Source organism: Nesoenas mayeri (genome assembly GCF_963082525.1).
Source record: "Nesoenas mayeri genome assembly, chromosome: 1".
In the NCBI taxonomy this organism is placed as follows: domain Eukaryota; kingdom Metazoa; phylum Chordata; class Aves; order Columbiformes; family Columbidae; genus Nesoenas; species Nesoenas mayeri.
This window is the reverse complement of record NC_137541.1, coordinates 129,567,116-129,711,294: the sequence shown is the minus strand read 5'-3', so window position 1 is coordinate 129,711,294 and position 144,179 is coordinate 129,567,116. Positions and strand designations below refer to the sequence as shown.

The following is a 144,179-nucleotide window of genomic DNA, read 5'->3' as shown; positions in this document are numbered from 1 at the left end:
GCCACAGCTTTGAAGCGAGCCAAGCCAAAGCTGTTCACCAGAGACCTTCTCTTTCCCTCTCAAAAAGATCTGATTTCAAGACCAACCACACAGCCCCCCAGTGAGTCCCTCTTTTCTCACCACCAAACACTTCTCAGCTCTGGTGTCTTTACTGAAAACTGCATCTCTTCTTCCTTCCTCACAAGGGCATGTCCCTATTGTCCCTTTGCCCACTTCCACATCTCAAGCACTCCCAGGCTCAGCATGAACCCTTCTCCTCATGCCTTCTCTTCCAGATGCTCCTCACTAAATATTCCCCATCCTGAGGAGGGCTAAGTATAACTATGAGTTAAAGGAGAAAAGCAAATGAATGTGTGGGGAGGGTGGGAGGCAGAGGGTTACTACAGGAGGAGGAGGGAGGACACAAGCCTACTTGATTCTGGGAGACTCCCCGCCTCTTGATAAAAAAATCAGGGATAATGGCTTCATGGAAAGTAGTGATTGTGGATACACTGCCCTCTCAAGTGTTAAGATGCAACACATTTTCTTCCCTAGCTTCAGCTGGCTTGGTGGAGGGAACGAGGTCCTGATATTCACCTTACAGGTTGAAAACAAGCATGAGAAATTGCAGCCCAAAGGGTCAATTTTCCAGAAATATCTAAGTACCCAGGAAGAGGGGCTCAAAATGAAAGTGTCTCTCGAGCCATCTCTTTCCTTCACCGCTGTGGTGTGATAATAAGGTGCTTTTTATGTAAGTGACCTATTTTCCAGGGAAGCCAGTTCTCCGAGTGGGGAATTGGAAAATGACTAGTGCAGCAGTTCCGTACTTTAATATGTTTTCGTTCTCCGTGAGCAACAAGCAGCTACTTTACCCAGAGGATGGAGGAACTGTCTGCTCTCATCAGGGATGCTCCCCGGTGCCCAGCCCAGAGAGGAGGCCAACCCACGCTGTGTGTTGTGCAAGCCTCTGCCAGACAGAACTTTCCCCTCCTACCTGCTAACAGAAAAAACCTTTCCTCGCTTCCCAGCCCATCATGGCTATTTTTCTGTAAAAGCCACTAATGTGAGGTTGGGGGAAGAAACTGAGGAGCCAGAAAGTTGCATGGAGAAGGAATGGTGAGCTGGCTGTGGGCTTTGGGATGAGCTGGGAAAGAAGGGTCACCACTGGTGGTGAGCCCTGGCTGTCCACCTTTGGTGGAGCAGCGGGGCAGGGAGGGTGGCTGAATGTAAAACAGGGGGGACAAAAGGGGCTGCAAAAGAGAGGGAGGTACGGACATCCCTGTAGGAGGCTGAGCACTGAAAAGGCACTGCCCATTGGGAGACGGGTAGGTATGCTTTAGATTTGGTATAAGCCCAGAGCATGGCTTTAGGGCATGAAAGGAGTTTCTTTCCCAGCTTGAGGAGAGTGATTCCTCAGGAATCAAACCCAAGTCGGTGCCCTCATCTCCCAGGAGTCTTGTGTGACGTGAGGGCCACCAAACACCAGAAATATGACCTCTCATGTCCCATGTCCTAACTAAAAGCTGCAATAATCACAACACTGCCCATGAACCAGCTGGGTGGCACAACCCAGCTCACAGGGTTGTTGAAGCCAAGCTTCCAAGACATGAGAAGCCCTGTCAAGGCTCGTGTCCATCCCATAGCTGCTAGCAAGAAGGGAAGTGTAAAGTGGAGGGATTGGCACAAAGCCCCTGCGCTGAACACCTGCAGTTCACTCCCACAGTGATTCCGGCTGTGGCATGGCTGCAACCAAATTCCCACACTTGCCCATGCTGTGCCCGTGTCGTCAATGCTTTGGGAAGCACGGTGGATCCCTTCCACTTAGGAGAGGCCTCGCACAAGAGAGGAGGCAACGGTGGTCCCCCAGCATCACCCATCACACCAGTATCACTCCCTATGGCTGTCAGGGAGGTGTGAAGCCCCCCCAAGATGAGGCTTGACCTTCCTTTGCCAGCTGCTTTGTCTAACCCCTGCAGGTCCGTGCCCACTGCTGGCAGGTCCGCACGGGAGCAGCAGGAGACACAGCACCCAGCCAGGCAGGAAAGTGCAATTACACTTTTGTCCAGCAGTGAAATAGTGACAGCATTGTAATTCAGTGTACCCCACGGAGAAGGGGGAGAAGTACATGTCTCTCTCCCAGGGGAGCTCCCTTCATATTCAAGAAGGCGGCAGCGCAGCAGTTACACCCCGCTCACATGCTAAGGGTTTTTCCTTTGCTAAAAACTCACATTTTTAAAAATTAAAAGCCGTGATTCTGGCATGAGAGATGCATTCACCAGGGACAAGCTTCAGCTCACCAAGCTGCTGTGAATCAGTAGACCTCTTCGCCTCAAGGCATCAAGAGAGATTAAAAACCATTAGTACACTAGAAAGACAACAGCGGTTTAATCAAAACATCTTGGGAACAGCTTATGAATACTGTTAGCAGGCAATATTTTCTAGTGTATTTGTCTCTCATTAAGAAGAGCCTAACTTAAGCAGCTTCCTTTTGGGTTTTTGCTTTCTCAGACTTGAATTTGGTTTAATTGCTAGTGCACAGGCCTGGCTGGCCACTTGCTGCCTTCTGTTCCTCCTATATCCATCACTGAAGTTTGGCATTCCTGATTTTTAGCCAGGATGCTGATTACGGCCTCTTTTGTTTATTCGTTTCCTTCCCCTGGTATTTGCAATTCTAAATAAACTGAATATTTATTACCAGCTCATCATTTTATACTAAGGACTGAGGTCTCCCCAATACAACACCCAGACAGGATTCTTGGGGTGAGGGAGCCTTCCTCCACTCTGCTGCGGACTGCCAGCAACAGGGATGCTACCTCTAGATTCACAGGAAGGAAAAAGGTGTTTCCCAAAGAGAGATGGCTAAGATTGCACTCCCCGTGTGTGCTGCGGCAGGCTTTGCAGGGATGTCCCTTTCCTGCCTGGTCCTGGTCAGCTGCTACCCCAGAGGTCTGGTGCGCCACCACTGACACGAGGTGCAAGAAGGCAGGTAGGGCCAGGGGCTGGTCCCTACAGCCTGCAGAGGGCACAGCATCGCTGCTGGACTCGGTAAAGCTGGCTGTTGTGGCAAAGTGTCCAGAAATATAGGGGCTTGCTGCCATCACACAGGGGAGGAGAGTCGGGAACAGGCTGTGTACTGAAGGAAACTGGTGTTGAAGAGAAAGACCCTTCATTTCCAGTGCTAGGGTTAGTGCTGCCTTTGCTTGCTGGCCAAACGCTTGCTGCTGGCCTCTCCCCCTGGCTGAGCTGATACCAGCTGGTGACATGGCACACAGTCTGGGAAAAGCCATGCTGGAACTATCTGAGAAACAGGGGAAGGTAGGAAAGGTAAGGTTGGTGTGACCAGGGATGGCTTCTCAGGGGAAGAAGACCGGGAAATCCTGATCACTGCAATGTTGCTTCCCTTGTCCACTGTGCACAGCTGTAGAAAACAGCCCTGTCACTATGAAGGGGCTTTCCAGAAGGGCAACATACGGAGGAAACCAGGCAGGACAAAAGGAAGCTGCTGCAGAGCAGCATCCAGCAAGGTGGTACCCACTTTTGAGCTATGCACCAATGACGGGTATCTGATCTGTGCCCTCCTCTGCATCTGACAACCACAGAGAAGCATCCTTCTGTACCACCTGCACAGAGTGTGTCCATACCTATATATTGTTGGAGGTTACTCTTATGATGTGTAGATGACCTTCCTGCAGTCCCTCTTGCTTCCATGACAAAGTGCACAAGCTAAAACTTCAGAATGAAAATATTTCTTTTTGTATAGGATTAACAGCTAAAGAAACCTTCCCTTCCTAAACAAAAAAAAATAACAAACCAAACTTCCTCCTAACTCTCCAAAGGAAAGTAAGAAGCATTCAGAGTAAAATTGCTGAAAATGGAACCGCATGTCCCTCTGTCATCCTTTTTCTTCTGACAAAATTGCTATGATTTTAACACCACTAGGCTAATATACACCATCTAGCATTTGTCCATTTTTTTTTTTTTTAAATAACCCCATAGTGGGGAAGCTTCCATCAGTTTCCTGAGATGCTGTTTTACTGCCCTGATCTCACCACAAAGAAATTCTTTCGTTCTTCAGCCTACATAATGCTATATTTCATTGCCCTGGTTAGTCCACCTGCCAGACATCCAACACACCATCAGAGTGCTGCTCAGTTATAGCGCCTTGACATGCCACCACGTGACTCCTGTGAAATACAGGGCTAAAATTTAATCTGCGTGCCTGTAGCCCAAAGCTATTAAGACCAGGTTGTAGATTTATAACAACACACTTTTTCTCCTTGTCACTGGCCCAAGGACTCGGCGGCTGCACCTGCACTGCTGTGACCCATGGGACCTGGGTTGTCGCTTGCCTGCACCGCCTGCCTGTTCACTCGGCTGGGACACAGGAGGAGTGGTAAAGGTGGAGGAACCCTGGTAGGTGCCACCTACACCCTGCCAGGCCTGTCCCATCACCCCACACAGAGGGATCAGAGCAACACCACAGCCCAGGGTCCCTCTCTGGCAGGCAGCAGGCACAGAGGAATTTGGGGTCAGGCTGCCCCAAATGTGAACAATGCAGGGGTCATATTTTAGACCACACCAGGACCGAGTCCATCAATATAGTCATGCAGATGGTTGCATGCTTTGGATGACTAACAGAATGAAGGGTTCACACTGACTTTCCATCCCTGCTGAGAAATTGACCAAGCCAAATGCTTATCTCTCCAGACAGGTCCCAGCTGCATCTCCTTCCTCCTTAAAGTCATAAGACCATGAGAGGTTTGAGAGCCACTGCAATAGGCACACACAGCATGCGCTGGAGCACGCCAGCAAATGGTGAATGTGGAGGGAAACTGCTCCTCTGACTCCACTCGAAGAGACTCTGGGTATCCAAAGCTCTCAGACGATGAGCTGGGCAACCTGTTCCCATTGCCTGAGCCACAAATGCCCTTTCCCTGCACTTTCCAGCCTGGCACACCATGGGAGAGGCTGATCACCGTACAGAAAACCCGAGTTATTATATTCATCAAGTTGTAACACACTTTCTACTCCTTCATCGGATGCTATTTTAGGAAACCCTCAAAATGCAGATCAGGGTAAGTCCCTAGGCAAAAGCAATACTCCTAAGGCCTTTATACTTTCAGACAGCAGAAGATGGGACAAACTGTTCTCCCAAGGAAGCTGCCTTTGTACCAGGTTACATTTTCCTCCCTCCTGAGGAAACATGCAACAGGGAGGAGTTCATCGCCCTGCCTGTGTGTCCCACCACACAATGCCCACCAGACAAGGTGGCATTGGCTTTGCAGGTGAGCCTACACAGCTTGCAAACTTGTAACAGGCCAGGATTAGCCACCCCTGCCTCACAGCACAAGGTGTTTTGTCTGCAAGCATGGGGAATTTCCAAACACACACAAGAGCCCAGCTCCTTGGAGGCAACATCTAATCTACACGCTTGGCTGCAGCTCTGGTGCTGATGTGACTACTCCACCTTGCAGACCTCTTCTAATGAGCAAAGCCTTCTGTACATTTCACAGACCCACCACATATAAACAAGTAGGTCATTCCTGTAATCTCTTCAGCTGGGTATTAAAAAACTCATCCAAATTTAAGCTTGGGGTGTGTCAGCCTTATTACTCCCAAGGGCTTCTGTTGTGTCTGGCAGAGGCAACACCAAGGCAGCTGAAGTTAATGAGAGCATTTCCAATGGCTGATGAGAGTCCTGCATCATGCTTTCTGTGACTCTCCATAAAAAACATGATTGCAACAAAGCCCAGCTGCCCCAGTCCCAAGCTGGGGATTGGGCAAACAGGCTGCTTTTTTCCAAGCCACCGAGTCTACAGCGAGGGATGCCCAGGCTGCTGCCAGGAAGACAGAGAATTTGCTGAAAGAAATACTGCCTGGCATTTAGCTGCAAAGACCATGATTTTATCAGAGAATATAGATGTGTGTGAACATGCGGTGAGTGATGGTATGTGAGAGTGAGAGGGCACTTTGTTAGCAGCCCAGCCTCTGGAAACCAGAGCCCGTAAGGGAGCTGACTGCAGCTCAATATCGCACAGCAAATTGAGGGTGCTTGTTGCACACGATGCAATAATTGTATCTGGGTCTAAATGAACTCAGCAATCACCCCAGGATATAGTTATTATTGTGGTTAACGGGAAGCTAACACCAGTTACTGCTCCAAAATGTACTCTCTCCTTGTCTCCTGATTGGATACCATCACTCTCTTGCTCCTAGCAGTGATTGCTTTCCACAGCCTCCATCCATTTCACTTGCAACAAATACAGATGTCTTGGTTTTTGACTCCCTCCTCATTGCACTGATGCAGTTCACATCTCTCTCCCTCTGTCCCACAGGCACTCATAGACTCCAAAATGTGAATCACAGGCAAAAAAAAAAGAAAAAAAAAAATCAAAGCTTTAAATTTTCACTGGGCAAATATACATCCAAATGCTGTCACTCAAACACAGAGGACATCACATCACTGTGGTTAGATGCCCCTGGTCAAAACCCATTTACAAGCCAGTAAGTGCTTATATCCAAAGAATAAGATCAGAACAGTTTTTCCAACATACATTTCTTGCTCTGGCATTCGATATAATACTGTTGTAAGTTTACCTATTGTGGTCTACTGACAGAGTCCAGAGATTTGGCTGCTCTACCATTCTTCACGAGTATCTAGGTCAGTATTAATGTTGCCCCTTACCAAGGAGGAGCGCAGAGCCCCAGACTTTAGCAGCTTTCTGAGAGATGCAAAACAAGCTGGTATTTCAAGCCCTGGCCTTTTTTTTTTTCCCTCCAATGCAAAGTCCCACTTGCTACTTTTGAATGTTCACTTTCAAATACAGCATCCCTCTTAAGGAAAAGACAGTTATAGATTTCAGAAATCAACACAAAATACTTTTCATGCACTGGCTGAGATTCTCCTCTGAGTAATACACTGACCCTGGCTTCACCTTAAACAACATATACATTACTATAAATGTTGATGTTCATTTCAGTGGTGCAGAGAACTGCTTAAAGCACAGGTGGCGGGTTTTGCTCTATTAGGGAGCAACACCACCATGGCTGATGCAACCCTAGGAGCTGGATGGGTGCATTGGCTGGTGACAGCCCTTGCCCTCCCTTTGAAGGTGCAGATGGAGCTGGTGTGAAGCTCACCCCCACAGAAAGGGAGCTGGCTTGGGCACAGAATCATAGAATAGTTTGGGTTGGAAGGGACCTTCAAAGGTCATCTAGTCCAATCCCTCTGCAATGAGCAGGGACATCTTCAACTAGATCAGGTTGCTCAGAGCCCTGTCCAGCCCGGCCTTGAATGTTTCCAGGGATGGAGTATCTACCACCTCTCTGTTGCTGTTCCAGTGTTTTACCACCCTCATTGTAAAAAATTTCTTCATCATGCCTAGCCTGAATCCCCTCTCCTGTATTTTAAAACCATTACCCCTTGGTCCTATCATAACAGGCTCTGCTAAGAAGTCTGTCCCCATCTTTCTTACAGGCCCGTTGTACTGAAAGGCCACAATGAGGCATCCCCAGAGCTGTTTCTTCTCCAGGTTGAACAACCCCAACTCGCTGTTCCATCCTTCTGATCATCTTGGTGACCCTCCTCTGGACCCTCTCCAGCAGATCCATGACCCATGGCTCACAGCCAGAGGATAGTTTAGGATGTGGATAGCCCCTGCCTCTGAGGCTGGAGGAAAGGAAGGCAAGGAGAACCTTGTCCTATCACCATCAAGATACATACTGGGTCTGATGTCCCTGGACCCCACTCCTATAATCTCCTCACAAGGGTTAGAAAGCCAGCAGTGAGCAGGGTGTATGAGAGAATAACCACCTGTCCTTCCCCTCCACGAGCAGCCTGGTCCACACACACATGCAGGGAGCACCCATGTATGTTGGGGGCGCACTGAGAAAGAGCACTTTTCGGGCATGGGTAGGCCCACATGGATTTTCTCATAGCCCACATGGGTGGGATGTTGCAGCAGATCAGGCTGTGCAACCCTCTCACTGCTGAGCCCTACGCAAAAGCACCAACTCTTTCTCTGTGTCTGCAGAGCAGAAATTACAAGGCAGAACTCGCAGCCCCATGCGCTGGAGCAGCTGGGAGCGCAGCAGCCCCAGAGCTGGCGGGGCCGCCCGGCCAGGGCTGCCCATGGAGCTGGTCCCCAGCCAGCCTCGCCTCCGACGGTGCCTCATCGCCCTCTCTTGGCAGCTGCATTTGCATTTCCACGCTTTCAGCTCCTCTGCCTGGAGGAACCACCGGCTCTCACCGCAAGAGATGGGCAGGGATGCTTACTGGGACCAGCGGCGAGGAGCTCAGAGAAACACATATTAAACCAGCCAGTGGATGGGAATATGTGGGGACCTTTTTTTGAGAGCCGATGGCTACAGCTTGCTGATAGCAACAAAGAGAACACGGTCCTGTGTTTTCCCCTGCTTTGGGTGTGGAACAGGACATTTGAACTAGTATCAGCATGCACAGTGTTGGACACACACCAGTACCAGGCAGAGGGACTATGAGGTGAATGCTCGATGGAGAAGGATTAGACCCTCGCAGCTGGCTAGTGAGCCTCTGAGGGAAGTGTTGAGAAAGGAGGAGGACCTTTGTTCATTCTGATATCAGGGAAGGGTTTCCTAAGCTGCTTCTCCTGTAAAGCAGAGCTGTTGTACTGTGGTACCAGCTGACACTTAACCCGCTGGAACAGCCTGCATGCTGCAATTAAAACCCCAGGCTGTCCAAGCAAAGCCCAGCTACTGCTCAGGCTGGGCCGTGCCAGCCACTGGATCAAGAGCTGCACAGCAGCTCACTGGTGGCTGGGCTTCATCAGAGATTTTTACATGGGCAGTTCTCCGCAGGAGCTACCCCAGGCTTACAAGAGGTACAACAAATTAAGGTAACTTGGGTCATCAGCTCCTTCTGCCTACTGGTAGGACAACCCCATAGTGCCAGCAAACCAAGTTAATCAAGAAATGCTTAGGGGGCCAAACGATTTGCACCACTGTGATTTGTCTGACTGTATGGGATAGATATGCCATAGATTTGCCCATGGAGCCAGAAAGGAGCCAGGCAGAGATGGCTGGAAGAGCCCAAGCACAGAGTGAGTCCAAGAGAGAAAAAGAATGGAGAAAAGACTGAGCATTGACAGATGAGGACCTTGACAATGGGGAAAGCAATCACTGTGTATGCTACATGTACCTCATGGCATTGTTGCAAGGCTTAATTAATTAATAAGGGCCCTGGGAAGTTCAGGAACTACGGCAGAGCAAGACAATGGCACTGATCCTGCGACTACCGCCACCTGCAATGTGAGCTGCCCTGGGGAAAAGGGGTAGAAAAAGGTCCATCTTATTTGTACCAGAGTGATGCCAATAGGCTTGACTAATGCAGGAAGAGGTATTGTACCTCTACACCTCTACTTTAGGAATCTTTATCTGTCCGTTTTGGGTACAAATGAGAGTAGGCAGATCATTTTGACAGCAGCAGTGAGATTGCTCAGAAAATGGACCTGTGAAAATTGATTTCTGAGCTCTCTGTTAGAGGCGGGGGAAAAAAAACATAATTTCAGGTTGTCCAGAAATGCAGATTTTCCAGTTTGCTTGCTGACACCTACCATGGGAAAAATAAACACCATGGGTTGGCTAAATCCTTGCTTTTGACACCAAAATTCACTGCCATTTACTGCATTTTCAGGACTTCTGTTTTGCTTTATGCTTTTTAAAAAAATCATATTTCACAACAGAACATTATTTCAAAATGAAAAAGTGTAATGTTTTGTTTAGAAACTGTGGGAATAAAACATTTAGATTGAAAAAAAGCCACCCTCCATTATTTAAGCCCAAACTATTTGTCGAACTTGACATGCATTTGCAAACTGATTCAGTTGCCCTGAAAACTGAGTTGTTTGGTTTTTTTTTCCCCTTGCTGATAGCTGCTTCAGGGAATGGAGGGAAAATAGCCAATTTCTGCCTTGGAGTTCATTTGTTCTTGAAGCTCTTTAACTCAGCTGGAGTCAGAAATGTTCATCTTCACTGTGGGAATGACCAGGCTGTGAAATCAGCCTGGAGGCGAGGGTGGCAAAGGTGCATTGCTCCCACACGGCTTCTTGTGCTGTGCTCTGGCAGGGGGGAGGGCTGCAGCCCTTGCTTTTGCTCTGGTGTCCTAACGTCCCGAGACATTACAAAATTTGGGACTGCACGTGGAGACGTGTCAGGAAAGCCCCTGGGAGCTGGGGGTCCCTGAATATGCTGTTTTTGCCACATGCAAAAGCATATTGTTTCCCAATAGACTATCTCATCAGAGCTCCCCTCCACACAGGGACCCTGTGCCACACCATTCGCACTTGGCTGGGTGCATTTTGTTAGTAGAAGCAGCAGCATGTGTGAAACCCAGCTGCAGGACACGGAGATGCAAGCCCCCCTGCCCCAACACCCTTTCCTACTGGGAGGTAGTGGGGCAGCATCTCTTTTTATGGAAACAGTCTTCAGCACTTATCCAACACTTCTGCTGTTTATCCTACTTTTGCACTTCAAATTAAACTCCTTATTAAAGCAATTAATTCTCCAAACACAAAACTGCAGTGAGTGAAAATTATTACCAACCAAAGGCTGTTTGGTGGAGTGTGGTAAATGAATCGCAGAACACTGTAGCTTAATCCTTGTTCCCGTGGATAAGCATTGTTGCAAGAAAGCCTTCCCCCACTGCTGGAGGGCTTTTTACTGGGGCTCAGCAGAGGACAAGGGCAAAGAGAAGCACAGAGACACACCTCCCCTGGGACCAGCACTACAGGAGCCTCCAAATCTCATCCCTGACAACACAGTGTGGGCATCTCTTATTTTGTGAAGTGCTGTGTACATAAGGGTTTAATAATAAGCTCAAGATTTGGGGATGCATGGCCTGAGGGCTGCTCTTCTACACAAGCATAAGAGCCATGCAAATATTAGACAGGAGGCCACTCCTCCCTCCAGAAGCCATCTTTTCCTCTCCACACCCTTTCTCATCCCAGGCTCACAGTTCCCCTAGAACTCACCCTGGCAATAGCTGGGAAGAACTAAAGCTTCTTGTGATATTTAGATGTGATTACCTTTTACAGCATAAGGAATCTTCTCCCTACAAATCTACCATTCCCAAAGGCAGCTGTGATAAGCCCTACTCTTAGCTCTGGTCTCCTCCAAAAGAAAAGCGTCGAGAAAGCAACAGCAACACAGGACAGATGAGAAGTAGCTGGGGCTGAGAAGCAACCCATCTAGCACAAGGAGGAAATTACCCTGTCCTCTGACTGTCCTGCTTAGGCCATCCCATGATTTGCCTGAGCAGCAGGGCATTGAAAAACATTTATAATATGGTAAGAGACAAATGTCAGAAAACTCCTTTTCCTGTCCTCGTCCTATCAATATACCCATTGTGTGGTATGCAAAGAGTACCTAGCTTTTTTTTAGGGTAGACCCACTTGACCAGCTAAAGCTTGCTTTCTCTCCCTTGAGCATCTTTCCTCCCCACTCCACACCTGCTGGAATGGGCAAGGCGCCTTTCCAGGCACCCTCATCAAGCATTTGGCAACCACAGTGCCTGTCAACAAAACCAAGAGAGGATGAGTCCCAGCATCAGTGACCCAAAAGCAGTGCCAGCAGCCCTGCTGTCCTTTAACTTCATCCATCTCTTCCCCAAACCTGTAGTTCTCAAGCTCCACCACAGTGTAATCTCCAGTTGGCAAATATCCCTTTCCCACCACGTGGCCCCAATTCCCAGGGGCACGCTCCCTGCTGTGGTTTGGCAGACAAGGCAGTCCCTGCACTGGGAGCTGCCTCGGGGACAGTCTGTTGCTAGTCTGGGGCCAGGTTGCCTGCTCCTGTCTCCAAGCCTCCTGCCCAGCTCTACTTTCTCCAGCACCTGGACACAAACAGCCTGTAAAGAGACCACTGCCCACATGACTTACCTTGTCGCAGCCATGCTTCTGCGCCAGCTCCAGCTCAGGCATTGTGCTGCAGAGAGGGGTGGTTGCCATGAAAGATGGCCAGCAAGCAAGCCCTTCCACCAGCTTGGGAGTGTTATTTTAACTATCAGGCACACACAGGGAGCCCTCCCAGACCACTGCAGGAGAGGTGTGTCTTCTGCCAGGAGGTAGCCACTGCTCCACCTGCATGTGAATAGCATAGCTGGAAGGGACCTACAAAAGATTACCTAGTCCAAGTGGCTGACCACTTCAGGGCTGACCAAAAACTAAAGCATATTATTAAGGGCTTTGTTCAAATGCCTCTTAAACACTGGGGCATGAACCAGCTCTCTAGGACACCTGTTCCAGTTTTTGACCACCCTTTTGGTAAAGAAATGCTTCCTAATATCCGGTCTCAACCTCCCTTGGCACAGCTTTCTAACAGGCACATGCTTTACACCCAGTCATGCTACAAGCCCAAATACCCTTTAGATTTATTAGGTGCTGGAGATGTCAGGCTTTTTGACGAGAGGGCCCAGGGTACTGCCACACCCAGCACCTACAGGTGAGGTAGGGATCCATCTGTCCTACCTAACCTTGAGCACTCAGTATTTCACAGGAGCTGGGCTTTTCCTCTTCTCCTGCTTTTACTCCAGAAACAAGCACAAAGACACTGTCCTTACGCCACATCACAGCCCTGCCACACCGTCACTCTGCCACCAGGACATAGCAAAAGGGGACACATCTCCAGAGATTAACAGGAGCAGGTATAGCCCCTACATTTTGTGTAAAAAGCCTTGGAAAAACCCTGCCAGCAGGTAAAATTCTCCTCTGGATTTCTGCTGTCTGAACACTGCCATTCAGGAGGAAACCAGGCTGATAAGTGACTTTGCACAGCATGGGGAGACAAGAAGGTGTGCCACTTGCTCCATGGAAGTGGCCCTGTCTCTTGCCCCGAGCACACAAACAACTCCTATTTATCCATTTTTGTGTCCATTTCTGGGTGCCAGCTGTGGAGCAATGGTGCAAGGGAAAGGCTACAGAGGAGCAGGCTGCAGCAGGACCAAGGGGATGTCCAGCCTTCAGTGTCCCTCACCAAGTGCTTGTCTCCTGCATCAGCTGGAGGGTTGCAAGGGGGAGCTAAGCCACAGAGAGGCCGCCTGCTACTAATAAGCGTTACTGCTTTTCATTTGCATTTGGGAGGAAAAAAACTGGTCTGCTACTTCTGCTAGTCACATGCTTTGGACTCCTCAGGCAAACATGAGATGAGAAAGTCTCTGTGGATCAGTAGATGGGAAGCCTGTCAGGCAGCTGTGGCTAGAGCACGGTGAAGGGGAGGATTTGTGAGGCATTAAAAACGTGTTGAAACTTGTCCAATCTGTAGTCATTTGGATCAGCTTGTCACATGCTGGTGTGGTCCTCCAGCCACTGCAAGCAAAAGCGGGAGGGAGGCGCCAGGCCCTGGAGCCCTGGCAGCCCCAACGCGCTGTGATACTGAGGTGTCACAAGCCAGCTCACGGGCAGAGTCCTTAGTTAAGTTTCCTGCTGGCATCCCAGGCAGCTGTGGGGGGTCCAGCTGAGACCCCTGCTGTCCACCACCAGCAGCTCACAGAGGCAATCGGTTCTTTCGTGACTTGCAGGGGCCACTTCTTCCCAGGAGAGGGGTGTGGGGAGGCTTAACAGGGCCAGCACAGAGGAGCATAACCCTGGCCAGTGCTGTAGGAAAAGGGCTTTGCTCTCCTTCTGTGACTGCAGATACTGCAGTCACTAAACTTGCAGACAGAATAGGACAAAATCTCCCTAAAATGCCCTCAGACCACACAGACATTCTCTCCTGTCTCTTGGATTTAACTGGAGCAGCCGCAGCTCCAGCTTTCCATACATGGCTCCAGCCAAAGCCAGACCCGTTCTCCGCCATCCAGAGCTTTTCCTTGCACACCACCAAGCAGAGGAACTTCTCAGAAATGCTTTACAAGTGTTTAGTTCACCCACCATTGACTCTGGCTTGTCAGGGACCTGTTTTTCATTGAGGTTTGAGTGACCTCCCAGAGACTTGTTTTCTCACACCAGGCAGAACGCAAGCACTGCATCAGGGGACCTGCCTCTACTGGGTGCCCCAGAAGTTCTGGGTTCTACCTGCCTCTGGCTGCCAGGGGTTCCCCATCGCCTGCAGGAGACCTCCAGCCCATCTGGAAGAGGTAGAGCACCAAGCCCTCTGTACCACCATGACAGGCCCTCAGCACGTGCCATATGAATCCTTGAGCAGAAAGGTGGCAGGTCCCGATTTGACATCGGTCCAGGGGCCTGTCTGATTTTGCTGGAATTAAAGAGATTGATGCCAGCCAAGGGACTGCCCTGTTGTACGTATCAGTGCTAGGAAAGGTGATGCCTTTCTTTCACTGCCAAAGGGATGACCTCTTTCTAAGGCTGCCACCAGAGAGGCTGGTGCTGGCAAAAACCCCAGCCAAATAATCCCACTCATCTCTCTGTCAAGAGAGGAGAGAAAGCAGAAAAACACTTTGGGATGTCAGCCAGGCACTGTTGTACAGTAAACAGCTGGCTGGCTCTCCTTTAGGGACAAAAACACAGCGGGTTTGGCACGGGAGGCAGGGAGATGCAGTGTAAGTTGAGTGCTGAGTGTTGCTTCATCCTTTGCGTTTGGGGGGAGGAAGACCATGCTCTTCCAGGTGCTGCTGCACCCCTGAGCAGGCGACGGATCAGAGCTGTGCCCAGCTGTAACCCCAAGAGCGGAGTCATGTTGGCAGCAAGGCAACTCCATCCCTTCTGCCTCACCAATGCATTCTGCAAGGCCTTGGGCCTCCAGTTGCATCTGCAGATGTTAAGAAACAAGGAGGCAGTGGGCAAGCACCCATGGGGCAAGCAAGCCCCAGCAACCCACAGGATCATATCCTCTGGGACAGGGTCCTACCTAGGAAATGGGGTGGAAGAAAGGTGACCAACCAAACCAGCTTCCATCCTTTTGTCTTCCTTCAGGAGGGGATCTCTTGGGGAAGAGGCAGGAGCAGACAAGAGCTCTACATGTGACTCTGAAGTAAGTGCATTACTATAACCCAGAAATCAACGAATCGCTAGTTCAGGAGGCAAGGCAATAGCAAGGCACTCATTTTTCATCAGCTTCTGATCTCCCATAGCTCTAATTGACCTCAGCAGAAAACACAGATGTGTTGCCCTTCTAGGAAAAAGAAAAAATCATGCCTCAGTATTATCTCAGATATTCCCAGGAGAGGTAATAGCCAGAGAAATCTGGTTGTTCACATCTATCCACAGGAGGTTTGTGTCCATAAAGACATTTTTATTGGGTTTCTGGCTGATACCAAATGCATTCTCTTTGATGTGCATTTTTGGGTCAATGAACACAAACGTCCTCCACATCCCTTTTATCCTGAATGAGTTGGAGAACTATTTCTGATGGGAGAACTCATTTTAAAATTACTCCAGAAAGCCAGTCTTTGTCTGTACACTGTACCCCCCGGGGGAAATGCCCCAGCAGATATCCCAGAAGGTTTGCTGCTGCCCCATGAGCCTGGAACTGCAGAGGTACAAGAATGATGCTGGTGAGCACTGGGGAGCTGGGGGAGTGGGAGCACTTTGTGGCTCTTGCACGTAGTAGCTGCGCTGGGTCTTCACAGGCTGCTGCTTGCACAGATGCTGTAGCAGTAGCTCCTGGCTTGTACTCCTCACTCAGTATTTCTTCCCATTGCCTAAAACTTTTCTTCCCTATTGCAGAGGAGGTTTGCAAGCCTTTCAGCTTAGAGCAGTGCCAGCTGAATATTGAGGCTGATTTTCTTTATATAGATGCTGTATTTCTCTCTCTATAAGTGGTCGCTGGAAGCTCCCAGGCCAATTGTTTGAGAGCGTATTTCATAGCTGCGTGTGACAGTAAGGAGAGAAAATATGCTAATATGCTCCCAGCACGGGAAATGAAACACCAGGTCAGACTGTGGGAATGGCAGCAGCTTCCCAGAGGCAACAGTCCTGCAAGGAGAAGCAGCTCTGTGCAGGCAAGGTGAACAGGCCACCCACTGTGCTGGTGGCAGGATGGGTGAGGAAGGGGCCTGCCTTGCAGAGCTTTTCAAGAGAAGCATGGCTTTCCCTCATGCAAAGAGTGGATTTACTGTGAAATGAGGGAGTGGGGAGATTAGGGGGGAACCACAGACCCTCCTGGTGAGGTTGCTTGCTCTCCATCCCTCACCTCACCGGCATGAGAAACTGGAGTGAGGCACAGCTGGGAACACAACAAAGTGAAGACCTCACGTTCACAGCTGGGGATGGTACTTGACAGCATTTCAGACTCAAAGGGGAGAAACGCTTATTCTCTGCACCTCAGAAAAGCAGCATAGGGTTGGGGGTAGCTGCTGAGGGAGGATGGCATCAGAGTTTGCTGGTGTGACTGTGAGTTAATTTTCTCATGCAGTTAGAAACATTTCTTTTTTGTAGCTAGCACGGTCATTGTTTGAATTGAGTTTGAGAACAAAAAGATAACACTCTGGGTTAAACCACAACATGGAGGCAACAGGTTTCTGGACAGCTTTGGGGGTCAGATTACTGTTGGGAGAAGGAAGAGTGTAAGCTGAACTTTCCCCACACCTCTCAGCTGTAGATAACTCAGACAAGCCTGAATCTTTCCACACTTGCCAAACAGATAACCCACGGGTTACATGCATGGAGGCACACTGACTTCTTCTCAGGTTTCAAGCAAGTCAAAAGGTGAAATTGATTCTGCGTGCATTAGGGAGTACTGAGGGGAGGATGTCGTATTTTCAATCACTGCTTATGTCTTGTTTACTGTTCCAGCCCTGGGAAACACAGAGCCTCCTCATTGAAAAGCTTTTTTTCCCCTCACATCTTCATTCATTAAACAAGCTGTCGACAGAAGCCTGTAAGCACAAAGCCCAACCACCGCAGTGGGCTTGGGAGATTGCTTTATTTTTAGAAGGAAAAACCTCAAAACTACCATACTTCTCTGGAGAACTAACTCTAGAACCATTTCTAGTAAAAGCTTCCCTGAAATAAAACCATTTTAAACAACGATATTTAGTGGCAGTTTCAAGACCCCAACACTCTTGTGATTTTGTCAGAGGAGAAGAATGCTTTTTAGGGAAGACACCCAGGGCCAGTGAAGGACTGTGAGGTAGGCAACATAACTGGTCTTAGCTCGCCCATCACCACTCTGAGCAATCTGTGATGCCTTTGCTCACAGGACCCGGCCTTTCCCCTCTGGCTTTGTGTAATGCACCAAGATCTCAGATTCTTAAGTGGTTTGCAGTGCACAGTCCTTTTTTCTCAGTAACTCTCTCATTATAGGCCAATTTCAACTTATAAATTCATTTATAAGCCAGTCCATTTGTGCAGACCATCTTGCTGGAGGCAGACTTCTGCCTTATTTCATCTCCCTCCCTTCCCCCCTCGCTCCTGGGCTCGAGCCCCTAATAAGGACAAGCGTGTGTGAATCTGGGACATCTCTTGCCTATTGCTTGCGTGAGGCAAGGGGCCAGCGCAGGGCACAGCTTCATCCGGGAGCTGTGGACAAAATCGGAAACGTGCAGCATAGCTGCAAGAAGAAGCCACTCTTGCTGCCCAGCTACCTCAAGGTAAAGGCGGCAGAGATGACGGTGGATTCTGCAAACACAGCCATGCCCAGACCCACACTGCCAGATCACGCAGACAGGGATGGGTTCCTCCTCCCTGCAAGTGGTGGGCAGGGGGCTGCTCCCAGGAGCAAGGGGCTTCGAACCATGCTCGCCTTGCTGCTGCTCCTTCTCAGCTCTCCCTGAAGGAGCAATGCAAGCCCCAGTGCACCCTGGCAGGGGCTCATCTGGAAGAGGAAGCGCTTGCCTTGGTTCACCTCCATCTATCCCAGGATCCTGCTCCCAGTGGCCCTGGGATGCTTTCCCATCGCTAGCACAGCCTCAGAGCACAGATCAAGAGCTCTTGGGCAGCAAACCAGGTACTGGGACAGGAGCCACCACCACCATAACAAGGGACTGGAGAATGGGAAACGATACAAGAAAAACTTGGTAGCCAGAAAGCTGACCTTGCCAGGCCTGAGAAAAGGCAGGCATCCTTCTCCAAAGCAAAGGGGCTGCGTGTGGCTGGGTGCCAGCCTCTTGGCTAAGCCAGTCTAATCAGTGATGGATCACTGGGCTGGCCAAAGCTGGCCCTGGGTCTGCTAGGGCAGGCCACCAGTCACCTTGGCCACTGTGCTACCAAGAGCACATTGCCCGAAAAGTAGTGACCAGGAGGAGGAGGAGGAGAAGAGGGCGATCTGTCCCTCCCCGGCAGGGCCAGCATGGAGACAAGCCCCGGGGAACCACTGCTGCCTCGCTGTCCCCAGCTCTCAGACTGCTGTCCCGGGGCACAGCCGCCTCCCCAAAACTCGCTTAATTTCCCGGGAAACCCCAGCAGATGGTGCCAGACTGTCAGAAACCCTCCGGGAGCCCGGCCCCGGCTCAAGCTCCGCTGGGCGCCCTGGCAATTGCTCCCTGCCTCCCCCCGCGGCTGGCGGTGGAAGGCAAGGGGGAGCAAGTAGCGATGTGAGATTTTGGGAAGCCCTGCATTAACGGCTAGTAAAAGCCCAGAGGCTGTGAGAAGGTCAGCACCCACCCCTTTTAATCCAGACAACGCTCCTTGGCCAGCATCACATTGTTTCCAACGTTCTATTTTCCAGTGCGATGTTTTGTCCTCTGAGTGACCAGAGCAAAGGGAGTTTCCCCCCCCTCCATTCTCTTGGCTGAGGTTGCTCTGAGCAATTTATCTTGATCCTCAGTGTAAAATTTTCCTTTGCACCATTTCATCCTATTATTCCAGAATAAATCAGGATCATTTCCATGTCGAATGCCAGCAGAGGAGCACTACACAGAGCAAGGCGGGGAGTTTCAGTGCTGACAGCAGTTCAGCCAGTTAGGAGACTTTCCCCTGCACCCAAGCATGGGGACAACAGGACTTTCCTGATGACCACAATGATCCTAGGCCCTCCATGGATACCTGGAGCCCCTAGAGCAGCAGCGCTCTCTCGCAAACCTCTCTCTGACTAGGACTGTGCCAGAGGATGAAGATGCAGCAGTGTGTTACCTCTAGGACCAGCTCCATAGGAAGCCACACCGAGGTGTTTCAGCAGCAGCCCGAGGGGGTAACTCAATAGCCAGCACTGGTGGGCTGGCCTGGAGAAGCAGCATTCTAAGGTGAAGAGGTGGGCAGGCAGGCACAGGAGCAGGCAGCTCAACCACCCTCCTCCTCCTCCTCCTTCTCTTCCTCCTTGAGAAGGCTGTTTGACTTGGAGGAGGTTTCTAAGTAAAAACACATTGCTGCATGACCCAGGGTGATGTGGGGTCCGTCCTGCACTGAGGGTGGGTCTATGCCGCACAGTAAGTACTACACACTCGTCAAGCCGAAGGTTTTCAACCACTTGTGGAGCCCAGAGTACTTTCCAGTGGAGGACACATGCCCTTGTGGCAGAGAGCAGGGTCCCATGCCTCAGACCCCGAAGAGCAGGACACGCGTCCGCAGGGAGCTGTACAGCAAGGACAGAAAACTGCTGATCTAGAAACAACCACACTGGCTTTGGTGCTCCCAGCTGGTGGTGATGCAGTCATGGATAAAGAAAAGTCAGCTTTTAAATTACAGAGCAGAGAGCCCACCCATTTCTCAACTACACCCAACAGCTGAGATTACCCACATATTATGTAAAACCATGACACCACTGTTCCAGGCATGCTACTGCGACCTGGAGCCTGGGAGAGCTGAGTGAGCCGGGCCCCTCTGGAAAATGGGGCTGGGACTGACAGCCCAGTGTCCTGGGAGGTGACTTATCACTTGAGCCTGACCGGGGGAGCTACCTCGCAAAGAACTGCCTGCTCAGCTTTGCTTTCCCATAGCAAATGTTTTCACCTTTCTTACAGTCCAGCTGCTCATGCAGGGCACTGCATCATCAAACCCTGCTCTCTACTTCAAGGGTTTTTCCCAAGCCTGGGATGGTCAGATGGACCAGGTGATTTTGTGGGCTGGAGACCTTGCCCAGTCTGACCCCCAAGCTGCTGCTGCTGCCTAAATGGGCAGGGAACACACAGCCTGGCCCTCACATACACATATGAGCTGTGCTCCTCTCTCCTCCTTATATGCACTCCCCAAGCAGCACCATCCCAACTTCCTCCAGCAGGCAGCCCAACTCTGTGTCCCCAGCCTTATCCTCAGGATGCAGCAACCTTATCTCTCTCCTGCCCCACAACCTGCAGGCAGGAGCATGCATAACTCTTTCCTGCTTATTTGGGGATTGCAGGTGTTTCAGCCTTGCTTTATAAACATCCCTGTGGCTCTGCTGAGGTTGTGTTGATAGTGCATCCGGCCGCTGGGGCTCTCTGCTCCATGGTGGGAGTTTCTTTTTCCCCTTGGCACCTCTCAGCTGACGCAGTTAATCAAGCGTTCAACAGCTGAAGCATCCTCCCTGCACCACTCCTGGCAGCCTGTATGTGTGTGTGTGTCACTGCAACCACTGGCCTGGCTGGCAGGGATCTGGCAGCAGGCAGAGAGGTGTTAGCAGCAGTGCTGCGAGGTGTTAGCAGCCGCCCAGCAGCTGCCAGTCTCAAAAGCACTCACAGATCGAGCCTCACTCCAGTCAAGGTTTATTTCCATCCAGTTTCTGCTGGAAAGAGGCTTAACAAAGCATTTTGCCCATCTCCGTTGGTGTGTGCTCACTGCCCCCAAATTTGCAATGAAATTTGATTGAGAGGGTAGCAGTTCTAGCCATATTAAGATCTTCTTGACTTACAACCTATACTTCCACAAATCTAGGTGAGCAGATAAAGGATTGAGACCCCATTAGCAGGCTGGCATTTGCTTGGCTGCTACCAGGCAGTTATGAGTCTCTGGGGCATGGTTAGGTATGTCCTCCCCACGGGGGCATTACTAATCAGAGGCTTCAGCTTGTTTATTTCTCACTGGATTGCTGCCATCAATGGGACCCTTGGTCACAAACCATGACCTCTCTGTCACAGGGAGAGAAGATGAGGCATCACCCAGCAGGACATGCTCCAGTCTGAACATCACCACAGTGGAGAATTCAGAAGCAGAAAAAAAAATTAAAAAATCAAGGACTTCAGTGTGATTTTGTGTATTTAACCTCCTGATAATTCCCTCTGTCAGCTTCCAAATCCTCATTTTTGCTCAGAAAGAGGGAGATTTCTCACAAGACTTTAATTCTTGGGCTTGGACACCTAGGAAACCCCTGTTTGGGACGGGCCGATGGACTGTCTAGCCCAGTCTCCTGCTGTGGCCATGGGAGAGCACATGGGGCTGATCACTTGCAGGGTCTATCCCCCCTGTCCTCCCACAGCACCTGTCATCACGCAAACCAAAGGTGTGAGAGAGATCTTCCCATGCCTTCAGCTACCTCACTCCTGAGCCTGCTGTCACTGAAAAGGGGCCTATAGGAAAGACAGGGCAGACATTTTAGCAGGGCCTGTTATGACAGGACAAGGAGTAACAGTTTTAAATTAAAGGAGGGGAGATTCTGGCTGGACACGAGGAAGAAATTTTTTGCAACGAGTGTGGTAAAACACTGGAACAGGTTGCCCAGAGAGGTGGTAGATGCCTCATTCATTCAAGGCCAGGCTGGGCAGGGCTCTGAGCAACCTGATCTAGTTGAAGATGTCCCTGCTCATTGCAGGGGTGTTGGACTAGATGAGCTTTGAAGGTCCCTTCTAACCCAAACTATTCTCTGATTCTATAAATGCCGCTCCCCCTGCCCAAGCCTGCTAATGCAGCCTGCCTCCGTGGCCAGAACCTGCTGCATGAAGACGTAGCTTTTTGTCAAAGAGGTGTAGGAGTTTCAGTGAGTAGCACAGTGGCTGTGCTGCAGGGCTGGGTGAACAACAGCTCCCTGTTCACTGCCTCTGTGGTTTTGCAAACCTCATTTGTATTCCCTACCACCATCCTCTGCAAAAACTGAAGTATATTTTCACATCCCTCAGACATCAAAGGACACAGTTAAGGCTGTGGGACCCTAACCTGCATCCTCGAAAGAGCCAATACAGCCACATCTAATTCCATCGCTTCCTTGCTATTCAGGTAGTTGCCCCAGGCTGAAGCCAAAGACATCTCCAAGGGGATCAATGAGAGAAATCTGGGGAGATGTAGGGGGACTCAGCCTGAAGATCAGTATATTAACTGGCATAGATCTGGTATGCACCCATCAGCTTTAACCAGGTGACAGCTGTACATCTATCCCATAAGTCTTTGACAGCAGGGACATGGAAGTTTTTAAGAGAAGTGAGAAAAAGCCATTCTGAAAACTGCTGCAGGACTAGAAGTGTCTCATGAATAGCCTTTGCTGGTGCTCTGTGGTTTCAGTTGCTCACAGTTTGGGTAGAGGTTTCATATCACACAACGGGACTATCATCTAGTGTAGCCTGACATTTCTAGAGCAGGCAAAGGCAGCAATGAACATCAGTGCATACATAACAAGTGCTGGAGATATTATCTGGATGTCCAGACAGGTTGTGTGAAGCATTTATGAGACTCCAAGGAAAAATAGTGACAAACAAGAAAAAAAAATCAGTAGCTTATCAGCTTTTCCACATACCTCAGGCTTTTGAAGGGACAGAGGTCACTTCACAATGATCCTTTCCTGGATGCTCTTCAAAAGTTTTTGCTCATCCTTGATGAGTTCAGACCCACTGCAATGGTGTCCTTGATAAGGAAGTCAGCTCCATCACCAGCAAACCTCTCTTTCCAGGCTGATATTGAAACAAAGGTGTTTCAAGCAAATGTTGAAGACAGAGGAGTTTATGCAAGGCTGATATGAGATCTTTACCCTAGTAGAGAAGATATGAGAGATTTACTCTGGCAGTGAAATTAAATGTGCGTGACACAGCTGAAGGCGAGCATGTGTATTAACAGACAAATACCCCCAGGAACACGAAATGAGATGAAAAGGGAGCTAAAGAAAACAAACACCAAGGAATTCAGACCACTCAAAGACGTGATGTGATCGTATTGCAACCACTTCACCAGCTGCACATCTGTGGCCATGCCCTGTGCTGCTGTGCCCAGCCCTTCCTGCAACAGAGCTTCCAGGGTATGGGCCAAACCGTGTTAACTTCTTTACAGGTAGCCAGGGTGAGACATGACCACAAAGCACGACTCTATCAGCCTTCTGGCCACATGTGATGAGCCCTCCTACCACCCAACCCAAGCACCACATTGAGCCTTCAAGGCTGAATCAACACATGTCCAGGGGAAGGTCACCACAGTGAGAGCTGCTGAGCAGCATGAGACATCGCTCAACAGGCCAGTCAGGAGGGAGAGAAACAATGTAGTGGCAGCTGCCAACCCTCATCCAAATTACGGATGGGCTAGCAAATCAGATTTACTGTGGTGGCCTGCAAAAAGGCCTATGAAAAATCCAAGAGTCTCGACTCAAATGCTTTACTGCCTCCTTTGCTCTGGTCCTGACCACCTCTTTCTTCACTTCGCAGCCTGAGACACAGAGAAGAAGTGTCAGGAGGTTGCAGATAACACCACTGCATCAGTTTAGGCTCAATGTGTGTTTGAGGTACAGGTAGAAATTTTCCTTGTGATGGTAAAGGCAAGCTGAGGCAGCATCAGACAGCACAAATGCACCTTGGAGTATCTATGTGCCTGTGCTCAGTCTCCTTGTCCGCAGCAGGGAAATCCCACCCAGCATTACCTCTAACATTATATCCCCTTGAAAAAGTCACACGCTCTAGAGCTGTGCCTCCTCCCTTCGTGCCACTGTTCCCAGGGTGGTCTCACACTTGCTCACCTTGGAACCCTTGTTGGTGGCCCTTGTGACATTCACCTCCTTCCTCTATGAAAGTAAAAGTGTCAGATCTGGACACAGGCACTGCTGAGAACAGAACAACCTTCTCAAGATGAGCAGCAAGGCTGGGAATTGGGTTCCCACTCCCCTGGCAGCCCTGCCTGGTCTCTCACAGCACTGTAACCCCATGGGATAGCGTGGCCCTTCCTTTTCCTCCTCCCATGACACGACATGAAGCAACTCTGGTGATTCCTCTGGGTGGCTCTGCTCCCCAACATGTATTGGCAAGCAATTGCAGTCCTTTCTGAAGGACTAGCAGTCTTCACAGCAGTAAACACCAGGGCGGAAGACAACAGTAACCTTATTCTTCACCCTAAGATGTGTCCACAATGTTGCCATGGTGTCCCTACCACAGCCAAAACTGATAAACTTGAAGCAACTTGAGAAACTTGGGAGCAGCAAAAAACCCAGAGCCAGAACAGAAACATTAAATACAGTTAACCTTGCCCACATGCAGAATGAGCTGTAACCCAAGTGTCCCTGCTGAACCCCAGGGGTCCTGATGAGCAGCTCAGGGGAGGGATAACCACTCATTCATGTGCAGATGCAATGCCAATAGAGACAGCAACACCACAGAGGAGGTGGTGAGCATGAGGTGGAAAAAGCATTTTTCAGGGCCTTGACAGTGACCCTGCGCACTCCCACTGCAAGAGGAATTTCTTTAAAAAGTGCTCTCGCTGGGGATTTATGGGTGAACATGACTGTATATTTTACAGTACACTCTTATGGCCTCATCGGTCAATAATCTGCATTTAACTCAGTCCCTTCAGAGTGCGATGGGCCATAACGCTTACGAAGCAGCTGCTACATGCTGAAATAATAATCAAGGAAGCGGAGAGCAGAGCTGATAATTGACTCTGCTAATGTGCGAGTCGGGACTTTGAGTTATTGATCAGATGTGCTTCAGCGGCTCAGCAAGAGCCTGGTCCTACATGCCTGGAGGTTATTGATTCGGATATTACCAAGAAGGGGGTCCTCTCTTCTCCCTGCATACTCCCTTTTCAGATTGTCACCTATTCTAGATTTCTTTCAACATTTCCCCTGGGACTGGCCTAATATAGACCCCCCCTGAAATTACCCAGCAAAGCAGCTTTTAACCTGAGGGACATAAACATGAAATGCTGAGGAGACAATGACTTTCACCCCTCAGTACCTCTTCCTGGCACCATTCTTGACATAGGTACCTTCTTCCCGTCAACCCCTTTTCCTCCTACCCTCCAAGTGAATCCATCGCTTCCCCCTTCAGGTCTTCTAGGCACCTCTCTGTCTCCTTCTTGAGTGACCCAAGCTTCACTACAGCTTTGGTGTGTTTGTCCCTGTCCCCGTAGATTACCATGTCATGGCTGATCAAGGTGCTGCCCTGGCACCTCATCCCCCACACATCACCCGCTCACCCACCTTCCAGTCCGTGTTGGAGTCGTAGCAAGAAGCTGCTTCCTGCACTGTTAGCTGTATGTTTGCAGCCATGTCTTGAGTGTGCCCTTGCAAAAAGCCTGCTGAAAAAGCTAAATAAATAATGTCAGATAGTTCTTCTTTCTCAGCTAATTCACTGTCTCATTCAAAGACTCACAATATTTCAGGAAACATGGTTTCCTTTTGCAGAATCTCTGCAGGTTGCACCTCCGAGCAGTCTTACCCTTGTAAGCTTCACAGCCAATTCTCCTAATTTGCTAGGTATTGCATTCATTTGCAGGGATGTTGAACAGGCCTGTAATTCTCCAGATCATCCCACGAGCCATTAAAAATATGAGTAGAACATTCTCCATCCTTATCACTGTTTTTTCTTCTAGGTCTTGGCGGGGGGGGGAACAGGAACAGGGGGACGGACGGACAGAGCGGGCAGCTCTTCAACAAGAGAAGGAATATTTCTTTTTGAGATGCAGCCATTTCATCCTTGTCCTCCCCATGACCTCTTGGCTGTATGCCATTGTGACCTGGCATCTTACTGACTGGTCTGTGTTAGGACCTTCAAAACCATGTTTGTAGTGGTAACTGATGTAAAGGAATTCTTCAGCCCTTCAAGAACATACTTAGTTTCTTTAATTGCTCTTTTTTAACTACAGGAGACTTAATCCTTAAATATTGAAGCAGATCTCCCAGTGCGGGTTGCTTGGGAAATCAATGCTTTTACACCTCTAGGCTTCTGCGTGCTCAAACTCATTTTGATCTTCTAAGACTGGGAAAAATGCTGTCCAGTTAAAAGTATGAAGAACTTAGTCTGGGTTGTCCAAAAACATTTGTGAGATGCTTTAAGCAGTACCTTCACAAGAGCCTTTAATAATTCAGTGGAGAAAGGTAAAAGAAGAGTCAGTGGCTGGAATTTAGAGCCAGACAAGCCCTCTCAGGGAAAAACCCCATGTGCTCTTAGCTGGGAAGATAATTAACCACTGTAGTTCACTCCAACCAGAGGCCTGGAGCCTCTTCATCTTGGTGTCTTCATCACAGCAACATTATTCAGACCTAACACAAGATATCTAGGTGAAAAACTGTCCTGACTGAGGGCAGCTAAAATGTTCTGGCAGCCTTCCTGACTCCAAGACCCACACATGGCCCCCCCTCAATGCATATCACTGCACTTGGCCCCTGCTCCTTCCAAAACAGCCATGGGAGCAGCCATGCAATGTGATTAGTGGCCACAGAGCTCCAACCCAGGGCCTCTCGCTCTCCTACACTACCCTAGAAGTAGCCGAGGAGGGGTGGGTGAGGCATACCCTGCCACCAGCTTGGCACAGGGATTCACTGGAACAGGCTGCCCAGGGAGGTTGTGGAGTCTCCTTCTCTGGAGACATTCAAAACCCACCTGGACACATTCCTGTGTAGCCTCGTCTAGGTGTTCTTGCTCTGGCAGGGGGATTGGACTGGATGATCTTTCGAGGTCCCTTTCAATCCGTAACATTCTGTGATTCTATGACTCCCCAGGGTGCTTCATGGGTCCCCATCAGCAGGGGCCAGATAGCGTGCAGGCCGAGCTAACAGAACCACAAGCCACTGGCCATCTGTAAAAGTTTTTAAGAGGTGACTAAGAGAGACGTGACGTGTGGCTGGGTAACGGGGTGGGGGAACAACCACAGCACTGAGCTCTCTGTCAGGCGCCAGCTGCAAGTCACACCACCAGCGAGACCGAGCCGGTGGTTGTGGCAACAGCCGGCAGCTCTGCATGGAAGTGGTTAGGTTAGCTGTGTTTCACCTCCTGGCATGGCACGGCACAGCTGTCAAGGCTGGTCCACCCAGTGGTGAGGTGGCAAGCCCCCCAGGAGCACCAGCCCCTGCAGGGGAAGTGACCTGAGCATCACTGCTGGTGTCCAGACACATCTGTGGTAAGAGGTCTCAGATGCTAGCCAGGGGGTTGGGGGACGTGGGACCTCTGCCTAGTGAAATGACCATGTGTCTTGTGAATTGAGCCACAGTGAGAACCAGGGGCTGCCCTGTGGGAAAGAGCCTTCATCTCACAGTATGCACCTCCTGACTTAGTGTCACCTTCACGGAGCTCAAAGCCGAGCAGATGCTCTGCCAGTCACAGGCAGAGCCCCTCGCAAGGTCAGCAAAATATTTCTCTCTTTAGCGACTGATCATGAGGCTGGAGGTAATACTGATTTTCAGATATGCACATCTTCAGCTTGCAAAGGCGTGGCAGGACCCTGCTGGTAATAATGTTGGTTTTGACCATCAACCCAAAGGCTCGTGGTGATTTCTTCCAGATTTGTCATGGTTTGGTGATTCTCAATATTTTAAAACAACAAATCATAGTTTTAATTTGACTTTCTTGTAGATTGCCCTGCAGCCTTCTTTTCTGTCTCTTAACCAGAAACCCCACAAGGGCCCGCACTTCCTTGGATGACTCTCTACTGCTCTGTGGGGCATGGCTCTGGAGCCAGTGTCATAGCTCTGCAGGCCACCCTTTTTAAAGTCCTCCTGAACACGATCCAAAAAACAGAGACTTTGATATCTAACTCTGGGTCCTGACCCAGAGTTAGATATAAAAGATGGAATTCAACGGTCAGTGGAGCTGATAAAAGCTAATGGGCTTCAGATGGAAGTCTAGTACTCCTCCCTGCCTACCATCATACCTCTTTGTGGGGAGGATGGGACAGGCTGCACTCCTGAAGAGTCCATAGGTTGCTTCCACTAGATGAGAGACGTCAGATGGGCTCTGCTCCCCTCCTGTCTGCGGCAGAAAAGGAGAGCTTCCAGTCCACTTCCAACTTGCCAGATGCTGTGGGATGCATCCATGTTTCCACAGCTCTTTATGTCCATTCTCATTTTCCATGCTGTCTTTCCAACCAGATTCATCTACTGCCAGATGTTTCTCACCTTGCTGAGTCTGTAGCTCATGCAGCTGTTAGATTTTCGCAAGGGTTTAAACATTTTACCAAGAGTAGCAAAAAATTTGACAAGACGCTTAACAGTTCTGCTGTGGCTGACAGAATGCTGAGTTGCAACAAGAGAAATGGTAAGGTTCTTGTTCAGCTCACTCCCATGATGCACGGAAAGCTAAGAAACAGGCAGGCAGGCAGGGGAGTGATGGCTCCATCTGGAGACCCAGGATGCTGAAGGTCAACTCTGCAGCTCAGCGATGTGAAAGATGGGAATTTTGAAATGAGAAAAATGGCATTTTACAGAAATAAATGTAAGCAGTTTCCAGGCAAGCATCAGGAAAATACTTTCCAAATGCCCATGCCAGCTGGACAGAGCCTCTCCTGGAAGGTGTGCATGCACAGAACCCACAGTGGCGAGCAGCAGATCTGCACGGCAGGAGCCACAGCATGGGCGCTTGTGGCCTCCCCGAGCTCCAGGCCTCGGTGCTTCCCACAAGAAAGGAGAAGTTGCTACTCAGCAGGAGCGGGGAGGCCACGTGTCACAGTACTTTGGGGTTCCTGTTGCATCAAAGACTTCCTGACCGATGCTGCAACTACTTCCTCTACCCTCAGCATGCAAATGACCCCTGCCACCCATGTCTGGTGGCCAGCTGCCCTTTCCCTAGGGGGATGGCAAGGCACTGCAGCACAGCAGCCAGACAAGTTGAGTAGTACCCTTCACAGTAATCCAAACCCTGCAGACAAACCATCTGCCTCCTAGGGCTCTCCTGACTTCGATTACATGGAGACACTCAAGGACAAGGGGTTCCTGATGGGCTAGGTGAATATGAGTCAGCAGTACACTGCTGCAGCAACAAAGGCAAATCAGATGCTGGGCTGCATCTGCAGGGACATTACTAGCAGAGAGAAAGAGACATGATCATCCCCCTCTACTCAGTGCTTTTTAGATCACATCTAGCACATTGTGTCTAGTTCTAGTCCCCACAATTCAAAAAAGAAGTGCACAGACTGGAGATGGTCCAGAGAAGGGTCCGAAGATGATAATAGGGCTGGAGAACCTGCCTTATGAGGAAAGAGAGAAGTTACATCTTTTCTCCCAGGCGAAGAGAAGACCCTGTGGGGACCTCCTCACAGTTTTCCACTGCCTAAAGTGTAGCTACAAGTTAGGCACATGTTCTCTCTTTGTAAGGAGTCACATGGAGAGGACAAGGGGCAACAGGTGCAAGTTGCACCAGGAGAGATTTAATCTTGACATAAGAAATAATTTTGTTACAGTGAGAAAAATCAATCACTGAAACAACCTCTCCAGGGATGTGGCAGAGTCCCTGTAGGTTTTCAAGACACAACTGGACAGAGTGCTAGATAATCTTCAGCTAGTCTCCCTTTACCATGGACCAGAAAATCTTTCAAGGTGCCTCCCAACCTGGGCTGTTCTATGCTTCTATGAGACTTATCCTGTCTCCAGACGCCGGGCTGCCTCCAGGCCTTTGCATCTCCTGGACATTGTACAGCCCCATTCCTGGGCATTTCTCCTGCTACCCAGGGACACTGCCTCCAGTTGTCCCTCCCAGGGTCCTCTCCCCTGCCTCTTAGGTGGGGGAACCATGACTGCACTGTCACCAGACAGCATGTGCCCTTGACAGGAGAAGCGTTGTCTCTGCTTGCAGATCCCTCACTGCTGCTTTTCTGTGTGAAGATTTGCTTCCTTGCACATCCTGCCATGTCCTCCTGAAAAAGCAGAGAATAAAAAGGGAGACAAACCCGTCACTGCGTTACTCCTAACCAGCAGGGTGCAGGGAGTGGGAGCGGCTGTATTTAGGAATGCACCTGAAGGATTTTGGATATCCCACCCACACACCCATTCAGCGCATGGATCCAGACTCATCTGTGTCATTTATACTAATCTGTCCCCTAGCACTGCAGAGCAGTCACCCTTCACCATGAGATCATACAACTCCTACACCCACAAGAGCACACACATCACCAGGCACAACCCTGTCCCAAATAAATCATGACTAATCTACCTATTATAGAGGAAACGGCAACAAATCACCTGCTGACCAAACAGAGCCAGGGAAGTGCTTTAGAAAGCGTGCTGCAAACCACGACCAACACGGAAACATAGACTCCAGCTACAGGGCAGGTCCCAGCGCTGGAGAGACAGTGCTGATAGTTACCAAAAGGTCTCGCTATACGTGTGTACGCATCTCTGTTGCCCATGCTGTTCTGCCTGAATTTGGAAACAGCTCCCCTCCAGCCCAGTGAGAAAAGTTTCTGTACTGGGCTTTCTAACCTCTGTCACATCAATGGGAACCAGATCTGAGAATGCTGTCCCAGGTCACACTGTTCTAGATCCTTCATTCTGCTCCACAGCATCTGTGAATTATATGGAGGTGGAAATGTCTGATCCAAACCTTAACCAGCTACCCTGAAGGTTCTGAGTGAGTTTTTGGTCCTAATTCATTACTAAATGCTGGGAAGTTCATAGCACCTTATAAGCCTACTATTGAAACAAGTGCAATAGGGAGAGAAATAAGAAACCAATTTCTGTGCCAAAAGTGAATTCAATTCTGTAGAGAAACTGCATAGTCAATACCCAAGCATCCTGTGATCAAACTGTTCCAGTCTGCTCTTTTCCTTCCCTAACAGGATTTTCCCAGCACTACTTACCTCATCAGCCTTTCATTGCTACTAAACCAGGATTCCCAGACAGTCTGTCCCACTGCCTCAAAACAACTTTCTGTCTATCACTAACAGGTCTGCAGCACCCATATGTCCTGCAGCCTCCACTGTTAACAACAGTCTTAATCTTCTTCCTTAACACCGGTTATCAAAGTAACACTGCGAGGCAGGAATAGATGCTGAATTTCAGATCATTAGCAGAAGACAGAACCAATTATGAAAAAAAAAATAGCCAAGAGAAAGAGATCTTACACTGGATTAAAATAGATATGTTTTTTTTCATTTCTTTTTGTTCATTCTCATTATTTCCATTTGGCATGCAAACAGCAAGCTCTGCAAACTCAGAAGGGAAATGTGCCTGGCTAGGAGGGTGACAGAGATGGCCCACACAGGGACGTACTCATCCCCCTCATGCCTGCAGTGTGGAGGAAGGTGTGCCCAGCACCAGGGTTTGTTCTGTGGGCCTGGGACACCTCCCAGGGAGATGTAGGCAAGACAGGCTGAGGAGTGGGCAGAGTTGGTTTCTATGCTAGGTGGCCATTGCTGCTGGGCGTGTGGGATCAGAGGCACCACTTGGACCTGAGGAGGCAGCCAAAGCATGACAAAAGTTGCTTTTCCCGTGCAAATCCATTCAACACTTCATAGGCAACATAGGTCATGTGCTTCCTCAGTGACCTGAAGCATCCAAGGAGAAAGACTGTCCATCGGGCACCTGCATTTCCCCTCATTGGTCTTACTGGATGGGTGTAATTTCCTTTGACAGCATCCTTTCCTCACACCTTGAAAAGCCTGGAGCTGGAAACTACCACCAGAGGAGAGACATAACCACTGCCATCACTAGCGTGCACTTTTGATGGTAACAGCATGGCAGGTACTGACAAAACAACAAAAATCTGTCCCAAAGTGGGCAGGAGGAGCAATGGATGCCTGCAAAGTGAGTGTGGCTCTCAGCAAGCACTAAGAAACAACTGAATCTTTGGGAGATAAAGCACATTTCTTCCATCTCCCCACTAGAGAATATTTTGAGAAAGAATAGTTTCCAGCTGTAAGGGAAAACTGAAACCCAGCAGAGCCAGGGGTCAGTTTAAGCTGCTGCTGCCCCACTGCTAATTGCCCAGGCTCCAGCAGCAGCCTCTTCATCAGTGACCATCACCAGCCTGGTGTGTGCCAGAGGACAGCACTGGTGGCCTGGTGGGTGACGAGCAGGGGAGATTGTTCACATAGACTCAACAGCAAGTCAATAGCTTCCACATTGAACATTACATTAAGATGGACTGTTTAAATGCCTTGAGAATTTGTTTTGGCTGGGTCAACCACAGGGACTCAGGGGAGGGAACAAGCAAGCTAGATACAATTTCCTTGACTATTAGTTGTTCTTCAGTGTCTGAAGGGCATCCCAAAGTGTTTATCGTCAGTAGGCTTAAGTTCATTATGTGGGGTTCTATAGTTATGATGGGAAATGCTTGGAGGAATCTACAAATAGACACCTCCCCAAATAAAAAGTTGAAAGCAAATGTGAAATAAAGAGGGAATAAGAACAGGGAATGTTTGTATGAAGAAGAGCACCCACAGCTCAGCTACAGAAAAACTTTGTCTATTCCAAGTATAGCAAATGGGAATGAAACTCTGAGTCAAACCTTATTTGTCCTATTAATTTGGCTGAGCAGAAAGTCACAACAGAGAGAGAAAAAAAGATACACAAAACTGCTTTAAACAGCTTAAACTAAAACCAATCATTTACCAGCACACAGTCACAATAAAAGCAATTAGCATGCAAGATATTAAGAACATATCCCATCTTTAAAATGTCTATGGGCCACAAATAGAGGTGCACAAAAGATAGATTAGGAACAAATCTCAACCTCTTATGCCATCAATTCTCAAGTTAATTATCTGATAATCACCATGGCGTTCATTTACAGAATAAACTTCCCATGTAAATTTAAATCTGCATGTAAATAGAAAAAGAGTTAATTAACAAAACAATAAAGTACCCAGCAAAGTAAACACTCTGCTGACTCCACTCCCCCATTAGTGGGAAGAGTCTGCTGGAACTTTGTGCTGAACTCCCAGACTAAAGCACTGAGGTCTGTACTTCTAGCAGCAAAGCCCCACGAGCTGTCATGAAAAATAAGTTACCAGTTTGTCAGTGGTGAGGAAGCCCAAGAAAACCCAGATCCCAATTCGACACAGCTTATCCTTATTTCTACCTCCATCAAATAAAGCACATAAGCCTCCATGGAAATCACACGCTTGCATCCTGAGCTGAATGGGAATAAGCAAAGAACATGCTTAAATATTTTGCAGAATTAGATCCACAGTCTTGATTTCACACTGCAGTAATTCCACAGAAAAAGGGGTTTTTTTTTCCTGAAAATTAAACTTATTTTGGGTTCAGCAGAGAGATTTTTCGCTTTGATTCTCACTTTTGGAGTCAGTCTTTCCTCCTGTCTCCTCCTCTAGAGATGTTCTAAAAAACCAGATTTCTGATTTCTTTGCATGTTTCACAGCAAACTGCTGTGTCCGAGTTCCCTGATTTGTTATGCAGAGAAAATTCTCAACTACACTATTGCGATGCCATGAAGTCCTTAAATGGAAGATACTGTAGAAAAAGAAAGGATGATCTAAGAACTTCACCTTGCCTGGTGGCCTACAGATTAACACAATTTGCTTTACTGGAAGAGGATTCTAATGCTTTTAGAAGCGTTTTTAGAGAAAAAGGAAAAGGGCCCATGTTGGGGGTATAAAAGGAATAGAAAATATGGAAATTTGAGTGGGTGTGTACCTTTTTTTTTTTTGCATCTTATATAGTTACATGTATATCTATGAAGTAATCATGGAATACAAACATCAAAAAGGTCTAAATGGTCAGACTATCCACCGCCTCACCTTGTCTGAGCAATGGCCAAAAGCACAGGCCTAAAGCAGAAGCATTCATATGTAATACTTCCCCAAACCCTACCAATTCACAGCTCAAGGACTTACCAGGATGGCTACTTCATGCTTAGCAATGCTCAGTAGCCTCCCTTCTTGATTGTTTTCTCCTGGAAAACCGAAAATTATAGCACAACAAGAGCTTTCCAACTTCATGTTGTGTGAAAACCCTGGTCCTTTTCATTCCTTTCATTTTCAGGCTGCTCCCAGCTAGCTTCTTCACCATCCCACTGCTCTCATGCAAGGGAAAAAAGGAAAGCCCCCCCGCTGTTGATCTTTTCCTTGCCATTTCAGACCTCTCTCACTGCCCAGGGTCAGAGACAGTGGGGCCTGACTGACAGGCCCAGGTGGTTCAGCCATTCCCCACCTGAAAGCTGCACCATGGCTCTCATCACTCACTGCCAGCCCTGCCCCTGTCCTTGGCGGGTCAGCTGTGCTCTCTGGACTGACTGCAGCAGGGCATCAAACTCATTCACACCAGGGGCCACATCAGCCTCACGGTTGCCTTCGAAGGGCTGAATGTAATTTTGGGAATTTTAGACTACTCTTACATTTATGCAGTGCTAAAATTTGACACCCCTGGACTACAGCCATAAGATTTTTCTCACCCAGATGTTCACTGACTCCTAATGGAACCTAATAGATGTGTGAGCCACTCATGCTTTTTTCAGCAGCCAGACCATTTCTTCCTTGCTTGGTGCAGAGGTCAATCTTCCCAGCCGTCTGCAGGTCCCTCAGCCTTCCCATGTGGCTGGTCCAGCATAGCAGCTTGCAAAGCTATCCAAGCCTCTGAATATCAACATGAGATATACAAACTCTGGCCTGCTCCTAGGACTCAAGAGCCTTGTGTTAGTGAAGAGTGTCACAAATATCCCTTTAGACATCCATTCTTCAAAACAGGCCAGGTCTTTGCCCAAAACAGAGTCTCAAAAAGATGGTTGCCCAGTTCGAGCTACCAGGCTCTCAGATCACTGCTTCTGGCTTGATGACCCCATTCGCAGGAGCCTCAAAATGGCCTTGTCACTCAACTCAGAAAAAATTTTGTCCTGCTCAAGTCCGATTAAATTCTCAAATGATAGCACAAAATTAGCTACTCGGCCTCCCATACCTTTGCCTCTACTGAGGAATGCACCAAACTGGTGTTCACACTCTGAGAACAAAGAGCAAGATAACCTTGCACATACACAATGTGTGCATTAAAACATAGACAAGTAACAGTAGGACAGTATGTTCATAGCTCTCCCTCCAGGCACAGAGGGGCAGGGGTTTAGCCACAGGCCCAGCTTCCCAAGGACAGAAAACAGGGGACTTTGTGCCACACCGATAGTGGTGACACTTACCCCACGATGCCCCCATCCTTCCTCTCTGTCTCTTTAGACCTTCAGTAATTCCTCTCTGAATTGCCTGCCCCTCCTAACATTATCAGGCAGAAGCGTACGTCCCACTTCATTAAGCCTGTAAGCCACTGGCTGGATGATATCTGACTTGCATCCGTTTGCAATTTAAAACGGGCATTTGCTTCAGATCAAAGCAGCAGCGGCAGCAGGAACAGAAATTAGCATCTCACGGTCCCTCTCTCCCCGGTTTCATCGCCACAGTGTGTCTCCCTCATTACCAGGGAAATGAAATGTCTTTACAGTTCAGGCTGCCTCTGCCTTTTATCCCGTGGCCACCATGTGAGGCATTACTGCCACATTTAACAGCGATTGGTCACGGCCCTTCTCTTTCAAATGGGGCAGTGGGCCTCTCCTCCCTATTAGCATCCCTTAAGGGGGGTGCGAGGTGTCACAGCCCCTCCTGATTTGCCATACTGCTCCCAGCATTCACCCATTCATTCCATCACATTTAAAGTAATGATAAGAATCAATGTTTTCCCTCCTGCCAGTGAATTTTCACGCTTAGTCAGCAGTCTCAGAAACAAATGCCCCTGCCACCCCTATGAGGAGCAGGTAACAGCACACATAAGGTCAGAGACCACCAGCCCCACTGTGCTTTGCCTTCACCATGGTCCTCAAGGAGTGGGGTGAGGACAGCACCCATGGTGAGGGCAGGCTCCAGGGATGCTGGAGAAGCAGCTCCCTTCCCTTTGCCTTCACTTTTGCCCAGCAGCCCAGGCACACAACCTGCACTTGGTACCTGCAGGGCAAATGAGCACAGTGTCAATTAAAAGGCAGAATACCCTCTGCTTGGGTTATTCTTTTTAAATAAAGCTGCTGATGGAGGTGAGTGGTTTGCAATGGCACTAATGAGCTCACATCCACATACCCCTGGACAGCTTACTGGCAGTGGCTGTGCAGGAGGGCTCAGCTCCCTGCCAGTGTCACTTATAAACACACAATTCTCCTTAGAAACATACAGGAAAAAAAATTAATGAACGAGTGAAAGCAAGAGAGCCACGATGAGCACATACTTGAACGTGTTGCCTGTGGTATTCTGTTTCCTGTCTAGATTGCAGAAAAAAAAGTAGTGCCTGGACCTTGCTTAGCAGTTTGCATTTCTAAATAGGAGCTGCTAGGGAAACACACTTGTGTTTGGTTTAAACAATGCCCATGAAAGGATTTTTTGTTTTTTTAAATGCCCAGGCAGGTAGGAGACCATTAATCTTGTCAGTCCCACCCCACCACAACCAGCCTTTTTGCTGGTGAGTGCAGCTGAGCTGGTCCCCCCTGCTTGCTGCGGTAGCAAAGTGAGTCAGATACCACATCACCCCTCACACATCCTTCCCACCTCTAGCCCCACGGTCTGTACTGCTTCTGCCTTGGAAACTATCACTCTAGGGCAAGGGCTGCCTTTTCCTGCCCTGTTCAACAGGACTGTAATCCCCTATTGTCTGCAGGAAGAAAAGAGGGAGGAGGCAGAGGATTGGAGGAGAAGAACCAAAAAATCAGCAGTAGGCAGGTACGAAGCAGCAGTTTCTTAGTGGTTAAGGAAGGTTTAGAATCGTAGAAGTGGTTCTGCTTCGTCTTAGTTGCCAAAGACCAAGGGTAAAGGGCATGCAAAACAAGCAGGGGCTGCAAGAACCAGCTAGGATGCAAAATGGCATCAAGTGAGACCAAAGCACATACCAGAGCTGCATCTTTTATTTCCAGTTTTTAAATATTTTATCACAGGAAAAAAAAAATGTCAGATTTGAAACTCAGAGTTAACAGAAAGTAATGAAGCGCTGTTGCACTTTTTAATACTAGAGTTAAGTTATGGTTGGACTCAATCCTGAGAGTCTCTTCCAACCACAACAATTTTACGATTCTGTGCTTGAGACAGGACATCCCGGGAGAACTCCAAGTCATTTGTTCAGAGGCATTCATTGAAAGTTTGGTAACCTGCCTCAATAGTCTTGGCCTGGCAGTACAGGACAGCATGCTGCTGCTGTATCTCCTGCTCCCAGAGAGCAGGGCAGGCCAGGAAACCCTGAGCTATTGTTTGCCAGAGGTTGCAAAATATCATTTTCCACTGCTCCTGCACAGCAACTAACCCATCAACCACCTTCCCTCCTCACGGGATAGAGGAGCCCTGCAGCAAAAGGTCCTCAGTGCACCCATCTCCAGGTGAAAGAGTCAATGGTGCAGTCCTGTGTCCCACTGCATGTTGGGTGAACTGCCTTGGTGGTGACTGAGCACTGGCCTTGCTCCTGTCCTGCCACAAGGCAGGTGCCATGAAAACATTCCAGGAAGGCGACACAACACCAGGGTTCTATTCCCAGCTATCCCACCCTCACGTCATCCATCTTCTGGAACAGTGAGGGTATGCCAAGCTGCAGGGTGTGCTGGCTTGCTTGGGAGGTCGTGCTGCTCTCCCTTTGCCTTACAGTTTTTGTATCTTCCTATAGAACCACAAGAGCACAACACAGCTCTTGCATTTTTATAGCCCTGTGTGCAGCTGCTTTCCAGGGGATTAATTCCTCTTGGGCCCAGCTCTGCATTGCCCTGTAGCCCCTTCAAACTGCTTTAAAACCTATGAATGGACCCTGCACCTTCCCACCACACATTGCTGCCACACAGGACATTCCCTGGGCAAGGGCACATCATGGGGACAGGGTGTGATGGAGGAACTGCTGTGCTGCAGGGTCCACACTGTTGCACTGTTTTTCCCCATGGGACTATAACAGGTAAATATGTATTTTCTCAGTTGTTCTAATTTACATCAGAGGCTGGACTTGGAAAAAAGGTGGCGATGGCGGTGGGTGAAGGTGGCCAAGAGCCCCGGCAGCAAAATCAACACCATCCCCTGACCCACCAAGCACACGTCTCTCTCCTTCTCATACATTTACCTCAGCTGAGCGAAATGTTCTCTTTAAAAATAGGACTGTTTTGGAGCTTTTGCTGTGATAAGTTACAACTCTTTCTAAGTTCACTCGTGGAAAAAAATACATCTTAAAAAATATAGCTGAAAGGTTTGGCAGTGATCCATCAAAGCCAGAAAATAAAATAAAGAAGAAAAAAACCCCGCCACTGTAAAAACACACATTCTTCTTGCAGATCCCTTCATCAAGGCCCTAGGCACACTTTGCAAACTTAAATTAAAACCTATAAACCTGAGTGAACAGAAAAGCTGCTACTTACACAGGCCTCTGCTTAACTGAACAAAAATGGGCCAGGAGAAGAAAGTGCCCCATTAATGAAGAAACCTCCCTCTCCCCGCTTACCTTCTTTCCCCAGTCCACCAGAAACAAAAATCGTGTGTTGCAGTAGAATCTGCAGCTTTTTACGTGAAGATCAGAAGACAGCAAAGGTGCCTCCACGGACCTGCAGTGGAGTTCTGGGGTGGCTGAGTGAGGGCTTGGGAGATGCACTAATCCCAGCCAGGTCACTCATGGGGCTTGCACAGAGACTGACCCCCCCACACACAACTGCTGCAGCAGGGCAAGGGGCTGTCCCATGCTGCCACCTCCCCAGCACTCTGGTAATGAGTAGCAACCTAAATAAATCAGATTTTTGAGCAGAAGGCTGGTTTTGATGAGGTTCACCCTAAGACAAGTAAAGAATAGGCTGTCAAGACATCTGTTAGTGGTTTGCTGCAGTCACACCTGAGGAGGTGTGAGACACCAAGTGAAAAGGGAAAAAATATTTTTAAAAAGAGGGGGAAACTGAACACCCACATCTTCTTAACTGCAGCCCTCAGGGAGGTACAGGGATAAAGCACAAGCACATAGAAGAATGCAAGAAAAAAAGATAAAACCCCCCTTTTTTTTTTTTCCTGTTTGTTTTAAGCAATAATAGAACATGTTGGACCTATCTAATATCTCCTGCAAGAAGGCTTGAAAGCCTTGTGGGAAGGGGTAAGCAGTAGGTATCACATATTCTTGACTTTATGAAGCTTGCGGAATATGCTCCCAAGGTACACTTGTAGGCAAGCTAAGGAAACAATCCAAATGAAAACACAGAGGGACAGCACAAAATTGGTAGACAAACTATATGCACAGGTTAATTGGTCATAGTTTATGGTCAAAACTGGTTTCTTCTTTTCTTTCCTTTCCTATGCCCTAGCACACCTACATCTCCTTTCTGTATCCTCTAATTAGAAGCTGGGCACCAGGCAGCTGGCATACGGCTGGCTCAGGGCTGGCTGTCAGGCAAGCCACACTGCAGCCTTCCCTTGGTGGGACAACTCGCCTGCCTCCTCTCCTTCATGCAGCTACCACTTTTCATGAAACCTGTAGGAGTTTGATGCCCTAGGAGCATCTGCTTCTCTGTCAAAACAGACTGAAATTGGTCCATGAGTTAAAGCATTATTGAGACAGGACTAAGACAAACAGACAGCAGGATCTTTCGCAAACTGGTACAGAAAACTGTTCAACAGGCCCGTGCAAATGGTGCTTCAATTAGATAGGAAAAGTCAACAGCCTGAACACACAGTGGAGAAGCAACTTGCTAGACAGCAAATCTGCAGGAGAGGAGCCTGCTGATTGCGAGCCAAGGGCAAACAGTGCCGTGCTGTCACACGCACACAGAAAATCAAACATCCTACTGGGATGTGTAAACGGGACATAACCCATAAGGCTGTGGGCGAAATCTCTGCAGAGAGCCCCACGTGCGGCTCTGAGCACTCACGCTGTGGGACAGACAGCTGGGGTCAGGGCAGCAAAGGGAAAAGCTGCACAAGGTTCAGAAAACATAACCCGCAGGGAAAAGCTGAGCAAACTGGAACCAGCCAGTACAGAGGTGGCTGAATGGGAGAAAAAAGAGCAGCAGTCTTAAAAATTATGCAATAAGTGCTTTTTTAATAAAAAAAGGGACTGAAGCACCACCCAGTTCCTTAGGATACAGGGCTGGGAGCTTTTCTAATTGTAAGTGGAGAACTCAAACAGATGATCTAAAGCAGCTGTGGTCCCTCCAGCCCTCCCTCTGGTCAAAGGAGGTGTTCATAAACACCTGCCCTGGTTTTCATATGGGTGCTTTTGTCTGAGGACAGTGCTTTGAGTGTCCTTCTGACACCTGACCTTACAGTTCACTGGGACCACATCCCACTTTGTACGAATAGCAGTTGAGTATCACTTGAGTTATAGGGACTGGGTTGAAATCTGCTTTCCTCTAATGCATCAGCCAGTCAGCCTTGAGCTAGCATTGCTCCTCAGCCTTGAAAAGGTGAGCCTGAGCTGGATCCCAGAGCATAGAGAAGCTGCCCTGCAAGCGCAAATATGGCTTTTATCTTACATGGTGCAACCTGGAAGCATCTAATACCAGGTTCCAGCCATGAAACTTCTTGATCCACAGATAGTATCCAACCCCTAATGCTTGGGCTGTCTTCTCCTACAACAGTTGCAGCAAAGGTAGGAGCTATGAAGTCTTTGTACACTCATCTCCAAGACGGCTTGGTGTCCACTTCTTCCTTCTGGGATCCAAGACTTCATGCGAGTGTCTTATTGAGTCAACAGGATTTTGTTTTGTGGATAGCTGTGGTACTGCTATGGACTTTCTTCAGCGTCAGCCAGCCCTGCACAGTCCTCATGTTTCTGCAACAGGTTTTGTGATTAAGACCCATTTCCTTTTGGAGAAAGTGCTCTTTGGGTATAGGCACTCTCAGAACCAAGGGATAGCGGTGTCTGAGAGCTTCCCCAGCAAAGGGTAGGCAAGGGCAAAAGCAGTGCCTTAAATGGGAAACCAATATGCCATTTCCAGATCTGCCACTGATTTTTAGCCTGCACACCACATACATTTTGTCAAGTTACCTAAAACGAGTAGCAATTTTATACTTCTGTGTCACAGAGCAAAGAGCTGGTTTTCCCCTTATGCCTGTAGAGGACTGTCCTGGTCTCTGCAGTGGGAGACACATACTGCAAGGGCCTCAAATATACCACAATGAACAGAGTATGAAATGAGTGGGTACCTAACCTAAAAGACAGCCATACCTGTTAGGAAAACCCTGTTTGCTTAGTAATACAAAGCCACTTCATTCCACTGAAAGTATACATGTAATTCCAAAGATTCATTGCAAGAGCTACTACAAAACAATAAAAAGCCCCTTTGCAAGTGCTCCATCCTCTGCAGCTGTCCAGTTTCACTCCTTCAGATTACATCTGCCATTACAGGACAGCTAAGTTTTCTTTCCATCCCCTAGCAGTTCCATCATTTGGTTGTTTGTGACGTTGCCCTTCTTGCTTTTTCTGAATTTGAAGTACCAGCAGAAGACAGCTAGGGCCAAGAGAAGGATCAGAACCAGTGGTAAGTACAGGATGAAGTTCAGCAGTGGTGGGGATGAGCAGATCCTAGACAAAACAGTTGACTCTGGATGAAAAAAGAAAGAAAAAAAAGTGAGGCTCCAAGCTACTTTGAGTTTCTCCTACTGTTTCTGTACATTATCTTCTTATCACTTTTCCCTCAGTCTTCAACAGCTACCAATTTTTAAGAATTCATACAGGCTACCTGAGGAGAAGAGGGAGAGAAACCAGACAATTTACTTCAATTTCTTGTTTTGGGAGGTCAGATAGGGCTCTAGCTTGTTCAGCTGAAACATCTCACCAGAAACAGCATGGCTTTCCAGCTAACCCATTCCAGGCTGGGCTCAGTAAGAAAAAGCCACAGACTCTTCACGCCCTGGGTCCCTGCCTGACACCAGTGACAGCAGGGTGAGGTAGATGTCTGTCAGGGGCTGCACCATTGAACAAAGAGGGACAAGAGAAAAGCAAAGGACATCAGATCAAGTAGGTCCCTCTCTTCCTCAGATACATGCCCCTTCTTGCTTCTGCTGCTCTGCTATCCTGTTTCAGCCACGCTGAGCTGCAGGCAGCTGTGAGCCCCATCCCCAGCAGCTCCTGCAAATCAGCACCCAAGCTGAAGTGGAGGCTGCCTGTACTGCTGGTGAACCCCCTTGGGTACTTCAAATAATCATGTTTGATCAGTCTCATGCTAGCTGAAAAGCTCTCATTTGCAGCCTCTTCATTTTTGTCCTGGGCTCCTTACAGACAGCTGTTAATTGGACATAAACATCTTTTCACTTGACATGTAGCTTCAGCACCACAGGCTGACCTCAAATGCACCTGTCCTACCATGAAGGGTCATGCCAACACCTTTGGGTCTGTTATATCCACCTCAAAGTGTCCTTCCTCAATTCTTCTCTTTACCCAAGACACATATGCAGACGGTTTACACTCGCTCTGCAGAACCATGCTGAGTGTGTGGGTCTGCTGGTATGAAGCTGTCCATGGAGGACTCACACAGCCTGGTGGGCTAGGTGTGACCCTGGGCATGAACCAGCCTGGGGGCTACTCCTCACTGTGTAACCAGCTTTTACCTCTCTACCTCTGAAGCTCTGTGCACCATCCATACAGATGGAAGCAACATCAGCTTTCCCATAGGAAAACAGGTAGAAGTCTCCACTACATGAATGCCTCTGTGGTACCAGAGAGGTATCCTAAAGGGCAGCATCAGGGATTAGAGATAGTTACTCCTGGTTAGGGGTATACTTGCACATGGCTGTGTCACTGCCCCTCAGAAAACTCCAAAACATTGAAACTCAGGAGCCAGAGGGACATTTCAAGACACCTGCATCACTGAGGAAACACACACACAAAAGAAGACAGGGAAAAAAAAAAAAAAAAAGATAAAAAGATAAAAAGATAAAATACCCAGCTAATCTTTCAGATTTTGTGAAAACCACTTGGCAAAAACACTTATATAAAAATTGGAGGAGAATTTTCCAGCAGTTACTGAGCAATTTTAGCAATGGTTACCCTACCAGCAATGGGTAACAAGAGACAGAGGGAGCTGACGAAGGAGAAATCCGAGTGCTAGGGTGAGCCATGATGGACAACAGCAGGAACATAACAGCAGAGAGATGAAGCCCTGTCAGTCCCTCCCTCTGCAATTAAATCCAGATTAGCTCTGCTGTAGGCACAGAGATGTGAGTAGGCTCCGTGCCTGCCCGTGCCAGCAGCAGGCACATGGAAGGGCTCTGGGTTCTCCAGGGTCCCTTGAGCTCTCCACCTCAGACAGCACTGGTAATTGCTGCAGGAGCTATAGCCGCATGTGGGCACCCAGGCTGGCTTTGGGCATGGCACCTCCAGGGCTGAAGGCACAAGCAAAACTACAGGATCCTCTCAGCTGGTGCAACATGATTGATTTCACTGTTCATATTTTTTACTCTGCATGGGTCAGCCTGCGATTTCCCCAAAGAGGCAACAAGAGAGCACTTTTTTCCCGCCTGTTACCTCCCTAAAAACATTGTGTGTGCTTGACTGAAACCTTGGCTTTTATTTATATGAAATTCTGCATGCAGAATCCAGCTTAGATAGACCTGCACCCAGCATGCACTACAACTCACCCCAACAGGACAGAGGCTGTTTTTAGAGATCTCACTGGAGACAGACTTGCCAGAAAAATCACATCAATAACTTTTCCTCAAAAAAGTCAGCATTCTGGCCCCAATGGCACAGCTGAGAGCAGGGGCTTGTGCCCATGGTACTCAATAGTACTCTTTGGACCACATACCTCACAGTTGAAGTGCATGGTATCTCGTCTGACCACCACCTCCAACAATTACAATGCCAAGCATCTAGGTTTCAGTCCTGGCAGATCAACAGGGATCTCATTGCCTTCCCCACCAGGTCCATAGCATAGAATCATAGAATAATAGTTTGGGTTCAAAGGCACCTTCAAAGGTCATCTAGTGCAACTCCCCTGCAGTGATCAGGGACATCTTCAACTAGATCAGGTTGCTCAGAGCCTCATCCAGCCTGGTCTGGAATGTCTCCTGAGATGAGGCATCAACCACCTCTCTGGGCAACCTGTGCCAGTGTTTTACCACCCTCATTGTAAAAAATTTCTTCCTCACATCTAGCCTGATTCTCCTCTCCTTTAGTTTAAAACCATTATCCCCTGTCCTGTGGTAACAGGCCCTGCTAAAAAGTCTGCCCCATCTTTCTTATAGGTCCCTTTTAAGTCCCTTGAAGGGTTCCCCTCCCTCCCCAGATTCCAAACACAACTCTGGCAATCTCCTCAGCACTGATGCCATCTGCAATCCCTTAGCAAAGGTTCCCAGTCCCATTGCACCCTTGCCATTGCAACCAGCATAACCAGCAGAGAGCTGCCATTATTTCCCCCACAACACCCCAGCACTGCTAAGGGGGCACCAGTGCAGGGCGAGCAGCCCCTCACACCCAGCAGCATTACCTGGTGGGATGGTGGTGAGCTGGGTGTAGCCCGAGCGTGCCCAGGCATGCACAGCCCAGTCCTGTCCCTCACTCTGCCGCTGCCACTCCTGCAGCTCGCAGTGATACACACCAGCATCGCCCTCCTCCACACTGCGCAGCGTCAGGCTGAAGTCTCTGGCGGTGGGGCGGCGGAGGTGCAGCCTCCTCACCAGGACCTCCTGGAGGTACTTGATGGAGCCGTCACGGTGGAGGGTGAGCAGAGGCCTGATGTGGCCACTCTTGTCCTGCTGAAACCAGGTGGCCAAGAGGCGGGCGGCAGGCAGGCGGGCGCCCTGCAGCAGGCAACGCAGCGTCACCTCCTCGCCCTCCCTCACCGAGATGCTGCTGTTGGTTTTCTCCAGCTGCAGTTCATGCTCTGGGATGGGATGCAAGCAGTAAGAGATGTTGTGGTGTTGCAATGCCATAGAAATGCTCCTGCCTGTGCCCACAGGCTGATAGAAATCTTGTGGAGCAAAGCGTGGGGGACAGAGATGGCCTTTCGGAAGAGTCTCTGCAGGACACCGACAGACCCTTGCTCCTGTGACTCATTCTCCCTGGGGTGTTTTTTTTCCCCTTATCATCTCTGACTGCTGTTCACAACCCTCTGCTGTAATATTTTCCACCCCCTTCCAAATAAGCGATAAGGCATCCTTTGGGTCAGAAGCTATTTAAGAAGCTGGAATTCTCTGATCCACTTTACTTAGGGCTGCAACCCGTAAGCCAAGCGAGGCCAAGAAATGGAAGAACTGAGCAAGGGAGACCCACTGTGCACCCCAGCCACGTAGTGCCCAAAGTGGCAGCAGCTGAGCCCTCAGCCTTGTTGTCAGCAGCAATGTGCTGCACAGTAAGGAGAACTGAGTGCCCTGCTCCAGGATGCTCAGGAGTACCAGGAAAGGGCTTCTTTATTCACAGCACTGTACAACTAACCAAGTGCACCATGCGTTGGAGGGAAAAGAAAATGCCATGATTCACTTTGTTAGAAAGCATTAGACGTCATCTGCCCATGGCAAAAAATACCAGCTTGGTTGGCTTGGGAGAATGTGATAAATCCTCCTAAATCCCTGTTTCCTTTTGAGGGGCACTGACACCTCCTGCATCCCTAAATCTCACATCCAAGGCAGGAGCTGCTGCTTCTCCTAAACCCTGACAGCTTAGGAGAGGCCTGTCAGGGGCCGCATTGTAACTGGTCCAACCTTCTCTAGCAGAAGATATACAGGAGATAACCACCTGCTTACCTGGGAGCTTGAACTCCAGCGTGGTCTTTCCCGATGCTCCCTCTCCGAGTTTGTACCAGCTGTCCACCAGCCAGAGCCATTCCTCTACCACACAGTAGTACCTGCCCTGGTCCCCGGGGTTCGCAGAGAGTATTCGCAGCCAGAAAACATTGCTGGACACCCTCTGGCTCAGGAACCGGGACTTTCGTGCAGGAGAGCTGAACTCAGCTCCGTATTCCAGTATGCTGCCGTAGTCGGCCCTTACGATTTGCAGAGGGGTTGCATCTGCTGAAGAAGGAGGCAGGACGTACCAGGTAATGGTGAACTGAGAATTATTCGGGGCAAACACAATCTTGCATTCAATGGCTGTGTCAGCACCGCCGGCAATCTCCACAGAGCTCTCTTTCGTAGCTACCTGAAGCTTGCTTTCTAAAATAGAGACAAAAAAAAAAGAAACACACCTGCTGCAGCTGCCAACACAGAGCTGTTGGCAAGGAGAGGAATAAGGATGGGCTGAGAGACCTGCCGAAAGAGAAGGGAGGATGAGGGTGTTCAGGGGGGTGGGGAAAGGAGGGAAAGAGCAAATCCACACACCCTTATCTGAACTGTGGTGTGGAATTACTGGGTACTACTGGGCATGGGAGTAGTGGAAGAGGCGTCTGGGGGACCACAGGGCAGGAATAGGGGTATGTAGGTAGGTGCTGTGCTGGAGCTTGGAGGCAAAGCCTCTGTCTGAAGCAAATGTGTCTGTCTGCCACTGCTTCTATCAACAGGCTCACACATAAGTGACAAAACCAGCCCACGACTTTGGAGGCTGTTAACAAGTGCCTTAGAGAGACTGCAGAGCCTGCTGAGTTTCACTGGCATTCACCATCTCAGGTGAAACATCTCAGAAACCACATAATACAGTCCTGGAACAGGATCCAGGAATATCACTCAGCCAACCTGCTGAAGTCCAGGAGGTTTTTTCAGGTACCCAGAAGTGAACTCTGCCAAAGGGAAAGAAAAAATACTCCCAGGTATTTCAGCTGGAGACTTTGCTCCTGTTTCAAAGGCCACAGGAGAGGAGACGGCAGGACTAGGGGAGGTGGTGGACATTGGGGACAGCCTTCCCATGTCAGACACACAGATGTCCCTTCCCCAGCTGCAGCTGCGGTCACACGCTGCTCTGCTGTATCTCCCGGCGAAAAATAACTGCAGAAAAGGTGCACCAAATGCCTCCCTCCAAGGGAGCTCCTCCTGGCAGTGCTGCTGTGGTCAGGGGCAGTCAGGTAAAACCCAGGACCTTTCCCCAAAAACACAGAGGCTGCTAGTACAGGAGACAGCAAACTGCCCAGGGGTACCTCTCGCTTGAATAAGGCCTGACCTGACACCTGACACTTCCCCAGAGCAGAAAATGCTCTGGAGAAGAAAAGCTACTAGAGCTCAGAAAGGAGCCACAGGAACCACTGCTGTGAACACTCGATTTTGATGAGAAAAATTGCTGTTACACTCTCAGAAAAGATCACCTCGAGAGGAAGCAAAGCACTTGCTGCAAAGCCCCTTTCTTTCGGTTCCAAGTCTCCTCTTGTTCCTGTTAAAGATCAATTACTGAAAAGGGCAAAGCGGCTGCCTGCCTTTTCCTTAAGCACAGAAAGACATGGTGCTGTTTTCACTTTGAATTCCAATTTAATTAACCAAGCCGAGCCTCTTGCTGCTGGTCTTGCCGTGAACCCTGCCTGCTGATGCCATGCTTTCTGCCCAGCCTGGGAACAGCGGAGCAGGCAGGAGGGCAAAGCCACTGCAAAAACCCATACAGGAGCACCCCTGCTAGGGCTGGGCAGCATCTGCCTGCCCAGAGCACTAATTATGGAACCCCACCAAAGATCAGATGCTCAGCTACCTGAAAAGTTGGAAATTGAAAGGATCTGTCCTCCTTCCCCTCCTGTTACGACCTCTCATGCTTATCCCTCCTGTCTGAAGTTATAAGCCAGATTCATGGGGGCATTTAAACACCTAAAGTGCCGACAGACACCGAGTGGTAAATAAAGTGCAGAAGCAGAAGTCTAGAACTAGAGTATCTCTGCAGGTTCCCACCATGAGATTTTCTACATGAAGGAACAGGCTGGTGATTTGCATGATTTGCAGCTTCATTTTCAGCAGCTTTGCCTCATCCCCTTGCTGCTAGAGCCAGCTTCCTTCCCAGACTTACTCTCTACCTTCCTAAATATCCTACACCAGCTCATGCTGCCTTTCTTAGGGAGACCATACTAGAGCCAGCAGCCACCCCCCACCATGCCCCCCCTACTCCTAGTTCTCACCATCTTTACAGCATTGCAGTATCTAGTAATGGCTGCAATGCATTTGAGGCCAAATAACTTGCTCCTCCGCTGCTACCATCTCCTTTAGATGATCTACACTTACATGTGTTCATCTTAATGCCATTTACACTACTAATGTACACACACAGCCACTGTCTGTTGTCACCCCCATCCTCAGTACCACCCTGCAGAACCCATGCCCCAGTTGTCTGTCACTTGGGTAGTAAGACAGAGCACCCCAGCACCCAGTTCCGCAGGGGCGAGGAAAGGGCAGCAGTAGAGCAGGAGGGAGAGCACCATGGAAACTAGCCCAAACAGGGAAGGAAATATTATCAGCTTATGCTACAGCAAACCCAGCAGTTAAAAAACATGAAAAATGCATAATTTCAGTTCACTGACTTGTGATGGCAAAAACCTAAGGATTAGGGGAATGAGTACTTTATGTATGAAAAAAGAGCAAGAACTCTCCACTGCTGGCAAAACAGAAATGAGGAAAAATAAAACCATATTCTCACACCCGCCCCACACGCTCAGAGCTTTTGGTCAGGACAACCTCTCCAGTTCCCCGGCAGCCCCAGCCGAGAGCAGGGCAAGCTGACACTGTGCCACTGCCAGGGCTGGCGGGGAGCAGGCGCAGGACGGGCTGGCCGGGGCTGCGGTGCCTTTGCAACTTCTCTCTTCCATAAGAGGACGAGGCTCCCTACGCAGCGCTGGCAGGCACGGCAGTGTCACAGACCCTGCCTGCAGAGGCAGCCATAAAAGGGAACCCCAGGCAGGGACTCCATGTGAGCAGCCCAGCCATGCCTGGGAGGAGATACCTTTACCCAGAGCCCCTTGAACCTTGGCGGATCTGTGCTGGCTCCCAGCTCAGCAGAGAGCCCAGGAACTTTTCTCACCTCAAATACACCAGGGGAAGCTCAGGGGGACACACATATCCCAGCACCAGCTTCGGGGACCAGTCTCTGTCCACTGCCTTCCAGTCCCACAGAAGCTCACACCATGGGAGGCACCTTGCACCACCAGCATTCAACTGGGTTCCTTCTGGGCGACTATTTCTTCTCAGAAACAAGTCTTAAAATCCTAGTGGTAAGGCTGATCCCTATATGCTTGGCATAATTTGCAAACAAATAGATATTGCTACTCCTCAGCAGCAAATTTGCCTCCAACAGTGTTGTCAGGAGCCGTGGGTGCTGAGGAAGAAACAGGACAGGCAGGACCATGTCATGTGGCCCCACAAAGTCCTTTCGGTTCTTAAAAGGGGCCTATAAGAAAGATGGGGGCAGACATTTTCAGCAGGGCTTGTTATGACAGGAAAAGGGCCAATGGTTTTAAACTAAAGGAGAAGAGATTCTGGCTAGACATGAGGAAGAAATTTTTTACAATGAGGGTGATGAAACACTGGCACAGGTTGCCCAGAGAGTGGTAGATGCCCCATCCTTGGAGACATTCAAGGCCAGGCTGGACAGGGCTCTGAGCAACCTGATCTAGTTGCAGATGTCCCTGCTCATGGCAGAGGGGTTGGACTAATGAGCTTTGAAGGTCCCTTTCAACACAAACTGTTCTATGATTCTATAATGTGACCCTGCTGGGGACACCCCAGCTGTCAGTGGTGCTGGTTGCCGCAGTCACATTTGATGGATTTAAAGTTGCAGAAGGAGAAACTTCTGCTGAAGCACCTGTGGCGCTGATTACCTGGCAGCACCACCTTTATGCCCACAGCATTGGATTTGGTGGTGGCCGCTGGTTGCCCCGATGGCTGGCTGTTCCTCCTCCAGACCTCCACCTCGCACTGGTACGTCCCCTCATCAGCAGCTGCAGCGTTGAGGATGCGCAGCATGAAGGAAGAGACAGCCTTTGTCAGCTGGGCTTTCTCCTGGAAGTGTGGTGGTGCTGCTCTCCAGGCCACCGTGCCACTGGGAAAGACCTGGACTAGCTCCTGGTAGTGACCGGTGGGTGGGCTGGGCTGGAAGAACCACCTTACAGACACCGGGACCTCCTCAAAGGTGTAGTTGGCACCTGCCTGGCAGACAAGTTGAACACTCTGCCCATATCTGACACTGGCAATTCGGCTTTTCAGCGTGGCATAGAGACTGAGACCTGCATGGAAGGAGAGAGCCCTTAGCACCGGGACAGAAACCCTGCCCGTTGTCACCTTGCCACCACCCTCCCCATGCAGCACTGTCCCTGCTGCCCCACCACTGCAGCCCCACAGCAGCCACAGTCCTGCTGCTCTCCTCCAAATTGCACCATGTTATCTTCCAACCCCTAATGGTCTCTGGGCCTCTCCTACTTCACTCCCCACCCTCCCTCCCACCAGGGAAACCCTGAGTACCCCCTTCTCTTCCAGGCTCCCGAGTCCCTGTAGCAGGACACCAGGGATGCTCTGCTGATGCTGCTGTCCCATTTGCTGCTTCTTTCTACCCTCCACAAATGCCTGACAACTCCTGTGGCCCCACCGGTGCTCTCCGGCACTCAGCCCAGCAATAAGAAAGTAAAAACACTCTAAATCACAGCTAGAAGCTGTCTCGCCATAAAAGCACCCATTCCAGCAATCAAAAGCAGTAACGGCGTGGGCATTGCACACTGGGGAGATGAGCAGCTCTGTACTCAGACAGGAGGGCAGAAGAAGTGATCAGATGCCAGCACCAGGGGTGTATCTCTGACAACAGCCATCATACAACTCAGCAAGTGCCTTCGTTGAGCTTAATTACTGTAAGTAATTATGCTGCTAGAACAGATATTTTGTATTTCAAGTTAAGGAGACAGTCAGAAAGACCTGCTGAGCCAGCCACTGCCTTTCAGGTCTCCAGGCATTTTAGCTGTTGCGTCCCACTTTTCTCTCCCAAAACATCTCATGGAATACTCGAACACCCTGCTAGAAATGAGGAAACTGAAGCGCTCCAAGGCCAAGAGATCAGCTCCAGGTTCCCCTGCAGCAGCAGCAGCTTTGCTCAGGGCACAGCAGACCTCTGTCCCACCCACATACCTCCACCCAATTCTCCAGCCTTGCCTCCAGCATGTCCAGCTTGAAAGCCCAGAAATAGGAGTGGCTCAACTCACCCATAGAGATGACTGTCACTGTTGTCTCCCCCTCCTCTGTCCAGCTCCGGCCTCGGGACCACTCCGTCGCTTTGCACCCGTACCGCCCACCGTCCCCCTCGTCCAACGTGCTGGGGATCACCAGGGTGAACGTGCCGGAGCTCGCTTTCTCCAGTCGGAGGCTTCCCCGAGTCCTGCTGTCCTGGTAGGCACTGCCCAGGCTCAGGGTGCCGTCCTGCTCCATGGTGGCCACCAGCACCTGGGGACCCGGCTGCTGCGGTGGCAGGTGCCACCACTGCACAGACACAGGGCTGGTCGCTCCTTGCACCTCACAGAGGAGGATCAGGGCATCTCCTGCCATGACCTGCGGCGTGCTGGTGGACACAGACAGGTGCATGCGTCTCTCTGCAAACAACAGTTACTGCATGGGAGGGGACCTTGTCGTGCTCCTCAGAGAAAGTCAGAGATAATGTGGCATTAAATTGAGACACTAGATAAATCTCGATATTGGAAAAGGAAAGGAAGTATCTGAAATTTTCAACTAGCCTTTTCTTACAACTTTGGAGAGGGACTTACGCATCTGTTTTTTTACTGTCTTTCCTGGGACATGGATACATAAAAAAATACTTAAGAAATGGAGTCCCAACAGGCAGTTCCTGCTGCATCAGAATAGTCATCGTCTAGCTGTGACAAGGAAACAAAGTGTCTCTGATACGTCTGTCTTAGAGTGGCCTCTCACAAGTCATCCCTCTAAAATAGGGAGACAACCCCGATGGAAATGGCAATGATTCTCTGCAGTCCAGAAGCACCTATTCTGCTGGGTCATCCTGTGGTCCTCGGGAGCAGCAAGAAGAATTGCTCACAACTTTCTGTACCAAAGACACAGGAGGACCCAGCCTCCCCAGAACTCTACCTACTTGCCCCAAAATATATAGCCAAGAGACTGAGCTAAAGTTTTATGCTTTGTTGACAGCTGCTGCATCTCTCATGTTAATGTTTGCCAGAGTAAGCGCTGTTCCCGTTATTATCTGCCAAAATCTATGGCATGTTTGCACTCTTGCTGCAAACAGCAGGTGTCTTGCCCCTGCCAAGATGATCCCAGTCAGGGATCGCTACAGGCTCTACCCAGAAGAGCAGCCATTAGGATTTACTAACCTATGGGCTTCACATTGACTTGGATGCCTGAAGAAAGATTGGTTTGGGTGCTGTGAAAGTCTCCAGTAGTCTTCACCTCCGAAACAGAGCAGCAGTATGTACCATTGTCCTTCAGCTCCACCTCATAGACAGTGAGGACATAAATTGTGTTGCTTTGCTTGAATGCTCGGAGCTGACCCAGCTTGGCTCTTTCTTCATATTCTTTCTCCCAAATCAGTACCCCATAGGGGTCAACCCTGGCCACTTCCACACCATTGAGGAGCCAAAGCACTTGGAAGTGCCTGCTGCTGCTCTTCTGGGCTCCCACCATGCAATGTAGCTGCAAGGTATCACCTTCAGAAAGGGAGCTTTTGGCAGCAGTGATGTCCACGGAGAGGTCTTTGCCTGTGGGCAATGAAAAGCAAAGAAGGTCATGGGTGCCCCATGCTTCCCTTCCGCCTGGCAGCACTGATGGCTGTGCAGAGGGAAACAGGAGAGAATTGTCTATTGAAACATTTTCTTCCATTCCAAGTGGTGGGTTTAACTCTGCTGTCTGTGATGGGAGAAGGTGTGTGGAGGGCTGGCATTCACATTGCTTGCCTGAATCTGATGGTGCTGTCCCGCATGCTGCATTTCTCACTAGCTGAGGCAGGATGTGGGCAAGAGACATTCTTCAAGTTGGAGAGGTTTTGGGCTAGTTTCTACAGAAAACAGAGATCTAAAGACTTGTCACAGCACAGGGAGGTCAGAAGGAAGCAAGAGGGGGTGGAGGTCGTCTCCTAGTCCCTGTCCTGCCTCCTATACTGACTATCAGCAGGTGCTGAGCAAAGATGGCAGTGACAGGGGGAGCACAAAAGTCATCTTATCCCTGGTAGACTCTCTTGGGCTGTCAGCAACACCTGAGGTAAGGACCCTGCCTCTGGGTCCTATGATATGATTCATCATCTTCGTGGTGCATTCAATGCTTCTGCCACTAATGCCCCCTGGCTCCTGGCTGCAGGCAGAGATCCACAGGATGCCCCGAAACCCTGCACCATGACCCCACACAGCAGTGTTATGGCCAAAAAACAGGAGGTAGGGCTGAGCCCTGAGTCCCTGGGCAGGCAGTCTGGCTCACAGCACTCCGTCTCCTTGGATCACTGTGGTGTCCAGAGTCTCTAACAACAAGGGCAAGGCTACGTGCTATAGTTTGGAGGTAAAACAGAGCAGCTCCCAGACTGCCACTGGAAGGGCTCAAATAATTTATTGAAAGCAGAGTGCCCTGTGAATTTAAACACTGGTTCATAAACAGTTTGTGAACAGGAATCCCAGCTACTGCAGATATATTTGGCATTCACAAATATTTGCTGGAGAGTTTATAGAAACCACTGCAGCAATGGGCCACAGAGTGGTCGCTGGCTCCTGGTGTGATGGGGTGCTCAGCCCTGGCTCTCCCATGGGGTGCTGGAGGGACACCCCAGCCCCACAGATGTGATGGAGGGCTTGTATGCCCATGGCTTCCTCCTGGCAACACCAGCAGCTCTAATACAACCACCATATTGTCTTCTTACCACCATCACATCCCTTCTACCCTTAAGAGCTACCACAGGGCAAATATTAAACTCTGACAAGGTTTCTCTGTCTCTAAATCCTGTGGCACTGGTACCCAAAGTCACACACTACCAGTCATGATGAACCCTCTTAAACAAGCAGATGAAGGAAGGTGCACCGACTACCTTTGCTCACCATGCAGCAGCAAAGGAAAGCCATTGCTGCAAACAGTACGTGACAAGTGGAACAAAGCTTTGCCTGTCAGCCTGGCTTCAGGAACCAGGCTCTGACAGTAGGAGACCACACTTCCTTCCCTCCCCCCTTTACCTTGCTCCTCCGAACCACACGTGGGGTGCTTGGTCCTTACCCGTCCGTTTCTTTGGTTTCCTGCTGTGACTCACCCCCCGTTCCGTGAGACAGCAGTTCCCTTCACCAACCCAGCTCTGCAGCCTCCTCCATCCGCCCCAAGGCATGGGGACAGGGTCCGCCACCTCCTCAGGCAGGTTTGGAGTGAGAGGCTTGCTCCCGCCTTACTGCATACTGCTGAGTATGTTAAAGGGCACCAACTAGGCCCAGTCTTCTCTCGGCTGCTTTGAGGTAAAACTGGTGGAAAGAGATTTTTTCCCTTCCTCTAGACACAGCTAACCACATGCAGCTGGGGGAAGAGTAGGGCAAGCGACCACAACCAGCAAAGGGCTTGTGGCAGGAGGGATGGCAGGCAGGGTGCTCAGAGGAGCAGCAGCAAACACACAGTGCTGTAACCATCCCAGGGGAGTGCGGGGAGAGAGGTTTTCCCACTGGCCCTGGGCAAGGGGATGCAGAGCTTGCAGACAGCAGGAGTCATGGGAAGCTGAGTAGAGGAAACAAGAGGTACCTGGCAGAGATAGGGTGGAGTGGAGGAGGATGGGCAGCACTGGCAAGGGACTAGTTTTCAAACTTTCCTATTTTAATCTGTCTCATACATGATAACAGATCTAAGTCTCCTCTTTTTAAATACCCAATATTACGTTTTCCTAGAGCACAAGCCAGCAGCTTGGTGCACCCACTTCAAAGCCCAGTCTGACCCACCGCCCCATTACCGCAATGGAAGAACAACTAGGAGGAGACACAGGGATGGTCTAATAAAAAGCAACACCAGTTGCTCTGGAAATCAGCAGATTGGCAACAGCACAAACAGACAAGCCACCTCCAGCAGACACTAGAGCCATGCAGCACACGCAGCACATCCCCGTGTCCCTTGGTGCCTGTGGCCGAGGCACCAGGATGAGCAGCTGACTGTTGTGTACTTCAGTTTTTGAAGCCACAAGAGCCCTGAGGCACTCTAACAACGTGGTTTTCCGCACACTGGAGCTTAACACTGCCAAGGACCCAGGCTGCTATGGGCACACGCTGTTCTCCCTGCTAACACCTCACGTGGGCCCGAAAGTTGGCATAATTGCTGTCGGCATCAGAGCGTCAGCTGCATGAAAACTCAAAGTGAGAAGCACCAACAGCTCCTGAACTAGAGGCTGTCATGGCCCCAAGCACAGCCCACCCCACTCAGTGCCCAGTGGAGACACCAGTGTGGCCCTAGGCTGCAGAAGAGGGAGGCAAAGGCCGCTGAAGGCTGTTGTTATGGAGCCTTGAATGCACAAAGGAGTTGGAGCCAACGTGGGAGTTCGCAAGGGCCTTACCCTGGCTCGTGACCACCAGCGATGTCGTCTTTGTTTGCTTGCGGGAGATATCCTTCCACATCTCATCAGGATCCTCAATCCACTCGGCTGCCTCGCAGTAGAGCTGCCCCTGGTCAGACAGCTTCACCCCTCCGATGGTGAGCTTGTACGTGGTATTCCCAACCTTGCTGAGACGCACATCCCCCGCCAGAAACCTCTGTGTGTAAGAGGGCCCTGGCCTCAAGATGAAGTCCTTGGAGAGGGTGAGGACCTCCTCAGCTTGACTTGCTTCTGCTCCCTGAAGACGGTACCAGCCAACGGAGAGATGAGTGTGCTGGGTGGTGGACTTAGACACCTCACAGGTGAGCTCCACTGCTTCCCCTTCATCACGGGTGAGGACCTGGGGGGCCATGGAAGCTGAGAGGGTGTCTGTGATCACTGAGCATGGGGGAGAAACACAGAGAGCAGCACGTCACGGGAAAAACAATTTCTTGGTCTCAGTGGGCACCCTGCTTGTCACCACAAAACCAAAGCCAGGCCTTGAGGGACCTGACAGTGTAGGAGAAATATCTTTTGTAGCTGATTGACAAGGCTTCAGACTACACAAAGGTGTGAAGTGGTTAAAACCTCATCAGAGAAGAAGGCACAGCAAATCTCTCTGCAGTACCCTCTTCAGACTATGGGCAGGATTAATTTGGCTGTCCCGAGGGGATTAATGAGCAGCTTGGCACACTACCACGATAAAGGAGGAAACAGAGGTGAATACCAGATGGAAGCACTATACCACTGTGTAGACTTGGTGGGCTCCTTGCCTCTCCACTCCATTGCATTCCATCTCCCAGTGCTCTCCAGGAACTGCTCCCTCCTTCTTTCTGTGGGTATCCCACTTGGATTAAGTCCCATACCCTGACCTGGGGGGACACCAACAACTAATGCACAGAGACTGAAAACTGCTGTCCTCCTAAGCATTTGTCTGTGAAATGCTGTGACTGTGACAGGAACTGAAGTCAGGCCATGGGGCAGCAGAGGCTTCCACTCCCTTCCCTTACCCTGACTGGGAGACAACAGCCAAAGCAAGCTGTTGAGGGACATCTGGGCATCCCAACCTTGGCCGCATTGGGGGTAGGACAGCAGTCTTACAGTGGGGAGAGGAAAAGGAAAATTGGTGCCCACCAGTCCTGCTAATGTCCCTTTTCCCCAGCTGCCCCTCTGTCAAGGGAGCAGAAGATGAGCAGTTCTCCCCAACACCAAGAGGGGGACACTGGAAGCTTGCCTGCTCCCCTGCCTGGCAGGGAGTGAGGCACTCTTTGAGGACTCACCTGAGAGGTTTGTCTTGGCGCTGTAACTCCCAAAGTACCTCTCGTCGGTGTTGGGCGTGTGGCACTCGTACTCCCCGGCGTCCCGGTCCTGCAGCTCGGTGATGTGCAGCAGGACGGCGTCCCCCTGCACCCGCTCCACGTAGATCCCCCGGCTGCGCACACGTTGGGTGTAGATGGCGTAGGGGAAGGATGGGTCGACAGTGCTGACAATCTGCACTTCCCGCTCAGGGGCCGAGGGCGAGTAGATGGACCACTGGAAGTTCTGCTCTGCCGGGCCCTGGTAGCCACTCACCTTGCACCACAGTGTGATGTGGGACCCCTTCACACGGTAGAGAGGTCCCTTCTGAACAGTCACCACCCGTTGGCCAGTGCTCAAACCTGCCAGAAAACAGTCAGCACGGGCGGTGTTTGCAGGGGTACATGCTACCTGGAGGCTGCACACCCAAACCAGCAGTGGGTCTGGATGTGCACAGGACCACAATGTAGTACTGAAAAGATTTTCTGTGCAGTCTAATTCTTTGAAGCACCAAGTCCAAGGCACTTCACAGCCCTTGCGATTTTAAGAACAAGCCAGTCCTGTAACAGTAGACCTCCAAACTTTCTTGTCTCCTAGCACACTGGGTCACACGACAGATACCAGAGCCTCATGGCCAGAGGGCTGTCAAGCCTGTTCATGGCTGGAGAGCATCTCTCAGCCAGCTATTCAGAGGGAGCAGAAACCAGGCTGAGATCACTGAAGGAAGCTTGTGGTGTGTTAAAATTAAGAGGACCAACCACTCAAGCTCTGTACAAGCTGGGGGAGAAAGGGAACATGTCCAAGAGCTGACCACTGCCAGATGAGAAGTAATGCAGAAGCCAAGGGACATGGGACAGCAGAGGGAGACAGCAGGATGGGTGCTGGAGAGGTGTTCCATGGACAGAAACTGGGGAGGGTGTGGGAGAGGTTGCCAGCAAGAGCTCCTCCAAAGGCAAGGGGCACTGTGAGGCCTCCATTTCTGCCTGCAGAAGGTTTGGGGAGGTGATGGCCACCCATGCACCTTCCCCTCCCCCAGCAATCCCACTGGTGACACTCAGTCTATCCTGGTGCCCAGTACATACATGAAGCAAAATGCTCACAGGACATGGGCATCAAGTGAAAAAAAGACCATGGAGACCGGGCCAAGGCAGAGAGCACAGCCTAAGAGACCCTCAGAAAACCCCTCCCAAGGGAAGCGGAGGGTGAGGCAACCCCCTCTGCACCTCCAACAGCCACACAACAGTGTCATGCATATCAGCACTGCTGGCCACAGCAGGGCTGTCCCGGCCCCGCAGCCCCAGCAAGGTGCCCTGCTGAGCCATCCACTCACAAACATCCCGTCTGCCCCAAGGGGTTGCTTCACTTCCCGCTCATCTGCCCCAGGAAAGCCCCTGACATGGTACAGGGCACTCACCTGGGAGGAGAAGGAGGAGGAGGAAGGCAGCTGCCAGGCACCACACCAGCCCCATGGGAAAGGTCTCCACGTGGGTGCTCTCCCCAAGGGGTGGTGGAAGGCTCTTGTGGGTGATGGTGACAGGCACCCTGCTATTTTGAAAGTGTCTGGGAGGAAGCTGCCTAGCAGTGGTGGTTTCCTCTGCTTAGAAATGGTGGGGAGGGGCTGGGGAGCGGGATGCAACAGCAAAGTAACACCCCTCTGGGAGGTGACAGCCAGCACCCCAGCCCCACGTCACCTGGGCAAGGGTGATGCCCAAGGTCCCTCCTGCTGCTGTGTGCTTGCCAGGTGCCTGGCACTACCAGCTGCAGCTCTGCTGTCCCACAGCAGCTCACAGGGTAATCCTCTGCCTGGAGATTCCTGCTTTGTTGTGTGGAGTAGCTTGCTTGCTGCTAACAGAGGGGGCAAGGGTCCAGACCTTGACGAGTGATGGGAGCAGATTTATAGGGCTGAAGCTTCCCTCAACTTTTTATTTTCTGTAGCTGCAGACAGCAGCATGATGCCTCAGGTACAGGCTGGGTTGGCACAAGGCTCCCCAAGCATCGCTGACCAAGCTCTGCCCTGGGGTGCAGTAGGGCACCCCAAGCGAGGCGTCTCTCCCATAGCACTCCCACCAGCCACACAGCCAGGAGACCCTCCATCATAACAGCCATCCCAGGTGGCTCATCGGCTCTTGGAGGATCACCACACAGCCAGAAATGGGCCAGGAACACTCTCCTGTGAGCACATCCCATGGGCAGGCACCTGGCTGCGGGGCATCCCGGACCAGCACGGCTCATGGGGCAGTGAGACTGTGGGCAGCTGCACCGGGAGGGCCCAGGCCAGGAGGCTGCTGCCCACAGCCCCAGAGCCGAGCAGGGTGGTGGCATCGCAGCATCAGCACTGCGTGGACTGGGGCACACTGCTGCTCCTCCAGCAGGTGCCAGGGACAGGTGGGAGGCTGACGGGGGACACATGTTGGGGAGGGGAAACCTAGCCTCGGGGGCATGCAGCCAAACACTAGCGAGGGGCTCAAACCAGAGACAATCTCTGAAAGGATTTTTTTAGGGTTTTTTTTAGGGGAAGAGAGTGTTTGCTCTTCTGTTCTGATTGTTTGTTTGGGTTTTGTTTGTTTGTTTATTTTGATTTATTTTTTTTCTTTCCCCAGGAAGGCTGGTGGCACAAAGCACTTACCCCTGAGCCATGCTGCTCCCGCTGTGCTGCCAGGACATTGACTGAACAGCTAAATTAGCTCAGGGATTCACAAGCAAAAAGCAACCGTAAAACAAGTCCTTTTGCTTGATCCCACGGGACTCCTAGAGGGAATGAGATTCATGTAATGAATGAAAACAAACATGAGGTCCCTCCTTCCCCCATTTAATAAACTGATTCATATGATAGCCTGCAGGGCCAGGAGATGGAGGCAGAGGTTCCTTGCTGGAAGGCTCGTGCCTCCATTAACTGGCTCCCCGTTATCCTACATGCACAACTTCTGTGGCACCACACAGCTCCAGAAAGCCAAATGCAGCATGGGGGACAGGCTGTTACAGCAGGCAGAGAGGTCACTGCAGGATCTCACCTGTCCCCTTCCACCCACCCTTGTTGCAATGGAACAGAGCAGAGGAGCAGGACCCATTTTGCAGGTAGGAGGAGGGTACAAGGCAGGGCTGAAACCCTCACACTGCCTCCACAGAGGTGAGCAGGTAAGACAGAGGCTGGCAAGTGGTGGGGTAGCCCAGCACACCTGTTGGGACGAAGGACCCATGTCCAATGGCAGAAGGATACAATCACGCACATAGCCATAACTGCATGGTAGGCTTCTGTTCCCTGCTACAGGATGAAACCCTCCCATCTCAAAGAAAAAGGATGAAGCAGTTTGCTTTCCAAGAGCAACCTGCTGCCAGCAGTGCCCGTGGGATGATACTGCTGAAAGTGAGCCAACCCACTTACCAGTTTGGAGGAGGGAAAAGCATCTCGGTTACAGCGACAGAGTAAATGGAAAGGAAACTTGGAGTTCAACCTCAGTGAGTTTCCAACAGTTAGTGTGCAGATAAACACACACACCGGGACAATTTAACTCTAAGCTTGCAACTCTAATGATGCACGAGTTGCTTTTTACATTTGCAATAGAGAAACTGGGGAGAATAGGATTGCCTGGCCCAGCCCTATCACCAGCAATGATGATGCTCAGTGGACGAAACCAACAGCTCCCTCTTCCTGGGACTGTGCAGTCAAAAACTTACCCTCTTCCTCCTTGGGAAATTAGTGCAACCAGACATATGGCAGGGCTATTAACCACGCAAAGCAGGGTAAAGGAAAAAGATCAGAGAATCCTTTACAAAGATAATGCTGTTAGAAGCCACATCAGGGAAGCCAAATCCACGGGGAGAAAGATCCTTTTACCCTATTTTCCTGGGAATGGTACCAGATTGGAAGTGAGAGGGAAATATCTTTCTTGGACAGCACAGGGGGTCCCTGCCTGTACATACAAGGAGCAGAGGATTTGCCTCCTACAAGCCAGGCAGTGCATGTGCCTATGCACCTCACCTGGTGAGCTAAAGTGCTGCACCAGGGCTGTGGGGATTGAACACTATTGACCCTTAGCAGGTCTTGAGCAGTAGGGCCACCTCTCAGCACATCCCAGCAGGGTACCACCGTCCCACTCCAGAGCACAAGGCTGGAGGTCAGGTTGCCATCAGGACTGGCTTTGGCTTTCACGCAGTTGATGACCATCTTTAGTTGCATACCTCCATACCCATTCTCCTTCCTCTTGCCGCCCTGGATCCCTTTGCAGGCACACTTTTTTGATGCTGCTCAGCCACTTTGGGCCAAAGCTTTCCAGAAAAACACCATCAAAAATGCAGCATGGAAAGTTCTACCAAGCTCAGTACAGCTAGGATGAAGTTAGACTCTACGTAAAAGAGCACAGCAGCAACACCCATGGTGACTTGGAGACCTCCCAGACAGAAAAGTGCTGACCAGACACTTGCCTTAGACACTGCAAGGAGCCTGGGGAGGGACAGGGATAAGGAAGGATTACTCCCACAGCAGGGTAGAAATGCTATGGAGGAAGCTGTTGAGGATGAAGGAGAAGACCCCATGGTCAGTGTTGTTTTTTAGGGGGAACAGATTGCTGAGACCCAAAAGCAATTATGCAAGTATAGAAGAAAGGCTGCAGACTAGATTCCCTGTCTGGCTATATGCCCCCCATGAGCTCCTTTACCCCATTTGGATGCCTGGGGTTAGGGCAGCTGTGGTTTTGTCTGCCTGCAGCCATCACATTCATTTCTGGCTTTCATGCATCACAGCAGAGGGCACAGCCTACCCCACCTTCTGAAAAGATAGCAATGAACCTCAGCTTCCAAAGCAAACCAGATGTCAAACCATGACTTAGACAAATCCAGCTTTGCACAGGATGGGTTTTCAACCACCGCTAAGGTTGCTTGCTCTGGCAGAAAAAAAATTCCTTAGTAAAGGGAGGGTTCCCCCATGAGCTTTTGGCATTGCTATGCAAGATCCCAGGTGAAAGCAAACTGCTCTGGGGGGAGCACAAGCTCATGGGATTCCGCTCAGCCCCTTGACTCTACCATCCTATCACTCCACATCCACACCAGCCCTCAGCAGTGACCTGCTCTCTGCATCTCTGCTCATACAGACAAGCACCCTGGGGCTCCCCGAGCACTGAAGCACAGGTGGCAAAGGAGCTAGAGACTAATGTGAGGCAGCAAGGTCCCAGCAGAGATGCTGCAGGGAGCCAAGACAACACAGGGACTCCCTCATCCTTCGGCTTGCACAACCTGCCCTGGAGCAGCGTGAATGGAAGCCCTGCTCCCCAAAGGTTTTTTGAAGGTGAAAGGCACACAGTTCCTGCTTGGCTGTAAACACCAGTCAAGGTGCTGCAAAAGGCAGCCATAAAAAGCTCCTATATTTCAGCCTGCTCTTGCGACCAAACAGGGAGGCAGAATACAGCCCCGGGGCACAATCTATAGGCAAGCTCTCAAAAAATGCCTCCTCTGCCTTTGCTTCATAGATCTCAGGAGGCACATCCCCTTGCCCAGAAATGTCATTGTCACATACCCACAGTAACCAGGGAGAGGCAGAAGGACAGGGAGGGATGGAGGCTGCAGCCCCAAAAGTGAGGAGCTGGCGCCAGGCAGGGTAGAGGGATGCAGGGAATAGCGCAGCATTAGCCGGGATAATCTGGCAGTCTTGGGGGACGCGCCAGAAGCCTACAGATAATCAGGGGAGCTGGCGCAACAGACTTTGAAGTCTGCCGTCAGGTTTTCTCAGCCCGGCTCAGACATCAAAGGCAGCTGGTTACTTCCCCCAATTACAGATCAGGAGCGGGCCGGCTGCCTGGCTTCCCCAAGGCCGGCCAGCTCAGCCGCGATCCCTCGGGCACACACTCGTGGGCAGAAACCTCCTGACAGAGCACAAATGCCCAAATCCTCCAGCTCCTGCTGGAGCCAGGCTCGCTTTGCTGGGAGTTTGCCTCACAGCCACGTGGGCTTTCACCTTGTGCTGCTGGAGCAGACCGAGATCTCAGTGGATAAATATCTCCCCACCTACACGCTGCTGAACCAAACCACCCGCCAGTTCTGGGGAAACCAGACAGCCACAAAAACAGGGAGAAGCCTAGCAAAGGTGAAGAAAATAGCGACCTTTTCTCATGGTGGTGAGAAGGACTGCTTCTGTTACTCAGATCCCGTGTGTCCTGGGCCCTCGTGGGACATGGTTCCAACACACAGCAAGGACAGAGTCTTCATGAGAAAAACCTGTGACAAGGACAGAATCTTCATGCGCAAAACCCACAGCAGCAGAGAAAGGCTGTTGTGATTGTTTTGCACCGAAAGGAACTGTCACAGGAACTGAAACATATCATTAACAATAATAATTAAAAAAAAAATAATTGAAATCTAAGAGCAGAATGGGAAGCAGAGAAACACCTGTCCTATGCAACTGCAGCTTTCTAGGACCATGGTTCTCTCAGTAGTGAGGAACCAGGTCTGGCCTAGGAAGAGAATGCCCACAGCTCTTTTTTTGGTGAACTAGTGCTTGCTGGCATTTGCACCAACATTTTACTGCAAAAAGTCAAATGAGAACAAAATTGGCTGTGGCACTACCGAGACATCAAAGTCTCCTTTGAGACTTTAAGAAAGTGGGATGGGTTATTCCTGCTTCCCTGCCACATCAGCCAGCAAATACAGTTGTTCCAAATCTGCTCAGCCTCAACCACGTCTCATTTCTTATCCTACTAAAAAGTGCTCTTTAGTGTGCCCCTCTTCTCTTCCCCCCCCCTGTATTTTTTCTAAATCTTCTACCCACACAAAGGGCTGAAAAGCCACACTCCTGTATAGCCATAGCTCCACCTGTCTCTGTAGTTTGGGCCAACAGTGCATTTCTGACATAAATCTATTGAACATCTCATCTTTGCAGGCAGCAGAAAGCTCAGGGGGACGACATGCTGCTGAGGACCAGGAGGGATGGTGCACCAAAGGAGCTAATTCACCTCCTCCCTACCAGCTCCTCACAGCACCCCAGGATGGAGCCAGCAGTGCAGCCCCTCAGCAAAGAGGCATTGCTCAGCAGCTGCCCTTGCTCCTCTAGCCTGTGGGGCTTGGCTCTCAGGTGGCACAGTCTGTCCCCTGTAAATCCCAGCAAACCCCCGCCACAGCACACGCAGGGCTGTGATCAGGTCACTGTGCAGTCTCTAACTGCAGCCCCCTGCCCAGCTCGGCTCCTGCATGGCACCAGAAGCTGCTGCGCACCACCCCCGGACCTCTCTGTGCTGGCATTTGAAGCGGCATCAGCATTTTTTAAGCAAGCAGCCTCATGACAGGCTGTTTGAAGCAGAGCAGCAAAGGATTGTGCCTGGTAGTTTTGGTTCCCGATGGACACAGCGAGGGCAGAGGACGGGGAAGAGAGGAGGGAGGTTAAGAGAGGAAAAGAGGGAGAGCAATCTCAGTGAGCTGTTGTTCAGTAGGAATTGCTGTTGGGGAATACAGAACAGTATTACATGTTGGGAGAGAAGCTAGGTTTTAATATTAAGCTGCTTATTTAGGTCTCTAAGTTATGGAGATGCTGCACTTCAAAACTAATTAGATTGACAGAGCTTGGATTCGATTACAGGATTTCCAGAAGCAAGAGGGTTTAAAAAAAAAAAAATTAAATAGCTGCCCTGGAAATGTTAGCAAGGGAATTAAACAGCCATTGCTGCAACCAATTGTGAAATCCATCTAGCTGGGAAAAATGACAATTCCAGCTGCCAAAACCCATTGCACCAGTGGATGAAGTAGGGAGGTGCTCTCCTCATAGGCCTAAGTGGAAGATGCACAAAATTTGTGCCTCCCAGTACTTGAGGTAGGCAGAAGGTCTCTCCAAGGCCCTTCAGGAAGTACATGCCTCCCTCTGATGGCAGCGTGTGAATCTGAAAGTATGTGGACTTGTCCCAACCCTGAACTCGCCGCAGTGAGCGGAGCATCCAGGAGCTGTAGGCAGGCAACTGTGGGGCTGGGGCTTTAGGGGGAGAGGCTGTAGATCCCACGGAGAAACACAAGGACTACATGGGGAAACCACACTGCCTGCACAGACAGAAAGTCCCATCCTTACAAGCCAGAACACCAAAGCACTGTCTGCAGCAGCAGTGTGCCCAGCCCAGCGCTATGAACAATGTGGGAATAATACACAGCTATGCTCCTGAAGTGATAAAGCAAGGTAGCAATGGCAGAAGTACACTCACAGCTCACCTAGCATCAAAGCCTTTGCTCATCTATCTGAAATAACTCCCTTTCCCACTCCTCTGAGATCATGGGAAAAGCAACAGTTTCACAAGGCTCAAAAGCAGAGCCAGAGTACCCCTTTTTAAAACCCCAGAACTGCCAGCTTCAGGTCCTCTTGAAGCTCCTACAGTACCCTTTATCTGTGAATATGAAGCTTCTCTTCAAGTACACATACACAGGTGTCCAAACAAACTCAGCTTAGGGCCTGAGAGGTTGCCAGGAGGGCCTTGACTCAAAATGTAGTATTAACATGTTGTTTAGTGGTCTGGTTATAGCTATCAGTAGCTGGCCATGCAGTAGGTATTGTTCCTATATGCCACCTTTTCACCCTCCTCAGCACTGGTTTGGGTAGAGCGCTCTGGACAGCACCGCCTCATGTTGCCCTTGTTGCTGCACAAGCATCTCAAGAGCAGAACACAGTGCAGGCAACACTGGTGCTGTTGCTGCTGGTATCCTCGATTTGCACTAAAGTAGGATGTCTTTGCTATAGTCACAGAAACACTAAGATAGATATACAATAGGCCAATCAAGTTTCCTTCAAACAAAAAGCAGGAGCTGCAGTGAACTCCAGGGAAAGCCTGCAGGGTGCACAGCTTTGATTAAATGGAGATGTCAGAAAGAGTTGCAAATGTACAAACTAGATCTCATTTCTTTGAGCTTGGACTGTCAGTTTTGGTGTGAAAGCAACTCCTTCAGTGTTGCCACTGAAGGGCTTGATAAAGTATGCACCCAGTACTGCAACACAGCAGCAGTTACCTTACTTTTGCCTGGCACTTTTCACCTAAGAGAGCCTGCAGCACCTTCCCTGCTACTCTCAGACATTTGGAGAACATCTCTCACCACTGAAAGTCTTGGTCAAGTTGGGAAGAGATGACACTCAGATGACACAGTGCTGCCACCACTGACACAAGGTAAGGGAGGGTTTAAATACAGCAATGCCATGCCCAAGGCTCCTGAGAGCCATCTTGTTAACACTCTATATGCAGTCAGGTCGAGGAGGGGGAATTAAGTGAATAGCAACTTACGAATGACTTTTCTGGATTAATGCAGGGGAGCATGGGAAACAGAAGGAAGAAAGGAAAAAAAAATAATAGTATCAGGCAAGGACATCTCAGCATGCACTTGAAAGGCTGCAGGAAAAGCCATCAGCTTCAAAAGGACCTCAACATCTTATTTCTAAAGAAAATGCAGACTTCTGCCAGGCCAGGCACTCAGAGCTGAAGGGGTTGTCCCTGAAACAACCACAATAGACATTTCTGAGCCAGAGGAAGAGGCTGTGCTTGTCAGCCCACAGCGATGGGGTGGTGAGGGGGAGAGAGTTGGCAGTGACAGAAAACAGCTGGTAAGGTCTGTCTGTGTGGAAGAAGGCCAAACACCCGATAAAGCAGAAAGACATACAAATCCTTTTCATTGCTAGAAGACTCACCTTATGGCAATGATTTTGCTCTAAGTACTTCAAGAAGACTGTACACTCACTAATGGTACAGCTACTAGAAGAGATACCTTCAGAGGGATTGGGCACTGCGGATAACACACCAGGGACCTCAGTGTGAGACCTGGTTGACTCCAGTAGTCACACGGCAGAAAAGCTGCACAGCTGAAGACTAGGAGCCTGTGCAAGGATAAAAACTACAATTAGAGTGGATTGGATCCATCCTGGTAACTTCCATCCAAGGACTATTCTTATACAAAGGCAGAGATGTTATATAAGTTAAAAAAAAAAGATATTAAAATCCATCCTGGAATTGTTTTCACAAAAACAAATTATGTGAGAATGGTTGTTAACATTTATCTTGCCTAATTTTCATGTCTTAGGTGAGCAGCATGTTCTTTTACAGCTAATGGTGAGAAACGGGTAACTTCATGTTCTTATTCTAAAACGCATGTTTCAAGCAGTTCAGATAAATTGCATTCTTTAATCATCTGTTTCTCAAGTCCTGGGTGGCTAGCCTGGGTGTTAAAGATGAATCCCGTCATTGTTATCTTGAGAAATGACTTTGTTTCATACTAGCTACAATGTTCGGCACAGCTGTCACTTGTCTGGAACTCATAGGCACTGAGCAGCACTTCTGTTACAATAGCAAGCAGCCGCTCAGGAGAAAGAAGAGCAAAACCATCTTCTTTAGAAAGAAAATCTGTCCCTTCAGCTTTGGCAAAGGGAGTGTGAATGTCTCTTCAGAGTCATCTCCCCATCAGAGATGCTTGGTTTCCTTGCATATTGTCTGGGATCCTCATGAGGAAAGAGACAGCAAAACATTTGTGTGCATGTATGTGTTGTGCCAGCCTTGCAGATGATTTGCAGCGGGTGCTGGGCTGGAGTTCTGCAGCTTGAGCTCTCAGCAGACGATTCAAGGATACACCAAAACAACATACTCTCACTCTCCCCCAGAGAGATGAGCACAAAAGAGCCTGGTTCTTTAGAGACACAGAGAGACAAAGGCAAGAAGAGACTCCTAAAGGGAAGGACGGGAAATGAAAGAGGGGAGACAGAGCTAACAAAGCATGGAGGAAACGAGGAAGCAAGGGTGGGGACAGAGAAAGAGGATGAACCTGAACACCAAAGGGGAGGTTAGTACTACTGTACTTGCATTCAGAACCTGCATTGGGCTGTGACACAGCTTTCATATACCCAGGCAGATGCTAAGCAGCACAGATATTTTCCCTGTTTACCATACCTCTAGCATCCCAGCCACTGCACACCGTGCTGAGGGCCTTTGTGGAGCTGAAGTCAGCACAGAGACAAGAGCCACAAAGGTAATACCAGTCCCATCCTCTCATATCTCTGTGAGTTCTCAGATGCCAAATAACTGGTATGGTCATACTGCTGGCTCCACTGGAGAAGCCCTGCATGCATCCTCCCTTCTCTGTAGCCCTACCCTTTAAGAAACTTTTGGGAACTTTGTATCTTTGAGACTCCCTGATGTCTGTTGAATATGCCAAATCATTGGCAAGATCATACAAAGGAACCAGAGGGCATGAGCCAAGTTAAGTTGCAAACAAGAAACAGAACTTCATGTCTATCTATCTGTAGCTCCATTATTAACTTCTGAAGCCAATAGAGGTGCACTCAGACTAAGTCTGTGGACTAGTCTAAGGCCTTGTACTTGCCAGAGTTTATAAAATCCCACATGGACAAAGCATGGTATAATATTAACTTGCTTTCACAAAGTCTGCTTTGGAAAGTCCTGCCTTTCTACCCCCTTGGCAGAGGTGGAAGCAGACATGCACTTACACTTCTGGCACTTTGTGGAATACAACTCGGCTGCCAGGGAGAGGGAACAGCCTGTCTTTGTGGTGGCTCTTCTGAGGGACCTGGAAATCTGCAGAATCTGGCTTCCTCAATAGCACAGGCATCCCTCTGGAGCTCTCAATATCAATCACCTGCTGTCTACAGCCTAATGCTGTTTCCCTCTGTAATGGAAAGAGAGCCCTGGCAAAGGGCTGTCTGACAGAAAGCTACGTGCTGTATTTAAGGTGTATTTACCTCACTCAAGACTGAACAGTGGCTTTTTCTCCAGTTGTCACGTTCCACGGCTTCAATCATTTGCTAAAGGCTCTTTTCTTGAAACACCTGCTGTGCAGACCTCAGCCCCCTGCAATCACAGAAACGTAGAACATCCCACTGAAAAGACAAAAGCCACACATTTCCTTGGAAGGTTTGCATGACCAGGCTTTACCTCCACATGACAAGGAGGAGACAGGTCTTCTCATGCATCCTGCTTAACACCAGTCAGCTTCAGCCCAGCAGCAGTTTTAGGACTGGCCCTGACCTGAGCAGGCAGCCAGAGCCAGTCTGCACAACAGAGCTCTCTCATAGACCAAGCACAGCCATGCACGTTGCTCGAGCCTGGTGCTGTAGAAGTAACTGAACTCACAGGCTCTGGCACAAAAGTGCTTTTCAGACCGCCTCTGTGACAGTAGCCAGCTAGATACCTCTATTGGCAGGTAGGTGAACCTGTGGCAGATACAAGGTGATGCTGGAGACTCGGTAACTCCCATAATTCACCACAACACTCAGGCATTTACTTGCAAGTATTCCCCTCATCTCCAGACTTTTAAGTTTTGGCTTTCTTTTTTGTGATAAAATCCTAGCATGCTTACAAGAACAGTATTAAGATCAGGTCATCCTAGGGGGTGGGAGAGACAAGAGGATTTCATAAAGTTAATCCAAACTTACCAGTAAGCTGTAACCTGCACAACTAGAGGCCAATGACTGCTGTCCCACTAGTGTGCTACTCATTGCTCGTGTGTTAAACATCCGCAGCTGCCAAAGGTTCTGCTGTGGGATCAGAGATCATTTATTATTTCTCTGTCTCAGCTGATGGTCCCTGCTGATGGCGTACAGCTGATGGAGTGTACAGCTGATGGCGCTGCAGCCATCTTGGACATAGCATGCACCAGTCTGGACACAAACCCACTTTGCCAAAGCCTGTCTTGGCCTTCCAACATCACTTTTGCCTCAAGCAACTTCTTGTTGGAAAGCAAGTCACCTCCTTGCTGTGCTATCATGGTGTCCTCACATAGCTGATGGCAAAGCAAACACAGGAAGATCAACGTGAGCCCTTAGGATACTTTGACAATACCACAGGTTGCAGCAGGGAGGATACAGATGCTTGCACTGCATCTCAGGCAGCTTACTCTCCTGATACTCTGCAGGTTTAATACACGACCAGATGCACATACACTTCCACTCACACAAACCCTCGTCACACAGGAAATAATAATTGGCTTATCGCTTGGTGCTACACACTCTACAGAGGACATCTTTCCATACCAGCTGCAACTCCACCATCTGGAATGAGACAGATGGTGGACAGTTGACACTTTCCTGTCAACTGGCCTGCGCTGCAGCCATCTTGGACATAGCATGCACCAGTCTGGACACAAACCCACTTTGCCAAAGCCTGTCTTGGCCTTCCAACATCACTTTTGCCTCAAGCAACTTCTTGTTGGAAAGCAAGTCACCTCCTTGCTGTGCTATCATGGTGTCCTCACATAGTTTCTAGGAGAGAGGGGTAGAAATACTCAATTCAGCCATCAACAAGGCAAGCAGGAAGCTTACTTCCAAATACTGTTTTTCCTTGTGGTACCTTGGAAACAAGAAGCTTCAGGAAGGCTTCAAGGAAGACTCCACATCTAATGCCCATGTTTAACAGCAGATTTTAAGCACATACTCCTAACAGCAATTCCTGGTCCCAGGTAATCAGAAGGAAACTCGCCCAACAAAAAGATTGACTTACAATGGCGTAGAAACAGGACAGACTCAGAAAACAATTACGTTCCCCAATTCATGACACAAATATAGGCAAATATTTAAAACTTACTGTTAAAAATGGCTGATGCTTATTTTACAGAGTAAGCAGTGCTGGAAACAGGACTGTGTAAAGTTTACATTTGGTACCCTTGCCTCAAACAATAGTGCCTGTATACACTTGAGGTACATGGGAAGAACTGCCCATAGCTCAAACATCCAGACTCACAGCACAGACATAATCAAAAAGGCTCGCTCTTTATTTTAAACATAAAAAGAAATATTTTACACATCATTGTTAGAACTATTCGGTACCTGCATTCCAGAGTTGTGCCCAACACTTTATTTTATAACTTTGAAATTAAAACAAAAGAAAGAAAATAACTTGCCCTTCTGCTATATGATGTTCAAGCTTGTTCTAGATCAAAGTTCCAAGTGTCTGGAGGAATTTACCAGCTTAACCAGGAGATGTGGCAAAGCAAACACAGGAAGATCAACGTGAGCCCTTAGGATACTTTGACAATACCACAGGTTGCAGCAGGGAGGATACAGATGCTTGCACTGCATCTCAGGCAGCTTACTCTCCTGATACTCTGCAGGTTTAATACACGACCAGATGCACATACACTTCCACTCACACAAACCCCGGTCACACAGGAAATAATAATAATAATAAAAAACATGAAAAGTGACCTAGATGTTTTTTTTCATTAGAGATAAGATTCCCACTCTATTTTTTAAAAAAAGGAGATAATACAAAATTGGCACAAGTAGAAGGAAACCTGGGGGTTAAGTGTAGCCCCTCAGCTTCTAGCCTTCCAACTACAGCAAACACAGGGTGGAAGGGGATGCAGCATTGCCTTCCAAGGGGCTGGCAGCAGTACAAGCTAGCAGCAAACTTGCTTCACTTGGAATGACAAAGATGGTTTGTTACAGGCCATGAAGGAAGGTCAGCATTAGCTAAGGACATAGGGACCTTTCACTAGAGGAGCAGGGAGCCCTGACCAAAATAACCCTGAGTTTTTTCCAGCAGGGAGAAAGTGTGCTATGTTGTGTGCTTGGGAAGAGCTGGCAGTTCCCTGCTCATTCATTCCCTAATTATTGCATTACAGTCATGATCCTCTCTCTCCAAAACTTAACCAAGAGCACATAAACAAGGAGTCAGTCTGCAAGGACAGAAAGTGACTGATGCTGTGCTTCAGACTTCACCACCACTACCACCCCTACCCAAGATGTCCCCATGCAACAGGCCTTATGTGAAGAAAGCAGATGTTAATGCAGGAAAGAAGCTGCTAGATCAGTATGGGAAGGACAGGCAGCATCCCAAACATCAGAATGGTGTTTCTTAACATCCAAAGAAAAAGCAAGACTTCACTACAGCAGACAGACATGAGAGGAAGAAAAATTCTTGCTGCCGAAGTAATATCCGAGTGAATCCTTTCCTCAACTCTCTTCCTTTGGAAAGCATCGCTACAGATTTCTGGGCTTTCACAGCAGAAACTAGAGACTGCTGCTGCCCTGCTCCTCCGCAGAGACAGCTACATCTGCCTGCAACACAGGCTTTTTCAGAGCTCTTCCAGAAAGGAAAACGTCATGCCAGAAAGAAAAGTTGCTATGAATGTTCAAGCCAAAGTCTTCCACAGGTTTATATTGGTTTTGGGTGTCCTCATTTAGGAATAGTACATTAAATCTCTTAAAGAGTCAAATAAGAAGGTGCAAGCCCCAACTCCGTAAATCAAGCCAATTTTGAAGATGTCTCACATTCAGCTTCCAAAAAAAAAAAAAAAAATCAACAGACATCTCTATGCATACATACGTATAGATCTGTGACTGCACATGTGTTTGCATGCAAGCAGCAGAACAACCTTCTAGAAAAGCCCTCACATCAGCCAAAGGTCACAATGTAAGATAGGAAAAAAGCAAAACAAACAAACAAAAACCCAACAACCTACATGTAGAAAACTTACCACAAAAATCCCCTGGATTTTGGAATAGCTGCAATGTGGAGTTGAAGATTCCACAAGCACTAATGTGAAATGAAGCCTTCATAGCACAGATACTACACCTGCAGCTCCCCTGGAATGTGCAGTGGGATGAGCTATTAGTGAAGCAGATTGTCTAGCACTTAACTAATGTCTAGACTGGCAACAGCACACCACAGCCAGTACCTTCCATGTATGCTCTCCTTTAGCGTCTTTTATCTTAAACTCCGAAAAGGATTGAGCCCTGGCCTCAACTCCACATTTCTCACCCTTCTTGATGCAAGCCAAACTCTGGCTGTGATGTCAGATTGTGGTATAGTCCTACTTCCTTGTTTGTTTATACACAGTATCTTTATTCTGACTTTTATTGCTTAAAACACCAGCTGTGCTGAGAAGACAGAACTGGGAAAGGAGCTGCTCCTACTCAGGAGCCAGGTCAGCGTATGTGGAAGACCAAAGCAGGACTTCTATACTCTAGCACCTAGGAATAGGTCTCAAACCCTTGGGGAAAGCCCTGCTGCAGGCCCATGCACAAGACCAGGACCATTGGAACCTGAAGGATTCTTGCAGCCTTCTTGGGCTTGATCCTATTCCCACCCTGAGCTGCAGTTCAGCTGCTGCAGATCTCAGACTGCTCACAGGTTCAAGGCTTAACCACTGAGTGACTGGAAGAAGTAGCACTGGAGTCTGGTCTGTGCATTTGGTAATACATAGTTTACAAGCCTTCTCTAAATATGATTAATTGGACAACTGCACACAAAGATCTATCTCATTTTTTTTTCTTTCGTAAGAGGGGCAAGGTCTCTGTTGAGGCCAAGCAAAAGGCTGGCCCTTGTCCTTAGACACCATGTGCCCTCCTGCCAGAAGCAAAACAGGGTCTCAGGCACAACGTGAGCAGCTGTAGTGGAGAGAAAAGAAAGTGGGTGGGGAGCAGGTGGCCACAAGCAGACATCCAACAAATGCTTGTCTGAGGACTGACTCTTCAAGGTTGCCAAGTTAGCCCCTGTTCACCACAGCTAAGAGCTTTGAGCACTGAAAATAAAATTTTTAAAAGTATTTTAAAAGCATCTCAAAGACCTCCAGGCAAAATATGTTTTGTGGTTAACTGCAAACCTTTTGAAAGCCAGGGAAGGGAAGGCATGCTGACAATCATAAAACCAATCATTTATTAGAACAGCCTTCTGAGGCAGCAGCAGAGGAACCTTCTCCAGCCTTCAACTCAACACGGAGAAGTCTGAGAGATACCAAGGTGGACAAAGGGAACTGGATGGTGTGATGGGGGTAGAGGGGAAAAGTAGACTGCTTAATACAATGATAGTCTAACACTTCTACCAGCCCTTTTTTCACACCCACTGCCCTGCCCATCAGGGATATCTTTGCAAAACCAAGGCGGGGGAACACTAAACAAGAAAAAAAAACCAAAACAAAACACGAACGAAAAAAACTTTGTGAATTTTGTCGCAGGGTCCTGCTGAAAGAAGGCTCAACAGCTTGCACATTAAAAGGACATGATCCCTATGCAGAAAGTGCTGCTGGAAAAGGAGAACTCCGAGTTGCTAAATACGGCCTGAATGTTCTCAGGACATGATGTGTAACAAGGAGAAGCTTGAGGTCCAGGCTGAAATCAGAGAGGAAATGCATTGTCTTGTCTGGGCCTGTGAGGGAGTGTCTCAGCACAGTCCAAGAGCCCTGTGAGTCTCTCCTGAAATGCAAGTGTGTCCAGCTCTCATGCTCAGTCCATCTCCATCGACATCAGCCGGCGACGCTCTCGTCTTGTTTCCTGCACTTCCTTCTTGCAGCACCAACGAGAGGTGCAGTAGCCAATGAGGCAGGATAAGAGTCCAATGACAGTGGCCAGGCCGATGCCAATCAACAGGGGATACTTGAAAGCATTCAGAACTGAAAGAGAAAGGCAAAGTCATTAGATATCACTCAGAAAGTCAGAGACACTCTTTATTTGTTCTTGCATAAAAAAGGAGAGAATCTCACATTATTTCATCATGGCCAGATTAATTACTTCAGAAAGAAATTACACTGATTTTCCTTCCTGATTTCTGTCTTCTGAGGTTTGGAAAACTGGTCTCTTACTGGAGTCCCTTACCTCCTCACCCTAATTCTTCCTCCACCATTTCAAAGCCTCAGGGAGGAACCTTGGAGCAAGAAAAGAAAGTAGAGGTAGTTCCAAGAGATATCCCATTAACTGTTCCTCCAAACAAAAGCCTTGCAAAGTTTCCCTGTCAGAGGCAGCCTGTGGCTGCACTCTTTATAATATGTTTCCAAATGGCAAGGAGTGTACTCCTTTACACTTTGCTTAATTAGAACTACTCATAGAGTGTATTAACTGCCACTCAGCAACCCTGTCTGATCAACCTCTAAAGTTGGTACCTAAACAAGAAATTTGATACGTAGGCACCTACTGCTCAGTTAAAAGGCAGGGTCAAAAACTCTAAGGAGTTTGGAGAGTACAGTTATAATAGTTATCTGCACAGCAGGGAGAACAAAATCTTTAATTCCTTTTAAGTTCATGGAACTTGCCAACATGACCTCTCCTGGAAATACTGAGAAGAAAGCAACTAGTTCAAAACCCCTCCTGCATTAATTTTCCTCCTTAGCTACGTGCTGAATGCAGCATCTAGTGTGCAACTTCTCATGAAGTCTAGCAATACTTGCAACTCAGGTTGGAAAGCAGACAAGGCATTCAGTGCAGGAAACCGCACGTCTTGTGGTTAGGAGAGGGAGGAAGGAGTTGGAGCTCTGATCTTTTGTTCTCAGCTTTGATATTAACCACAATACGACTCTACTTCAGCATGCCCCATCTGCAAACCGAAGGTTCCTCCTGCAGGCAGCAGATGGGTCAATACTTGGAGAGAATAGTACATCTTGACTAAAAGATGCCCCAGCTATGCAAAACATCACAAAGAGATGATCAGGAAAGAAAATGCTCCAGTCTTATGACTATGATCTGTTCAGGCCTAACTAGTCTACAGAATCTGGAATCAGCAGGTGGAAACAATAGAAAAGGATAACAAAATCTAATAAGATTATCACAGGCACCTTTAAAACTAGTAATGAGGAATATTTGTCACAGAAAGACATAAGGTGTTAAAAAGCATAATGCATGTTGCAATCTCTTACCATCCATTTTCACAGATAGAAAGATAGGTTTGGCTTTGATGTCAGGTTCCCGCTGCCATACGCCAGTGGCAGATCGCACCCACGGGGTCACTACACAGTAGTGGTTCCCAAAGTCGTGGTCCTCACAGCCATGCACACGGAGCCGGAATTCCAGTGGGCTGATTCTCTCCAGGCTGAGATCGCTGCTCCCGTTTCTCCTGCTCTGCATCACGATCCCTTTTCGGTCCAGTGAGGCCAGCCAGATGGGCTCTCTGTCCAACGCAAAGGAGCGCACAGCAAACCAGGAGACATCAAAGGACATATCATCTGTGTTTGTGGACAAAGAAGAATTTAGACATGTTGGTGAGCTCTGAAAAGTATTCAAAGTGCCACTTCTCAGCAGAAAGGTTAATCTTCAAGCAGCATAGCCAGCACTGGTCTGACAGCAGAAGAAAAAAGAAAAGAAAGAAAGAAAAAAAGAAAAAGAGTATGCTCTGAACATGTCCTTTCTAGAAGGATTCAAGCAGCAAACTGCAATGAAATGCCCTGGCAAAAAGCACACAGCTGCACAGAAAGGGTGACTTCCTACAGGAACGACAAAAAGGAGATAACCTTGCTTTCCTGCCTATCCTAAAAATTATTTTTCATCACTGATCTGAGTTTTCACCAAGCAGGTCTATAATGAAGAAGTTCTATAACTCTGCTGAACCTATGGTAAATAAGTATTGGAAGTGCTAGATGTTTGCTAGCAGAGAGTGATTTGCAATCACTACCTTTGTTCAGGGCCTACTCAACCACAAAGTCAGAAGGCTCTTTCCTGAAGGCCTCCTCCTTACATTGAAGTCTGCCTAAATAAATACAGAGATTCTACACAGAGCACGAAAAAATACCTACAAAAGTGCAAAGCATTCAGGAGTAAAGCCTGACCATGAAGCTTTTATACATTTTTTTCCAGAGCTGTGGGTTACTGTCATGGCTCACCAGGAACCACACCTTATACAAGTTTTACCACCCAAGGAGTTTGTCTATAAAACACATTTGCAACACCTTGTGCATTTAAACATAGCTGACAGGTAGCCAGAGTTCGTCAGTACATCCAGCTCTTTCTATGTTGATGCAAGATCCTATTGGTCCCATTAGCAGATCTCAGTCTTAACTCTATTAGGCTGACGTAGCTGAGTATCTACTTTAAAAGTCACGGCTATTCTTTGCTAATGTGAGCCCAGCAACACCTGTCATAGAGTCTGAAACCTGGCATGACCCAACGCACATACAGGACCTTTCATCAGCAGGTCTTCCTCCCTGGCACGTTCTCAAAGTGACGGGCCCAAACTGGAAACAGAGGTCACTATTTCTGTCCTGAGTTTTGGGCACTGGTAGAATGTGTGCACAGGGCTTAACCTTTTCACACCTCAGGCAGTCCCAATGATTTTGGTGATTTATCAAATCTCCATTTGGTAGTATAGAGATGTCTGAAAAACAGAGTGTTAGCAAACTGAAATTTAAAACTTAATTTTCATCTAATTGAGTTTGCTCTTCTCTAAACTTCCACATTTGATCTCCAGGCTAATGGCAAAAGTAAAGCCCTAAACCTGCTGCTGTACACAAATTCTTTGTAGATAGAAGTGAAGATTATTTTTAAGCCTCTATCAGGCAAACTAACACTTTGGGAAGAAAGAGAATCTTAAAATAATATTTCAAAGTAAAGGGATATCCTTAGTTCTGCTACTTGAAGTATAGTATCAGCTGGCCAGGTAGAACATTCCCCCTTACTGCAGACAAAAAAAGACCCACTGTTTGGGGTATAATTAACTTCCCTGTAAGGTGCAGTGGTTTTACACACATCTTCAAAAATGAAACTAAAAGATGAGAAAGCAGATATTCCTAGCACAGATACTGGCTGACCAAACTGGTTTGGGACACCAGCCAGCTTCCTGCCCTGCCTGCCATGGCAAGCTGCTCCAGGTGACAGGACAGAACCTCAAGAGAGCACCTGGCCTGTTTCACAGCACTACAGCAGGAGTAGGTCTCCTATGTGGGGGGTCAGCATAGGGCATATAGACTAGCACCCTTCACAGCAATCACTCTTGCCTATCATACTACAAATCCCACTATTAGTTACTTGGCATAGCACTCAGACCACTTCCCTTGAAAGCAAAGTTAATAAAAATTACCATAAACACATGTTCAGTTAACAGGACCAAACTCTGGCCATTGCTTTGTGTACTCATCCAACTGCCTGTGGGAAGCAGGGCCTCTGCTGGAGAGAGCTCTGTTTCTATAAACTACTCTTCGTCTCTGCTCCCTTTTTATGCCAAATAGGGTAATAGCACCAGTCCACAGGCAGTCACGTTGGGAACAACCAATTCCTTCCAATTCCAAATCAAGACTGCCATTAGCTCTTTTGTTTCCAGGTACTGTAGAAGCATATGGACACCTTCCAGGCTAAGTCCAACTACCCCAAACAAACAATTGCACTTGTTAAAAAAGGTTTAAACAATAAATTTAGATATTTTAAAAAAAATCAAATCTAGCCTTCAGATTCCCAGGCAACTTGCTACCTTTGAAGAATCCCTTCTCTTCAGCCTCAGTTAATTTGAGAGTCCCTCCCTTCCACATACGAAGATGAGTGCAGGCACTTGCTGTCATTTTGAAACAGCTGAATCTATCTTCCATAATTACAACATGGGACAACAGTATTATGCCAACATATTTTATTAGTCAGTATACACAGTGTGCAATTAGTGACTCACTACAGACAGTCAAAGGGAGGATTTGGCTCTGAGTGCTCTTTGTCACCATCCTCCTTGAAATAGCTTCATACAGCAAAGTCATCCGATTCATTTCTATGTATCTCTGGTTTTCATGCAACAAAACCACAGGAAAATTTAGCAAAATCAGGATATAAATCAGGTGCTGTCTAGATCAGTGATAAACATACCTAGCAGCTCCCAAGTGCTAATAAATATGTAGTCTTACTGACAAAAAAAAAACCCACATCACATGCTAGGCTGCCCAAAAGCATCTGTACCATTCCATATACATCTTGCATTAGTGTTGAAAAGTCACTCTCACCATTTTTGTCCCCCATCTACAAAAAACAAATGCAACCACAAGAACCATGCTCACATTTAACACTAGAAAGGTTTCCTTCACTGGTTCCTTACATGCTCCACAATGCTGCAAGTGGCGTTTGATACCTTTACAAGGTGTCCCACATTACAGGAAATCATAACATCCCACTGCCAAGCTTGAAAGACCATCAAGGACCTCAGTGCCCCCAGCTCAGGCAACTCAGCTGCTTCCGCAAAAGGGCACAAAGCACTGGGAGCTGGATGCTTCAGAGCTCTGTGAGTAATAGTGGTGCTAGGCTTCCTCCCCTCCTCAGTTAGTGAGGATCATCAACATGTAAAGCACATCTTTATGCACATTTCAATTTGACACGCAGGACTAAGCTGTCTGGGTCTTAGCTGCTTCCCCAGCCAATCACTCCTCAAAACAGGGAATCCTATTTCTAGACCAGCTCTTAGGAACCATGCACTTCCACTGCTCAGAATAGAGCTCTCAGCATCTTGTTACAGTGCTGAATCACAATCTTGAGACCCTTTTTGTTTACTACATTTAAATGAGGTTGAATAGAGCTTCCTAGAGAGCTGAGCAAACCACTTCGAGCCATACAAGAGGTAAACAAGCTGGTTTTGTTAAATTCTCCAGAGTGCCCACTGGGTCTGTCTGAAGTAGATAAAAAACCACCTCCTTTCAGGCACAGTAAGTAATACTTTTAAATCCCTAAGCACATAGCCCAAGAAGGGGTGATCTGGGAAGTCTAGAGAGATCATTTGTGAAAATGTGTATTCAACAGAAATATCAGAAGCAGCTTTTATATCTTCAGGGCACAGAAGAACTACTATTCCCCCTTGACGCACACATACTCCCCTCATATCAATTCAAAACACCAACCACAGCTGCCAAGCCAAAGGAGCACTTCTTTAGATGGAGCACTTGCTGCCATGTACTAAGCTTAGTAATACACACTCCATTTCAGCAGGGTCTCAAAGAAGCAGAGGAAATTAAAGCATGCAGTCATGCCAAAACCCTTTCCACTCTTTTGAAAATTTCCCACAGGGTGGGTACACATGAACATACACACAGAGTATTGTGAATCGCCTCTATCAGATAAGGGGCCAAGCCATAAGGAATGCTTCTAGAAATGAAGGGATCAATCTAACTATAGCAAAGAAGGGCACTGACAAAGATCATTGGTCATTTAACTCCTCTTCCACTCCTTGGAAGTACTTTATTTTTCTGACTGGGCATACAAAGAGGGAGAAGAGGTGGCACCTGACACCTCAACTTGTTATAAGAAGCATACATACGAGTCCACATGCATGCTTGCAAAGTTGCTGCCTATGTGTACAAGAGCAGAGCTGGCTAGCATACCAAGTGCGTTTGAAGTGTTTTGGATGCACATTTAACAAGACATCCTATGAAATTCCCTGATCCTTCTTTGCTCACAAGAGGGCCCAAAATACAATCACGCAGCAGGTCTGCCACCAGAAGAGTAGATGGCCTTTGAAAGCCAGTATGCTCCTGAGAAGAGGGTCAAATGCAAATGCTCTGCTCTCCTTTCTCATCACATTCCCAAATGGAAACACCATGCCTGTACTGCTGCCATCTGTTTTCTTCTAGGAGATGCTGGCAACACTTGCTCTGTTTATCTGACTACCTGGTGCGGGCTTTCCCGTACAATGTGCTTCGTTTCCCCACTGGGATGAGACAGCCCTAATATTTTCACAGTCTGTCTAATGTTTTTGGAACTCATTTAAAAAGCAAGTTCTCCATTCCAATTGTTAATTAAATTGTGATACTGACTGAGCACAGAGACAGATCAAAGATGGGATACAGGGAAAACGAGGATATGAGGAACTACATCTGTGTGTTGTCATATAAGCCCTTAAGGCCCTTCTTCACCTAACCTGCTCTGGTATCCCACAGCTCTAGCCCCCTCCACCTCTCAAGGCCAAGAAGGCAGACTGACAAGGGAAGTCTGCACACCCTACAGCTGTTGCATAGATTCCAGCTGTTCCCTGTGGCTCTTCTGCTGGTGTCATCCAGAGGACCAGCAAAGACTGGAGAGGGGTCAGCTTCTCAGGGCCAGATGGAGTATCTCCACACTGCATGGCTGGTTAGGCCCCAAATCCTGCTCATTCAGCAACTGGAGACTCAGAGGATGGACTGAAAGGTTCCCTCAAAACCTGCCACTGGACGGGGCTCCGAGCAAACTGATCTAGTTGAAGATGTCCCTGCTCATTGCAGGGGGGTTGGACTAGATGAGCTTTAAAAGTCCCTTCCAACCCAAACTATTCTATAATTTTATGGCCACACTTCACTCTTTTCTATGTGTATCTGTTGCCTGTGCCTCATCTGCCATGTTGCAGACACACAGACAAAAAAAACCCCAATTCTCTCCCCACCAAATAAAAGCCCTCAAACCATTGAGGCAGAGATCTGGCACATTCAAGATGACATTACCCAGCTATGGAACAGATTATGGTGCCGACATTTAAAACTCTGCACTGGCTGCTCATGACTACCGGAAACAGCATCATTTCCAATTCCAGGCACCATCTATCAATTCAACAAACATCCATGAGCCCTTAGGAAGTTGCCCAGTTAAAACTTAATTGTGCTGATAAGCAGCTCCTCAAAGAGGACACCTTTTTAATTCGATCCCTTTGATTATCCTTATCAGTGCTTCTCCCAGTCTTGAGCCATACAAATCCATCACAAACCCAACTGCAGCAGAGCACTGCCAGGAGAGCCCCACTGTTACTAAGCGGCCTCGTTTCAAGTTTTAAGTGGGTCAGGGATGCTGAGACCTCTTTCATAAGGCAACCCCAAGCTTATTTTAGCTGTTGAACACCAGCAGAAGCAGCAGCTGCTCCCTGCCAGCAATTATTGCTTCGCAAAGGAAGCCAGCTGCTCTGGGAACTGCCTTGCCACAATACCTGTAAGAGCTTGAGCACACCTCAACTAAGAGGCTTCCTGCTGAGTAGGAACCACAGAATAGGCTGAAGTATACAGTAAGCAGCAATGTATGCCTGCATGTACCCAATATGCCAAGCTATGAATCGTTTGACAGCAATAAAGTTTACTCAGGTTTTCCTCCCTCCCAAGCATTTCAATAATACAACCTACAGACTTCTATCATTTTTTCACAGGCAGCACACAACTGTAATCTAGCAAATTGCTTTCCTGCTACATTCTGATTTAATGGAGAACAGACATCCTGGAATTTCAAAGTGATGGGCCTTTACTAAGCTTGATACTTCATCTCATCAGCTACTACATTATGAGTAATATTTTCTGCACAGCACCTCTTTTGTAGTGGCTTATGCATAGATTTCTAAGTTTTGCATGAATCATGACATCTTTATATTTATGTATATATATTTATATTTACACACATATCTACAGATTTATTTAAAATACTTTTTAATATTTTTATATATATATATATATATCTAAAACAACTTTAAAAAACTAAACTCACTCCCCCACATATTGGGCATTATAACCAGTTATTCTCAGCATTTTGATGAAAAGCAGCTCAGGCAATGCTTGGCAAGCAGTTACGTTTTGAACAATTCTCTGAACTTTTCAGCCCTTCATAAAAATTTGCCTTTAAAGTGTCCACTATCCTTTTTACAGCAATTAAGTACCATGTTTCTTTCTTCTTCCACACAAAAAAAGAGCCTCACCGTGGAAGGCGTCAGTAATAAATATTCATTTTTGGCATCTAGGCTGTGGTAGTCAATTATTGTGATATTTAGATTTATATTAAGCCTTAAATTCAATCTGAAGTGTGAACCTGACTGGCAGGTGACTTTAAGAGTTGTTTACAGGTGACCATTTTCTCCTAGCAGATTTTGCCAATAGACATCCTTTCTAATTAAAGGAAACAGGACCCATTTTCATGGCCAATCTAGTGGCTGTAGGCTGAGATTGCCAGCAGTGGAGTCAGCTGGTACAGACAGCATAGTGGGGTTTATCAGTAAGAATTCCTTTTCCTCCTTCCTTCAGAATATTTAACAAAAAAAACTTGCTTTAAATTGTGCTGTGAAAAGCAAACATGGTCTCCTGTATTTATCTAGTTCTACAGGATTTTCAATGCTGGTTCTCAATTCTCCAGCCTCTCTCAAAGGATATATGGTTTAACTGCTGGTATTATTCTGCCCAGTCAAGACAAATGAGTTACAATTTAAATCATTTTGCCAAAATACCTGGATCAAGTGCCATTCCTTCTGTTGTGACGATACACAGCAAATCTGCCAGTTCACCCTGGTAAATCGTTGGGTTGTCAGAATGCACCGAGACATTAAAAACAGGACCTAGAAAAAAGTAACCACAATTATCCATGACAGGCTTTTCTTCAGTGTCCAAAACCTTTCTTGCATGTTTTTGAAGTATTCTCTGCTAGTTTGTAGACATAGAGCACTGAAGAAGGGATCAGCAATCATGTAAGTTTTTGCAGAAGTTATCCATTTTTAGCCATTAATTCATGCACTACAACAAGTACCCAAACTGCCAGACCTGTCACCCAACACAGAGGCAGCTGCCCGAGTCTGCCTTCGACCATCCTGCACAGGAGACGATCTTCCACTGGCGACTCCTCTAAAAGCAAGAGAGTTCAGCTCTTCAGGCTAATCTAGCATGGATCTTTTTGGCTGAGGCTGTCAATAGGAATTCAAGTTAGAGCAAACCAGTATTTTAACAACACAGATGGTTCTGCTATGGAACTGAAACAGAGACAATACAAGAAAGGCATCTGATAACACCTTCCTGGGGGTTTTCCTTCGGGCTCTGACACAGATAGCTTCTTTTGTAGAAGATGTCTCAACACCCAAGGGTACAGTAACTCCTTCAGCTGCAAAGTGGTGATGATATTGATGAAAACCACAAGGCTGTTATGAAATGCTCAGACACCATGACAACATGTGGTTTTTGACTTCTGAGATACATGAGTTAAAACACAAAACTTCTGCAAATATTGATAACATATACATCTCTGGTGCAAAATTAACAAAACCACAACTCCTCAGACATGCCAACACTTCTAGTACTCTTTGTTTCACAGGGCAGAAACTGAAGAATGTGTCAAAATACCCTTGGAGAATTCTCTAATAAACAAGGTGAAGGAGATTAGTAGAAGGAAACTGATGCTAATGGTGGCCTCCAGGATCGCTTTGCGGGAAGGGACCAGAGAATCCAAGAAGGAACTTGGGACTCAGTTTAAAAAGTAACCCTTTTTACCCTCCCTGGATGTCTCAGACAGCAGCAGCAACAACAAGCACAGAAAAGTGGTTTGGGAGAAAGGAAGAGCTGTTGGAAGGTTTGCCATCCTCCACTCTTACACACTACTGTTTAAATATAGGAACTTTAAATTTCAAATCCACTGAAAATCAGTGGCAAACAATGCTTTTGATGGCGAACATGTAAGGAAATCATCCAAGACAATCCACTTGTCCCTTGCCTTCCCAATAGGCCTCTGTGGAAAGCTGTGCTGATAACTCATCATACTGCACACACCTACCACATCACCTCCAAACTGAGGTTCTGGAAAGAAACTTGCATATGCAGTGAAGCTAAAGCTGGAATTTTTGGTGAAAGTATTCTAGACTACATGGGACTGGCTTGTTTTGGTCAGAAGAGATCACACAGCACACTAAGAAATGAATTCCAATTATAACGCAATAATTACTTCTGTGGCTTCTAAAATTCCCCCTACAAATTCCACTGGGCACAATGTGCTGCTCTTTGTTATACCATAAATCTCTTACAGCCCTCTTCTCTGCCCCAGCAGCAGTTGTACTTTGTACACAAGGGCAATATGTAGACAGAATCCCAGAGGTTTGTACTTATTTTGACGCTCTATCCTCTCTATTAAAATCTAAGACTCCAAGTTACCCTACCAAGCAAGGATAAAAGGGTGGTAGAGATGCAATAGAGGTTATGCGTGGACTAGCAGCCAAGACTCCTACATGCTTGTGCTAGAACGTATTTAAGGAAATAAGAGACCCAGAATACTTTGAAGTTCAGCTGTCCAGGTAGAGAATTCAAGAGCAGGCTTCAGACCTAACTTGAGCTCAACATGATGGGATTCTTTTCTGGGGAAATGGAGAAAGATTATTCTGATTGCTTCCTCAGTGTCTATCCAAACTCTATGTGAATTCAGTTCAGTTTCTGATGTTCACACACACCCCAACCATATCCTCTTTGCAGCCTACTTGATTTTTCATCTTCTGATAAAACAAGACATTCTACATCATTTTCTTTGGTGTTGTGCAGATAGAAGTTCAAGGTCCTAGAGGACTAAAGGCAGCACAGACCAGGGCATTCCAGCCAACGCTAAACACAAAAGTCTCAAGCTGTGTGTGAACTGTCACAGCAACAGAAACAAAGAGACTGTCAAAATCTGCCAGAAACATCCCTGCATTGTCAGCAAACACCTTCTGCTGCACTGATCAAAAGCAAAACAGCACCACAATAATCCTGGTACTGTCTATAGCTTGCAGTCTATCCTAAGTCTCAATAGTGAGTGCAATGACATCACATCAGGAACATGGCACATGCTCTACGCCTGCAAACAGGCTCTGTCCTGACAGGGATCAAGCAAGGGAGGTTAACTGCACGATCCAAACTTTGTCAGGCTAAGAATGGGCTGCCTTACCCCTGCCCTGGCAGGGCAAACAAGGAAATACATTGGGTACATATAGACAGGACTTCTCAGGCTTTATTTCTAGGCTGAAGGTCCAGGCATCTACTGCATTCAAGAGACACTGGCTTCCAACCATGGCATGCCAACAAACCACTAATGCAGAGTGGAATCTGTGCACTCCTGGCCATTGAATGTCACAAGGTAAAAGTGAAGTTTGTTTGGTCACTCAGCCAGGAAAGGCCATGATCATGGTAATGCAGCATCCCCTACATACTCTTCAGTTCTGGGTCATCAAGTGCATCTCTAGCCTGCTTCCCACACGAAGAGTCAAAGCTTCCTAGGCAGTAAGAAAGCTGCTAGGCAGCAGCTGCTCTGTCATTTCATGATCATACTTCCCTTTGGTAAGCCACAAACAGTTATCTCCCCTTGCTCATTTTCCTACTAGGGTACATCTTCTGCAAATTACCATCTGTACCTCCAGGGAGAAATCACTGTCCTGTGTTAGAAGAACTGGATTTCAACAGAGTGCCTAGAGATGTGCCAGTGGTTGTGCTCCTCCCTCTCCAGCTGCAGACAGAAAACAACTGGTTTTTGGTGTTTTTTTTTTTAACCTAAGCAAGCTTCATTACAGCAAAACTTATTAGTTCAGTCTTGAAAACTGTATAGTTGCAAACTTCCTAGGAGGAGCACCTTTCTTCTTTGGCAGTATCCAAGGCCTTTTGCTCACATGTCTCACGCCCTGGGCCTCAGGCTGCCTTCAGGCATGAAAGGACAGAATAAAACATCTTGATACATGTTTCCTCCCTATAACAAAACCTGAAAAGGCAGGAGTGCTGTTTGCAACAGAGACCTGTTAGACCTGAGCTGAACCACAAAGACTATTTAATCCCCTGCCCTCCACTTGAGTCAGAGTTGGTCACTACACAGCCTGGGAACGATGCACCGAAGCTGACAGCACAGCTCTAATCGCTCATTAAAAGTTACCTGCATGATAACCTTCTCTATAGAATGGTTCTGGTCTTGTTTAGTTTTATTCTAAAAAGCACAATGGACCAGTGCTTTTAACCTGATTATAACTTAACTGATCTATTTCCCCAGCTTAAACAATTTACCCTGGCTTCAGTTGAACCTGTCTGGCAACAGCATGAGAGAAGCAGGAATAAGCTGCATGCCAGTACCAAACAAAAGCAGCAGCAAACTAGTGCGTGTTAGTGGGTTATAAGCAAAACCATCACCTTTTCTAACTGGACATCCAGCTTTACTGCAGGCTCAAGAAGAGCATCTCAGCAAAAAGCAGCACCAGGGTAAACACATTTTCAAGGCTCCTGAGGACCTTTCGAGAGGTCACAAATGTGCCACAAAAAAACCTTCTGCAAGGTGTTGATCCTCTTGTAGTTTTTTTGGGGTGTTGGGTTTTGTTTTTTTCCCCCCCCATAAGCATCACACAGCAGTATTCAAGAGACCCTGGATCTAGACTCCACCAAGCAGGGCTTGGCACATAAAACCCATGTGAAGTTTTCACCCTCCAAGACAAAAAACCACACAATCTTCAATCCCAAAGCTTACAGATGCAGGGATGTGGTAACAGACATCTCCCTGTAGACACTGATGACACTATCAGGGTATCAACATCGCTATACTCAAGCACTTGCAGTGTTATGGGAAGGGCTGGGGAGGTAAGATGAACTCGTTCTATGAGATCTGAGTTCATGCTGCATTAACTCTGAGAATAGTAAAACTCTACGGATAACAGATGATGTGGCTTTGCTCACCTGGCCACCTGTATTTAACAGTTTGAAATACCTTTGTTGGCACATACTGGTCACTTGGGAGAATAAACAAACCAGAATTTAGTTTCAGTTGCAGGGTTGACAGATCAAGCGTGACCTGTACAGCTCATCAAGAACAAGGCAGAATTAAATTTAGGAAAGCTGCTCAGTTGTTTGGAAGCTGAGAAATAATTAGATTTGAATAACTTCAGGTATGAAGATAAGTGTCATGCCTGCAGCTGATTTGGATACTAAAAAGCACAGATTTACAAAACAATTCAGCATTCCCATTTCTAAGAGATAAGCATCAGCCTTCCCCTAGATTGCTATCTTCTGCTGAAACCTTTGATTTAGACTAAGCCAACATCTCTGCTCCTCAGTACAGTAAGGCCATATGGAAGCTTAGATACAACCTCTAAAATAAGTTTTCTTCTTTATTAAGGGAATAACAATTTCATATTAAAAAGCATCTGCAGTCAAGATAGGAATTAGACGTTTCAGAGAATTTCTTGACTTCTGAATGGCTGAAAACCACTATATAATTATAAACAGAAAGTGAAGAAACTGGGGTTAGAAGTCTCCTTGTTCAAATCTAAAACTGCTTAAAGAGAGATCAGGTTCCAGGATCAGGACCTGTTTGGTGTCATTTCTTCTGAATATCCCCTTTTATGGCAGATCTCACTGCTCAAACCACTGATTTTATGCAACCCAGGAAGGAAACTCCAGTATCTAAAGCCTATAGTGATACAGTTTTCTGCTAAAAAGTGTATTGGAAATTCTTCCACAAATGGAAATGAAAGGAAAAAGTCTTAAAATGCTGCACCAAATTTGGCTTATTACTTTGTGCTCAATCAGATTCACACTGAACAAGCCTGCAGGGTGGAAAGGAGGAGTTCAAGTTTATTGAGTTAATTTAATTTACTCAACTTAAAGATTTACATATTGGAGAAAAATAAAAAGCCCTGAGCCCTATTTACCTGATGTCACCCCATTCTCCCTGCTTTCCTTCACTGCTCAGTAGTCCAAACACCTTAAATCTGCAAGGAAAAGGCAGCAAAAAAGAGGGCGAATAACTAAAGCCAGTTAACATCTAGATTTACAACAGAAGAGATCCTAATTACCTAGGTCCTAGGTGACATTTTGGCCTTTTCTGTATTATTTTAGCCAGTACTTCTCTGCAAAAATAAGGTATAGTCTCCCCACGGACACGAGTTACCTTTATTTTCAGACAAGTAAAGTAAAGCAGAGAAAGGTCAAGTAACCTGACTGACAGTCGAGACCCAGAGCAGGCTGTTCCACCCCAGCAGCCCATGCCCAGTCCATTACCCAGCAGGGAGACCACTGCAAGTTCCCTGCTTGCAATCAGCCGGCACCACGAACCACAACGGGGAAAAAAAACTGATGCAACTCACAAGTTCTCAGTCTTCCAAAATATTACTCATGTCTGCCCTGGCACTAAATCATCCACTCTTGAACAAGGAATCCCATGACCTGCCTCTCTCCAGATAACAAGCTACTTCACCCACACTATTCCAGCCTACTGCCCTCTCCCTGCTTCTTCATGGAGTTGTTCCCTCACAAATGTTACCCCAAGCCTCATAATAGCTGTTACTGGAAGAAGCCCCAGTAGTTCAGTCTGTGGTTTCTACTTCCAGCTACAAGTTAATGCACACAGGCACAAAGGCACACAATGACAAAGCATGTTCCTGCCCATTAACAGTGGCCGGAAAATACCAGCCTTTCTTGCCAAAGAGTTTCTGCTGGATTGCTCTTCATTCATTTCCATGATTAAGGTTTCTTTCCTTTAAGAACTTTCTATTCTCCTTTCTTGAAACTGAGCATCTCTCAGGGTCATTGCAGGTCTCAATTTCATTTTAATTTGAAGTTTAACATCAATACTCAGCTCATATTTCAGCAGCTCTCAGTTTATCTCAGCTTCTTCCAAAGTGAATGATAATACATTGCTGTGCAATGAGGTCACATGCAGATGTAATCCAGAGTTCAAGATTTCATTGAGATGCTTTCCTTAAAGTTTTCTTTTATTTTTGCCTCTCCAAAGCTTTCCACCCACTGCTGAATGGCACAAGGAGAAGCCAGCTGAGAGCACAGCCAAATTCCAAATGGTTCTCTCTCATAACATACTTCTTAATATGAGATTAAAAGCTTCCTTCTCTCTGCTTCTCTCAAGGAAAAGGAAAATAAGTCACTTCTGTGGAAATCCCTCTGAGTGTATGGTGGGCAAAGACACTCTAAACACTAACCTGGGTTGGCAAGTTCAGGGTAAAAGGGAAAGAAAATTAAAGGATGAATACCAAAGAAGAATTTATGATGCCAGGATAAACCAGGTGGATTTCACAGAGACCAGGTGCCTCAGAATTAAAAACAAACAAACAAACAAACAACAACAAAACAAACAAACAACAACAAAAAAACCCAACAACAACAACAAAAAACCACAACCAAAAAAACTCGAACCAACAGCAGGAGGCCACCTGGAGCCATTTGAACCAGATATCTGTACACATACCTGCATCAGATAAGCACTCTGATCTCAAGCGGGTTCCCAGCCATTTGACTCCCACCTTTGCTGGCCAGCTCATCTAAGGCTGAGGGCAAAGAGAAACACAAAAAACCAGAAACAGCCTCTCTCATTCACTGCTCAGCCCTTGCCATGCAAAGGCATTACCACTGGAGCAACACCTCCAGGTGAGTAGAAGACAAGTCAGAGATTTCCATGTGGGTGGGAAGGATCACAAGCCTTACATAAGAAGCTGTCTTGATGCACTGGCTTCAGAACAGCAAGGAACAGAAGGCAGGTGTGTTCCAGGCTGAAGGCTATGTACACATATATCATCCAATAGCTCACAGGAGGAGGAGAAGACAGAGTTTCAGCAGAAATGATGCAATGAAATTAAGAGAAAATTTCAAGACAAGTCACTGGCTCTTGGCCCTCATATTGCTCAATGATCTTAAAAAAAAAAAAAAAAAGAAAGAAAAAAAAAAAGAAAAAGAAAAAGAGATGGGAGATGGCAGGAAAAGAGATGGCAGGACCTTTGTTCTAGACTGGCAAAACCAAAAAGAATCACTGAAGAATCCTGAAGTCTTCACATAGGAGAGCTTTCCCCTGCCCTCCAGATAAGGTTTGTTTGCTTACAGCTATGGGACACAGAGCAGGCATTCATTTTAAGAAATTAGTCTAGTGATCCATGTTATTCATAAAGCCAGATCAGAGGATTCACAAGATCCTCTCTGGTCTTAAAATATATCCAGAAGAGAACAATTTGCCATTGACTAAATTTTTGAAAGCTAATGACCTACTAGACTCCTCCTCACCATAACCACCACCACCCCCAGTCTCCCAGTGGACAAAATCCATATTTCATTTTTTAGTTCAGGAAGTTTCAAACAAATGCCTTTACATTAACATTTCAGATCGTTAACCAAATGGAATAAATACGTCCCTCTGCAACAGCAAGTGGAGACAGAAGAGAGAAGGTCTCTGCTTGCAGCCAGCAAGTTCTGCCTTGAATGGAAAGAATCTGAGCAAGACATTTTCCACAGATGTTAATGGAAAAACATTTCAGAGCACTGCCACATTTCAAGCCTATTGTGGCAGGAAACACTGAAGTTTCATGTGCACAGTCCCCAGCTCATATATAAAAAGCTTACAGGCCTCCTGCTGTTCCAATAGATCACATTGCACAATGCGTATCCACACTAAAAACCCCCCCTTGAAACATCACTCAACTTTGATCTGGGAGGGAGTCAAACTGGAAGAAAGGATTTCCAATCCTAGCAAGCCTCCCCACTCCTATCAAACATAAATCAATAAAAACAACCAAGAAAGAAATTCCTCCTATTACTAAAAGCTTCATGTAAAACCCTTTAAGGGCTTCTTTCTGCTGAAAACGCTGCTTCCGTATTGATCATCTCCCTGATCCATCCCTCTTGGTGCAAGCTGAAAAATGCTGTCAAAGTCCAAGTCTTCAAAGTAGAGAGGAGACTGGAACACCTTCTATTTTTGAGTTGTACTGTCTTAATATATCCTTCACCATGAACACTTACAGTTAAAGTGCTTTTCTGCTACACTTTGAGAACCCCAAGTCAGTAAAACTGCTACCGAGTCAATTGCACTACCAGGGACAAACACACTCAACAAGCTACCCATCACTCAGGAGTTAGCAGAGTGGTGCTCCCCAGCTTTTACAGTTACCTGGAAATTTGCATGCCCCTCTGCATTTTCTGACCCTGTCCTGTTGGTATCGTCTCTCCAATTTTGGGGAGCCTCTCATTCTCCCTAGAAATGACCAGCTACTTCAGGACTGCTGCCTTTCACTGTTCACATTAGGGAAAATCTGGCACCAGCTTCTTTTACCGAAGAACAAGTTTGAGAGGTGCCCATACCACAGGATGCAAGACCAGGGCATGATATCTGAGCTGTGCTTTTATGGGTGCTCCACAACTTTGCCACTTACCTCTAGCTCCCCGATTCACTCTCAGTTTGCATCAAAGACAGTACACCTCAGCACACAAAGTAACACACCCACAAAACATCTTCTGTCTTGGATACTCAATTCCAAATAATTTTCCAAATAATAATTCTGCAGTTAGTCCATTCTAACTGTGCTCATCACAGGTCCTCATCATGCCCAGAGATTAATATCCAGCAAGGATATCCAAGTAACAACTGAAGGACACAAAGTTCATTCATCAGTTGAAGAAGGGAAGGTATTTCAAGAGAGATTTTGCTACATGCCAAGATTATTTTGGGAATTAGCTCTCTAGTAAATTGTGCCTGGGATCTCATTTCTCTCTTCGTTCTTTTCTAAAGAATGAAAGACTGACAGGGCTCCAGGACGATTCCTCCCTCTGCTCCTGGAATTCACACATTCCCAGGGCAGTGCACCAGGCTGCCTCCCTTTCTTCACTCCATGCTCCAGAAACCCTATCTGGGTGAAGAGGCTGGGAGTAGAGAGTGACAGCAAAAAGAATGCAAGACTGCAACATGCACACTTCCCTCCACTGCACAGCTCACAGGTTTCCCTCTGAACCATTAATATTAATAGCATCCTGCCAAACTTCTTGAATGGGAGTTCAAAGTGACGTAACACAAGCAATGTTGGGAGAGTCACCAACCACCACTTCTGTGCAAGAAAGCCTCCACATAAGAGCTTGGAGGGGAGAGGTTTGGGACAGGTTTCATTCTTGCTGATTCCTTGCATCACCCCTTTGCAAATGCTGCTTTCCCACTCTGTTAGACCCAGATATCAATGGTAATAAGGCTAAAACTGCAGCCCATTAAACAACACTGAGAAGTAAACAAATCTACAGCAATATTAATCTGTGACAGTGCTACTCTAAGAGGCATTTGGAATACAGACAACTAACAGATTACTTTCAGCATAGTAACTTACCATAAAACTGGAAGAAAAAAAAAAGCCAACCAGATATTACCTGGTACTGAGAGAAGCACTGAGATGAGTCAATGTCCTCTCTCTGGACAGCTTAGTTCAGGCTGCACGTTCACTACAGTTTGTACCAGGACGCTACATTTCAAAGCTTCTTAAAAAGTGAGGTCCTCATTGCAAGGCTGTCCCCCTACACACATCCCTTGTCCTTTTCCCAGTGTGCCTAGTGTAAGGAAGTTTAGTTTTTAGAAATCATCTCACAGAGAATAAAGTCAGGTTGCTCTTGCCTAGTCACAGACACACTTTCTAAAAGCCTACAGCCCCACTATTATAAGCAGAACAACTCACATGAAGAACAAGGGATGTGAGGCGAGACCTTCTCCCAAACTGTGCTTGTGAATAGAAATGGAGGAGTGAAGAAGATTTGAGATAAAACAGCTAACTAGAGAGCTCCAACATAGGATACAACTTTGGGCAACACCGAGAGCTCCTGAAAACTGCTCAAGTCGTCACCAGCTTGAGTTATCAAATCCTAATATGAACCCAGTCCTAAGTGCACTACCATTACAAAAACAACTCCTGCAGCACTTCCCACCCACATAGCATGATAGAAAGTCAGTGTTAAAATCAATCTCTGACGATCCAAACCAATGCTATCCCTCTCTCCCTCCCCCCAATAATACACAACAACAGGCAAGCTTCTCTAGAAAAATCTTAACAGGCAGGCTATGTTACAGCTGAAGGTGAGGGTTTCAGCAAGGATATGAGGAATAGGATGCACTTTTCTGGGTACTGACATTCCTCCCAATTTGTGGAGCTTTGTAGTCCATCCATAAGGGGCCTCTAAGGTCTTCCACTGGCAGGATACACTAGCAGAGATGGCTAAAATGTTACCATTGCCTCAAGCTGACCATTTTCTGCAATTACATCAATAGGAAGGTGTGCTCAGGCAATTTAATGCTATGCTATTCAAGTCTGGTTTGGAACAGAAATCCAGTTTATATCAATATTCTTCCAGAGCAGCCACTGCCTGACAGCAATCTAGTGATAAAGCTGGCCAATGTGGCAGCAGTTATTCCATACCGAGAATCAGCTCTGAGCCTGCAGGACAATAAAAGCTGCATTAGTAAAGAAAAAAGAAGGGGTTATGATTACGACCAATTCACTATATGTCTTTCTGTAAACAATCAATAGCACAAAGGACACAAATACCAACAAAGGAGACAAGCAAAGCTCTCGGCCATCATACCATTTGGAGACCCCCTCCATGTTTCAAAGTGTAGGTATTTCCCTGAGACAAGGAAACCAGTGAGAGAGCATCACAGCATGCTCTCCTTTTCTGGCTTAGACACACAGTTGCCAGATTCTATACCAACCTGAAGTCTGGAAGTCTATCTGGATAGGGTTGGATAAGCCATTCACTGCTTCACGCCACATGCCACCACCACCTGGAGACCAGGCAGTCACCACGCAGCGATACAGCCCAGCATCAGAAATCTGGGTCTGATACATCCTGTAGCGGAACTCATTCTCCTGGACCTTCTCCAGAACCACGCCATCCACACGAGTCTGGTCCGTCCAGTCTTCCAGCCGCACTACTGAATCCTGGTTCAAGGAGATTATGCGAGTGGTTCCATTGGGATTAGACTGATCCGTCAGTGGCTTCTCTGCTGTAATGAGGACAGAATAGCGTGGCGTCTTGATGTTTTTCGAAGACACTTTGCACGTCATCTCAAAGGTGTGGCCTGCTACAAAGAATGGCTTCAATTTCACCGCCTCCACTGTAAGCGTGTAATCTGAAGAGGGAAGGAAATAAGCAGCAAGAGAGGGGTTAATAAATAGGTGCAGATATTTATGCAACACCTTTCAATCTAGAAGATTACAAATAAGCAAAGTACGTTTTTTGGAGAGAGAAATCCCAGCACATTTATTTAAACACGTGTGGACTTCTCAGAATGCGACTCAACAGCACATACATACAAGTATACAACAGCTTGGGTCAAGATGCAAGAATTTAAATGAACACTAAATAGTGAACAGATAACGCAACATACAGGTCATAGCATGACAGGACCTCCAAGATTTCTTTTATTCAGGAGTAAAGATACTAATCAGACAAGACTCTCAGTTTTACATTGGATGTGGAAGAACACCCGCAGCAACAGGGTACAAGGACACTGGAGCACCCATGCCTAGCAACAAAAGTTGCCACTAACTGAATCAGCAGCACTTAGTGTAGCTTCTTTTATTTCCCTTTAAAATCCACTCTAACAGCAGACAATTCAGCTGAACTCCCAAGATCAGTTGAAACTGCATGACAAAAATTTGGTGGTAAGACGAGATGTCTCCATCCCCAGCAACCCCACATACACATCTCTGTGTTGAAAGAGTTCAATACACCTCTGCCTCCACATGTGTTCTTTTCCTCTGCTTCTCATGCATTCACCTGAGTACAAGCCTACCAGAAGCCTTTATATTTCCCAACAGCCCGTTTGGCAGCAAGACTGCCAGCAACACTTACTGTTCAGTTTCCTTCCCTTTCTTCAGCGTTCTCCAAGTCTGCCAGCTCCTAATTCCCAAGAACCCTTTAATTACAGGGTTTGGGAAAATCATACATCTAGGAGCACAGCCTCAAGACACAAAAAACTCAAGCTCACAGTGAGAAATTGAGAAAATGAGGAGTGACTGAAATCAGAACCAGATAAAAGGAAAGGGTTGCTAGTTTCTAGTTTCCTGGCACTGTGATGAAGAAACATCCCACGCACTCAGGTTCTTCCTAAGGAAAGGGTGCTGGGGCAGAACACACAGCTTACAGCTACTTTCCAAATAAGCAGTATTGCAAAAAGTCAGCCAGTCTGACTTTCTGAATTACTTTGCTGCAACATACTCTCCCTTCCCCGCGTTATTAAAAAAAAAATAAGTGTAGATCACACAGATCACGTCTATCCAAGGTGAAACTTCTCAGGAAAAGGGAAATAAGCAGTGGTGAGATTGTAACACATACTCCAAAACTGAACTAAATGCAGTAATATTTATGCCCTCCCCACAAGAACAACAAGATACTTGTCAAGATTACATTTTGCAGTGTTTTGCCTTCAAGCAGTAGTTTTCACAATGAGTAAACACAGCCCACAAGATGAGAAACCCAGTATGACAACTTTAAATCAGTACTGTTCTGTGATCCGCTTTGTACAAAGCTATATAAAGAAACAGCAGGAATGGGAAGGCTGAGCTGCTTCTAGTGGTCTGGCTCAGCACAGAATTACTTGATAGTCCACACCAAACCCCCCTCACACTTCCACCTGCTAAGCAAGTGGAAATACAAGAGATGCACATTTAGACACTCAGGGTACGATCACAATTGAAGTTGCACACACAGAATCATTCTCTGCTCCACTGTGTGAAAACTCATCATGCATCTGATTCTAGACTTCAAATCCATTTTTCCCTCATTTTGCATCCAGGAGATTCTGATATCACCCACTTCATAGGGTTGCAGCATTTAGGAGCCCAGTGCAGATCAGCTTGCTGAATATTTTAGGAATACAGTAGACAATTATATTTTGCCCCAAAAGCAGAAGCACAAAGAGGTCAGGGTACTTCTCTGCCATATACTGCTGCTTTCTAGGCCTTGTGAGGAGGCTCTGGGCAAAAATCCTTCCTGAGGCAAACCTTCTTTACGCTATTGATCTTCATGTTGGAACACAGGGTCCTATACACCAAAAAAAGAAACCTTGCATTTGGTGTCTCATAAATGTGCTTAGGACAAATACCTTCACTTGATCAGAGCAGTACAGATGTAGCCGAGAAGACACAACTCTCCCCACCATCTGGGCTCCAAATGCCTTACTTCAACTACTACCTGAGCCGCAGGTCAGGAAGCAGTACATGGGAGTGTCTTGTCCCCTGCAAGGGCAGAACAAACTTTTTTCCTAGACATCCCATCTTGACTTTCTATTTGAGGGCAATAGAAAATGTTGCTTTTACCAATTATTTTTGCTAAAGAAAAAAGAGAAAGGAGTGGTGGTTGCATGGGACAGCAGCAGAAATGCCATCTGTACAGTTTGGGGAAGAAAACACCTGAGGTCCAGAGATGCAGCTGGAGAATAGGGTAGAATTAGAAATGGTTAGAAATTAGGATGCTGAACAGAGAGCAGGCAGATATATTCTTATCAAAGTCCTTTCAAAGGCTTTTTCTACCATTTAAAACCCAAAGCTCCTTAGGTTAGATGAATACAGAAGGCAGAGGCAACTCCTCTTACATGATACCGTAAGAAAAGCAGACAAGAACGGAGAAAGGGACACAAAAACCAGCACATACAGGTGCTGAATGTTTCTTGTTGTAAAAAAGCCCCAAAAAAGATCAAAGGAACATTCCTGAACCTGCAATAATATTAGAGACCTGCATAAGTAGTACAGTAAAACAACAAAAAAGAGTCCCATATCCTTTCAACTAGAAAAGCCTGGATTGCCGTCCTTAACAGAATGGTTCTGTGCCAAAATTGTTCTCCTTAAGTAGCATCAGATGAAATGTAATTAGCACTCCATCACCCCCACCTAGAAAAGCACATAGTTGTCTCTGTGTGTGACAGTCAACATTATGGGAAAGAGAAGAGACCAAAGATTTGGCACTTAGGTTAGAAATAACAGTAATCTGCAAGGAAAGTTAAGTGAGAAAACGAAGTTTCATCATGTTTGCTATGTTAACATAAACCACTCATCAGATCTTACAGCATAGGATGGGCCAGAAAGGTCAAAGAACACTTTCTTCCAAAAACTGCAGCCTAAAATCTCACTTCTACCCTTCTGAGAGTTGCCAAGGAAGAAATTTCTGTGCCTTGACCACTACCTGCCTGCTTGCCCCTCCACATACACACCTGCAATCCCATGCAGAGTCTCATGTCTTTTTTGCAAGCTCCATCAATGAAAAGCACGACAAAAGACAGCCCAGTCAGTCATATACAGGCAGCTGCAATCTGCAGAGTTTACATTGGAAAGTTGTAGGGGAAGAGATCCTAAGTAAACCATACCCAAAGCTTAAAACCAATTTGGGCACTACTCCAAGACAGAGGACTAGTAGCAGAAGAAATTCTAGCCAAATGATTCAGATAAAATTTGAGTAATAAACTGTATTTTGGAGCCTGGCAGTGCATGCTTCTGCCTTCTACAGCTAGCCAGTCCAAGTGGTTAAGCCACACTGTAATCCTCCTGTTGCTCTCAACCACAAAGTGCATGCTCAGCTTCAAGAGTTCTTCCTGGGGAGTGACTAAAGAGAATTTTCATGTAATCTAAGCCAGTCCAATTTCTAGAGAAGCCTAACAGCTACAAGGGCAAGGAGACTTTAGGAAACAGCAAACACCTTCCCTGCATTCCACTGTCTCTGGTCAGAGAAGCAGCATGATGGCCACGGCTAGCTAACCCGAGTCAGCAGCCTCAAGCAATGCCTTCCCAATATTCATAAAAGCTTCTTCATCCCTTGGTGCACTACCTTGACTGCAAGTACAGGGAATGCAACAGACATTAAGGTAATGACAGTTTTGCCTTCATAGAAGGAAGAGGCCATACAACACCCTGAGGTACAATTGTAGCTCCAGCAGCTCTGATACCAAGAGCTCTGAAAACACAGCAAGGACACTAATGGCCGAACTACAGCCTGATACAGATACATACAATGCAATGGCTCTCCCCACTGTTGCACACACACAACTAGACCACCCTCCCTGGCCTGCTCCCCTGCCAGGCAAAGAGCATAAAACCCTCACACAGCCACAGGCATGAGAACCCCAGCCATGCCCAAATGGGGCTTGTACACCTAACTCAACGCACTTTCTTGTTCCTACACCCAAAGTGGCACATGCACCTGGCACCCTGGTGCCATGGTATGGCAACTTCTTTGCTCAGGAGGAACTGTAGGTCTGTACTATGCGATGTCTATTATACAGCAGCAATGGTAGAGAAAAGTGGGTACTAGAACTATCATCTGTTCTCTATTCACAGGACTTTCTGAAAGATTAAGATGCCCTTGTTCCCAGTTAAATATGATGAGAGGGCCTGGGCAAACATTTAGGACAAGTAACATTACGTTAAATAGAATTATTTTGTAAATCAAAGACAGAAGTATTAACAAAACCCCAACAATAGTACCTTTGAGATTTGGAATTTCACTTAAAGATAATGTTCTCTTTTGCAAAGAATTCCATGCAGTTCCAAAGCTGACAATACTTGTTTAGGAAACAAGCACCAGTTCTGCATTCCACTGCAAACAGCAACTGTGTTTTAAATATAAGCAGTACCCACACTCAAATTAATAAATAAAATTATATTTTAAACGACCAGACTTCTTTTCTGTGTTAAAAATTATCTACAGAGCCAGTCAAAAAAAGGTTTCCTCCCTTTCTTTACCCCTTTTTACTGATTGGAACTTTTATTCTAAATAAATAAATAGCTACGATATAACTGATGTTTATTCACTTTCAAGGTAAGATAAAGATGCTTTCTTTGTCATCTTGGCAGGGGAGAGGGTAAAAGAAAGACGGGAAAAAAAAAAATCAGGCAGATCATGTCAAAAACAACAGTGATCTATGATAGTGATTGGCTGCATTTGCAAAGCTGAGTAAGCAGAAAGACATGTGAGCATTATTGGTCCCAAAAGAACAAAACAGAAAAAGAACATAAAAAACCCTTCAGTTAAAATGGGCAAAAATACAATTTATTATACAAGGCACAAAAAAAGACTTTGACATTTCACATGATGTTTACATTTCAAGCAAGGGCTTCCTTATCCTAAACACCCCTCTGTGCTTACTGACTCATAGACACAACACAAAACCATTTCTCCTCCCCCACCCCCCCGAGAACTGCTCTAAAGTTAACACAGATGATGCAAGTAATGAAATAGTTGGAAGAAAAGTCTCTATGCATGCACAAGCTACCCAAGGAAGAGGCAAATTTCTGTTCTCTCCTTAGGCAAACACGTGGGAGCCTGTTTGCTGGCTTTTATAAGCAGTGGGAGCAGTTAGGGACTCAAATCACCAGAGATACTTGTCAAAACAACAGTAAGAGAGCAGAGGCAGCAGCAGATTAACTCCTTCAGAGTTGCTGGTTACAGCACGGGACTCTCAGCTGAGTCCAGAGCTCACAGGAATAGGTTATGGCAGGGGACATGGCACGCAGAGAAAGGTATCTAGGGCACGACTACTGAAAGAGCAGGGGGTGCGTGAGGGGTGGAAGGGAAGAAGGGGAAATCAAACCTATATATTGCCCTCCCTCTCCCACTTATATACATATAACATGCTTTTTCAGGAGGAAAAGGTGATTGTAGGAGAGCTCTCTTTCACATCATAAATCCCCCGCTAAGTTTTGCCAACAAAATGTACTTTTCAGCATGGGGACTATAATATTTACATTTGCATTGCAAAATTAGCAGAATTTTTGGAATAAAACCAGAAACGAGGGAATGTTCACACCTGTCATGGTTTGTTTTCCCTCAGAAATGTCAACACAGGCTGAGACTTTTCAACTCCAGCTGGTCTCTCTAGCTGCTCCGAGGGCGACGATCCATTATGCGTGCATGCACATACACACACACTCCGTGTTGTGGCATAACAACTGAACTAATTGTGACCAGCATTCAGCATTAATGAAAGATTTCATTCCTGCTGGAGAAGCCAGCTTCAGAAAAAAAACCTTTTCATGGACCACACTTGGTCTGGGGATGAAGGGAATACTGAGCAAGCAGCCCACTATTTCTCTCTCCACTGAAGCAGAATCAGAGCAGTACCTCTCCAATTTGCTGTTTAGAGACTATCCCTAAACAACTTAAAAACGATTACAAACTACTTGTCTCTGAAATACAGTTCTCTGCCTGTGGCTGCCTGAGCTAGACTGTTAAACAAATCTATCTGGATAAAGGCAGATTAGCTAAGCACAGATTTTTGCCAAAGATGTTACATCCCACAATAATACTGTTATTCCTTCTGCCCCTGTGCCATAGACCCTCTTGCATAATCTCACACCCATGCCAAAAGGGTATCACTCCACAGGACATCCAAAATACAAACATCTATTTAAAACCAGCATGAAGCAATTCAGGTAACTCTTCTAAGAAATGCTCCCACAGTCAGTTTAAATGAGAGTTAGTTCACTGCTGCCTGAAAAAAGTCCCAGAACCAAACAAATCACCAGATGACTTTGCTCCGCCATTCAGTTATTGATACTGTGGTACTATTATGCCCATGAACTTCCTCAGAAGCACTCTCTTAACATGGGCTTGTAGGAGAGAGAAAAAAAAACCTCTCAAACTGACAAAACAGAAAAGACTTGAAGTGAGTGACATTCCTCTTTTCACCCCAAGACAACCCTGTTGCTAGCAGCAAGATGCATCCTATAGAGACCAAAATACTCAGAGTCATGAAAGGGGGCACTGATCCCAACATCACTGCTGGATGCCACCCTTGCCACAATGACAGACTGATTCCTGGAAGTCTTAGCACAGTATCTCTGCTTTGCATTTCCACTCCAAACTGTTGCATAAAACTGGTGAGTGATGTTAAGTAGTTACTTTCCTTCACAAATAAAAGGCCTTTACACAAGGTAACAGTGTTTTTCCCTCTTCATAACACAGAACTCCATTTCCAAAGCCAATCAAGCAGGCTTTCCAGCTAACAGCCATACTCAAGAGAAAGCTATCTGAGCTATCCAGATCTTTCAGTGAATAAGTGCAAGGTTCCTACCTTGTGTAGCCCAGGAAATGCTGACAGGTGCAGAAGTCATATCTTTGCTTTTCACCCAGGTGTTGTTGCGGTGCCTACTCCATGCAGAGATGACACAGAAATAATCCCCTCTGTCATTTTCTGAAGTCCACTGTATTCGTAAACTGAAGGTGTCAACAGCCTTTTTAAAGAAGATTATTTCCCCATTCTGAGTCCGCTCTCTGCTCCTGTCCCCGGGCAGCAAAGTCCAGTCTGCATCCATTGTGGCCAGGAGTTCCTCTGTCACCACATCATCACTATGCTGGCGCTGCCTGTAGTACCACGAAACAGTGAAGCGGATGTTTGCTTCGGTGTCCTGTGAGTTTATGATCCTGCAGTCGAGCTCTGTGGGGTCATCTGAAAACTTGGGTGTTTTAGAGGCATTCAGAAACACTTCATAGTCTGGCTCTGCAGAAGGGGAAACCCAGAAGAAGGAGGTTATGAGGTACAAGCAGAAGGGAGAAAGTGCCAGGGCTTTTTAAGAGATAATGCTGACTTCTGACCTCCAGTCTGTGAAAGCACCTGAGCTACAAGCCAAATGAGAGCATATGCATTTTTCTTACAAAACCTGGAGACTGGGAACTTGGACCCCAGCTCTCAGACTTGCATCAGTCTGAGACAAGTACCCCTTGGCCTGCATTTCCAAACAAGACCTTTTGTTTCATATGTTTAGTCAGACCACTTCAGAAAAATCAGGACTAAGATCTTGTCAGGCAAAATAATTCCCTTCTTTAGGCCTGGCCCTAAGAACCCACCATGTGGGTTCAGTTCCAGCCCAGCCAGTCACCTTCTGTACCTGTTCAAATGCCTGAGGCTGCCTGCAGCAACAGGAGACTGGTTATTCTCTAGCTTTGAACTGAATAGAGACATCCCATTTCCCCAACTCTTCTCCAGGATAAGAGGCCACTTCCCATCCTGAAGTGCCTTCTTTTCCACACTGAACCATCCCATTATGTCTCTAAAATACAGTTTAAGAACACTACAAAACAACTCTAAAAACAAAAGCACAGAGACCAAACAAAAAGGGGCGGGGGGGAGGACGGGGACACAGGTACTACCATTGGCACTGGCCACAGCCAGTACCAATAACAGTGCACAGTAAATTTCACCAGGCAGTATAAGAGTCGAAGATGCGTAGATCAGAAGAGCTCCACAGTCTGTACAGACCAGTACACGTTGTACAGCTATGAGGCTGGAACACCTTAAGCTTGAAAGAATGCCTGAAATTTATGAGTTAATAATGGTGCTGTAGTATTTAAATCTGAAATAGCTTACTGTCCAAAGCCTAAAAGCGATAAGGCAGCCACATGACTATTTTCTTTCAGTCTACAGAGATAGTAAAGCAAAAAGATTACAGCAAGAACCTCACACCACAAAGGAAATACATATTTATTTACTAGTGTTAGAATATTTTTGTGCCTTGTTGTCTACTATAATTCAGAAAAAAGACTAGCTTTCCAACTGTTCGGACAATACTCATCACGTGGCTTTTACATCGTAAGTGTATTCAGCACTCTATATTTATTTCTTGCTTTATGTTTTATTTGGCATTTTGCCCTCCTAGAAACAATTAACCAAAGCTATAATTGGGACAGAGAAGGCAATCCAAGGCTAAAATACTTAGGCTTCGCTCACCAATGAGCCAAGATAATAAAGCATCTTAATAGAACTACTGTGCAAACTGTGTGTACACATGCACTTCTGGACATCAGATGCAAAGGATAAAAACAATTGTATCAAGCAAGCTGATTGCTGCTACGTCAGCTTGCAGCACGTCTCTTTCACCATTAAGTGTTATACACGCAGTGTCCTTGCATCTAGCAAGGACAAGGGCATTAATAGACACCACACACTAGAGTATCTAGTGACACCAATGGTAAGTTCCTGCAGTGTTAGGTAACGCACAAGCATAAAAGTACTGTTTATTTAAGTCCGTAGTACCAACATCAATGTAAGTGCAGATTTCTGTGCATCTTCAGTATAACGCAAAATAAAAATGCACAGAATTCCTCTGCTGCAATCAAAGCACAGTTTATTTATTAAATGTGGCCAAAATCCAGTTTTGGTGTCACTCCCCATAGATCCTACAATTACATGACTTTTTCCATCTCATTCTCAAAAGACTAGTCTTCTCTGGGGCCTCATGATATATTGCTCATGCTCTACAATCTTCTTATAATTCCACCTTGCTTCCCATTCCACCCAAAAACAGAAGGCAATCAAGACCAATTAATATTTTCACAGCAACAAAGACTACAAAATCAGAAATGTACTCTAGACAAGAACACCAGAAGGAAAAACTTGCAAGAAAATGGAGTTCTCAGAAAATCACTTCAGGTTTGTTTTATTTGCAGGCAGGGGAAGGACAGCTAAGAAGAGTTTTGGCTTTGACAGCACCACTCCAGATAGGCGCTTCACCCTGACAGACACTCAAACAGAGGATTTAGAAAGAATAAAAGGCTGGCTGGATAAACCTCATTCCTCCACTCTGTCAGCTGTCAAAGAACAGCCTCACTGACAGTTCAATGACTTAATACTCCAGCAGCTCTTAACTTCCATTAAGGAGGAGGAGTTAGTGAATTGTGGCTGCAGTTGAATACCTTAAATGCTGAAAATTTATTCTTTCCCTTGCCCTAGCAACCAAGCATCTGCTCAAGAGCAGATTTTATTCTCTCCTGTTCCCAAATTATGCCAAATTGGAATGTAAAGAGTCCTACAGGTACGGGTATTATGAGAGTACATGAGCATGCAGTACACCTGTGCATGTATGAACCTGTGTGCACACATGCACACGCACACAACTGGGGGAAGGAGGGAACACTCTCAAGCTGCATGTGCAATCTGAATGGCTGAATGAGGACAGGAAAGGAAGACATTCATCACTTGCGCGCTTCTAGCACACATTACAAGGATACTTGGAAACGGCCACGGCTCAACTGCTCCGTACAATGCTAAAATGCAAAATTTAAAGTCATTGTCGCTAGGATTTAACCCTGTGACACAGCTATTTATTTCTGAAAACCACGCTTCAGTGTGGGCTCTCTATATGCTGGCATCATTCAGTACATTTATGGTGGAAGAGCAATACCTTTGTAACAGGACAGTGCTACCAGTTTTGGACGACAAAAGGCTCTGAATGGGTACATGGAGGTTTTAGGCCCAGAGACTTGCATCCAGTCAAAGCTGGGAACAAACATCAAGTGCTACAGCTCTGCCCGTTCTCCCCCAGCTCACAGCTAGGTTCATCCATGTTTCCAGCACAACCAACATTTTGTGAATTTTAGCAGATGCGGATACCTTACCTACAGCATCCTGCAACACTACCCTGAGTTTCATTTCTTCTAAACTGAAGCTCTTCTCTTCCCAAGATTAAACTAGGAGACAGGATGGGTAGGCTGACATATCTAGACCTATCCACAAAACAACAGGTTTTTTAGAACATGTGCTGGAGTTTCATTTTTAGTATTTCTCCCAAATAACTTTGTTTCTAAAGGTATTTGCATAAAGAGAGATCTCCAGAGCTTAAAGAATTCAGCTGGGATAATGCAAAGCAAAAGCTTCACAATCTGTAGGGTGCACATGAGACAGCGGATTTCCAAAATAGATTTGTCTTGGGAAGGGCGCATAGGGAAAGATACTGTCAGTCTGCTCTTGTATGCCAGGTAGATCAGATAAGCCCATTGAATCTTTCAGCAACATCTTCTGTTCCTTATTCAGGCAACAAGTCTTAAATGAACAACTGTTAAACACAGCTGCTTCTAACCAGCTCCTTGCAAAAAAAAAAAAAAAAAAAAAAAGTAGATATTGATGGTATTAGAACTGTAAGAAAGGAAAACCACCAAGAACAATTGGTGGAAAAAAGGACAGAACAAAAAGATGACCAAGCTTCTGTAGACTTCTCCCCCTTCCCCCCCGCCCCCACTGGTGAATTAAAAGAACTTGCTGCAGAAATGCTGAAATAACATATGGAAGCCATAACTTCGAGTGCACAAATCATCCTTTGCTTGTCCAAAAAGGCTAAAAATCCACTCATCTCTAGGACTGAATGATGAAAAATGCATCACACTGAGTGGGATGTTAAATACTGCAGTAAAATCTGCATTAGTAGCCACTATGCTAATCCACATTGCTGGCATTAAGTTAGCTACAAGCCAGGTCTCTCTCAGTCACACTACTCAACAGCTACGTGACATCATCTCATAAAATGGACATGTGTGTTGAGAGAGGAGAATAAAGCCATATAAAGTCATGTTCCATTCTAAATGCATCAGTAGGATGTAGTGTCTCTCTAGTGATTGAATCCAGATACTGTACATACAGGTGATAGATGCAAACAAGAAACAAACTTGCACAGAAGAGGTTCTGCAAGGTCTCCTCCTTTTTCTGAAGGGACCAAGGAATGAGCGGTACATTACCTGTGAAGTCTGAAAGTAGAATCACTCACCTAATGCTGTCACCATCACACTGACTGGTGCAGATGTCCTCTCCACCACCTTATGCCAGCTCCCATTGTGCAGTGGTACCCAGACAGCTGCTTGGCAGAAGTAGTAGCCAGAGTCTTCTATATCCACATCACGTACCAACAGGCGATAGGAGTTCCTATCTACATGGCTCAGACTGATGAGAGTTGAATCACTGACAACAGAATCATGGTCCATGCTCAGCAAAACCTGAGCATCTGACAAGGTATCATCAGGTGATGCAGAAAAATACCATATCACCTCTGCTTGGAAAATACCACTCCTGTCTGTTGTGATGTTGCATGTAAGATCCAGGGAGTCTCTTTCAGTCACAGACACATTGCTTGTTGAGATGACCACATCTAGAGCTTAGAAATGAAGAGACAAAAATTCAAACAAAAATATATTAAAAAAAAAAAAAAAGGAAAGAAAAAAAGAAAAGAGTCCGCTCTAGGTTATGCAGGACTTCAGATTCTATTACAGAAGCTTCTGAAGGAGCTCAGTAGCCTTACCTTCATATGCCTGTTGGCTACTGAGCTGCATTACCTATTACAAGCAAAGTATATGTCAGTCAAGCAAGGGATGTGTTGGAAAGTTTGGAAGCTGAGGGTGTTGGGAAGAAGGAAAGGAGAATGGGGTTTTTATAACTCAGCATCAGCATTTTATAACTCAACTGGTCTACAAAGGCTTTGTCCCAATCACAGACCACATATGAGATTTGCACAGTAGGAAAATGTGTTCCATTCTCCCAGGAGGGTGCAGGTGTTTCAGTGCTATCTCTTAGAAGAGAAAGTATCCACTAAAATCACTAGGAGCTACATTAGAACTCAGCTTCTGCTGAAGTGGTTTTGAGCTCCTCTAGCAAAGCACATTTAGATGAGAAGCAGCCACAGCCACATGTTGGAGTCCTGAATGACCTCAGGTGTGTTGCAGAAACATGAAATGGAAGCAAATAGAAGGCAGCAATAACTCCTTATACTGCTGACTCCTCCACTTACTGCTTTAACTAACACACACTGGGGACTTCAAAGCGATGCCAATAGCCACTTAAAATACATTTAACAAACTCCTCCACTGGCCAGTGAAGATTTTAATATACATAGCACATATGGTCATAGCCAGCATTCAAACAGGACCTTCTGCATTCTGTAGGTTATAAGGCTGGCCACAGCTTTGTTAAAAGAAAGCCACGGGATTAAAGTGTCAAGACCAGTAGAAAAGCTGGCCTTAGTTACTGGTGAGTGGTGAACCAAGGGTGCTGTGTGCGCTGCTTGTAAACCTCAGTGCAAATCATTCACCAAGTTACCTGGCCACCATGTCTCCACTTGCTCATTCCCTCATTCTACATTGCCTACAAATTAGATCTGGATCTCAGCACAGCACTGTTCCCACAGTGTGTAATACAGCTGCTCTTAAAGTCTCAGCTTCGGCCAGGGCTGCTACATCAGTAGATCTTCTCAGCAGATTTACAACCAAGACCACGAGCAAAAATATAGATTCCTGCCTTAAACAGGCAGCTACATCTCTGGTGCAGATTAATGACTTACAGGTAAAACTATACTCTACTTACTACATAATAGGTGCCCACCTGTAAAAGCTTTCTAGGATTATCATCAGGAATGAGAGACAATATATAACAGACAAAACCAAACTCAGCAGCCACAACTATTGCTATCGATAAAACCAAGCAATATTCATCTCACCATTCATCACCTGATAGCGCAGAGCAGTCAAACTGAACAGAGGGCAGCAAGCCCCACCCAAGTGGTAAAGCAAAGTCCACAGTCTGATGAGTATCTCACTTGGACACCCCTCACTGTCTTATCATGGGAGTGGAATCAGTAGGAAAACCTAGTTAATTTAACAGACTAATACCAGAATACATAAAAGGACTCATCTGCAAGGTTAAGAGCAGCATTTCTCCTAGAAATATTTCTGTCTTCATGAAATAGTGAGAATTCAGAATCTGGCAGTATATGCGTACAAAGAATTTACCCATATGTATATTCTCAATACTCTTTTTTTCAGTGACTGATGTGTCTGAAGGCCTCACTTAGGGTTATATACCTGTTGTGCAAGGCACTATTAAAAAAAGACATACAAGAACAAAGTCGAGCCCAAAGATGTCATTATTTTAAGAGATGAAAGTGATGGGCAAGTAGACAGAAAAGCAACAACAGGAGAAAAAATAACCAAAATAACAACAAACAACACAGTTACACAAGTAACCTGTGCATGACTTTTTTCATTGGATTTGTTAATTCATCTTTTTTGGTGGTGGTGGTAGTGTTTTCTTTGTTTTTTGTTTCGTTTTGGTTTGGTTTTTTTGTTGTTGGTTTGTTTTTGTTGTATTTTTGTTATTTTTTTTGTTTGGGTTTGTGTTGGTTTTTTGTAGTTTTCTTGTTCTGTTTTTTTTTTGTTGGTTTATTTATTTTTTATTTAGTTTCTACAAATTCAACCTCACAGTTTACAGCAGGTGAGAATAAGGAAAGTGCAGCAACCAGGCATACCATTTACAATTCAAGGTCATTTTAGTATGCAAGTGCAGAGGTCTCGGATATCAGCACAAGATGCTATCGAAGTCCTACTACAGGATGTGTGGGGAAAAAATATTCCCAAACATTTTGCTGGACAATAACCTATCCCATTTAGCATAACTTTTAAAAAACCTTCATGCCTCAGCCAAAGGGCCTGCTGAGCTAAAAATGACAGCAAAAATCCCTAAGCAAAAATAAAAAAAAAAAACACAACCAAAAAAACCTACACACAAACCCACACATTCAAACCGCACTAAACTTCACTACTACTGGTCCTGGCCATCCTTACCCTGTTTTCAGTCACTGATGAAAGCCCACCTACTTAAACTAAACTCTCCAGAAGTATGACAAAATAGAGAATTACAGCTGAAAATTAAGTGAGCCCTGCCTCAGAAGAGAGCACCTGCAAGCTTCACTGTGTAACAGACACCCTGAAAAAGGGAGGGCAGATTAGCCTGTGAAATTTGACAGGATCAAGTACCACCAGGATACTAAAACTACATTCAAATGAGCTAGCAAAAAAAATGCAGCAGTTCTAAGTTCTCCACATAGTGATTAAAGGATTACAAAAATGAAAATATACCCTTTACTGTCTGAATACTTCTAAAATATTATAATAATCTCACATTTCCGAGGGACCATCACTGACTGTTTTTCTGCCTATTGAGTGCCAAGATGCATCACACCCCTCTTTCCCTCCTCCAACTAGCAGTGGCAATGCTAATGCAATTAAGTGCTTAGTGCATCTACTCCTGAAATCTATATGGGTAGGGATATCCGGATATCCTCAGAACAGCACTATATGTATTTTTGTCTCCTTAGTCAAACACATCATGATATGTTTAACAGAACCATTACTGTCCTAGACTGCTGCCAACACGATGGAGCAATCAGATCAGTGATCCAGTGTCAGTGATAAAAATCACTGGATAATTTGTCCAAATAAATTATCATTGCCGCCTTCTTTTCTCTTGATCTTTCTGTGCTACTTTAATAAACAACATACAGAAAAGCTTCACATCTGTGACTGAATCATAAGCCACTTCTATACGGCAAGTGCAGCTTTTCAGTGCTATGGGACAATTCTATGTTAATGAGAGAGCAGAAGGAAGGTTTGGAGTGTTAATGGGTTAAATACAATGTTTATTTAAGAAATACAAAACCCAGAAGCAATCTGAACTAAGGATGAGACCAAATCTAGGTCTAAGCATCTAAGAGGTTCCAGTCAACCCTCTGATGCCATCACACCCCTTGTCCCCAAAATAAAAGCTAGAAAAATTGCACCAAGCATTTTCTGTTGACTCAGATGTAAACAGGCGAGCTAACCAAACAACACTCTAGGCTCTCCTGGAAGATATCCTCATTTAGTTCACCTTTCCCAATTTCAGCTCTCAAAGTATCAGAGTCTGGACACAGCAGTGCTGTAGCTACAAGCTGTGACCCCAGCCTACCAGTAACACTCACCAGTCCGTTGGATTGCCACACTTGCGATCTCCACGCTCTTCTCCTGAATCTTCTGCCATGAGCTATCTGCTCCTCTCACCCACTCGCTCACAAGACACCTGTAGGCACCCCCATCCACTGATGAGGCCTGGGATACAGATAACCGATACGTGTCATTTGCTCCCGTGTCCAAACGGATATCTCCATTACGGTAGCGCTCCTCATAGCCTGGACCTGGCTGGAATTTGCCCTCATGAGTCAAAGATAGGATGTCCCGCCAAGTCGATCCACTTTTGATCTGCCAAGTCACATGCAGGTGAGTGTGCTCCGGTGAGGTGGTAATTGCCGAGCAGCGCAACTTGAAGGAGTCACCCTCAGACAGCCTGAGAGACATTGAGGAACGTGCTTTGGAACCACTCACCGATAAGCCATCGGAAATCACTGTTTAAAAAAAAAAGACAGACCAAAAGACACAAACATCATAAAATGGAACCGAGAAGAGAACACCCACACTGACTTGTTCAGAGATGAGGCTGTAAAAATACCACAGAGCAACACCTGGCCAATCATTCCTCCTTCCACACATCAGTATATTCCAGGAACAAGGAAATTCAGCTGAAAATCCATTGAAGGAAGTGCTCCACTTTAAACAATCCAAGACAAGCATTCAAATTCATTTATCCTTCCCCTGATTTTAGTTTCTCATCCAAATGTCATCATTCTGACTATTCCCATCCAGAACCATCTTGATTTTCATGGGAATGAAAGATAAGACACTTGAAAAATATAGTCTCCAAAAGAACCCTAAATGAGAGAGCAAAGCTAGGACATGACCATCGTATCAGCATGCTAAAGTAGAAAAGGAAGATTACCTCCTTCATATAGAAAGATCCCTAAATGACACTATAAATAACAAGGAAGACAGGGTGTGGTTTTTATCTGAAGTTAGCCTCTCTACCCAGAGGCTTAGGAACATTAAATATTTGTAGACATCTTCAGAAAACCCACTGCTTAGTTTTCCCATTTTTATTTACTAAGTAGAAAAAAAAAAAAAGGAAAAAGTGTTTATAGTAAACAGCCTTTCTTTGCTTCTTCACCTCACTTGCCTTTGCTGTTATACTTTCCAAATTTCGATTTTGGCTTTAGGAGAATTACACAGAAACAGGGAGAAGAAAAAGAAGAAGAAAAAATAAAAATCACAATGCTCATAAGTAACAGAAATTCAACAGTCTTAAGAGTACATCTATAATTAATATCAAAACCAAATTTAGAGCACACCTCACTCTTCAGAAATACCTTTCACTTGGACCTCTGCATCATAATTTCCCTGAACGGTGGCATCAGTGCTGGGCGTGGAGCATTTGTATCTCCCTTGGTCAGTTGGCTGGATGTTTCTAATCACAAGTTCCACAGCATCGTTGCTGCTCCGTCTCAGTTTGATATCCCCGTGGCCCACGCGTTTTTGGTACTCCTCAGAGGTGAATGTAGAATCCCAGGTACTCACTATCCGCAAGAAGTCAGTCTCCCGGGAGAACTCCCAGTCAAAGTTCTGTTCGCTGGGTCCATCGTAGTCGCTAACGCTGCAAGGGATCACCACCTCTGTGCCCACGACTCGAATAAGAGGACCTTTGGGCACCCTCACAACACGCCCTCTGCAGAAACCTAAACAGAATAATAAAGAGAGAAAGAAAGAAAGAACACACAGTTAACAAAGGAATTGCCAGGAGAGACTCCAACCAAAAAAAAAAGAAACAGAATAAGGCTGGGCACCCCAATCTACAAAAAGATAGAAATAGCAAGAACAATATTTCTCATTAATATTTAATCTCACTGGAGCAGGAGGCCCTAAACACATCATTTTACTGTGGGCAATCTTTGTTTCATTGTTTATTTAGTAACACATTAGGTAACAAAATACTGAGAGAGAGGAAACCGTAGGCAGGGAAAAAAAAAGGAGAGAACTAGCCACTGCTCCAATGAGTACCAGTTTCTCTACTACAAACCAAGGGGCTATGTAAGACACTTAAACAACATTAATAAGTGGTTTTCATTACTACAATGAGGGCATAATCTAATCAGGAATTTTTATAACTCTTCTGCTGATATCAGTAGAGGGTTCAAAGTAGGAAACTAACTCTCTCCTAGCTTGAAGGCCCTAAGAATGGTAAGTTGACTTTCTCCAAAAATAAGCATAGTCACTCCTAACCTGAAGGGTCACGGCTTCTTTAACACAGGTGAGCTTCCCTGCCTTCCTAATTGATTTAAAAGGAAGAACTGATTTCAGACACAGTTTGCTCAAACAGATTTCTGCAATCACACCTGTTTCCAGCACACATTTCCTCTTTGGTGGAAGTCCCAGAACATGGGAGCATAAGCAGAGCAGGCTCCCTTCAGAGCAGAGGAATACACGGTGTTCAGATCATGTTTTCTGAGACTGTCTCACTAGAAGGGTAAGACAAGAACAGCAGATCTCTGCAGAGGGCTGGCAAAGCTGTTATGTTATGCTTCAGGCAAAAGTGTGAACCACTTAAGCTAGCCAGAGGACCTGGCAAAGATGCAGCAAGATACTTTTCTAGTTGATTTGGCTCTGTAGCCCTAGGAATAACCCCAGCACCCACACATGGATTTTGGCAAGTTACTTCTCAAAAGAGCAAAGTGCTTTGCTTCATAGTTCCAACCAGAGAAATCTTTTCAGAAAGACAGGAATGCTACCTAAAGTTAGTCTCCAAGCATGAACAGCCTACTGCATCCCACCAGCTCCACATCCACAGCAAAATATTTTAGCAGCCGGGTAGAACAGAAAAAGCCAGAACACTGAAGGACAGGCCTTGCTAAAACCAAGTAGGTGGCTGTAACAATAACAAAAACATTTGGACCAAAAGGTTGATGTGAGATGCCACAGAAGCAAAGCCAAATTTAAACAAACAAGCCCCCAGCACACAAAGTCCTGCATCCCACAACTGCTCTAATTCACCAGCTACATCGGGAAAAACATCAGCTAATGTCTTGAATGCCAATATACTTGCTGAGCCTTTCCTTTCTATCACTCTGTATGTCATCTTGATTTAAATTAAGAGCCCCTCCCCCCTCACTGGCTCAGAACCATCATGTCAATAGGTATCCAGGTGTGCACAAAGAAGTCAGTCTCCTAGAGAGAAACCACCCACTGGGGAACCTGTTACAAAGTGCAGCTTGTCCCCTCCAGAGCAGTCTGGAAAAGGATGGGTTAAAGAATCATGATTTCTGTGGGCGCTTAAAACTGCACAAGCAGCTGTAAACACTGAGTATAACTACAAGAAAAAAACAATACTTTTCTCCCCAGTTACAGTTCAGCAAACCAAGGACTGACACTGTCTTTACCTCCCCAGTTCATAACTCCCAGCATGCTCTTTGCTTTGCAGGCTGCTCACGCATGCAGGCTCAGTCATAATGGTCCAATTTCTTCATTGCCGTGACCTTCTGTATTCAACATTAGTACTTCATTAAACTTATTTGTAATGCAGACTGGGGTTAATCTCTTACCTCTTATATCCCTCCCAGAAGACGGTTATTATGTACCTGATCAAGTGATTGACTAGTTCTAATAAGGCAGCTGGACTTCTCTGCACCATTCACATGTGAAGCGGAAAGAAAAACCTCCACTGCCAATGTATTGTTCCACAACCAGGTGTCTCTAAGGACATCCCTCTAAACACAAGCACCATATAGTAAAATCATAGCTACAGAAAAATAACCAACAAAAAATAAAGCAAGCTGCAGGGCCCTAATATTTCCTCACTAGGTCTTAAGTTGCAGCCCCATTCAATCCTTCAACTTATCCTCTTACACAAAGCGGTAACAGCAGCCGGTAAGCTTTAAAGCACTGCCTGACAGCCAAACCAGCTTCAAGTGTGAGAAGTCAACTCAGGATCCTGACTGAGGGCACTCCTCAAACAGTGAAGTCTCTCTAGAAAACACTCTCCCGTGACACTAAAACAAGCAGACAACACTGTTCTGCATGTGTCTTCAGCTGTAGACCCACATACCGTGCACTGCACTAATCCAGTCTAGAGGTGACAAAGGCATGACTAAAGTGGCAAGGACTGCACATTTGTGTTTGAGATTAGCACCGACAGCTCAGTTTCTCTTCTTCCAAGGTCACTAAAGACCCTTTGACACTGAATGAAGGTAGGGGGTGATTAGCACCTTCATAAGAGAAGGCAGGCCAAAGGGAAAGACAGGGGCACAGGGACTCCTCAATAGATCTGCTCAGAGTCCATATCCTATGCTGTAAAGCAATGACAATCCCCCTTCGTCACAGCACAGTCTCACAAGCAATCCCAGTTTAACACGAAGTTGGAAGGAAAGCAGTGGGACACGCTTCAGCAGAGAAGAGGGACAGCCTGTAACAGTTTTAATTTTATACTTTATCTGAGCAGTAACAAATGTTACTGTTTATAAAGTGGGATTCTCCTAAGGCAGAAGCACGGAAAAATATCACATGATAAGAGAACAAGAACTTGGTGCAGAGCACCTGCTGTGCCCTGCCCACAGGTAAGGAGGAATGTGCACAGGGCAGACACTCTAAGGGTGAGCTGCATTTCTTCATGAGCCAGGAGGCTCAGTACCCAGCAAGCTGTAAATTTAGCTTTCTGCCTTCTGTTCTGCAGCAGTCAACAGGAAGAGTAGCCCTAGTTACTAAACAAGGTGTTATGTTCTTTGCTGTGCATCGGGGATTAACATTTCATGTCGCTGTAGCAGAGGCACAGAGCTACAGACACTGATCTTGGCAAGAGTTGAGCTCCATTTTACTCTGGCAGATAAGGGAGGAGCTTTTACAAATATTTTATTCTTACAGTGTCCTGTGTTACTAACACACATTGCTTCCATCTTCCCAGAGCAATCAAAATTCAGCTTTTATGATAGGAGAGCTTCAAACTCTGGAAATGTTTTGGAAACATTTATTTTTCATGACACCTAATATATTTCACCCTTAATATAAGGTGACATGTTCTTAATGAATTCACTTGAATCCCATTTAACTATAGAGACAGATGGAGCAGGACAGAACAGTGTATACACTAATGACAGAAAACAACAGAACTTTGACAATTCAGTATTTTTCAGTATCACTAAGACCACTACAGATGCATATTTAGTAGGAAGTCAAAAACTGGCTCTGTATCATAAACTGATGCTGGACATCAAACCTGCCTGAGCACAAGAATAATTGCCTAAATACAAATCTTTATTTTTACAGAGTTACCAGACCACCAGATGAAATTGCAAGGAACTATTTTCCACAACAAAAGGTAATGAAGCCCCTGTAAGGAGGCCTGCACACAAACACAAGGGATGGGACTTGTTCCTTGGGCTCAATGGACAGGTGACAGGTCTACCAGGCAACACTGCTTTTGCAGGACTGGGCCAGAAACACCCAAAAAGTACAGCAACCACAGAGCCTTCATGGCTGTTTGTCAAGCCCCTGATTAGAGAATTCTCCCAAGGGAACACATTAAATACTCCACCAGGAACATGGGCAAAGTGTGGCTCAAGGTAGAATAAACTGGGGCCTGCCATATTAATAATACAGAGGAAAGATAACCCAGACATAGCCTAGGCAGTTTTGAGCTACTATTTATTCCCTAGTAATGGTCCATGAAGTACTTAAATTAATTTGTCCCATCACCTAGATGCACCATCTCATTGCTGTCACTAAATGAAATCCTTTCAAAGAGGAGACAAGGAAAGCAGTTGACTGAATAGATAGGTTGTGAAGTCAATCCAAGTACATTAAATAGCAACCTGTCATTTTTAGGATAACCAAGAAAACAAGGCAGCAAAATTGTGCAGGATCTACAGAACGGACAGTCTGTTTAAACTCAACAAGATACACAACTCCCCAGGGAAAGAGCTGGTGAAGATTTACATAAGGGACATTGTTATAGTTGAGGAAATTCTTCTAGGAGCTTCCAATTCAGAGAGATTTTGCACCTACATATCATTTACAAAAGAACAATATGAGAAGTAATCTGTGGAGTCACCTACAAGGCTCAGAAGGTATTCTCATTGCAAAGAAAGCACTTCTGCTTCAGCCCTCTCTTGCACAAGGTGCTTCCTCCAGCCTGCGCTGAACAGCTCTATCTAATAAGAAAACATGTTCTCTTAGCAGCCCAGAGAAGGAGGTCAACTCTCTACATCCGCCAGCCAAAGGAAAATGCAATGTGACGTGCAGTAGGAAGCCAATTAAAGCCAAAAAAGTAAGAGCTGAAGAATGAGTAAATTGGCTCAGACTAAGCACTCGAGCCTCTGCATCAGAAGGAACACACAGTCCATCTCGTCAACCAAGGCAGTCACGGGAGACACAGCGACAACTTTGCTGATGCCTTTCATCTCAAAAGAGCTTTCGTAACAAAAGGCTGTTTGATTTGCCAACTAAATGTTACCATGTCTGGGAAGGAAATACAGCAGTCGTTTCCAATTCACAACACTTTATGACAGGAAAAAAAATACTGCAGTCAATTTTGCAAATGGTGGTAACGATTTGCCCGTCATTAACTCCTCCATGTACTTTCAATCTAGGCACCACTTTGCTGCAGCACTGTGTAAATGAGGGGGTTGAGCAGGGACAACCCTTCTTGTGCCACACTGGAGAATAATAAACAGATTCCCCACCAGTAAAGCTGTGCACTCTGCCTCCTATTTCTAGCAAAATCCCAAATCCCCATTTCTGTACTACACTGCTTAACTACAGTGTTTGTGATATTTTTACAAAATAAATGAAGAAAAAAAAATATTTTTGCATCTTTTTTTTTCCCACCAAAGGGAAATATCCATACAAATCCTCTTCCTTGATTTGGTAAGAGAACTGACCAGGCTCCTGCTGGGAGGCATTCGGCCACTTTCCCCAGCAGCAGGAAGGTGAAGGGACAGGCAGCATGCCACACATTCACAGGCACTTCTCTGGGGAAGGAAAACCAAAGCATATCAACATGGGAGATTATAATCTTTATATCTCCAATCTTCCCCTCTTCCCCTTGCCTCTCCTCCTAGCTCCAATTATCATCAGGCAGCTACACATCAAGAACGTCATCTGCAACTGTCTGGGAGAGAAGTTATAAGAAACATGCCTATAATGTTTGAAAACCTTTCAATGTTGTTAAAGCTTTTTTTTTTTTTTTCTCTAAATATATAACATGATTTTCCTAGAAGTGTCACATTTACACAAACAGTATGTTGCTTCGGGACTTCCCCCCTTTTTAAATGCAGTAAATTAGATTTGCTATCCTACACTGTATATGTAGGAGAGGAAAAGTCAGAGAGATGAAGTAGAATAAAAGCAATTTCTTTAAGTACCAGAAATTCAGCTAACTATTGAATTTTCTTTACTGGCCTTAAAAAGAAAAAAAAAAAAATCTAAATAAGTGAGATCTCTCACCATTCCTGCTTAACATAGGATAACATCATACTCTTCTCTCCAGCACAGACAAACACCAGGAGTTGGATCTGTGCTAAATGAAGTGGTACTCTCTTGCTGCTCTTTCCAAATTACAAAATTTAGATAGCCCTGACTGTCAGAAGCAACCCATACCTTACAATCAGACAGCCTGCACAGGGAGGGAAAAAAGGGGCTCCTTTAAAAGAGACCGAATTTGATTCCTCGGGTCAAAGCTGTAATCACCATAGTAGCCTGGAATCATCTGAAGCACAGAGGGCTCCCTCCATGCCTTCCAAGCCAACAGTATTGTCACACCTCCCTGACTGCAATACTCCCTACCTAAAAAAAGACTGATAGATTTTTATGGCTTGAAAGATCTGCAGCATATCATCTGAAGTTATCACAGAAGAGTGAATGAAAGAGTCCATGAGAGAGACATTTACATTGTTCTTTCCCAGGCGGCTAGGATTCTTTTTTTAGATAATGTAGAGCTCTTATCAAAAGGAATTAGCCTGGGTGTAATTGCTTAAAACCCATTATCTCTATCAGGATGAAGAAATGCATACTGCATCTTAAGTGAAGCTTCAGAAATGCTATCAAACTGCAAGGCAGCTGGATTGCTCTAATCTCCATGCCATCTGAAATATCTCAGAAAATTCACATCAAAAGCACTGGGTGAAAAAGCAAGTACCTTCCCAGCTGGACTCCACCTACATACCATGTGGATTAAGATTCATACGAAAGGACTATAACAGCACATTTTGCAGCACAGTTACAAACTGCTGTCTTCCCCATTCACTCCTCTGCTCCAACATCCCCCAGAAAAGCAAATGCCCCTAAGCAAATCATGAGGCTTTCACTAGCACACAATTCTTAGGTTATCATAGAACCACAGAATGGTTTGGGATGGAAGGGACCTTAAAGACCATCTAGTTCCAAGCCCCCTGCCATGGGCAGGGACACCTTCCACTAGATCAGGTTGCTCAAAGCCCCGTCCAACTTGGCTTTGAACACTTTCAGGGATGGGGCATCTACAGCTTCTCTGGGAAGCCTCTTCCAGTGTCTCACCAGCCTCATCATAAAGAGTTTCTTCCTTAATGCCCGATATAAACCTACCCTCTTCCAGTTTAAAACCATTGTCCCTTGTCCTGTCACTACAGATCTTGGTAAAAAGTCTCTGTCATTCTTATAACCCCCCTTGAAGTATTGAAAGGCCAGAACAGAATCTCCCTGCAGCCTCCTCTTCTCCAGGCTGAACAACCCCAACTTTTGTAGCCTCCCTCCATATGAAAGGTGTTCCAGCCCTCCTCTGCACCCACTGTAACAGGTCCATGTCTTTCTTGTGCTGAAGACTCCAGAGGTGGACACAGAAATCCAGGTGGGGCCTCATGAGAGCAGAGTAGAGGGGGAGAATCACCTCCCTCGACCTGCTAGCCACACTTTTGATGCAGCCCAGGATAAAGCTGTCCTTCTGGGCTTTGAGTGCATATTGCTGTCTCATGTCCAATTTTCCATCCACCACTATCCCTAGTCCTTCTCTGCAGGGCTGTTCTCCATCCATTCATCCCCCAGCCTCTACAGATATTGGACATTGCCCCGATCCATATGCAGAACCTTGCACTTTGCCCTGTTGAACCTCATGAGGTTTGCATGCGCCCACGCCTCAAGCCTGTCGGGGTCCCTCTGGATGGCATTTCATCCCACTAGCAAATCAACTGCACCACTCAGCTTGGTGTTGCCCACAAATTTGCTGATGGTGCACTCAGTCCAACTGTCTGTTATTAATAAAGATACTGAACAGCACTAGTCTTAATACAGACTCTTGACTGACATCACTTTTACTCATCCCCATTTGGACACTGAGCCTCTGCAACTCTAGATGTAGCCATCCAGCCAATTCCTAATCCATCCATCAAACCCATCTCTCTTATCAAAACTTCCTTTGACAAGTCTCCAAAATGTAGCTGGGAACAAAAGGGGAAGGAGAGAAGGAAAAAAACAAAACCACACCACAAAAAAAACCCAATGAAATGCAAGAGTCAACATGCTGCTTCTTCTTGGGTCTCACCTGAAATACCTGTTCCTGCTAATGACTTTCATTTACTTTCCTCCAAATGGTCTCACAGAACTCCATTTTTACCCAACTCCGCTTGAGCAGCCCATTTAGGTTACCTGGTCACATCTGACCCAAAAAGTCCATGGACTCTGTAAGTGGTATTTAGACTGTCATGCAACAGAGGTGATTTTCTGTTGTTCTGCCTCAGAAGCAATTTGTGTTGCCAGGAGAGGTTCAATATGTTACATTCTAAGGAAAACAGTTGACAAAGCAGTAAAGCCCACAACTCAAAGCTGAAGAGCTAGCACAGTTGGAAACAGGGCTGCAAATATTCACAGAAATGCTGTATTTAAAGTGTCTTCACATTTTCTTTAGTGGAGAGGAAGAATGTAGATATAAAACTGTAGTACAAATTCCCACTCAAGAGAAGTGCATACATTTAGCAATATTTTTAAAAAGTCCTCAAACTGGAATATACAGAATTAAAATCAGTGCTGTTCTGCAACATCATTAACTTGCACTTTTCTGTTATCTTACATCTTTCTCAAGGCAAATGGAACTGAGGAGAGCAGTCCAAATCTATTTGCTCTATACCGCAATTTCCTCTGGGCAGAGACCAACCATTTTCCTTGCTCTATGAGGAATGCAGCACAGTACTAGGATTAAATTGAACTTTCTTGGGATTTAACTGGAGAAAACAATCAGACTTGGACAGATATACATTAACTAAAATCATACACTGACTGTGAATATCCAAATCCCAGACAAGATCATGTTAAACTATAAAAGCTAATACATGGTTCAACTAGTATGATTTTAAACAGGATGTAGCAGAGATGAGAAAGCTGGGAAGCTAGGAAGAAGTATTTTTGTCAATAGATTTCTTTAAAAGATGCACATAAAACAATATCCATGTGTTTCACAAATCTATAACTTCACAACTTACACATTTTAAAAAGTCAATCCTGAGGTCCTCCTTTCTCCCCAAAATAATTTCCATTTATACTAAATTCTAGTATAATTTCCAATTACACTAAAAACAACAACAAAAACCCACACACAAACAAAACAAAAAACACGCCATACATCCACCAATAGCTGTTTGGGTTTTTGTGTGTGTGTGGTGTTGGTTCTTTGGATGTTTGTTGGTTCAGAGTTTTTTTCCTTTGTTTTTGGTTGTGTTTGTTTGTTTGTTCTGGGGTTTGGGGGTAAGGATTGTTTTTTGGGTTTGGGAGGCTTTTTTGGTTGTGTTTTTTTGGTTTTGGTGTTTGGGTTTGAGAGGGAATTTGAGGGAGGTTTTTGTCAGTGGTGCATTTTTGGGGGGTTTCTTACTGCTTAAATTTGGTGGCACTCATCCACTGCAATTTAACCCAAAACCCCATCCATACCAGACAAAGTCCTCTCTAAAGCCAAGTTAAGTCTAAAGGGGATTGGAAAATGAGATTAAAAAAGCCACATGCTTTCATAATCCAGATATTATTAAACTTAACCTCCACTTCACCAAAAATTATTTTTGAGGATCATTTCAAATCTCAGTACACAGAGACTACTTTCCCATCAAACTGCACTGAATAAGAAAAGGCATTGCAGTGGCTTCAGCAAAAACAGCAACAGAGCAAAGCTCAATTAGAGAAGTCACAACACAAAACAACCCAATGCACACATGAGGCTTGCAGACTCTCTGGTTGAGATCCTGAAGGGCAGCTTCGCTCTGTTTGCATCTGCCATTGTGAGAGATGATGGAAGGAGGTGGCTGGGCAGCAAGGCTGCCCAGGGCAGGCTGAACAGGGCAGCATATGGCACTGGCCCACCCTGGCTCCACACTTGACAAATGATTTGCAGCCATAGGTGCCAATAAAGGAATGGATCTTAGTGATTATGGAGTAATCCTTTTCATCTGTAATTTAATTATCTAACAGTCCCATCTTCACCACATATAATCTCCAAGAAAGCAGCCACATTAAAAATCCCAACAACAGATGCACACAGAATGGGTGCTACGGCATGGGAAAGAGTGCCTGTGCCTCAGCAGTACACACGGGTTAAGTGCAGTAGCACAGCTCTTGCCAGCTCTTTTGCTGCAGAAGATGTAGTTGGACAGATTAACTAACCAGTTTAAACTCATGCAGTAGATCAGGAGAAGTTGTGAACAGATTACAGGCATTCCTAGTTTCAGGCTTAGTGCTTATTTCACTGTACCACACTGTTTCCTAACGTAAAGATGAGAACAGAAGGATATGTAGAGCTAGGAAAAGAAGACATAAGCAAATGCAAAGAAGACACAGCTTGTGCTCTATCAACTGGTATCCCTGTAGCTCAGAAACTGCCCCGAGGACTTCATTTGGGCACCTACACCACCACCATATCCATACTGCTGTCTGCAACCTGGAAAACCAGAGACCAGTGTTTTCCAATCCCTTCTCTCAAAGCCCATAGATCCAATTAGCACTCAAAAGCAAATTTCAGGTCATGCAGTACAATACTGTTTAGTATGCTAATCTCTATGGAGCCTGCATGTTAGGAGCACAGATATTTTTCTCCTAGACAAGAAGGAATTGTATGCATGCGTGCACACACAGATGATTTAAAAGACATCAGGGCTCTTCCTCCTTTAATACAAGATTTACATAACTAAATCTGTAATTGAGAACAGGACTGCAAGGTATTTACAGTACTTGTTGCTGCTGAGCTTTTATTATTTGCTATGGCACTGACTATGAGAAACTCTCTTGCCCCAGAAAAGGCAGCCAGTCTGGCCTCTTGCATAAAAAAAAAAAAAAGAAGTGGACACATGAAATTACCCCTCTTTCAGCAAGAGACATTTTTCATTACAGTATTGTTTGCCTCTTGCAAAGAGGAGGTCAGTGCTTCAGAAGGGGCAAGAAGAGGAAAGAGGTCCAGATAAGAAAAAGATGAGAGGTCAGGGACATAAAACAACGTTTAGAAGGCACACAGGGATTCTGGTCGAGGTCTTTAAGAGGGTCTGTGTAACCTCTACACAGACCGGTAAATAAAGTTACCCCCAGATAGGTCTGCAAAACAACTGTCTTTAAAAACAGGCATACCACACCACTCTTCACTATTTGAAAGAAAAATACCAAAACAGGCAGTCCTGAAAAAACAGGAAAAAGCTTCACCAAGAACATGTAAATCAATCTGGTTGGTTGCATTAAGACTCCTGAAAATTGAAAATCAGGTATTAGATCAGTAGATGGAACTCAAGACAGCCTGCTTATTTATTTCACTAATATTTAAAAGGCAAAAAACCTTATCCCCCATCACATAGAAATGTAAGACTGCCACAACTGTCCACTTTAGCAGCTGGCACAGTTCAAAAGGAGAAAAGGCTGGAGGGTGCAGTCAGTGCTGAGACCCCATGAATCACACAATGCATGCTTGGAGGTTTGCATTGGACCAGGTTTGGTGTCAGAGGCCAAAGACCCAATGGCACCTGAAGCACAGCAGATACCCTCCTAGAGTGACACTTCTGGCTCAGTTACATCCAAAGGAATCCTAATTGCACACTTGAGATTGCTTCCCTGTGAAAAGCAACATGCAGAAAGTGGGACAGTAAGGAGATTCACCTCAGAAATTCAATCCTTGCCCCAACTAAAATGGTAATGGAGATGCTCCTAAAGGACACCTAAAAGGCTGTTCGCATTTAACTTGAACCTCAGTGCAGAGAGGGGAACTCTTCCCTAAATCACAAATGTGAGCTACACCACGAAAAAACGTATGGCTAGGATATGAAAACCACCTACACTTTGCAGTGTTCCTTATCCCTGCTCAACAAATTTAACAGCCCAAATTTTCAAAAAAGCATGCAAGAGTCAAAAATTCGCTGGCATTCACTGCCTCTGAGAGCTTGAAGGCAAATAAGCTGTGTAATTAGCAGTCCACGCCTCTGTATTAAACCTCTAGAAAGCTGTTCTCACACATGAAAGGAAATGGTAATATACGTGGCTGCTGTTTAATTTACTGGAAGATTAATTTTACTGGACAAAAAGAAGAGACTTTCTGGAACAGGTGGGCAGGTATGTGCATGTAGGAAACACGTGAGAGATTCAGAAACCGGCAGAGAGCTGAACTACCTCATGCAAGAGGAGCATCTTGCACAACTCCACTCCCAATTATCCCAGTCCTGGAGAGAAACAAACTCCTTTGTACTTGCACCTTCTAGAGCAAGCAGGAAAAAAACCAAATACTCCACTCTTTGTGACCAAAGTTAGATACTTCAAGAAATTAAGAGGTTAAAGTTTCAAAAAAGCCCTGAGCATTAACATTCTGGGAAACCAAGTCTCTTTGTAGAGTTTCAGGCTGATAGCCTCAAGCCTTCCATCACCTCCAAAAAGCTTGCCCTGTATTCAATGCAGCTATTTTGGTATCTCCAGCAGCAGAATAGCAAGGTTCATCAGTTCAATATCTGGCTAAAGAAGTCCAGCAGTCTTCTCATGTTCCCCATCACAAATTCAAAGCCTCCTCTCACTTTAGGTTACATGCCAGCAAGTTTTCACTGTTACCTGTTTTGAGTAACTTGCAACATTTGCATTAGTACCCACTCTTACCTCTCCAACCAATACTTAATAGGCTCCCTGGTATGCACAGTAACACGCAGCACTACAGAACGTCACACACACATAAGCTTTTGAGGAGAATTTTATGCCCTTAGACATTTGAGAAAAACAATGCATACCCATGTAATAAAAGACTACATCACAACATATTACTGCTTGGAGTCATAGTACAGTTTGGCATTCAGACATTACCTACTAATTTTCAGATAAGCATGCCTAAATACACATCTTTAAATGTTTCCTGTTATTCCTATTTTCAAGAAATGTATCCCAGAAGTATTTACTTTGCTGGTGTCACTGTCATGCTGTGTATAGGAAGGTCAACACCACAGGTGATAAAAGAAAGGCAAAGTTAACACACAGTCAGAGATGAGCTAATATGCACCATCACCCAGAACACTTCAGAAAATGAAACTTCAGAGGTGCCAAAGGAAACACCCATGAGGCAGCAGACTTTTGGAGGAAACATCTAAGGTTAAACATGAGAATACAACTTCTAACTTAGGAAGTCTCCAAGCTACAGATGGTCATGAAATGAAACATTAGGATAGTAAGAGGGTGTGCTCACTCTTCACTAGGCACTGCCAGAGACAAGACATGAGGCTCAATGAATCTTTAGTGTCAGCCTTCCCTCTCTTTCTGCTGCATCAGGAAGCAGGAGCTTGGAGGAAACACCTTTTACCACTGCTGCTCCTCAGTGGCACCCAGGCTGGTGACTAGGCTGTGCCCAGCAGTAAGAGACACAAAAAAAAAGAATGAAAGAATTTTCACACACAGAATTTTCAAGTAACTCTTAAAAATCAGAAGAGAGTGAGCCCTTTTGAGCATGAAACAAGAAAGACAAGTGGGTAGAGAAGCAACATGATATTAAAATGGCAGGAGGAGGAGAATACAGTTTTTGAAAGATGCCCAGAGGGAAAACGCTTAATTGTTTCTTTTCTGCTCCAGACTCCTTGCAGAGCTGTTCTAGGTTACACTATTTAATAAGACAACCTACATACAAAATAAGTAGCTGTTAGTATTTGGGTGAAACTTGGATATCCTGAAGTAATTCAGTAACTAACACTTCAAACCAGCTTACACTGAAACAGACAGCAGACTGTATTCACCCCAGAGACCCTCACATTTTGCTATGTTGGGAAGAACAGTTATGTCCCACATTACATTGTTCAATAGAACAAAAGACTCTACAGCCAAACTTCCTCTCAACAGAGAGCACGCCAGTCATTTTCTGGATCTTGAACTGGTACGTGTATGTAGCATAAGAACCAAAGACAACAAGGCAAGTTCCAAATACCCATTGCAAAAGCTATTGCAGACTAAGTCTCACAAGTTTCTACCAGCCACTGCATTAATGCAAAGAAACAATTTTAACATCAACTGAAAATAAATTATGTCTGGTGCAACACAGCAGCTGCTTATCAGCATACAATACAGAACAGTATAAGAACAGAAGTGGAAAGTCCATAACCAATTCAGAAAGTCAAGGGTGTCAAAAATCACCTGGAAAGCTGTAGATGGATTTGGCCACAGACACTAGAATTAGCAGTTCACATTTTCAAAATGCTAGAGAATATTCTTAATAGTTACTTTTAAGCACCTTTGAGATTTCTAGGTAACAGACATCTTCCTGAACTTCCCCCTTCACTTGAGGGCAAATGTCCCTCAAGTAACAAAGGGGATGTTCTCAATGCACAGGGAGAGCTAATATGCCCCAAAGGTGCTTCTGATTAGGCCCAAAAAGCCGGAGCACAAAACATCGCTCTCCAATGTGCAGAGCAAGCCCTGATGCCTTTATCAGAACATATCCTGGAAGCCATATCAAGGAGACATGTTCACCCAGCCTTAGCACCAGGGATTATATTAACTAAGATATCCTTCAGATTGCAAACACAACATGTGGATGCATTCATAAGAAAACAGGAAGAAAACAGAACTGTGAAATACATTTGTACCACACGAACCTATACCCAGGAGGTGTCCATTTGGCACTTAGGCCTTGAACTCAGGCTGAAAAAAAAACTGAACTGAAAGCCTGATCTCACAAATATTAACAACAAAAACAAAAGCAAGAAAGGCATTAGATGCTGTGCGATATCAGAAAATTCCCCTTGCTCTCATGTTTATGATAACATTTGAAAATATAACATTCCTTGAAAAAACTCAGTGTTATATCTAACCCTTAGTGGGCAAAAGAAAAGGAGTTATGCCTTCATTAAGACTCAGTGATGCAGTACGCATGTGGTCAGACTTTTCAATGGTTTCAAAATAAAGGATCCTCCTCCCAGCTATGCATCTAGTCACCTCCAATGTCAGCAACACACAATTTAAGAACCATAACAAAAACTGACAAGCCCTTCATCCATAAATACAACAAAACTGTTTATTTCCTCTTTTAATTTCTTCATTGTTTATAAATTTGTACTCCGAAGTTTTAAAGTATTATTTATACTCCCTGCTCAATTTTTATTTTACTGGATCACCAAATCAACTGGCTTTAGCTCTCTTCTTGGTATGGCAGTCATAAATCATGTTAACAGCACTATCCTATGACAATGTTTACTTATTATTAGAGAGCAATGAGTATTATTACTGTTACAAGAAAGTAACAAAGTACCTAGAAAGCACTTCTGCTGCGAGTGAAGACTTAAATAGAAGAGGGGTACATAAAGCATTTACAGAGCTCTAGTTAACTACGTAACTTTCCTCTCACCTCACCCTCTGTCTCCCCACTTGAGTTTTCAGAAATCAGAACAGGTTTTCAGAGATTAATGATCTAAAGAGCATTTCCCAGGAGCTTAAATCAGTTACAATCCACAACATCAAATTAAGACATTTCAAAGAATTCAAGCAGAAGAGCACTCGCCGTAATGCAATGCAAGAGCAGCCTACAAATGCCTCCACTGTTTGTAGTTTTATAGCCTAAGCCTACCAAGAGTCAAAATGCAGGATACAAAGCACACAAATAGATCAGGTTTTGCCTTTCCCCAGACAAAACACAGATTATTTCAAGATCTTTGTCCCTTTCACAAGGAATAAATAAGCCTTGAACAAGGGATTGCTAGGAAGTCTTAAAGTACAGAAGCCTAGTCTGTCCCTAGATCGAAAAGAAGCACTCTTTGCCTTTATCATAAAAGGAGAGCCTCTTTGGCAAAGAGAACTGGTGGGTTTTTTTTAAAAAAAAAATTAAATCAGTTTAACACTTGAGTAATTATCTTCCCTGGGCAGTTTTGTTGAAGGTATTTGTATTTTTGCCTGCCCCATTCACACTACTGTACTTTCATCTATTAGCAGTTCAATGAAAGAAATTCCCTACCTGTCCATCACCCACAGCTGCTCAGTACAATCAGTGAGATCTCCTAGAATTCTCTGAGATCCTACAGAAAAAAATATCTCTACTGATGAAAAGAACCATCTTCATTAATCCGCCTGGCACACATATTCTTCTCTTCTAATCATTATGGGATTTTACAATTCTAATAAAGCTGTACGTGCATCACATTGTTCAGATTACAAAACCTCTGGTAAAAGGAAGCTCTCAGGCATGGTGCTGTAAATCAAAAAAAAACTTCTTATTCATAGCTGATAAGCGCTTTAAGAAAGGGTATGGGCATAGCTGACTCCTAGGGAAGAGTCACAGGCATGGTCAGTCAACTGGTTAACACTGAAACAATCATCTTTAAGCAGCAGAACTCAGTTGAGATTATAATCAGAATCTTGCTTTCTACAGGAAGGATACATATTTATATACTGTTTAGCCAAAACTTTGAATGAAACCCACCCAAATAGATCTCTTGTAAGCCAAGGCTATAGAGTTATCTGCAGAGAGCCTGAAACAACAGCAGAGGTAAAAGCTGTGTCCTTGAATGCTGACACTGGAAGTCACTACCATGGACTGTTTCAGCATTTATATATTTTTATGGAAATGCACCACAGTTGCATGTTGAATTGGAGATGTCAAAGCCAGACTAAGACCATAAGGTAGTACTGGAGTTACAAGAAACATTCTGCAGCAAAAGTTTAAAATGAGTCTCCTTAACTTCTGTCTGTAAAAGGGAAGAAAAAAGGACACACTTCCTCAGCCTCACTTCACAAGCTCTTACTAAGCCTGGATGTCACTCAAATGTTTGTCCCTGTTTCCTCCTTAAACACCAGAAATGTCAAAGGACATGGAAAGAAAACACTAACTCATTCCAATTAGTTTCTGTCGCAACATTAAAAATCTTGTACAACAATATGGGTGTTAGATGATGCTGAGGGGAGGTAGGATCCAGAAATGAACAGTGGAATTTCTATAGACCATCACCATAAATTTAAAGAATGTTCTGCCAACTAATTAATTTCATTTTTAAATCTTACTTTGTTTTAAACTCCAGGAAAACCTGTATAATCTAGTAGCAGTATTTACATAACCACAGTGGATTAAGGCAACGTTCTTTAGAGATCTTTCATCAGTTCAGCTGATACAGCCAGAAGAGACAACATAGAGGTCCATCTTCTGAGACAGATTCAGTGAGGAATCTCTGTAAATTTTCACATGCACCGTTTTATCTTTGCTATCATCTTGCATCAACAAGCTCAAACTCAGCTCCAGGCCCACAGCCTCTCATGGTCCTGCCCTATCAGAAGTACACACTCCAGTGCTTCTATGCATAGTGACTTTCCTGCAGAACAAAACATCCAAGATGACCTGACAAAAATCCTTGCTGGCATTCATACTTCTGATGCTGCAGAGGAGACTGCTTAGGTGCAAGTGGATTCAAACAGGAGAAAAAAGGCAGGCAAGAGATTACTTCATGCACAGAAACAGATGTTCTGAAAGAGAGCAACAGAGAGATTCCACTCTTCCAAAAACGCCAACAATATATACCACCAGATAAGCAGAATTCTCTATAAATGAGTGCTATTCACATTTGCCAGGAGATATTCTCTACCGTTTATCTATTTCCATGCAAAGCATGCATGCCATCTTTTTCAAGACAAAGGAGAGCCACCTCAGTACAGACAGGCTAGCTAGGAGACAGCCTTGGGTCCCTGCGGCAGAGGCTACCACAGCAGAGCCGCAAATCCTTGCAAGCTCCCACCAGCTGTCCAAGCTACACTCAGTGTATGAACCTGCCATTTCCAAAGAATGCCACAGCAGAACATAGTTGGCCATGCTTGCTCCATTTTACACATCTTTAGAGAGTGTCCAAACCCAGCATGATGAACCCATACATGCTACTGCCTCTGAGGAAGTACTAGAGATCTGTTTAAAACAAGGTAAATATAACACTCAGGAGCAAATCTTACATCAAATTGCAAAACAGTGGGTACATGCAATTGTCAGTGAGGATTCTAGGAGTTTTCCTAAACAGACAGGAACAATCACCAGGATATTTCCAGTCATCATCTAGTGGCATACATCCAGGACTATGCGGAAGTCTTAAAGGTAGGCATTAATTACCACAACTTAAATACCTCTGTGGCTGTGTGTATTCAAACCAATCATCAATTCACAAGCCTTTCAAATTTATAATGCATGTAAAAAAAAACAATTGATAGGGAGGTGCAGAGGAAAGTGAGGATGTTAAATAGTACTGAGAAACACTCAACTTTGAAGGCCAAAGTTCTTCACTCAGTCTTGCAAACAAAACAGTCAAGAACAGGGCAAACAGGGCTGTCCCCTTGGCATCCTCCACGTGCATGTGTCAGCCACAGCTGATCTGATCTGCATCTGGCTGTTTTGTATCAGAAACTGGGTACTAAGCTCACTCAGCCTTTTTCAGGGAACAATTTGTTGACTAGAACACCACCCAGTACCCGCCTGCTATTTTGCTCACACCAGTGATATACATTCACTCAGCTGAAGCAAAACCAGTAACTCATTTTACATGAGACCAGCAGAAAGGTAGGCACAAGGCTGGATTCATATGCGCACACGCAATGCAGAAAGCTCCGGCTTCACGTTACCAAACTGCCTGAGACCAGCTGTCCTCTACCACCAGTTCACAACATGGGCCCTTGAATAGAGATCTCTTTGTCCTCTGACAATCAGTACAAAGCTTCAAGCCCAAAGCTGTCCATCACACTAACCCTCTCAACCTGAGTTTGACAGCTAAGCAAGGAGGTAGGGGGAAAGAATACCTAACCTAAATCAGTCTTCTCAACAGGGTTTCAATACATTTAATGCACACAGATCCAAAGAAAATGGTCCTAAGGAAGTCCCACATATGTCATTGCTAGATTTTCTATGAGACCATTGCCCCCTCTCCTCACACCCAGGTACCCCAAGGCACCATTTTTTCATTTTACTCCACCTCCCATGTACCCAAGGTCAAAAAAGATCTTATGCTACCAGGCCAAGATTAAAAAATTATCACTGTGAAGGTAAATGCTCTTCATCACTATGATATTCACAGAATCTGCACCTTGTGCCCTTGCCTCCTCCCTGCAAACATCTCCAAACATCTTCCCAACCCCAAGCACAGTCCACTCCTCTTCCAGGCTCACCTTGTAGCTCTGTGACTGGTCATCTCCCCAGCAAACATCTACCTTGAACACATTGTTTCAGCCTAAGTGGTATCATAAGATGTCACATGTTAGCAGCCTCCTTTGAGGTGGAAGCCTCAGTTGCAGGGCTTTAATTCCAATAAACATTTGTGTACTTACGACAGTCACTTGGCAAAAGTCCCACTTTGGACTCTGAGCAAGATCCTACAACAACAAGGCACCTCTGACACTGGAGAATTACTGCTGACCCCAAAGCATCACTCATGTGAAAACAGTATTCACACTGGACTTTGGCCAAACCCACATGCACCAATACCAGAAGGGCCAAAAAGAGAAATACAGAAGAAAGAGAAACCAGCAAGTTACTGTGATGGCCTACATACTGTCCATAAAACCACTGTGAGGGGACTAGTTTCTTATTCTGGGCAGGAATTGCTAAAGCAAGGGAAGGACCTACCTTACAAGTTTTGTTACAGAAATGCCCAGTGCATCTGCCCTGTGTGCATCTGCAGGTCGCTTGCCTTTTCCCAGATGCACAAAGAGGTGTCTCTACAGCTTCAGAAGGCGGGGGCGGGTGGGGGGAAATCATCTCTCTATATGCATACAAACCAAAAGCTGACCGCTTATACCAAGAGAAAGGTCAGTGAGAAATACTTCAGATCACCTTTAACAGCTCCTTTCTAAGTAGCTTTGGCCTTTGTCCACTGATGCTTACAGCTTTTTATCAGGCGAAGTATGGAACTGGCACACTCCCTGCACCCTCTGCTTGTGAGCAGGAACAAGAGTAACAGCTGAAGTCTAATTTGTTCTTTGGCTATTTCAGAAGGACATCCCCACCCAGCAACACTATTCACAGTACTGCAGGCTCCATCTTACCCCTCCCTTTCAGACCCAAAAGGCAGACACCAGCATCGGTTCAGATGCCACAGTATACCCTGCAGCCACACACATCACAAATCAGTCTTGTTTTAAACTCTGCAGGAGTCTACAATTACATATACCATCTACCTGCCAGTGGTGAGCAGAAAACTTTGCTTAGAAAACGAGGGTACTTCTAGATTTGATCACAGAGCTTTGAGAAACTTGTGGTTTTTAGTAAGGCTGTTTTTTGGTGATAATTGCCCCAACCTCACCATCTCACACAGACACAACTTTAACTAATTCTTCCATTTTAAACAAGCTATTCCCTCACTTCCCTTTCTCTCTGGGAAAGGTGTCCGGCTCCAGTACTCTCTCCTTACCTTTCTTTTCCCACCTCTAATTTCTAGTAACAACCACACTTCTGTGCCCATTGACTCCTGGCTATATATGCTATTTTCTCAACCTTTTTTTTTAACTATGTAAACAAACCCACAAACATAGGGATGTCAACGGCTTTGCAAATATTGACAGGTGCCTATCAATACTGTTGCTGGCAACCAGGGCTTAGTCAATAGCTTTAGCGTCCATTCAGCCCTGCTTTGTGATAGACATAAAGACTCAGGCTTACCTTGCTACCTCCCACCTCTAGACAATCACAGAGCGGTTTTGTCTCCGGGAAGCTGTCATGCTCTTTATTTTCTCACTAATGAAGACTACTCCAAGCACCTAAAACTCTTTAACCCAAAAGGTACAGCATGCTTTGTCTAGAACCAAACCCTGAGATCAAAGGGAAACAAGGTTGATGCGATACTTATTACCCCATGTTAATTTAAATCTCCATATGAACTGAATATGAACAAGCATGCTCTACATACAACATTAAAGCTCTTTACATAGCCATAAATTCCATCCACTGACATCACCTCCCAATATACAGTATGTCACCGGGCTTCTAGAGAACATAATGCTTCTTTTGGGAGATGGTGAGGTTGAAACATCTAGGTAAATATTACGGATGGTGCTCTGAAAGCACAAAATAGTTTGTGGAATGGTAAAAGGCAAAAGAAGATGCATCACCTCTCCCACTCAGAAGAGAATTAAAGTACAGACAGAAAAACTAACACTTTGCTGCTTATCCTAACAGTTTCCATTAACAAATAATTGCCTATTTTCACCTCAGCATTACTGGCAGTATTCAAGCACAAATGAATATATGTACTGATTAGACATACGTTTCTGGGAAAATATGGTGTTGAAACTTAAATGGTTATTCACAAATTATGTGAATTATAAATTTTTATCAAAATCATTACGGTTGGTACCCTGAAAATTTAGGAAGCATCCCTTATTAGTTCAGCATCTGTTTTGTATTTAGAAACTATTCTTTGCAAACGCAGGGGTCAGGCTGCTTTTAAAGCAGCTCCTGCCAATTCTCTTTCACAGGGCAGATTTAATAGCAAATTCCACTGCCACAGGATTCACTGTGTAATAATGAAGGGTAGTGTGTCAATAGATGAAACTGAACACATCAATAAGAAGCTGGCAGAGGTCCCTGTGGATGCCTCTTGCAACAATAATTTTAATGCATGTAGGAGAACAATGACGTTACAGCCTGCTCAAAGATTCCCCACAGCCACACTGCATCAAAGAGCCACTGAAACACGATGCTAAATCTCTGCAGTTGGAGCTAACAGTGGAACATGTAAGGAAGCAAAGTCCTTTATATTGGCTATTTTTCTTTTCAAGAGTGGCAAACCTAAGCAGAGCTAGCTTTTGTCAGAACTGGACTCTTGCTAACCAACATGAGCCCCAGTAACGGTTCCACTAAACTCTTTTTAATGGCTACTGATACGGAAAAAAAAAGAAGTGACTCAAAAAGCATGAAAGCATGCAAATTGCAGCCATGAAGCAAGCCCTAAGCAGCACAGCTAAACCACATCTTTAAGAAAGTCAGCAGAAAGGCAAGTCCAGACTAATCAAGCCTGTTAAACAGAGAATGCGAAAGTTCTTTTTTATTATTATTATTTCTGAGAGCAACTGTAGCAGCAGGACTTGTTTTACAACCAGCATGAAGTATAGGACAATGGTGGACACCTGGGAAAAAGCCTAAGCGAAGAACTGACGCCAAAGAACAAAAGTCAAAAACCGCACAAAGTCTACATTGATTTTTTTTTTAAAAGCCACATATAAGAGATATGATTTATACACTTTGTGTGCTACAAGAAGCAGACTCTCTCAGCAGATATGATCAGTGATCCACACAGACAAGCAAGTTGCTCCAGCATTGGCCAATTTGGCAGAAGGGGGAGAAAGAGGAAGAAAAAAAAAAATTAAAAAGACTTTACAACACATTTCCAGAAGTCTGAAACCAGAATAAAAAAGGAAGCTTCCATTTTTCCACTTCTCTGCCCCCAATTCCAGCTATAAGCCTTTAACACCTTAAAAGCAAAGACAGAGTGTTTTCTTTAGGGACCTGAGACTAATTCCCTACCGAGCGTTTACAAACTGATGCTCTTCCAAGTCTTATGATGTGGCCAAATTTGGAGATTTTTCCTAAAAGCCACATTCTTGATGCAATGTGAACTCTCCAGCCAAATTCCTAGCTCTTCCTCTAAAGCATGGAAGTGATAGAACTTCTCAGTTTAGATTATTATTTGTTTAAGAATGAGGAGGGAAATTTGGCCAAAACATGCAAGAATTAAAAAAAAAAAGCAAAAAAAAAAAAGCGCCGTTTCTCTCTGCCCCCTCCTGAAGCGTAACATTTGGAAATAATGGAGCTATTGGGGTGGCAACAGGGAAGTGGAAATGTAATCCCTAGGAAAAAAACATCAACCTATGATAGATACCCAGCCCAGAAAAATTTCAGCATGAATGCCTAAAGTCTTGCAGAATAATAAACAATTTAAGATATAGCCCTCATAACAAGAAGTATCATGCAGATATACTACAGGCATTGCTGGCAGCCCTGCCTATCAGCAGCTGTGACAGCTTGCCTGGGAGCTCCAGTCTTTAATTAGTTCTCATTCCTGAAGTTCACAAGTTAATTAATTCCAAAAAACCATCCTCAGATCCTTTTTTAAAGGAAATCCTGTCCAGGACTCAGTGTCTTAGTCACCTATTCTTCCCATAGCTCAGCTAACAGTTCAGATGCTTTAGAGCTGGGGTGTCAAACTTATTTTCACCAGGGGCCACATCAGCCTCTCAGTTGCCTTCAAAGGGCCAAATGTAATTATAGGACTGTATAAATGCAGAAGTAGTTACATTTAAACAGTCCTAAAATTACATTCGGCCCTTTGAAGGCAACTGCAAGGCAGATTTTGCCCCTGGTGAAAATGAGTTTGATACCCCTGCTTTAGGGCATCCATGTAAATTCCACCTGGCCACAGAGATTATCACTAGTCAAATACTTCAGCTTGCTTCAGCAATTCTTAGTATTTCTGCAGCAGTGTTTTGCCATTGCTGTATACAAAATATATTGTTCTCCAGGCTGCTTCTTCAGACCCTGTCACCAGCATTACCATACTGCTTTATAACTTTACAAGACTCAACAAAGGCATTTAGCAACACTGGTTCTATCTGACTTTAAACTTAGAATGCCATAAATTTGACAATGGTTTCCACTGGAAACCCAGTTTTGAAACTTCTTCCAACTCCAGAAGAGGGTTGGGGAAAAAAGAGAACGAAAAAAAAAAAAAGAAAGAAAAAAATAAAACAACAAACCACAACCCACACCACACACATCCTTTTTTCTGTTTCAGACTTCAGGTAGAAGAAATCAATTATGCTTTACAATTATGAAAGCTTATATGCAAACAAATAAGTCAGTTTCTGATACAAAACTAAAAAACCCTAAAACTTTCATAAGTTTCATAACTTCTCTCCTGCTTCTTATTTCAAATATGCTGATGATCAAGAAAGACATATTCAAGGCTTTTGGTATCTGATCAGCTATTTTTCAGATCATCCTATTTGAAAAGCTGGATAGCCTTAAACTGATTTTATACCTTTGCCCTTTGCAAAACCTATCACATAAGGTATATTAAAAGTTTCTCATTATTTTTAAAGCCCTTCTCAGCAGGTATTTAAGCCTTTGAAGAAAGCTACAACTGAAGGTTTTCTAAAGAATCAACTGACCAAAAAAATGGGCAAATGGAGAACTGAGTATTGCACTGGTACAAGCCCATTCCTTCTTTAGGGCAGGATACACTAACTCAGACAAAACCTGTCTTCTTAGATCCAGTTTCAGGGCACCTTGTTCAGGTTATGGACAAAGGTCATGCAAGATACATTCTTGGACAGATATTGAAACATTGATATGCCTAGACAATTTTGCCTTAGATGTCTCTAGAAAACAGATTTTGTCACTTACTACTGCAGATCTCCTAAGAAAGCAGAACATCTAGCAGGGGCCTATGAAGTAACTAGAACAACTTCAATAAAAGTCAAAGGCAAAGTATTATAAAGATAATTTTCTTTGCATTATGATATAGATTCTTACTTTATAGTCCACCTAAAAATCTTTCTTTTGAAACTACTAGAGACCTTGGTAGACACTGATATAACCCCTATTTTGACCTAGCTCATCTTAGTAATGTTTTCTTCAAGTTCTTTCCAACTAAACTTTCAAGGGATTGATTTCTACACATAATCAGAAAGAATTCACATTTTCAGATCACAGTATCACAGTATGTTCGGGATTGGAAGGGACCTCAAAAGATCATCTAGTCCAATCCCCCTGCTGGAGCAGGAACGCCTAAGTGAGGTTGCACAGGAACATGTCCAGGTGGGTCTTGAATGTCTCCAGAGAAGGAGACTCCACAACCCCCCTGGGCAGCCTGTTCCAGTGCTCTGGCACCCTTACTGAGAAGAAGTTTTTTCTCAAATTTAAGTGGAACCTCTTGTGTTCCAGCTTGATCCCATTGCCCCTTGTCCTATCATTGTTTGCCAACGAGAAGAGCCTAGCTCCATCCTCATGGACATCATGCATCCACCCTGTAACATTCTCATAAAAGGCTATGAGGTTGGTCAAGCATGACCTACCCTTGGTAAAGCCATGCTGACTGCCCCTAATAACCTTCTTATCCTTGATATGCCTTGAGATAGCACCAAGGATAAGTTGTTCCATTACTTTCCCAGGGACAGAGGTGAGGCTGACCGGTCTATAGTTACCCGGGTCCTCCTTCTTGCCCTTTTTGAAGATTGGAGTGACAATGGAGATGATGTGTCCATTTCCCTTGCTCCTAAAACAGAGAACTCCACCCCTAAAAAATATATCAGTGCAAAGCATCTAAAACCAGATAATTGAAATGTTAACTCTCTGTAAGTATCTTATTGAGATATGTAACCATTTCTCTACTCAGAAAATACACAGGTCTGTTTGACAAGAATTATGGAGAATGGAGAGAAAGAACAAAAACGAAAAACCAACACACACACAAAAACATATCAACCCATACATTTATTAGATGTGAAGGCTGAAATCTCAAATGTCCCTGAATGTTTATACAGCTAGACGGATGGATACATATTATTTCCTAAGTACACTTCCCTCTAATCAAGGATGTGACTGCTTTTTTAAATGACCCCTACTGCTTACCTCAAATCTTGTTCAGGCAGGTTTATACCCCAGTTCAGGGATTAGAGCCAAATACAACAGAGGCTACCTAAAGAGAGCAAGCTGTTGCTATGTTGAAACGTAACAACCAAGAAACCTGGAGGACAAGGTCAAAGAATCGCAGAAAAAACACCCAGGCTCCCTAAAAAGGAGCCTCGAACAGGAACATACAAAGACACAAGAGAGCCAGAAAAGGTGACTAAGCTATCATTTGCCAACCCAAAAGAACACAGGAGGTAAAAAAAAAAAAAACCACTCACTACACTGCTCTCCCTTTGATTCCCACACCTTCCCACAGCCTACACACTAACAAAATACATCAGCATGGCAAAACCACAAGGAATGTGCTTCCTCCTCAGCAACAGCACCTGCCCTATAGTGCCTCACCAACCCAGTTCCAACACTTACTACGTGCTTTTACCGCCTCAGCAGCGTGCAACTGCTACAACCAGGACAAGCTCATTGGCAATTTCCCTTTGGGAGCCTTTTTAACCACCTCTAAAGCTACAACAGAGACAGGCAGGCCCAGCTGACAACTCCTTTTCTGAGTATCAAGCGAGGATCTGAGCCTGCCTCCTCCCAACAGCAGGCAGGCAAAGGCCACCAGTATCAGCGCTGGGCTCACCAGCCAGTGAGCAGGCACCAGCAAGGGAACAGGAAGCACGTTCCACTCTAGCACACCTTGGACGCTCCATGGGCAATCATCCTTACATCATTTCCCTGCCCTAAACCTTGAGGCTCTCCCATTTTCTAATGCTTTCACTTTAGCTGCAAATGCAGGGAAAGATTAAAGCATGCTTTTCCTTGAAGTTCATGATCACAATAACTTATATTAATTACCAAAGCTTTCTATTGCAGAGCTGGAATTAAACCCTGATTCAAATGACTAATTGTTGTAGCTTCTGGGGAAAAAGAAATAATAAGAATTTCAGATATGAGTTGTAAGAAGTAACTCTATTCACGTATACACAAGGCTCCTGGGGATCTGGCATGCTGGAACTGACTTTCATCATAGCGGACAGCAAGTGTCACACAGGCCTAAACGGTAAATGGTAGTAAGAAAAAGACCATCTCTGGGAAACCTAGCATCAATGGATTTCCCCCAGGACCTACTGAGTGCCTGCTCTCCTCAAGCCCCATAGCACTTAAACAAAGAACAGCTTTTTTCAGATACACTGAAATTCTTATCTTCAATCTCAAACAAGAACCGGGGAAAAAAAAAAAATCCGAGAGCTGAAAGGCTTACTTCACAGTGTGAACCTTGGTAACCACCAAATACCTGTTTTGTTTTTTGGATGTTTTGGTTTCCAGATCACTTCACAGGTCGATTAGGCAGACTGACTGCAGAATGAAATCACACATAAACCAGGCAATAGAAGTGCAAAACGCCCTCATGTCACCCTCTCTTCTCAGGATCTAACCATACCAGAGGAAGGAAGAAAAGAGTGAGACTAGATCAAGCCTTAATCTCAGGATCCACAATCTCTTTACCAAACAGTTTGTAACTGTACTGGATCCAAGAAAAAGGATGAGAAAACATCATTATTTGTCACAGCCAAATACTTCGGCTATTTATATCCTTTTGCTGGGTTATTTCATAAAGATCTGAACAAAATAGTTGAGTGTAAGTACACGCAAGGGATGAACTCTTCTGTGCTTGAACTCCTTCCCTCCACCTTCCTTATATAAGAATTCCTCAACACTTGCAGCACCTTAGTTGACAAAAAGCTCCAACATGTCTCTCTATTAGAGAGCTGCTAGAAAACACATGTTCACTAAAGCATAATTTTCCCATCCAAAGTGAGATGAACACCACCTTCCCAACCTTTTAACATCTGGAATATCTCATAGAAGCTACCAAGTAACCGTATCAGAAGACAACAACACCTCAAGTAAGACTGAAAAGTTCAGGGGGTTTTGTTTGTTTGTTTGTGGATTTTTTCACACACAAAAGCAGTTTCAATTTTAACAGCACCATTCCAATTAAAAAATAAATCCCCAAAAGACAACTCAGAACATCCAGACAAACCATACCATGAACAGTGGACAGATATATGTGCATGAACATTAATTTCTTCTAAGTATTTGATCTGAAATTAAGAAGGAAACAATTTTCCTGTTGCACATCATCCTTAGTTTTTTTCTAGTTTTTGCTTCATGATCTTGAATATCTGAGAATTCCAATTTTCTGCTTGTCCTACTAAAGCATTCTCTTGAAAAATTTTATTCCCTTTCTGCTTGTAAATAAAAACACTAAAGGTGTTGTCCCAAATTCTTCGCTGTTTCCCCAGCTGGAAGAATGCTTATAGTGTAAAGATAAACAAGGTGACTCATTTCAGCTGCAAGTAAGAGAGAGCACAGTAGACAGCTTTGTGTGGCAGGATTTTGACTTGTAGATAGACACCTCTCTGCCCCGATTGCCTCACTGCCTGCAAGCAGCCTCAGGAAAGAGACTAGGACGAGCCCAGGTTTAGGAGCTGACTTCTCAACTGTAACTACCTGCTTTGCAGACTTGGCTATGAAAGCTTCATCAGCCAAACCATGAGGAAAGTGCTTTGGCAGACTTAAAAAAAAAAAAAAAAAATAGTCATAGAAACATCAAAAGTACAACCACAAACTAAGTCAGCAAATAGAGTTTTGTTTAAAGAAGAGCATTGCAGCGTGGGGTTGGGACACTGTTTAGCTACTCACTCCTTCCATCCCAAATCTGGAAAACGCTCCAACTTACTGCTTGCAATTAGTCAAGTGTCCTGAATCAAGAACTGCATATAGCAATTTGTGGGGCACGCTTGCTCTCCAACACCTGAAGTACTGCACAGAGCAAAGCGCTGACACATAATACTACACCTAACTATCGTATCTGAACAATCTTCTTGTTCTCTTGTTAAACTCATTGCTACTTTGGTAACACTGCTAGCAACAATGCTACAAGTCCAGTGTTGAAGAAAAAAATAAAGAAAAAAAGAAAAAAAAAAACCAAAAAAACACACCACCCTCTCTTTTGTGTAGTTCTTACTACGGTCTTTATTTCTGCACGCTGGCTGCCTGTCATTGACACTGGTGAGGAACAATGCCACATGCTAAGCAAATGACAGCTACACAATTACGTGAACATGGCATAAAATATCACCTACACAATTATGCGTTATGTCTTGGCAGGAGAACTTCACGGCAGAAGCAGCAAACCCCGAGAGCCAGGAGGGGAGGGCGCAGGAGAAGTATCGCTTCCCCAGAGCACCTGTGTGCCTGGACAGCCCGGGCTCCTGCCGCCGGCATGTGGGGTGTGGGGACCCCTTCCCGCAGCCTTCCCCGCGGAACAGGCAGGAGAAAGATCTCCCCTCGACCCTGAAACGAGTCACTTCACGCTCCGCGAAGTGAAATGTCACTGCCCTCACCTTACAGCAGCCGCAGCCCAAGCACCAGGTAGTGCAAGAGCAACTACGGCTGCACCGCCGCGGGACCCCGGCCGCCCGTGCAAACCCCTCGCACCGAGGAACCACGCCAAGCAGCACCTCCCAGGTCCCATCCCTATTCTGAAAAGGCCCCTCGAAGTTCCGGGGAAACACTCGGCAGCAACCCGCGCCCCGGCCCTTAGAGGGAGCAGCGAGGGCCGGGGGGGCTGCGAAGCCGTTAGGGCTGCGCCGGCCGTTAACGCCCGCGGGCGGGCGGGCCGGGAGAGGGCGAAGGCGGCGACGACCCGGCCAGCCGGGGGACGGCACAGCCCGGCGGGCAGGCGGCGCGGCAGCGCCCCGGCTGAGCTCCGCCGCGCCTCAGGCGGGCACGGCACGGCGGGCGCTTCCTCCCCGCCGCGGGGGCCGCGTCCGTGGGCCCGACCCTCCCTCGCTACCTGCGGGCGCGGTGTCCGAGCCCGGCCCAGCCCCTCCGCCCGCCCTCCCCGCTGTCCCCCGTCGCGCAGCCCCCGGGCTCACCGAGCAGCAGCAGAAGGAGAAGGAGAGGCAGGCAGGACGCCCTCTCCCCGCGGTGCCCCATGCTGGCAGGGCTGCGCGGGTACCTCTCCCTTCGCGAGGGGGATCGGCGGTGCACACGCTCGCCTCGCCCGGAGACCGGCGGCAGCGCGCTCCTCGGCCGGCCGCTCGCCTCCCGCTGCCCTGCGAGCGCAACGGAGCCGCCCGCCCCGACCAGCCGCGCCGCGCGGCGCAGCCAACCACAGAGACAAACTTTCCCCAGCGCCCGCCCCCGCGCGCCCCCGCCCGCAGGTAGTGGGGGCGGCGCGGGGGTCCGGGCTGGCCCGGCCCCCACCCCCGTAAAGGGGAGGAGAACGGCCGCCACCGGCCCGCCAGCCGTGGGGCGGGGAGCACCCGGCTCAGTGGGCCGCGCCGCGCTTTCGGCCTCCCGGGGCCGCTCCGCACACGTGGCCCGGAGAGCCCCAGTGCCCGGGCGTTGGGAGGGCTCGTCGGGGGGTCCCCCTGCGGGGCGCCCCGCTGCCGGCAACGGGGGTGCCCTGGGGAACGGTTGCTGGGCCCTGCGAGGGTGTGGAGCCGCCACGGCGCCGCTTTTGCCCCATCTGCGGGGCGGCCCCGGCAGTGGGTGTGGGGGGGGTCTGGCCGTGTCCCCGCCCTTCGCACACGCGTGAATTGCCAGCGTGGGAGGTGGTTCATGCCCCCTTAGGGACACAGGCACGGCCACAGCGTGGGGTGCCCTTTGGCCTCTGCCTGTACACACGGGCACAGAAACACCCCACAGACGTGGAGGCATCACTCCCACCTCTGTCCCGGTACACAAACCCCAGCTGGGAGCTGCCAGCAGGTTCACGCACCCGCCCCGGCATGGAGGCTCGCTCGCATCCAGTCACACAGCCCTAACCACAGACTTCCACTCACATACCTGTTTCATGCACTCACACTTTCAAAAACAACAGCCGGGTGGGCCCGCTTGTGTCGCTGCCCCCCTGTCCCGGGCACACACGCCGGCAGTGGGCCTGCCCCTGCTTCTGTCCACCACCCAGAGCTTTCTGCTGGCCCTCACTGCCCGGGTCAGGAGGGGGAGAGCAGGGGCAGCGCTCAGCCAGGGGTGCACAGCTGCCCTCTGCCCCGGGTGGGCCGTTCCTCTCCACCCATGCGGGGCAGCTGCCTCGCACCCAACAGCTGCCATATTTTGGGACTGGGTTTCTTTCCCCCTGCCTGCATTCCCGCTAGACTCAATGAGGGGCTGCTGCCGTACGGCGTTTGTGCCGTTGCTCGCTGCCTTTCCTCCTGGCCTGCTCACAGAGATTTTTATTTGCTTGGGAATTTAATTTCCTGCTTGTTTGTAAAAACAAAGAACTGAGGTGCTGGCCCACTCTCTAGTAACTCGGACAGTTATCTGCTTTTTCAATCCCATTGCCACATTAACTGCAAAATTGGTGCTCTCCTTGTGTGCATTTTGCATCCTTCAGGCTATTGGATTTTCAGTTGTTTGGTAGAGCCAGATCTGTGTTATGCATTTCTCTGTGAGGGGAACCTCCAGATTCTATGCATGGTTTTGGGCTGCCGCTCCTGCACAAAATGGCTGGTTTGGCTTTATGCTACAGTCTCCAGCGCACCTTGGTCTTGAGTATGCCTTTGCTTGGGCGAGGTTGTTTGCTCCCACTAGCAGGAAGTGCATACTGTGTTCATAACTAAGCATGGTTATCAGACTGGATTTTAGGTTGGACTTTGTTATTAATTCTGTAATGCTTTACAGGAGAGAGAGTGTTGCCTGATAGGCATGAAACAAGACCCTTCTAAAACTGATGAGGAGAGCTTTCACCCTCCAAACACAATTACCTGAGCTCCTGCACACAGCAGATCTCTTTGCAAAGCTGCAGCCGTGAGGCACCTGAAGGATACTTAGTCCTGTCCACACTGAAGTTCTCTGAGCTCCCAAACTGCAAATGAGGCTGGATCCACAAGCATGACTGAGAAAGGGCAGCCCAAACTAAACAAGACTGTCTTCATCTATGTTTACAATACCATCATTTGCCTGTTTGTTCTTCCTGCCCATTTCCGATCATTCGTACCTCCTCCTTTGGCCAGCAGTCAAACTCTTTTTTTCCTCGCTGGAAAACATCACTTCTATAAACCAAGACATGCCCCTTACATAAAATTAAAAAAACAGGTTGGAAGATCTGTCACTCTTACTGGTCAGCTTCCATCATGTGGCTAAACTGCTGATCCTTCATCAAACTCTAGTCCTGAAAATATATCCGATTGTGCCTCTTAAGCTTTGCTGCAGCGATACCGATACATCCACAGCGATGCAGTCATGGATGCAAAGCTCACTGTACGCATAAGGCCACTGATTCTGCAGAAGCCACAGTCCCCATTTGCTCTGTGCTTCCGGTTGCCTGTGCTGTGTTGATAGCTGAGGATCGCTGATCCAGGACTTGAATTACAGTGCTGAAAAGTTACAGCAGTGGCTTGATGATTCTTATGATGTCTCTGGAAAGATTTTATTTATGACTGCTCAATTTGGAACTCCCTATTGCTTTTACTGTAACTGCCAGGTACTGGCACCTACTTCACCACTGCTACGCACTTTTAGTTACACTGGTGTAAAGAACAGGTAAACCCCTGCTGTTCTGACCTGTGCTGTGCGGTGTTCTCAACAAGTGTCATCTCACTATTTTACTTTGTGTTTAGTAATAACCACTTTCCCTCCCATATAGTCAGACTTTCAGACAGAATGGGCCACCGTAACCCATTAATCTGACCCATATACACAAGCCATAGATTTTTTTCCCAGGAGCTGGATCAAAGTGAGTTTGAAAGATAACACGTCTTGTCTTAAAGGCTCCAAATAATGGCAAGTGTCTTAATCCACCTACTACTTTATTCCAATGTTTAATTATCCTTGCTGCTAGGAAATTGCTTCTTTCAAGGTTGAATTTGTCTAACTTCAGCTTTGAGACATCGGAACTTGTTATGCTTTTGTCTACAAAACTGCACACCCATCTCATTTTCATGGATAAGTAACTATACACGATGCTCCTATCACCTCTCCTTGCTAAGCTGAATAAATTGTTTTATTTGAAGCCTCACATTGTAAGACTCAGTTTCAGTGACTGCAGCATTTTTCGGACTCTCCAGTGTTCGCAAGCGCTTTTGACCCGCTGGAACCCACCCTGGATACAATGTCATTGTTGTCTATATGCACATGATGTGCACAGAGCAAATATCACTTCTCGGTTGTTGTTCAGTTTTCCCCTTCTCACATACCTAAAAATGGAATTAGACCATTAACTGCCCACCCTGCACAGAAAGCTTGTGGAGTCCATTACCCATGTTGAATCCTCAAGTCTCTTTCTGCATCTGTGTTTTCCAAGAAAGCATCTCTATCCTGCCATTCATCACCAATGTTCTTCCTTCCTCCCTGCATGGCCTTGCAGCAGGGTGTGTCAAAATACATTTTGTAATATTGTGACAATTTAAACAGGTGTTTGATGTCCCTCATTCAGTTTGAGAACCGTTTCTCAGAGTCTGATAAAGTCGCCAGCGTGGATGACAGAAAGAGCAGGCCTGCAGCTGACCACTGTGATAGTCTACCTTTTCCTTCAAAGCCTGTTTTCTTCTCTTTTTTTGTGTGTCTTACTTTCAATGGATTGTTACATGTATGTGATTATGTCATTTTTCCCCCTTGCCAATTCCATTTTGTAAAGTCAAGCTATGAGAGCCAGTCTGAATCAAAAGCTCTCCCCGAGTATAAAGACAAATATCTTCCTCTGTTTTTGTGCTTTGTCCATATTTATTTATGAGATGCAGAGTAAATATGTGGTCAGTTGTTTGTTTCTCAGGAGGGCATCCCATTTGACTTTCAGTGTTTAGTGTGTTGTTGTTGTTGGGTAGATACCACATATAATTCAATTATTGGTGATGCTGCAGAAATGTTTGCCTACATTTCTTCATACCTTGATCTCTGCACAATGCATAGGCTGAAGGCATCTCTCATTTGGGGGTAACTAGTTTAGCCAACAGAATCTTAGGGAAGGATGGAGATGGAGTGTTATATTAAATACATTATTATGCATGCACATATGTGC

At 46.2% G+C, this 144,179-nt stretch overlaps 2 protein-coding genes across 2 annotated transcripts; both read right to left on the bottom strand.

The window, feature by feature from the left end:
• Nucleotides 1–41,207: 41,207 nt before the first annotated feature.
• CD101 (CD101 molecule) lies at nucleotides 41,208–57,974 on the bottom strand (the record flags this gene model as incomplete). The annotated part of the gene is made up of 9 exons (XM_080356926.1): nucleotides 41,208–41,398; nucleotides 44,282–44,677; nucleotides 45,537–45,944; nucleotides 49,508–49,912; nucleotides 50,876–51,259; nucleotides 52,010–52,393; nucleotides 55,192–55,608; nucleotides 56,490–56,867; nucleotides 57,920–57,974. The coding sequence occupies 9 exons, from the start codon at nucleotides 57,972–57,974 to the stop codon at nucleotides 41,208–41,210; spliced, it is 3,018 nt and encodes a 1,005-aa protein (XP_080213052.1).
• A 15,707-nt stretch (nucleotides 57,975–73,681) lies between these two features.
• On the bottom strand, nucleotides 73,682–140,152 carry PTGFRN (prostaglandin F2 receptor inhibitor; the record flags this gene model as incomplete). The annotated part of the gene is made up of 9 exons (XM_080364109.1): nucleotides 73,682–73,848; nucleotides 75,085–75,390; nucleotides 82,347–82,454; nucleotides 93,335–93,754; nucleotides 100,691–101,116; nucleotides 105,153–105,536; nucleotides 109,170–109,589; nucleotides 110,445–110,810; nucleotides 140,092–140,152. The coding sequence occupies 9 exons, from the start codon at nucleotides 140,150–140,152 to the stop codon at nucleotides 73,682–73,684; spliced, it is 2,658 nt and encodes an 885-aa protein (XP_080220235.1).
• Nucleotides 140,153–144,179: the final 4,027 nt, after the last annotated feature.